We start from the raw sequence: 144,179 nt of genomic DNA on the forward strand, positions 1-144,179 counted from the left end.
CTGCATGTGCGAGACCTGCAGCTTAATGATAGGTAAAAAAAAAAAAAAAAAAAAAAAAGGAGGGGTTTTTTTTTTTGGTTGGTTGTTTTTTGGGTTTGTTTTTTTTTCCTTTTTCTTCCCAGCCACCACCTTTGGAGCAGCTACAATGCTGATGCTATGTAAGAGTCTTCATTCCCATAAACATGTGCTTTGAATCTCCTTTATGTCTTTTGCATTGAAGCTGGGAATAGAAATATCTGAGGTCTTCTGCTCAAGCCTTGGTTCAAGGGTTAGGTCTCACTGGCTTAATATCGGTTTCAATATAAATTGAATAAATGAAAGCTTGATCAGTATTTGGTTTTGATAAAGCTATAAATAGACTAACTTGAATGGCAATTTACAAATTTTAGTTTATTATGATTATTTTGTTATTTTTTTTAATCATTATAACCTGGAGGGCTTCTAGGATATTTTGGAAATTCTGCTGAAAACAGATAGAAGTTCAATATAAAACCCAAAAAAGTAGTCATACATTTCCTGATATATAGACCTTAAGGAATTTCGGCAGCGTTCTAGGACTTTATTACAGAAATACATTTCTTCAGATATTAGCATAATATTTCATAGGGAGCACTGTGGTATCTAGCATAAAACCGGTTGAATCAAAGGGTACTGTAATATCCTCTACTTGCTAAAGGGATCTTGGTTCATATTTCAAGAGTAATTTATCTGATGGCAGCAAGAGTGTTTCCACAACAAGATTACACTGGTAGAAAAGCTATTCCTTCTTTGGAGCAGAGTTTTCTATGATTGTGAGTGAGGCATTGTTAAATCTGTAGAGTTAATAAAAGATTGAACCACATTCTTGAGGAAGTATTGATAAAGAAACGGTATTAACTGTAAGAATAACAATTCCCACTGAGTCGCTGCTGCTGCTTTGGAAATTTAAGGGGTATTTCTTATGGTGATTCTTTTATGCTAGTCACTATGAAAGAGATTGCCAACTTATGGCATAACCTATAGCTTTTGTGTTCACCCAAGGATGTTGCAGACACTCATTTCTTCTGTTGGCAGCATAGCAACCCTGGGTCCTTATGGGAGCTGCCTAAGCATCTATCATAAAACCTAACTTGCTCTTGGGGAAAAAAAATTATCAGTATGCTCCATGGCCATTTCTTCATCCTGTAGAGACACCAATTTTAGGTTACAAAAATTATTGGATCAAGTTATTTCCTAAGTTTGGCATGTTCCTTGCTCCTGTCTTTCCATTCTCTCAATGTGTTTTCCTTACCTTTTTCTCTTTCAAGAGCCATTATCTATGGATGATCCTGTGGGACACAAAAGTGTCAAGTTCTCCACAGACCATGGCACTGTTCAGATCCTCCTGTGCATCATGGGGTCACTCAAGTTGCAAAATCATTTGGTTACAGGCTGGACTGGGAGCTTTTCTCTCCCAGCAGCCATCAAAGAGAGGAGTATTGCCTGGTCCTAGTAGCTTTCTACCCCAGACTGAACGCACTAAGGTATTTTCGTCATTTGATTATACTAAGTAGTAGCAAGAGCTGGAGTCAAGGACTTTGTGGTGATGTTTAAAGGAGAGGAGATTGAAGAGATTGAATGAAGAGCATCTTAGAATGGAAATGAAGTGGTCACAAGGTAATATACTTGTGCTTTGAGATTTGCCATGTGGAGAGCATAACTTAAGGACAAGGTAAAAAACCCCAATGTATATTAATGGAATAGAGCAATAGAAAAAATTATGATGCTGAGCCTTGTGGTGACAGTGGTATTAAGGAACCTCAGATGAGCTGCAAGATACATTCTGGTTAATGAAAGATGGTGTTAATACCTCAAAGTATAGTTAGAAGGGGTCTTCCTCAAACATATGAAAAGTGTACCTGGTGATTTTTTGGAGCTGCTTCTAACAATTTCAGCTACTGTAACGTGACTGGGTTTCTGTGGTGTTTGCTGTACCCATGTTGTGACCAGAGCATTGGGAAATAAAAATTATTGATAGAGAATGCAGACTAGCAAATGCACAGCACCATGTACCTTGTATTGTTTGCAGCTTCTGCTCTGCCCATTATGAATCAGTCCCTGGTCTTTTATCACAGAATATGCCACTTCAGTCTCTTGCTGCAAACATCTTGCAGCGTAAACCCAAGGCAAACACATATATGTGTTTTGATATGCCAGTATGCCCATACTTTCTTGCTTTAACTGAAAAGAACAAATTTCTCTATATTTAAGGCTATTTAATAAGGTTAAATATTCCTAACAAATATTAAATGAATTTCAGCTGCCTGTGTGTATTGATCTGAATGCTGATGGTTAATTTTACTTAGCTTTATTGTCGGTGCACTGTTCAATGAGGTATTGTTCCTCACAAGGGACTGAGCAGCTGGCTCTGCAACCAGCATGAACACCTTAGTGCAGCATGCCTTGCTCCACTGTGTCTCACAGAAAAAAAAAACAATACTGGGAAAAAGATGACTTTTAGACAGCCTTTTAAGACATTAATTCTATCAGCATACACTCCCTCTTAGCAGGTCTGATTACAGCAGCAACCAGTGTAACTTTTGTGGCAGTTTCTTCTGCCTTCACTGAACTGCAGCCCCTGTGAAATCCCATAGGAACACATGATATGTTCCTCCACTTTACAGATAAGTAACTTACCCTATTATCTATTAGCCTTTCCCAAGTGTCACAAGCATGGTATCAGCGCTCATTAGAGGTTTTTGTCAAGTATGTTTATAACAAGTCTATAACTTTTTTCATAAAACAAGATATAGTTTGGGTTTGTTCTGAAGAAGGGAATAAACTTGGAGAAAAAAAAAACACAACAAAACAAAAACAGGAGGGAGAGGATTTTGTTATTTTTCTGTTTCAGGAATATCAATAACATGTAAGAAACTTCACAGTTAATCTCAGGAGGAAATGGTTCCTTGTGTGTAAATTGTTCAGCAGGCAACAAAATACATTTCTGTGATTGCCCACTAGTGTATTAAATAGCGGTAATCTACGCTGTGTGAATTATCCTGAATTAGAGATTTATTGTGCATAGCTCTTAAGGAATGTTTTATTTAATCATAAATTTTTTTTTTTTTTATTTAGTAAAGTAGTAATGTAATTTTTGGAGTTTTCCAAGCTGTTACCTGTGTTTTCCTTTTACTGATGATGTTCCTCTGGGTCTAGATGGGCAAGAGGAAGGTCAGTGGGCTGGAGATCACTCTGACTGCCCCTTTCTGCCTGGTGGTGATCATAGCCTGTGTCTTCATTGGGCTTTTATCATCAGGACAATTTGGAGTTAAAAGAACAGGTAAGTGGTTCCTATTGCTGCTGTAGGACCAAAGCAAAACTTCTAAGTGAGAGGTGCTTAGCTCTGCTTCCTGAGAATATTGTAAAAGCCACAGAGCTTCAGGAACTAAGGTTCACATCACTTCCTTCACTGTTGGATTCAGACTTTTCAATCACAGAACCATAGAATGGTTTGGTTTGGAGGAACCATAGTTCCAACCCTCTTGCCATAGGCAGCAACACCTGCTACTAGATCGGGTTGCTCAAAGCCCCATCCAGCCTAGCCTTGAACATTTCCCAGGATGGGGCATCCACAACTTCTCTGGGCAACCTGTTCCTGGCCATCCACAACTTCTCTAGGCAACCTGTTCCAGAGTCTCGCTATACTTACAGGAAAAAATTTCTTCCTATGGTCAATACAAATTTATGCTTTAGCAGTTTAAAGCTGTTCCCCCTTGTCCTTTCTCTAATATATGTCCCTGTAAAAAATCCCTCTCCAGATTTCTTGTGCGCTTTCTTTAGGTTCTGGAAGCTGCTCTAAGGTCTTCCCAGTAACTTGTCTTCTCCAGGCTGAACAACCCCAGCTCTCTCAGCCTGTCTCCATAGGTGAGATGCTCCAGCCCTCTGAGCATCTTTATGGTCTTTCTGTGGACTAGCTACAACAGTTCAGCATACTTCTTAGGTTGGTGCCCTCAGAGCTGGGCACAGTACTCCAGGTGGGATCTTTCGAGAGCGCAGTAGAGTGAGAGAATCTCTTCCCTTGAGAATATGGGAATTCAAATGAAGAGAAAGGAAAAAGAAAACAAAATCCACAACAATGTCCCTGCTGTCCTTTCCAAAATCTATGTTTTTACTGCTCTCAATGTTCCTGTTATATTTTTACTCTCATCCAAAGTGAAGCATGGTTATTCCTTCCTGCAGATAATGTTACGAGTTGTAAATGCAAGACATAAATCACATATGTAGAAATTTATGATCATAAAAAACCTTTTGCCCCATCCCCCCAAAACACTGATTTTTAGTCTGTTTATTTTATATGTCTTCAAAATGCTTTATGATGAAAAACACAACAGTGGAGTAAAAAAAAAAAAAAAATGCTATCAGGAAAACTATGTGGGAGCACATAAACTGTGTGGAAAAGAAACTCTACAACCATCAAATCCTGTATTGGTACATTAGAAAAGAAGGTGTATGCCGTCTTACAGGGGTGTGATATAAAGCACCCTGATTTACGCAGAGTTCCATTATGTGTTAATAAATCCACTTAAACACCAGGATTGAAGCAAACAGCTTGGGGGTGGAAATAAAAATAATTGCTAATACACAACAAATACTTTCATGTTTTAGTAAAACTGCTCATACAGACTAATATGTGCATATTATCTGCCTGCTTTTGTCACAAGATGAAGAGGAGTCTGCCTGAGAAAAAAGTACAAGTGCGCAAGTTGCAGACAAAGCAAACAGGTGACTCCATGTATTTGTGTGCATTTCAGCTTAAGACAAGATTTCTGCATTTTGTAGTTCTCATTCAAATATATACAACATTCCAAAATACATGTAAAATGACTTTCAATGGTTGGAGGCACTGAAAACCACCATTGAGTCCCTTTTTGTCAGCTAAAGTTGCCAAGAGGTCACCTTAAAGCCAGTCTGACAAGCCTGAAATATAATGAAGCATCTAATAAGAGGCTTAAGGTATTTTTACCTGGGCTCTACTTCAAGCTGTGGTGGAACAGTACATCAGGGCAAGGAGCATATGTGAGAGCAATGGCACAGTACCATTTAAGAAAAAGTTGTCTTTTCAATTTTAATTTTCATGTATTTTCACAAGAATAAGCATATTGAGCTACAAGACTGGCAATATCCTAAGTCAGAACTATGTGTTAACAATGGAAATTGTTTGAATTAGCTTTTAAAGGCCTAGCAGTTCTGTTGTTTATATATGCACAGATCACTGATCCTAGAACACAGAGATTAGAAGTCCCTCATGAACATGTGGGATCTTTCACTGGATCCGCAGCCTCCAGTTTAAACTACCAAGTGGATGTGAAGCAGAACCCCTTTGGCATCATGGTGACTAGAGTGAGCAACGGTAGAGTGCTGTAAGTAACATTGGTGCTGTTTTTGAATAACACAGATGTCACTGGTTTTCTCTGAAAGCCCATGTTACCAGGCAAGCAATGTATGCCCAAGGTGTGAGGTGCCCTTTTGTACATGTAGTGTACTTCTCTTCATTTGACTGATGGATGCTCTGTGAGGACACTAGCTGCTCCTTTGCAAATAACATCTGTAATATGGAGAGCTCTGCCTTAAAGATTTAGGTCTGTCTCTTTGTTCACTTTCCCCCAGTACTAGGGAAATCTTTACAGCTACTTTGTGCCATCATTACAGGGATTTTTATTATCCCAAGGACTCCTTGCCAGTGCTTCAAATCTCATGGGAACATTCTTCATTGCTTCTTTAATCTTATTTGTGGCAATCATGCTGAAGCCCTGAATAACCAAAACCAGGTTTCCCTTTGGACTTAAGATCACAGAATCGTGGAATGTTTAGGGTTGGAAAGGACCTCATGAACACATAGTTCCAACCTCCCTGCTATGGACAGCAACACCTAAAGCTAGACCATGTCACCCAAGGCTCTGTCCAGCCTGGTCTTGAACACTGCCAAGGATGGAAGATTTACCACTTCTTTGGTTAACCTGTTTTAGTGCTTCACCACCCTCACAATAAAGAAGTTCTTCCTTATATCTAATTTTACCTTCCTGTCCTGGGTTCAGCAGTAGCAGTCATTTTTCTCCTCCTTAGTAGCTGGTGCAGTGCTGTGCTTTTGACTTTTAGCCTGGGAACAGTGCTGATAACACTGATGCTTTTAGTTGTTGCTAAGTAATGTTAAGTCTGACCAAGGACTTTGTGAGTCTCAGGTTCTGCCGGGGGGAGATGAAGCCGGGAGGAAGCCGAGAAAAGGACACCTGACCCAAACTAGCCATTCCATACCACAGCACGTCATGCCCAGTGTGTAGAACTGGGTGCGGTTACCTGGAAGGACTAAATCACTACTCAGCCAGGCTGGGTATCGGCCTGTGGGTGGTGAGCGGTTGTATTCTCTTCCCTTGTTATTTCCCTTATCATTATTCTTATTGGTGGTAGCAGTATTGGTTTGTGTTATACCTTAGTTACTGGACTGCTCTTATCCCAACCTGTGGGAGTTACATTCTTTTGATTCTCCTCCCCATCCCTCCAGTAGCAGGGGAGGGAAGGCGGGGAGGGAGACAGAGACTGCGTGGTTCTGATTTATGGCTGGGCTTAAACCACGACACTTCTCCATCTAAGTTTGAACCCATTACCAAGAACAGCTGGTGCAAGCCCTGGTCATGTGGCACTCCAAGTAAAGTATTTGATAGATTTGTACATTGACTGCTTTCTTATCATGTAGGTTCTAAAATGGAATAAATAAAATAAAACAAACCTACAAACCTAACGGCATAGCCCCAAGACCTGTTAGAAAGGGCAAGAGTCAGGATGGACGTGCTTATTAAATCAGTCCAAGAATGATTACCTGTCAGAGTCATAGGCCAGTTGGATTATCAACGCTTCAAGTTTAATTAATTAGCAATTACTTCTGTGCTCTTGTTAGTATTGTTTTCTTGTTTAGAATCCTCTCTAATGATTGATTTGCAATTATAGAGCACAAAAGATGGACTTGGTATTCAGTAGTGCATGACTGATTAAACAGGTATATTGAGGGAGAATAAGAAACCTATTCCAATAGAACCATGTTGAAACAGTGCTCTGGAGTACTGTCTGCACTTTCAATAGGTTTTTGTTTAATTTGATAAAAGTGGATTCAATTTTGTCTCTAAAGAAGAAAATGACAATGATGCTTGGCTCTGAGTTTGGGCATCTTAAAGACAGTTGCTGTAAACATGGGATAAGGGCAGCCCCTCAGAAATAAATCCTTGATACACTTGTTTACACAAGATGAGGGCATTCCCTCGACTCTTAAACAACCAAACAAAAGGGAGGCTTCATTGGAAGAGTGGGGATCAATGCATTATTACAGTTCCACTATGCTTTTCACAAAAGACTTTTTAATCACTGCATGTTATTACTAAAAGCTAGATGGTATTGATGAACGTTCCTTGATTTCTGATTTTTTTGTGTTGATGTGCACTTGAAAACAAGTAGATAAACATTCAAGTGTTGGAGTCTTCAGTTTCTACTGATGAAGAAAATGGATACCAATATGTAGTAGTGCATTGCTGTGCATAGCATTCAGTTCAGATGAGCATGCTCTTCAGTTAACAACCTTCTAACTCAGCAAATGATGGAAAAGTTCCCCTTAACAGCTGCCCTTTTACAAGTTAAAATATGTCTGTCAGCAGTTATTTGTTTCTGTAATCTGTGTGGCTCTCTCTCCAAAATGATTTCCAGTGCACACATTTTTCAGTAATTCTAAGATAAGGCCCTGACCTCTGCATGGAGACCTTCTTAGACTTTGATCCAAGCTCTCTTAACAGTTCACACACAAGTATGTGGTTCTGCTCTGTCAGTTCCTTGCTGCATTGATTTGTTAACAGAGATAGACTGAGCACATATGGGTTAATATCAGGTGACAAGTTGGGGCTGTTCAGCCTGGAGAAGAGAAGGCTGTGTGGAGATCTCATAGCAGCCTTCCAGTATCTGAAGGGGGCCTATAGGGGTGCTGGGGAGGGACTCTTCATCAGGGACTGTAGTGACAGGACAAGGGGTAATGGGTTAAAACTTAAACAGGGGAAGTTTAGATTGGACATAAGGAGGAAATTCTTTCCTGTTAGGGTGGTGAGGGAATGGGTTGCGAGTGCACCATCCCTGGCAGTGTTCAAGGCCAGGTTGGATGAAGCCTTGGGAGGGATGGTTTAGTGTGAGGTGTCCCTGCCCATGGCAGGGGGCTTGAAACTAGATCATCTTGAGGTCCTTTCCAACCCTAACTATTCTATGACATGCTGAATCAAACAGTGATACTCATTGTCTGCTGCTTGCTTTTTCTGACTTTGTATTCAGAAAATATATGGAGAAAAAATTTTTCTGTACTTTGGGAATACAAGCAATCAAATATTATTGCTATATTCATGAATATGTTTTGCTTGGACTATGGAAATTGCTAAAGCTTCTAAACACTCACTTGAGCTAATGTGCTACATAAAAACATTTAAAACCTTACATGTCTAGTACATAATCAACACATTATGGACATTTTAGAGAAAGAAATCAAAGTCAAGCTTTAATGAAAGGATATTCGTTAACATGAATGTTTTTGGGCTGTTTTTATTGGAGTTCCTAAAGTAAAGTAATTTATTTATAACTAGCTTGTGAGCTTCAAATAAGCACCATTCATCACTATTACCTCAGCTTCATAAAGGAGCAATACATTTGCTTTACTTTGAGAGAGCACTTCAGTGTTTTGTTGAAATAGGATATATACTAATAGAAACTAGGGGGAGAGACTGCATGTAATTAATTAATAATTTGCAATTTGCACCTCTGACCTTGAGAAACCTTCTAGGAGAGCTTTTTCTGAGAAAACACTGCAGTGTTTGCTTTTATGTATGGCAAGGTAAACACTGAGTGAGCTCACTGGGGACAATAGTATCAGTGTCGGACATTGTTTTGAGCTGAATTGTTAAAATTAATTAGGCATCTAACAATGCAGGTAGATACTTCTGAATGTAAGCCATGGAAATATGTATGTCCTTCAGCTGTCTCTCCTGTATTTGTGATGCCTGCGTGTCCTCCCCCATTAGCTGGCAAGGAGGCGCTGCACAGAAGAAGGTCCTAGCTAAGCACAGCTGTAGGATAAGCATAAAAAATTCTGCTTCTCAGCTGTCTCCTTCAGTAGCATGGTTGTTTCCAGCTATGCTGGTTAAGACACTCAGGGGCCTAACAGGACTTTGCTTTTTCTCTAAATCCAACCACTCTGACAACAGTAATTCTATATTAGCAGCCCTCTGTGACACTGAAATAAACATATATGTACACACACACACGCCCCTTCTGTTTCTCATGTCTTCTAAATTTTCTGCCGTTTCTGTGGATTTGTTAGATTTTTTTTTTATTTTCTTTGCAAATTTGATAGCTATGGAGGAATTTGACAGGAGAAACTAATTATGTGCTGTCAAGATAAAATTACTGAGGAAAGTGATGCAGAGTGTGATTTGCCCTGGTGAAACATCATGAAGCTCATTTTTGTTTTCAGGAGCAATATGTATATTAGCTCACATTTGTCTCACTATAAACAAACACTGTTGTAGAAATAATCACATTTATTTTTTATGTCTACTAAATATTCGTCTTATAAGCTACCTCTTCTTAATAATTAGGACATTGAGGTTCGAAGATAGTTCTCATCTGAACAGCTCTATTGAGTGTAGACTCATTAAGTTAAAATAACAGTGAACAGAACCCAGTTAGACTAATTTCAAGTTGCTCAAGTTCTGTTTCTCACTAAATTATTCTGAGTTCTCTTTTACAGGGGAAAAAACTAGTATAATAGTTGTTAAAATTTCTAAGGTTTTTGTTGTTAATAATAACAGAAAAACATTAGAAAAGAAATGAAAAAAGCAAGGCATTCTTATTTCCATAGATTAGACATAAAAATTATTATCTTGCAAAATTTAGAGAAATACAGATTAGATGTAAAATCTAATCTATGGTGAAAGGTGATGAAAGCACTCTTCAAGTTGTATTATTTGCTTGATGTGCATAGATTACCCAGAAATAGTACTGCTATATGCAAATTTGCCTGAAGATCCATCACATCCGCTTGCTTCTGTTGCCTATATATTTAGGAAGCGTTTGTTTTAATGGAAAACATTCTCACAAAGGAGACGAATGCCAAGAAGGAAAAAAAAAACCAGATCTGTAGGAAGGTGTCAGGATATTTATTTTTATTGTTGGTTATATTTTGAGAAGTTTCAAGTTCTACCTGTGATACATTTTTAAATACCCCAGAACAGATACTGTTATTAGATTTTAATTATCTTACTTTCCCTTTTTATCCTTTAAGGCAATGAATAACTTATACGGAGTTCAAACTTTCTTCCTGTGTTTGGAAGACAACACTGGAGCCTCCTTTGGTGTTTTCCTAATGAATAGCAATGCCATGGGTAAGAAATCTTTCTCTGTAGCTCTGAACATTACAGTTGAATGTCTTTTAAAATATCTGTGGGATTGGGATCAAAATTGAGTTGTTGCTGCTGTCCTTTTTTTAAAAGATACTTCATGCAATATTTTAAAGAAAGTTATCTGCAGATATCTGATGACAGTCATTACTATAAGCAGTAGTATTACACATACACAATACAAGCAGTGTGTATCTCTGAAGATTACAACTGAAACCTGATGGTTAGAAAGCCATCTGGTGCCTGTGCAGTAGACCAAATTCCTTTCCATGACTTAAATTTGTCTGAATTTTTAACTTTTTTCCCAATGTATGCATATTAGCACCAAACAGAAAGATAAAGGTTTGGAAGAAATAGATTTATGGGCAGTGTTAGCTAATAGTTTAAATATTTTGAACGGCACTGTTGTTAAAGATGGGCAGGGGAGAACATGCAGTTCAAAATACAGTGAGCCCATAGAAGCAGGTTCTGGTGTCACAGAACTGAAAAGGAAAACACATTGCAGCTATGCACCACTGAACTTCTGTCTCTGAAATAGCACTTTTCACATTTGGCAGACTGCTTTCTGCATGATGAAAAAAGTAATAATAGTAATAATAATATGATATTTATTTTCAGCCTCAGGATCCTGCTGTGTTTGGACCTGATCCAGTCTTTGTGAAAACCTCCAAGTATTCCTTTCCTTTTCTTCAACATTCACTACACTTTTCTGCCCTACCTGTATGCACTCTTTATAAAGCTCACAATCAAGGAGACACAGTTGTACGGCCACTTGTGCAAGAGTAAGTTTACTCATCAGCCTTTGTGATATTCTGTTTGGGAATAAATAAATCAAACACACTAAATGTTGTTAAGGACCTTCTGAAGACTGATGTAGTCTATGAAAATGCACATTGGAATGTTCATAGACAACTTAGTTCATGAATTACCATTTTGGAGTAATCAGAAACTATCTGTAATTTCTCCATCTATGCATACGTTATTATCAGTCACTCTTACAAGTTACTAGGACATGATATTGTCAGCTAATTAAATTATTCTCCACCATCATATATATATATATTTTTACATGTTTCTGTGCATATATACACGCACATGTTAGAATGTATGTTTCCTTGCCTTGGAACTCTTGAATAAGCTATATTAAGGACACATGCACACCTATACTTTCACACGTGTAAAGGATACCAACTAAAATAGTAAGAATTTTTTTAAAAGGCAATTTTGATATGCCACTCTACAGTCATGATTCTAGACATGATGGTATAGTTCCTAAAACAGTCACTGCTATAACCTTTCCACTTGCCCAGGTTCTACTCTGATGAACAGATGTGGAATATTGATAGGCAGTTCCTGTGGGATCCTGGGCTGCTTATTGCCCCTGTACTTGACCCGGTAAGTTTTGCCTGTTTGGCTGTCTCATGACTCCTTCATAGGTCACAGGGATACTTTGAGGCACCAGCTCCAGCTCTTTTCTCTGGCAGGCAAATGCAGCATAAAATCCCAGTTACACGATTCTTGTGATTCCTTTATTTCTCTGATTAGAAACCACCTTCAAGTCCTGAACCTTTGTTGTTTGGTCTTGTGACAATTCTGTTATTCAGCTTAAAGGTTATAGCTCCTCTACTATATATGCCTTTCCTGTTGAAATCACACTCCCCCTCCTTTTTAACACTGAACAAGCTGAACCACAAAAGTAGGCTCTGCCATTTCCCCAAGGATCCCAGGAAATTTGCTCTGGTCCAGTTATTTGTCATGAACAGACCTGTAAAGTCTTATGGCAAAGTGATTGCGGAGGACCTTGTTCAATAGCATTACCACAGCTCTATTGCCAGTGCAAACATGGTTTTTGCAAAAATCTCAGTGGGAAAAGAATGGACTGATATGTACTTGCCAGCAAACTGGGACTCCATTTGAGAGGGGGTTATATATACCCTATTCAATAACGTGCTAACACAACAGTTGCAAGGTCTGCCTTTAAACTGAGTGGTTTTATGTTTTGATTAGGTTTTTTTTTCGAGAGTGGGCATGGGACTTTCAGGTTTTCAGTCTGTAGATGGAGTCCCAGCAAGCTTAAGTTTTCCTTTTTCTTTTTTTTTTTTTTTTTTTCCCTCTTCATTTATTATTCCAGTTTTCTCACTGCTGAAATACAAAAATCATGCACTTTTTGCTATAAAATCCAGCTCCTACTTTCCGGTCCTCCATGGAGTCAAAATCATCTGGTCTGATATTCTGATTCACCTCAACTTTGTTTTACCCCTGAATTTCCATCAGAACCAGCTTTTCTTGCTGATTTTCAGCTTGTCTGAGGTGCAGTAAGAAGACAGATTGTGGCTTATTCTGTGACAGAATCTTGTGACTGTTAATGCGGGTAACACATATGCCATGGAGAAAGCCAAAACATTTATTAAATACATAAAATGAAAGTAAGGATCTGAAAGGTGCCAGCTCAAAAAAGGGGGAAATAAAGAAGACACAGAGATACTTGTGGGTATGATGTGAGCTACTGGATTTGAAGTGTCGTGACTTTGGGTTGCAGTCAATGAGCTGCTGCATTGTAAAGTGTTGATTCAGTGGCCTCCCAGCAGCTTTGCCAAAATTGTGCTTGGGTTGCTCTCTTCCTTTCTGGATATCATTTCTTTTTCATCTTTCAGGGTGTGGTTTCAATTCAAGCATATATTCCTGATGCTGTGTGGTATGAGTATGATACGGTAAGTAAATGCAGAGGAAGCTGTGGGGAGATTTTGTAAATGGTGATGTGATGAAATAAGATTTTCAGCCCTGCTTTGGTGAGAGACATCTAAAGTAAACCCTGCAGGAAGGAAATGGTGAGATAAGGGAAGAAAGGTGGTGGGTTAAGTGCATGAATCAATGCCTTTATGTGCCCATTGGCAAGTAGATATTTACATAATTTGAGCCTTTTCTAAAAGAAAGCATTAAGATAAAACTCAGGGCACAAGAAAGCGTTCACAGCAGAGAGTAATGCAACGTACCCATTCTCTTTTAATTCCCTGTCATTAAGGGAGCAAAAATTTCAGTGAGAAAAGAATGGACCGATATGTACCTGCCAGCAAACAAGCCGGGACTCCATTTGTATGTATCTACCCTACTCAACAACCAGCTACCACAACAGTTGAAAGGTATGGCTTAAAACTGAGTTGTTTTATGTGGTTTTCTTTCCAGACTGGCCTTGGGATTTTCAGGTTACAAACCAGTAGCAGACCACTGTATTTAGCATTTTCACCTTGAAATATGGGGGTAACTGTGAGCCGCACTTCACTTCCACAACTGTTTACATTACAGGTGCTGTGATTAATTCCAGGCTTATTTGCATAGCATTTTGTAAACTTGCCATGTGTTTTAATAAGTTGACATAAAAATGAAAGGCAGCCAAGAGCTAATCTAAGGTAATTCTCAAAGTATTGCAGCCCTGTTGAGCGTCACATTCTTAAAATGAACATGAAGGATGTATTCAGACTGGTTTGATATTTGTTACAGATGTAAGACAGAAAATCTCTCTTTCAACAGCCGCAAGAATCCAATGGGACTTATAATTGCCCTGGATGACAATAATGCTGCTTCCGGGAACTTGTTCTGGGATGATGGAGAATCTACAGGTGAGCTGTTAACAATTGTGAAATAAGTATTATTAGCAAAACATTAATGTGTACAAGTTTCAATCATCCTGCTGATTTCATGGAGCAAGAGTAAGACATTGTGAATATTGAAGCATCCTATTAATACTTGAGCATTACTTTTTCAACACTTTTAATGGGGAAGCTCTAATTGTTATTGATTCCGTTTTCACTTGTTTAGGTTTCACTATGGCCTTAAATACATAAATGTTTGCTACATTATCATGCTGACTGTTAAACCATGCTGTCAAGACATATTCTGGCATACGCAGAGATTGGTTTCAATGGGTGCAAGAATGCACATAATTAGTGTTTGATGCTAGGAATCGGTAGAAGATTAAAAACTAGCACTAGTTTTTATTCACTTCTGGAATTATTTAAATTGCTTATGAAAAGAGTAGAAATTTTGTTCCCTCCAAATTATTGTGCTGAAGCCAAGTTTTTTTATGTTGTTTGTTTTCCAAAACATAGTGGTGTATAAGCATGTGAGTAAGCTTGTATGGGATACACTTGTCATGTTACAAACCTCTCCTTTAGTATAGAGGCCAAAGATCTTGTTTCTTCCTTGGACTCTAAATATGCAAGGCCTGCCAGCATCATTTCTTGTGATCACAGACTAATTGAATGGTTTGGATTAGGAGGAACCTTAAAGATCCATCCACCTTCCATGGGCAGAAACACCTACTAGACCAGGATCGCAGAATCTCAGAGTCATTCCTGAAAGCCACATCCATCCTGGTCTTGAACACTTCAGCAGCCACAGCCTCTTGGGCCAACCTGTTACAGTTTTTCACAACCCTCATAGTGAAAAATTTCTCCCTAATATTTAATCTGCCCTATTCTAGTTTAAAGGCATTGTCCTTTATCCTACCACTTACAAAAAGTCCCTCTCCACGTTTCTTGTTGGCCCTTAAGTACTGGAAGGCTGCTCTGGGGTTTCCCTGGAGACTTTTCTTCTCCAGGCTGAACACCACCAGCTCTCTCTCTATGTCTTTATGGGACAGGCGCTCCAGCCTTCAGATCATCCTTGTGGCTCTCCTAAGAACTTCTTCCAACTTGCTCCACGTCCTTCTTATACTGGGGGGCCAAAGCTGAATGCAGTACTTTAGAACAGAGGAGAAGGGGAGAATCATCACCCACAACTTGCTGGTCATAGTCCTTTTAATGCAGTCCAGTATACGGTAGGCTCTCTGGGGTGCAAGCACACACTGCCAGCTCACATTGAGCTTCCTGTCAGCCAGTACCCCCAAGTCTGTCTCCTTAGGTCTGCTCTCAATCAAGTCTCCACCAGCCTGTATTTGCACTTGGGATTGGCCCAACCCAGGTGCAGGGCCTTGCACTTGGCCTTGTTGAACCTCATGAGGTTTGAACAGGTCCATCTCTCAAGCTTGTTAAAGATATTAAACAGTGCGGGTCTCAACTGACCTCTGAGGAACGCCACTTGTCAGTGGTCCCCTTGGACATGAAACTGTTGACTGCAACTCTGAGTGTAATCTTCCAGACAGTAACTTATCCCCCAAATAGCCCATCTGACAAATCCATGTCACTTCTCTTTAGAGACAAGGATGTCATGTAAGACAGTCAAATGCTTTGTACAAGTCCAGGTAGATGAGACATCAGTGGCTCTTCCTTGTCCACCAATGCTGTCACCCCATGCAGAGCGCCACCAAATTTGTCAAGCGCAATGTTGCCATGTTGGCTGTCATCAATCACCTCCCTATTTTCCATGCGTCTCAGCGTAGTTTCCAGGAGGATCTGCTCCATGATCTTTCTGGGCACCAGGGTGAGACTGAGCAGCCTGTAGTCCCCTGGGTGTTCCTTTTTCCCCTTTTCAAATATGAGGCTTACGTTTCCTCTCTTCCAGTCAACAAGAACTGAACTGCGTTGCCATGACCGCTCAACTATGATGGACAGTGGCTTGAACACTTCATCTGTCAGTTCCCACAGGACCTGCTGATGCATCTCATCCAGTCCCATGATCTTGTGCACCTTCAAGTTCCTTAGATGGTTAGGAACCTGATGTCATCCTACAGTGGGTGGTTCTTCATTCCTCCAGTCCCTGCCTTTGGCTTCTGTAATCTGAGCTGTGTGGCTGGAGCACCTGCTGGTGAAGACCAAGGCCAAAAAATCGTTGAATACATCAGCCTTCCTCATATCCTGGGTAACCATGTCTCCTGTTTCCTTCTGGAGAGGGCCCACATTTTCCCTAGTCGTCCCTTTATCACTGACTGGACGTACAGAAGCTTTTTTTGTTGCCCTTGAATATCCCTGGTCAGATTTAATTCTGTGAGGAATTCAGCTTTCTTAATCTGATCCGTGGCTGCCCTGACTATTTCTCTAGATTCCTCCCAGGCTATCTGAACTTGCTTCCACCCTCTGTAGGCTTCCTTCTTGTGCTAGAGTCTGTCCAGGAGCTCCTTGTTCATCCACATAGGCCTCCTGGAGTTTTCGCCTGACTTCCATTTTGTTGGCATGCACCATTCATTAGCTTGGAGGTGATCCTTGAATATTACCCATCTTTTCTTGGCCTCTCTTCCCTCCAGGGTTTTACCCCACATTACTCTACCAAGCAGATCCCAGAGGAGGCTAAATTCTGCCCTCCTCGCTGTGCACCCTCCTCGCTGCCCTAAGGATCTCAAACTCTTCTATCTGATGCCTGTGCAGCCAATGCTGCCCTTGACCTTTGCATTCCCCAGCCAACCCTCCCTATTGGTGAGAACAAGGTCCAGCATTGCACCTCTTTGAATTGGCTCCTCTATCACTTGGAGAAGGCAGTTATCATGTTGAACTGGTGATGACAGCATTTACCTCACCATTCATTTTTTTCTTTCAAGCAGTTTACAGCACACATTCCTTTTTTCTTACTCTAAGATTAAGGTCACTGCTTAATTCAGCTGAAGTTAAAATTAAAACCAAACAAACAACACAACACTTTAATATGAGGTTAAATTTATGCATGGAATACATGCTTGTCTAAGGAAAGCAGAGGTCATTTTCAAGCAATGGAGAAAACCTTTTCCATTATATATGCATAGACATATGTTTCATTTTAATCTTGAGATGAAGGAAATTTTGGAAAATGAAGTGTCTAAACCTAAACACTTTAGGCTGCTCTTGCAACCTTTGTCTTTTATTACACGCTTTTTAGAAAAGTCAGCAAACAGTTTAAAGGGTTCTTCTGAAATGATTTTTGGAAGAAGTTTTACAAAATGCTCAGGCTTGTATAAAATGATTGAAGGACTTGTATTTCACAGAATTTATTGTTTTATTTGCAACAAACCACAGCATTCAGAGCTAAGGATTTCGCTTTACGGTGTATGCCTGTTCATAGTGTTGCATTTCAAGTAGACCCAATCTCCTGATTCATGCATCAATGCTGTATCCATAGACTGCCATCAGTGACAAAAATGCCAGAGATTCCTTTAGATACATTGAAAAAAACATAAATTAAAAAACAGGAAAATGACAACAAGTCATACTACTATTGAGGTAAAAATAAGTAATGCTTATATTTTTGCCAATGAAAATAACAACACTCCATATTACGTGTGTTTAATTTATAATCCCAAAAATTAGTTAGAGGTATTGCAGGCAGTAGTTCATGGAGGCATTTTATACACCAGGTGTCTGCCTACGCACGCATGTTTTTTGGAGAGATATTAAGGAGATATTCAGGAGATGACAGAGACTGTCCCATATGAATTAACCTCACTGTTGTAAATCCACAGCAGTATCTGAATTCGAACATTCTTACTTCAGATACAGCTAACAGAAAACTAACATCTTCTGATACAACTAATCACCTTCTTCTAGACACTTAAGTGGTCTGTTTTCTCTGGTTTATTCTCCTTTTGCTAAAAGCTACCTTTATCCTTTGTCACAGTATATTTGCTTCACTTGTGTAGGGCCCAGGGCTCCAACTCAGCTTCCATGAAAGCAGGCAGGTCTTGGCATTCAAAACTGCATTCCCATTTCCTAATTGCATAGCTCCTTTGTTCTCTACAGCATGCATTCAACCTGAGGATCTCTTATTTATTATTTTCATTGTACCAATCATATCATCCAGAAAAATACTCAAGCCTCGATTTCTTTGTTTTTAGTTTGGTGGAAGTTTGGGATGCTTTTAAGAAATAGAGCTGTGATTTGGCTGGTTATTGCTGCCATAAATATTGAAGGCCTTGGGTGTCTGCTATAGGTATGGGTGACAGCTCTATGTACTCCTTTGTCAAGGCCTAAATTAACAAAGCTATTATTGTACTCACTTCTGTTAAGAAACAAAACAATAAAACATCTTATGAGCTTATTTCCTGACCAAAACTTACAGGTTGCACTCTCTTCAGGGAAATTGTTTACAATTTGTTTGCAATGACAGTATTTTCCGTTACGTACATGGTGGAAAAAAATGCCAGATTGACTCAACATTTGGATTTCTTTTCCCTGGGTGTGCATTATTTCCCCTCTTATGGTTCTGTGGTAGAGACTATTACTATTATTATTGTCATTTTGGCATGAAAAGCACCATTTAGATTATTTTAACGGATTAGCTTCAAGCCATTCATCCACATTTAAGACAAGGTAAGAAGGTGTAACAGTAAAATAAAAAAAAACCCAGTACATTTCAGAAAAGCTGTTTTCAATGATTTTTTGGGAAATGTGGAGAATTAGACCTCATGGGAGACTGGCCTAAGGAAAAAAGTAAAAGAGACCTTTCCTTTTCTCAAAGAAACATTAGTAAATATTTGAGATGCGCAGTGCAGTCTCCAAATGCAGTAATGATAATAATTAGAAATCTATTGGTCTCTAGTAGTGGCACAGTCCTTGTCTTAATGCTGTTCTTTTCCATACTGCAAATGTAAACTTTTTACTTTACCTTTTAGGTACAATTGACAGTAAAGCCTACATTTACTATGAGTTTACAATTTCCAATGTAAATATTTTCTTTTCATAGAATCATAGAAAAAACCATAGGGTTGGAAAGGACCTTAAGATCACCTAGTTCCAACCCTCCTGCCATGGGCAAGGACACCTCACACTAAACCATGTCACCCAAGGCTCTGTCCAACCTGGCCTTGAACACTGCCAGGGACGGAGCACTCACAACCTCCCTGGGCAACCTATTCCAGTGCCTCACCACCTGAACAGGAAAGAATTTCTTCCTTATATCCAATCGAAACTTCCCCGTTTAAGTTTTAACCCATTACCCCTTGTATTGTCACTACAGTCCCTGATGAAGAGTCCATCCCCAGCATCCCTATAGGCCCCCTTCAGACACTGGAAGGCTGCTATTAGGTGTCCATGCAGCCTTCTCTTCTCCAGGCTAAACAGCCCCAACTTCCTCAGCCTGTCTTCATACGGGAGGTGCTCCAGTCCCCTGATCATCCTCGTGGCCCTCCTCTGGACTTGTTCCAACAGTTCCATGTCCTTTTCATGTTGAGGACACCAGAACTGCACACAATACTCCAGGTGAGGTCTCACAAGAGCAGAGTAGAGGGGCAGGATCACCTCCTTCAACCTGCTGGTCACGCTCCTTTTCATGCAGCCCAGGATATGGTTGGCTTTGTGGGCTGCAAGCGCACACTGAAGCTGGCTCATGTTCGTTTTCTCATCGACCAGCACCCCCAAGTCCTTCTCTGCAGGGCTGCTCTGAATCTTTTCTCTGCCCAACCTGTAGCTGTGCCTGGGATTGCTCCGACCCAGGTATAGGACCTTACACTTGTCATGGTTGAAATTCATAAGGTTGCCATCAGCCCACCTCACAAGCTGTCGAGGTCCCTCTGGATGGCATCCCTTCCCTGCAGCGTATCAACAGAACCACACAGCTTGGTGTCATCAGCAAACTTTCTGAGGGCGCACTCAATCCCACTGTCCATGTCAGTGACGAAGATGTTAAACAAGACCTGTCCCAACCCCGATCCCTGAGGGACACCACTCATTACTAGTCTCCAGACAGACACTGAGATGTGGATCACAACTCTTTGCGTACATCCAGTCAGCCAGTTCTTTATCCACCGAGTGGTCCATCCATCAAATTGATATCTCTCCAATTTAGAGAGAAGGATGTGGTGTGGGACAGTGTCAAACGCTTTGCACAAGTCCAGCTGGATGACATCAACTGCTTTACCCTTATCTGTCAATTCTGTAGCCCCATCATAGAAGGCCACCAAATTGGTCAGGCAGGATTTCCCCTTAGTGAAGCCATGCTGGCTGTCACCAAGCACCTTGTTGTTTCTCATGTGCCTTAGCATGCCTTCCAGGAGAATGTGCTCCAAGATTTTGCCAGGCACAGAGGTGAGACTGGCTGGTCTGTAATTCCCCGGGTCTTCCATTTTCCCCTTCTTGAAAATGGGGGTTATATTTCCCTTTTTCCAGTTGTCAGGAACTTCACCTGACTGCCATGATTTTTCAAATACGATGGCCAGTGTCTTAGCAACTTCATTCGCCAGCTCCTTCAGGACCCGCGGATGGATTCCATCAGGTCCAACGGACTTGTGCACGTTCAGATTTTTAAGATGGTCTCGACCCAGATCCTCTCCTACAGTGGGCCCAAGGTCTTCATTCTCACAGTCCCTGCGTCTACCTTCCAAGACTTGGGTGGTGTGGTCAGAGCCTTTGCCAGTGAAGACCGAGGCAAAGAAGTCATTCAGAATCTCAGCCTTCTCCAAATCCTGTGTAGCCAGTTCTTCCGAGAGCTTCTTCAGGGGGCTTATGTTTTCCCTAGACTGTTTTTATTTGCTATGTACCTACAGAATCCCTTCCTGTTATCCTTAACATCCCTAGCCAAGTTTAATTCTAACTGGGCCTTAACTTTCCTAACCCAGTCCCTCGCTTCCAGGACAGCATCCCTGTACTCTTCCCAGGCCGCCTGCCCTTGCTTCCACCTTTTATAAGCCTCTTTTTTCCTTCGAATTTTCCTCAGCCTTCCTCCTTATCCATCCAAGGACATCTCCTGGCCCTCCTGCTGCACTTCCTTCTAGTTGGGATGCAACACTCTTGAGCTTGTAGTAGGTGATCCTTGAATATCAACCAACAGTCTTGGACCCCTCTGCCCTCCAGGGCTATATCCCATGGAACCTTACTAAGCAGGCTCCTGAAGAGGCCAAAGTCTGCTCTTTTGAAGTCCAGGGCAGTGAGCTTGCTGCACGCTCTTCTCACTGTCCTGGGGGTCTCAAATTTGACCATTTCGTGATCACCGCATCCAAGGCTGCCCTGGAGCATCACATTCTCAACAAGCCCTTCCCTGTTGGTGAGCACAAGGTCAAGCATGGCACCTCTCCTTGTCGGCTCCTCTATTACTTGCAGAAGGAAGTTGTCTTCCACACAATCGAGGAACCTCGTGGATTGTTTGTGCTGTGCAGTACCATTGTTCCAACAGATGCCAAGGTGGTTGAAGTCACCCATGAGAACAAGCGCCTGTGAGCGTGAGGCTTTTCCTATCTGTCTGTAGAGTGCTTCATCCACAGATTCCTCTTGATCAGGCGATCTGTAACAGATCCCCACAGTAATGTCTCCCATCACAGTTCTTCCTTTAACCTTGACCCACAAACTCTCTGTTAACTGCTCACCTGTTCCCAGACAGAGTTCCATACTCTCCAGCTTATCCCTATCATAAAGGGCAACTCCCCCTCCCCGCCTGCCCAGCCTGTCTTTTCTAAAGAGCCTGTAGCTTTCCATTCCAACACTCCAGTCATAGGAGCCATCCCACCATGTTTCTGTGATGCTTATTATGTCATACCCCCGTAGATGTGCACACATCTCTAATTCCTCTTGTTTGTTCCACATTCTATGGGCGTTTGTATAGAGGCATCTGAGCTGAGCTCCAAATGAAGCCAGCTTGTTGGCTGGAGTGGCTGGAATATATCTACATTGCTCTGAGCATTTATTATAAGTGCTGGCAACTGACTGGGTGTGTTGGGATGAATTGATGCCCCCCTCCCCCAACACATCTAGTTTAAAGCATCCTTGACCAGTCTGGCAAGCCTCCTACCAAAACTGTTCTGCTCTTGTCAAAATTAGCTCCATCAGCACCCAGTAGACCTGGCTTACTAAATTGAGTCCCAAGACTGAAATCGAAAGTCCCCATTTTAAAAGATCTGACAATAATTTTCGATGTTAGCAGCAGTACCTTCAAGGACTGTTCTTTTCTCTCTCCTCATTCTCCTGTAAGGTTTACTAAGAAACAAAAGATTTGGCAAAATCATAGAGAAGTCATGCTCGAAACACTGTCATTTTAACTGGGATTAAAATCTGCTGGTTTTAATTTTCCTAGTGAACATAAGAATCTACAGAAATTCTGTTTAATAATAATAAACTCAGCAACAAAATTTATTGAACGAGAGGAATATAAAGCATCACTGGTAGTTAAAACAGAGGCCAGAAGGTGGTAAATGTAATCTTTGTGATTCCCAAAATATTGAAAATATCTTTGAATATGGTGAAAATATAGCTGAATGTTTCCAGAGAGTGAGAGAGATGTATGCCTTGTCTGTACCCACAGAATCTACTTCAAGGCTGTGTTTTAGGGTTTTGTTTTTTTTTTTTTAACTGAAACGTCCTTGGCAGGGTTAATTTATGGCAGAGTGAAGTCCAACTAGTGTTTCTGTTCAATATTGACCCTAGATACCATATGACAAGGACTCCAAGTGATACGTTAGCATATTTTTAGTATAATAATAGCAATAATTTTTGCTAAAGTCATTCTTTCCTTTGCCATAGTGAAACACCAGGGCAGCAACCGAGAAAGAATGCATGAGAACATGGGAGTGAAGCACATGCATTAGTGGGGGTTTTTAATCATATAATCATTAGTAGATAAGAAACCTCAGTTACTGTTGGAGTTTGAGACTCTTGTAACAAAACCATTAGCTTGCTGTAATGTTGTTGAATTAAAAATTAACATAAACTTTCACATGGAGAGTAATAAGGAAGTTTCACACTGGCACATGTGCCAGCCACGGTACAGATCCGTTGTTGAAACTTTTAATATAATAAGAAATGGAATTGACTTGGAACTGGTATTTTTATATCAGAAAAGTGAATATGAACCTTCGTTTGTTAGAACCCTGCAAGGTCACAGTAGAGTAGAGGTTAACTGCCTGTAACAGACACCTGCCAGCTGTTTCTTATTTCTGAAACAAGCAAAAAAAGGAATCTGGAGCATACCTATGAGATATCTTTTTTGTAATTTTGGTTATTTGGATATGACTATGATGTGAAGTCAGACTCCAGGCCTGTTATGGAGTGAATATATTTTGAACACTTGCTCAGGTTGAAAGGTGCTTTAATTTTTGTGAAAACAGGTGATTAAATATATATTAACAATTGAAATGTGTGGAGTAGGCATAGTTTGTTGTGAACAACTAGGCAAAATTGATGATAAATATCCAGAGGTAGAAAGCTAATTCATTAGCATACACTAGTTTATCTAACCTCAGAATACTTCGATTGAATGTTTACATTCAACCGTAGAAACTGAAAGTAATTTTAAACTTGCTGTCAGGAGATCTTCAATAAATAGGTTGCAGTTCTCAGTGGCTATTTTAAGGATGACTTGTGTAAATAAAGGAAATGAAAAGTTCTCATCTAATGTTGCCTGAATATCCAATGGGTTTTGGATAAATGCCTGTATTATCCTCTAATCAGCATATACCTATAGAATAGTATTTTTAAAATATTAGAAATGCTTGTTATTAGCTTGGCTATGTTTAAGTACTTATTAGCAAGTATTTATTAATGGTTTATTAAAGCACTCGTGTTGCTCACTGTTGTAATAGGTTATTATGCAGAGTTTCTCAGGAATTCTTGGGAAGGTAACATTCAGATATGGACCTTCCCACTGTGCCACTCAGATTTTGTTTTTATGGATAATGTAGTAGCATTTAAATAGGTGTGCAGTTTCTTCTAAATTAGCATATACTGGATTTCTGTAGTCACAGTATTTTCAAAATTAATATTCTATCTCTACATTCATATGGCCAAAATTTTCACCAGTTTATTTAATATGCTTGAGAAATCTTCAATCCAATATCTTTGATTCTTCAGTTCGGCTAGAAGGGGACTTTGATGTTCCAAAGTTTACGCAGCAGTTCTATATCTCTGGCAGCTGGGACTATTTCAGTCCCCCTACTGCCCGGTTAGCACAGTGATTTTGCCTGTGGTGCAGGCAGTGTAATATGTACCTGAGCTTCTAGAAGGGATGTGCAGAAGAGGAAGTGGGTCTGCACAGCTCTAAACTGAAGCTGTGCATCTGTTATTTCACTGCAGTAAATACCTTCTGCAACTGGAGACAGCCTGAAGAAAAAACCCACACCTGCTCAAGCATGTCTATACCTGCAGCTGCATAACTTACTGCCTCAGGACAAGCACGCAAAGTCTTTGTTTTGAATCTAGAGGCTTTAAAATCACTGACCCTGAGCAGATGCAGTTTTCAAGGTACATTTTAAGGACAGTTTACCCAAGTCTGGTACTAAAGAAACTTACTGCTCGCCCAGTTGGTGAGCAGTTCTTGGTATACCTGTTCCAAGGACTTCATCCATATAAACATTATGTTGTACAAGCTTAATTACTGACCTGGATTATGAAATAAGATGGCTACAGTGGTGTTTCTCATATAGTTTAATTTGTATGTAATTACTCGCCATCAAGTGTTTCCTCGTCCCAAAACATTCAAACACAATGTGTCGCTTTTTCAGCAGAGGTTTCTATTATGATGCAGCCACCAAGACCAAGCCAGGGCAATGCTCTGTATTGTAAATGGAAGCAATCAATCCAAAGACTGTGCTCTGGTATTCATTCATAAGGCAGAATGGAGAACAGGTCTGATCAGCTCTTGGGAACAGTAATTACTCCAGGCTCACATAATTACTGTAATTAAAATATAAAATACTTCTTGTTTCTAGATTTAGCTGGCATGGCCTGGTTTACTCCTATAATTGACAATAATTTGACAGCAATAAGAATATTACCAGCATGTCTGTGTATTAGGTATGAATGGAAATGTAGTGAAACATTTCTTTCTGTTTTGAGAGGTACTGTAACTAGAAAGTATGATGATCATTTACATATCGTTTTCAGACATTCCCACTTTTGAAATGTATAGAAAATAGCAGCCTTCCAGTATATGAAGGGGGCCTACAAGGATGCTGGAGAGGGACTCTGCATCAGGGACTGTAGTGATAGGACAAGAGATAACGGGTTCAAACTAAAACAGGGGAGTTCGGGTTAGGTATAAGGAAGGAGAACTTTACTGTGAGGGTGGTGAGGCACTGGAACAGGTTGCCCAAAGATGTGGTGAATGCTCCATCCCTGGCAGTGTTCAAGGCTATGCTGGACAGAGCCTTGGTCAACATGGTCTAGTTTGAGGTTTTGCTGCCCTTGGCAGGAGGGCTGGTACTAAATGATTTTAAGGTCCTTTCTTACCCTAACCATTGTATAATTCTGTGGTTCTATGAATTTATATATAGCTCAGTTTCCACTTTATTCTTTGGTAGTAACTGAAGGAGTATTTGTGCAACAGAAGACGTGTAATTGCTTTTCATGGATACAGCTTTGGCTCACCCCTGGATCACAGAGTTGGCACCTTGAGTCAGGAAAACACTCAGGCCATACTCATTCTTGAGCAGTTCTAAGTACCATATACACTTCCTTTACATTTGAAATTTTATCTGCAAATTCCAAAGCATTGTTGAAGTAGAGTAGACTAAGTAGAGGCTGAAAATGTTGAATAGCATGTTACAAAGAAATAAAAGATACTAGGAAACTTACAGTTTGTCTTGGAAGAAATAATTACAGCACATTAGTCTAGTTCAATTACTACACTAATTAAAGTGACTTGTGTATTTTTGCTGTAATTATAATGTCACTAAAGCTTAAAATCCAGTAGAAAAATAAATAAATAGTGCATTATTGAAGCAGCTGTTTAGACAATTATTGTGGAGCTAGCATTGGAAAGCAGTGTGATTTAATCAGTGAAGCTTTCTGATAGTAGTGTGGTTTAGTACTTTGCTGTAATGATTCACAGTGGGTGCATGGCTTCAAAGGAGTTGTTCTAAGGAGGTGTAGTAGTAATGCATCCATGCTCATATCGTCAGCTGAGAAACCAGGAACCATAAATTCCCCTTAAGCTTACTTGGTTGCCTCTGCAGGTACTTTGTGGAAATGGCCAAGGCTTCCTTTGAGAAAATTAAATATTATTTTTAAGCATTTGAGAAATGGCATTACTTGGTGAAAATATATTACCTGTGTAAGCATTAACATACTGAAGTGTGGAAAATTTAAAGTACTATTTTTCCTGACAGGTATGATGCAGTTCAGTCTCTTTGGAATATCTTAAGTAAGCTAATAAGTTATTACCTTACATTTAATTTTCTTGATGCTGTACATAATTTTATTGTGTCCCAATTAGGTCATTTTGAAACTTTCAGACAGGAGATGATATCTGTGGCTTCTTCAAAGACTCAGAGTATGAGCTGTGTATTCGCTGGATGGAACTAGGCACATTATACCCATATGCAAGGAATCACAGTCAGAAAGGAGCAAGGGTGAGTCATATGTTTTTTACAGTTGTTAGCTGCTGGGCCTTTGCAACACAATATAGAGAGCAGGCAAACTCACCTAGCTCAAAAAAATTAATTCCAAGTAAAATAGACACAAAAAGATGTTCAGCTCTTTATCAAATAAAAATTGTCTTTATTTACATGCTAACTTGCCTATAAGGATCCCCCTCACCTGGGGGGCTTTATGCTTCCCTGGGATTTGGACCTCTCACAGGAATCATATTCTAAGTTTGCTTTGATTGAATCCCACTCCTACATATTTTTCCCTGTGTGTCATTTTTATTTAAACACACTACGCCGGCAAGACTAAAATAGAGCGCTTTGGTGGCAAATGCAGTTAAAGGAGCAAAGCTGACCTTAGTGCTCTCAGCCCTAATTGACCATAATTATACATCCAATGAGAAAATGGAACAGTGTAATCAGATTTTGGAGTAAGACTCGGCAATTTCTGTACTCTGCACATATGCCACCATCAGATATTGTATTTCTTTTAAGAGTAAAGGAAAGTAATTGCCTAAATGTCAGTCTGTGCTGGCTAAGGACTATATTGTAGAAAGCTGTAAAACAAGATAACTGGAAAAATAAAAAAAAAAAAAAATGGGAACAGCACTTCTGTTCCAGTTAAAGCTCCAGGTCTAGCAGAGTAGAGCTATTTATATAGCATATATCTGATGGATTAAAGTCTCCTTTTCAGAAACTGTGTGCTTTATCTTGCAGCGGCATACCTTTCAATAGGTCTTTTAAAGCCTTTAAAAAAATGCAGATTCAGGGTTATCATGTTGCTTCCAGTCTTGCTCAATTTGCCAAGGTATTGTGCAATACACTTGATAGAGATTGGAAGTGCTCCCTGACATCAGTCATTAGTGCTTCACCGTCTGCTTGCAAGTCCTGAGTGCTGTAAGTCCTGAGTGCTGTCCTGCAGAAAAGGGGGGAAATAAGTTATGTACACTAGGATGTGTCATGCCTTTGGGCCAGTTTGCATTAGTTTTTACAGTGCTCTCCACAGGTTTTTCTCGCCTTTTCCCTTTCCAGTTCCCCTCTTAAGGCTGACAGTGGTACCTGCTGGTTTTAGTGTCACTTACTTCTTAATTGAAGCATAAATAAATGAAGGTGCTCTAATTTGGCAGAGAAATTTCCTTGTCTTTCTCTTGCTGTGTTGATTTTAATGCATGTTTGGCAATTGCTAATAGCTTATATGAAGTCTACAGATGAACATGAATGAAAAGACATGTCAACTGTGAAGTCTTTTTTAAATATTAACAGATTCGTTAACCTGTTTTTCAGCTTTTTGCTTTTGGTTGGTTTTTTTAGATTTTCTGAACAAAACAATCAAGCTGGACTAATAAAGGCTTTTCTCTTTCAGGGGCAATATGTTGTTTCCTGTAAGTCAACATCTGAGGAGATTTCCAAAAACATGATGAATATAAGATGCATCCTGTTATCTCATCTCTACATATTAATGCATGCCGCCAATGCCTATTCATGGCAGCACCATGATCTGCCCTATGCTCCATAAGTGGGACTCCTTTGATCTTCTTAGCAGGAAATTCCATTCAAACTTCTGTAGTTATGATACTCTTAGGATCTTTTTCTTACAGCAACTTTCCTTTCAACAAAAAGGAAGTTTAAGAATATGAGCTTTCAGGCTCATCTCATTTGAACAGTACTCTTAAAACTGTTAGGTAGTTATTCCTGCAGTAAGAGGAGGATATGCAGTCCTATTTAATCTGTCTGGCAAAACGTGTTAATTTCAAAGAACAAAACCTTGTGATGTGAAAGCAATTTAGTAGAAGCTGTTTTGTCATAAATAGGATAAAAACACTGTTTTTTGTGGACAATTAAAACTTTAACCAGCTTTTTATGAATGTATCCGAAGCAGATATAGCCTTTTTGGCAAAAGCCTGCTAATACAACTTTTTACAGGGCAGATTGACTGAAATTTAAAATCTTCTTTTGCACAAATACAAACAAATAGAGTACTGCCAGCCCTCAGAGAAGATACAGGTACTGTGGCACTGGAGCTTTATGGCTGTTTTTTCTTTCCTCCTAATGGCCTCCTTTAAATTTCATAGGATTGGTTTAGGAAGATGACTTTGGGAGATAAATTGAGTGACATGTAGTATTTTTTTAAAACATTCTAACATTTGAGAAATATGAAATGTGATTGATTACCTGAGGATACTGAGAAAAAAATACTATGTTTTCTACAGCTGAAAAAACCCCATGGGACTCACTGTTGCTTTGAATGACACTCTGATTGCAGAAGGACAGCTTTATTGGGATGATGGGGTTCACATTGGTATGTATGATGCTTTTTGCCTTCATAAAATCCTTTTTTGCTATGAGGATGGATGGTCAAGCTCTAAAACAGGTTGCCCAGAGAAGCTGTGGAGCTTCCACCCTGGAGATATTCAAAGCCCAGAATAAGGCAGGCAAACAAAACCCACTGATATGAACTAGGGAGAGATGAAACAAATTACATCGATCCCTGAAAACCAAATAATGCTCAGTAGCTGACATGAGCTTTTTTGTCTGTGGTTTTGAACAGCAACCCAACTGTCAAAGTAGAAACTCCAAGCTGTAAGAAACTGCATTTTTTAGCCTTTGCTTGTGGAAAGAAGTGCTGATAGTTACTTTTGACTTAGGAGTCCCCTGTGCTGCAGCATGGGGTACTGGGGGAGGAGCATTAAGAGCAGATGGAAATAATGGACTCTGGCCAAAGCAATCATATTTCTGGAGGACATATTTGAACATGCCTTCAAGAAGCAAAATTGAAATGAAACCTTCAGAGTAACATTACAGAAAGTTATTTTTCCTGATTTAAACTGCATAATGTTATGATTTATAGAATTAATATGTTGTATGAAGGAAATTGTGTCTGAGATGGAAGGCAACACAGATAACAGGGTTTTGTCCTCAAACCAATGGGAGCCATAACTTCATTATGTGGGAAGTTTTAGCTGATTTTTGTCAACATTACTGAATTTAAATTGTCTTCAGATAAGAGATATTTAAAAGTCATTTATCCTTTCCATCCAGTGTATTACCGTTGTAATAACAATAAGCTATCACCCGAGATTACTGCAAGTAATTGCAGAAAATGGTGTTATTTTGCATAACGATGTGTAGGGAAGTTTGCAGGATGTTATTAATGTATTTTTTGGTGCTTCACTTACACCACCCCTTGTTAGCACTGGATTTCAGAAACGATGGCTAGGTTTATGGGAGTCTGATGATAAATGAAATTAACATAGATTACAAGGTGCCTCTCACCAGGATGCCTGTGATCTAGTTTTGGTAAGGCAGAAACACAAGAACCTACAGTGCTCATGATTATCACCATTACTTTCAGTGTATTTAGTGCTTAATAATAGGATTGGTAAAATTTACAGCAGCCATTTCTAGCATGGCCATGTGTCATTGGACAGTGAATAGAGCCGGATGTGGGAAATTACTTCCATGCCTTTTTCAATGAGAAACATTTTTTCTCTTTCTGGTCTCAGCACCCTGGATCTCCCTGATGCTGTTTGTTTGCTTTTTGCATCTTACCTCTAAAATGTTATTATTTTGTTCTTGCTTAATTAGCACACTGTCCTATGAAAGTATTTTATGTCTAAAAGCATATGTCTTCTGGACATACAGAAGTTTTCTTTATGTATGGTTAGACATATTTGTTTAAAGTATATGGACACAGTTCTTGAACTGAAATGTTGATAATCTCATTTCTTCTGAAGTTATCTGCATGGTTTGTGCTTGTGCCTTACCCCCTCGCACAGCACACCTAGACAATAAATTCAATCACTCCTAAAAGCAGCTGAAATTAATATATATACTAGTATTGCCTTTCAAAATGTCTCTTCTGTGGAGCATCCTTCAAATATGAGTCGCAATTTCAGTCAGGTGTTCACTCTTGTCAGTCTTCTGACTGAGGGACGCTGCCTACCCTCCTTTTTTCTGGGATCTTACTACCCTTCCTTTGAATTTCAGTGTTCTGTTAAGTCTTAGTTCTTTTGCTTTCATGGAAAAGCTGAATCTATGTAAGCTTAGTACACCACCAAAAAGTTGAGTTAAAAATGTAAAAAAAAAAGAATGGAAGTGCTTTATTCTGTTGTTGAATTTAGATGGAAAAACTTGGAATTGTATACACAGTTGAATTACATGTTTTGCTCCCCGCCCCTTGCCCTTCCCTGCCCTTCCTTCGCCTGCCCTGTCCTCCTCTCTTTTGTTTTTATTACCTCTGTATCTCCACCTGAACACTTGTAACTACAAATGCTCTAAACTAGATGTTTTGGGGGAGGGGGGCATCATTCCATCCCAACACACCCAATCAGTTGCCAAAACCTATAATAAATGCTCAGAGCAATGTAGATATATTCCAGCCACTTCAGCCAACAAGCCTGCTTCATTTAGAGCTCGGCACAGATGCCTCTATACAAACGCCCATAGAATGTGGAACAAACAAGAGGAATTAGAGATGTGTGCACATCTACGGGGGTATGACATAATAAGCATCACAGAAACATGGTGGGATGGCTCCTATGACTGGAGTGTTGGAATGGAAAGTTACAGGCTCTTTAGAAAAGGCAGGCTGGGCAGGCGGGGAGGGGGAGTTGCCCTTTATGATAGGGATAAGCTGGAGAGTATGGAACTCTGTCTGGGAACAGGTGAGCAGTTAACAGAGAGTTTGTGGGTCAAGGTTAAAGGAAGAACTGTGATGGGAGACATTACTGTGGGGATCTGTTACAGATCGCCTGATCAAGAGGAATCTGTGGATGAAGCACTCTACAGACAGATAGGAAAAGCCTCACGCTCACAGGCGCTTGTTCTCATGGGTGACTTCAACCACCTTGGCATCTGTTGGAACAATGGTACTGCACAGCACAAACAATCCACGAGGTTCCTCGATTGTGTGGAAGACAACTTCCTTCTGCAAGTAATAGTGGAGCTGACAAGGAGAGGTGCCATGCTTGACCTTGTGCTCACCAACAGGGAAGGGCTTGTTGAGAATGTGATGCTCCAGGGCAGCCTTGGATGCGGTGATCATGAGATGGTCAAATTTGAGACCCCCAGGACAGTGAGAAGAGCGTGCAGCAAGCTCACTGCCCTGGACTTCAAAAGAGCAGACTTTGGCCTCTTCGGGAACCTGGTTAGTATAAGGTTCCATGGGATATAGCCCTGGAGGGCAAAGGGGCCCAAGACTGTTGGTTGATATTCAAGGATCACCTGCTACAAGCTCAGGAGTGCTGCATCCCAACTAGAAGTGCAGCAGGAGGGCCAGGAGACCTCCTTGGATGGATAAGGAGGAAGGCTGAGGAAAATTCGAAGGAAAAAAGAGGCTTATAAAAGGTGGAAGCAAGGGCAGGCGGCCTGGGAAGAGTACAGGGATGCTGTCCTGGAAGCGAGGGACTGGGTTAGGAAAGTTAAGGCCCAGTTAGAATTAAACTTGGCTAGGGATGTTAAGGATAACAGGAAGGGATTCTGTAGGTACATAGCAAATAAAAACAGTCTAGGGAAAACATAAGCCCCCTGAAGAAGCTCTCGGAAGAACTGGCTACACAGGATTTGGAGAAGGCTGAGATTCTGAATGACTTCTTTGCCTCGGTCTTCACTGGCAAAGGCTCTGACCACACCACCCAAGTCTTGGAAGGTAGACGCAGGGACTGTGAGAATGAAGACCTTGGGCCCACTGTAGGAGAGGATCTGGGTCGAGACCATCTTAAAAATCCGAACGTGCACAAGTCCATGGGACCTGATGAAACCCATCTGCAAGTCCTGAAGTAGCTGGCAAATGAAGTTGTCCATCATATTTGAAAAATGTCCGTCATATTTGAAAAATCATGGCACTCAAGTGAAGTTCCCAATGACTGGAAAAAGGGAAATATAACCCTCATTTTCAAGAAGGGGAAAATGGAAGACCCAGGGAATTACAGACCAGCCAGTCTCACCTCTGTGCCTGGCAAAATCTTGGAGCACATTCTCCTGGACGGCATGCTAAGGCACATGAGAAACAACAAGGTGCTTGGTGACAGCCAGCATGGCTTCACTTAGGGGAAATCCTGCCTGAACAATATGGTGGCCTTCTATGATGGGGCTATGGAACTGGTGGACAGGGGTAGAGCAGTTGATGGCATCTACCTGGACTTGTGCAAATTGGTTGACACTGTCTCACACAACATCCTTGTCTCTAAATTGGAGAGATATCAATTTGATGGATGGACCACTCGGTGGGTAAAGAACTGGCTGGCTGGATGTACGCAAAGAGTTGTGATCCACATCTCAGTGTCCATCTGGAGACCAGTAATGAGTGGTGTCCCTCAGGGATCGGGGTTGGGACAGGTCTTGTTTAACATCTTCGTCGCTGACATGGACAGTGAGATTGAGTGCGCCCTCAGAAAGTTTGCTGATGACACCAAGCTGTGTGGTTCTGTTGATACGCTGCAGGGAAGGGATGTCATCCAGAGGGACCTTGACACGCTTGTGAGGTGGGCTGATGCCAACCTTATAAATTTCAACCATGACAAGTGTAAGGTCCAACACCAGGGTCGGAGCAATCCCAGGCACAGCTACAGGTTGGGCAGAGAAAAGATTCAGAGCAGCCCTGCAGAGAAGGACCTGGGGGCGTTGGTTGATGAGAAAATGAACATGAGCCAGCTTCAGTGTGCGCTTGCAGCCCACAAAGCCAACCGTATCCTGGGCTGCATGAAAAGGAGCGTGACCAGCAGGTTGAAGGAGGTGATCCTGCCCCTCTACTCTGCTCTTGTGAGACATCACCTGGAGTATTGTGTGCAGTTCTGGTGTCCTCAACATAAAAAGGACATGGAACTGTTGGAACAAGTCCAGAGGAGGGCCACGAGGATGATCAGGTGACTGGAGCACCTCCCGTATGAAGACAGGCTGAGGAAGTTGGGGCTGTTTAGCCTGGAGAAGAGAAGGCTGCATGGACACCTAATAGCAGCCTTCCAGAATCTGAAGGGGGCCTATAGGGATGCTGGGGATGGACTCTTCATCAGGGAGTGTAGTGACAGGACAAGGGGTAATGGGTTAAAACTTAAACAGGGGAAGTTTCAATTGGATATAAGGAAGAAGTTCTTTACTGTTAGGGTGGTGAGGCACTGGAATGGGTTGCCCAGGGAGGTTGTGATTGCTCCATCCCTGGCAGTGCTCAAGACCAGGCTGGACAGAGCCTTGGGTGACATGGTTTAGTGTGAGGTGTCCCTGCCCATGGCAGGGGGGTTGGAACTAGATGATCTTAAGGTCCTTTCCAACCCTAACTATTCTGTGATTCTATGATTCTATGCTCAGCTTATTTTCAATGATACTGAGATGTTTTCTTATGGGTTAATAATGATTTCTATGTCAATAGTGTCACACCAGTTTTGGCATTCTACTCATTGTTTTGCCACTGAGGTTGCTTTCTGTTCTCTTTTTATATGTGTCACCAGCTGCACTTCTAATTCATACAGAACATCCTTGCACTTAACAAGGTCCTTATTTAATATTAATTGTAAGTCTGTAACACATATTCTTGCATCACTACTGACCTTCTAGTCTTTTGTAATTGAGAGTCTAGACATGAGTTGGTGTTTACAGCAGTGAGACTGCAAGGATTTCAGTAGTGATTATTGGTTTGGAATAAAAGGCAAGGTGGCAGAGGTGTAGGATCACCCTTGTAGGGAATCTGGGGAGAAAATAAAGTCACACTAAGGTGCAGCACCATATGTAGGTCCTGGTAGCATGGTTCCTGGGAAGAAAAGTCAGTAAGTAAAGTGGACTATTATTTTTTTCTAATAAAGTGGAAGATTTCCCGAGATTCCTCTGGATCTTTACAACCATAACTCTGTAATTAGTACCTTTGGAAAAATTTTAAGAATTTCTAGATTTTATGGATTTTAAAATAAAAAATAATAATTATAGCATATATTTGGAGAGCTTTTATTTTTTTCCACCATTATTTTTTAATAAACTCTCATTAATAAGTACACTTTTATATGCCCTTGTGCAAACTGATTTTTATTTTTTTTTACATGATGTAGATTTTTAGTAATCTACATCTTATTTAACAGGTAGAAACATCTTCAATGGATATGATCATTCCTTTAAAAACATTGTCGTACAGAATTTAGAATTGGCACAATTACTCCAAGTAGTACTTTCTTTTCGGAGTAGTCTTTCTTAGAATAGTTCAGTTCTCCTTTGGCTTGTGTCTGACAGTGGCAATTCAAGGAGTGTCCAGTGTTACAGCCAGGTTTTTGATTTGAGATAAATATTACTGGAATACAGCTTTGGGATAATACTGTACAGAACATGAACTAGATAGAGAAGTACTAAAAGTGACCCCATGTGTTCTGAAGCTTACATTTTTCCTTTATACAGAAAAAGAGAATGAAAAAAAAATTACAGAAGGCTTGATTCATCCTACAGTGCACATATGTATGACACCATGCTTATTTTAAAATTCTATACCTATTTTAAAAGACCACCATACCTTTTCCTTTCCTCATTTGTATGACACAGCAATGCCATTAACGACTAGATATGACAAAATATAAACACAATAGCATTAGGAGATCTTCTTGGTAATGCTTCAGGGAGAAAAATGTCATACTGAATTTCTTATTTTGAAAATCTTTCTGGTAAAATCAGCAACCTAGGGGGGCCTTTTGTAACAGAAAATAGGATTTCAATGAGAGTTACAAGAAAGCCTTCTCAGGCTAAAATTAGGTAAAGATATCCTTTGTGAAAAGATGTCAAGTACTTAATTCATTAGCATTCATAATTCCTTCATGATAAATTAGGACTGTTATGCAAAATTTCATATTACTATAGTAACGACTTAATCTGTTTTAATTTCCCAATTAATTTATTAATTTTAAAATTAATTTGTGTTAATTATATGTGTTCACAAAAGTATATTATCAACCAAAATGAAATTCATTATTCAACTCTAGTGAACTCTACAGACAGTACAAGGTCGTTCTGGTAATAAGTCTATTCCTTCCTTGGAGCAAAGATTTTGCTAGAGTTCATGATGCATTGTTAAATCTGTAGAGTTAGTAAAAGATTGCTTCTTTATCAACACTTCCTTAATAACAGAATTCAATATTAACTGTAAGGATAACTAATTACAATGGCTGTGCACAGAGGCTGCTAATGATTTTTAATTATATTATTTAAGAATTATTTCTTCAGGTGATTCCTGTATGCTGGTCACTATGAAAGTAACTGCCAACTTATCTTTGTTCTAGCATAAACCATAGTTTTCCTTCTTGCCCAAGAATATTACAGACACTCATTTCTTCTGCCAGCAGCGTAGAAACCTTGGGTCCTTATGGGAGCTGCCTAAGCATCTATCATAAAACCTAACTTGCTCTTGGGGAAAAAAATTTATCAGTATGCTCCATGGCCATTTCTTCATCCTGTAGAGAAATCAGTTTTAGGCTACAAAAATCATTGGATCAAGTTATTTCCTAAGTTTGGCATGTTCCTTGCTCTTGTCTTTCCATTCTCTCAATGTGTTTTCCTTACCTTTTTCTCTTTCAAGAGCCATTATCTATGGATGATCCTGTGGGACACAAAAGTGTCCAGTTCTCCACAGACCATGGCACTGTTCAGATCCTCCTGTGCGTCATGGGGTCACTCAAGTTGCAAAATCATCCGGTTACAGGCTGGACTGGGAGCTTTTGTCTCCCAGCAGCCATCAAAGAGAGGAGTATTGCCTGGTCCTAGTAGCTTTCTACCCCAGACTGAACGCACTAAGGTATTTTCGTCATTTGATTATACTAAGTAGTAGCAAGAGCTGGAGTCAAGGACTTTGTGGTGATGTTTAGAGAGGAGATTGAAGAGATTGAATGAAGAGCATCTTAGAATGGAAATGAGGTGGTCACAAGGTAATATACTTGTGCTTTGAGATTTGCCATGTGGAGAGCATAACTTAAGGACAAGGTAAAAAACCCCAATGTATATTAATGGAATAGAGCAATAGAAAAAATTATGGTGCTGAGCCTTGTGGTGACAGTGGTATTAAGGAACCTCAAATGAGCTGCAAGATACATTCTGGTTAATGAAAGATGGTGTTAATACCTCAAAGTATAGATGGAAGGGGTCTTCCTCAAACATATGAAAAGTGTACCTGGTGATTTTTTGGAGCTGCTTCTAACAATTTCAGCTACTGTAACGTGACTGGGTTTCTGTGGTGTTTGCTGTACCCATGTTGTGACCAGAGCATTGGGAAATAAAAATTATTGATAGAGAATGCAGACTAGCAAATGCTCTGCGCCATGTACCCTTGTGTTGTTTGCAGTTTCTGCCTCTGAACTCACTTAGGACTCAAGGAAAGAAAAAAGTACTTATGGAGCTTTCAGAAGAAGATCCAATCGGTTTGAAGAAGAGGATCATATTTTCTAATCCAGACATCTGGAAGAATTAAAAAAGAGTAGTCACCTACTGTACACACCAGGTCTTCTGTGAGTAGAAAGCAATTTATTTGAGCAAAGTCAGTTCAACGCATGCAGATTTGCAGAAGAGAAAGACTGGGGTTTCTCTGTGCTGGGTATAAATATAGCTCTCTTTGCATCATCAGTTGTATGAGGTGTGATGCGTGGTGCCTACATAACAACACATCCAGCTTTGCTAGCCCCTAAAGCTTTTTTTGAACTCTGGCACTATGTGCTGTTTTCATTCATAATACTACTTGAGATTACAAGTGACTGGAATAATATCAGTTGTTTTGGGTTGGTTTTGGTTTGGTTCTTTTTTGGTTTTTTTTTTTCTTTGTTTGTTTTTGTTTTGTTGTTTTTTTAGGGGAAAAAAAGAACGCTCCCCCCTCAAAAAAAAGAAAAAAAAGCCACCAAAAACCAAAGAAACAAACTTACAACTGTTGTGTTTAGAGAGAAAACCTTGAAGCCAGTATAATCAGAATATTTAAGAATTTGTGAGGAATGTGCGCGTAAACCAGAACCATCTAAGGGGAATATTGAACTTTTCAGGATTTTAATTCTTCATAGTAGCGATACAAACATTGTCACTATGTGTAAGGCTGCAGTTTAAGAAGTCACTGTGTAGCAACATGGAGGGTACTATGGTAAATGGATATCATTTGTCTCAGAATTTTGAGGTTTCCCACAGTTTGAATGTTGTAAGTATGAGTTGATCCATACTGCCTGCATGAGCCCTAATGTCACTTACACAGATTAGTTTACTTGCTGAGTGGTGACTAGGTTGTCATATAAAAACAGAGACATAAGAAAATTAGATTCTTGCCACTGATGTTATTACATCTTTTAGTTATTATTACAAATATGTGACTATTAAATATCACTCTCTCTTTGAAAAGCTCCTAAGCCTTTAATATTTTTGTTTTCTTACAACGAACATCTATTATTTTTATTGGAAAAAAAATGCAAAGCTGAATAATACCCTGTAATAAAATGTGTAAATAAATAAAAAGCTGGCAAGGAATCAGTGTATAATAATGGTTGCTTTGCTTTGTTTCCTGCTCAGTAGCAGTAAGAACCACAGGCATTGGCTGGATGACCATCTGCAACAAGGACAAGGAAAGTCATAGAAACAGCAGACAAGCTTTGACAAAAAATGCAAAGGATCGAAACAGTGATTTCATTAAGCAGATACTTTCAGAATTATCTCTTCCTCACTCCAAAAGCTAGGAGACAATCTGTAATTTTAGCTTTTGTTCAATAACAATATGGGAAAAAAACCCCAGTAATAGGTTACGAATTTTGGATAATAATGTTAGGAATTCATAAGGTGTGTTTTGTGTGCTATATACTAACTGGAGTTTTTATTGTTTTTACGTTATTGTCAGTATTGCAGACCCTATTTCACCTTAAAATACTTGTTTGTTGTTTCTTTTTCTTTTAATGAAGTGAAGATATTAACCTTTATTTTTAAAAAATAACCAAATTTTCTGGTCTACCTGGTTATAAGAAAGAGTAAATGTGTGTATGCAACTTCACAACTTCACAAGCTAAGAAAGTCAGAGAAAGTGGAGAGAGTTCTTTTTTTTATTTTGTTTGGGTTTTCTGGTTGGTTTGGTTTGTTTGTTTTTTTTTATTGTTGTTTGGGTTTTTTGGGGGGGGATTTTTTTTTTTTTTTTTTTTTTTTGGTAGGAAGGAGTGTTTTAAATAGCATCTGAAAATATGTCAAATGATATTTTGGATCTGCCTGCTGTATGACTCAAGAATCTTTGGAGTTGACAGTCTCTTTTTCTTCCTAGTGGTCTGTGCATATGTGTCTTCAAACTGGAACAAGTAGGTAGTTGTATAAGTATTTGATTTATGTTAGTGTGCATTTTGACAGCCTGAATACAGACTGGGGTGATTTTGGGTCTAAAATCCAAGAGTCTCTTTTGCCTATGATTGAATTATCAGACTGTATGTGCTTTAGTTAAGCACATACATACGTGAATTTCACTTTTTAGAAGGCAAAAAAGATAACGACGTGTCTTAGGAGGTTTAAAAGACTTGTCTTTCCCCCTTTGGAAGGAATCAAAGGATGAGGGAGGACTCTTTTTAAAGAGGTTTATTATCTCAGATATGCAGGATTTTTTCCTGAAGCCAGTTTTTAAATTTTTCACCAATTAGATTTCATATGACATAACACACTTTTTGTATAAAAAGCAATAAACTGTAGCTTGAATGTTACCCTTGACATGTCCATGTTCAGAAAATGTGTCTGAGGTCTCTAGATCTGCTACTAGAAGTGAAAATTCGTTCTTGTAGATGGGAAGAAACATAAACTAATAAAACACATAAAGCTGAAGAACTTGAGAGAACAAAGACTTGGGAGTAAAACCTAACAGCCGCTCCCAGCTATAAGACTCCAAAACAAGCACCCACAATAGTCTTGGTCTGTCAGTTTATGACATGCTTTGTGAACAATTGATATTTAACACTCTGTCAAGTTCCACCATTCAGTAATGCCTTCATTTTCTGAAAAGTCATTATTTCTTAAAAGAGCATCTGAGCTCTATTGAAGTAATTTTGCTAGCTTTCTGAGATTGTGAATTCAGATATTTGAGGAGGGATGATGACTAATGAACTAAACTTTCTGGGTTTTGGGGTGGTGGTGGTGTCACCTTTTTTTTTTTTTTTTTTTTTTTTCATATTGAGAATACCTTTCCATATTCTGCACATTGTCTGAAACAGAGCAGAAAGATCAGGGTCGTTGCTAAAGAGACTGTTTGACTCCTAAGGAGGTCAAGGTGAAGGAGGGGATCCACAAAGACATTTAAGGGATGTGGCACAGTGGCAGCTGTTGGGCCTTACAGACCTGCAAACACCCTCACTGCCTACTGCAAACAGTAGGCTTCAGTGGGAATGTGGTGCAGCAGCCCAAAGCTGCTTTAAGGATGTGGACAGCATTATCCTCTTTGGAGCATGCTTGAGATGGCAGAGCAGAGCTGTGAGGATATAGCCGAGAGCTACTGGTGGTATACTTTTGAACTTTATGTACTATTGGAGCTAGCAATTAGCTGGAAGCAAATATTCTCCTTTTTCCCCTTTGTTTGTAAGTAACGAAGTCTATTCTAAAGTTAACATTGTCAGCTACAAATGGCAGGTTCAAATCATTTGCATCTGGAAAATTTCATAGTTTTTAGTATCCCTCATGCTATCTCATTACAGTTTAATAATTTAAAAAAAAAAAAAAAAAGTACACAGTAGATTTTGGTGCAATAACCGTGTCAAACACATTTTGATATTTACACATCTTGATGCATGAACAGCTGAAGAAAAAAAATACAGTTTTTTTCAAGCAGTCTTGTAATTCCTTTCTCACCTGAAAAGGTAGGCAAAAATTGGCAATACATAAGATTTTGCTCTGCTAAGACCTCCCATTTACTACCTTGAAGAACAACAGTCATTAATTTACAGACACAGTCGAATGATTTATATTTGTGACTATGATTCAAACTGTCATGATGCTTGCTCCTTCTACATTAAACATCTTCTCTGTTTCTGCTTTTTGTGTTCACTAACTAAAAAAAAAAATAATGAGAGGGTTTGGGTTTTTTTGGAAGCCTTGTTGTAACATTTTTGTTCCTATTTGAAATCTTCACTGAATCATCACAAGCACTTGAGAAATATGTACTGCACTAGCGACAGTTAGACTTCCAGCAATGAATGCTATATTTTAGAGATTCACAACAAGCAATTTCCTCATTTACACTAAAAACTGACAAATTTTGCCCCTTTCTGTACAGAGCGTGTTCAGTGGAATTCTTCTCTTTGTAATTACTAACATGGCTTGTACTGGTCTCTAACTTGACCTAATAAAAAATTTGTAAATAACGCTGGTATTCAATTTTAGACTATCTTCATTACCTTTGCCATACTTTTTTGGCTCAGAAGTGTTATTTGAATGAGGATCAAAGCCTGTGGTTTAGACACAGAAACCTCTTTATCTACAAAAGGATAGTTTATACAATGTCTAATTACATTTCTTTTAGAAGAACTACACATACTTTGAAAATGAACTTCAAACGTGTTCTATTTTTCCATGACAATGAAATTATTCAATTGATGTTATTTCTATATCTGGTTAGTAAACAAAATTAAAATCTTTTGGATGTCAATTGCTAGAAAATGAAAACTGTTTTAGTCCGAGACCAAGCTCACAGTATCTGACCTTGATTGTGAGGTGCTTTGGGAAAATGCGACAACTTTGAATGAATTCAAATTCATTCTCTGCAGAGTCTGGTGGAAAAATGTTTGCAATGCATTTGTGAGGCTTCCCAGTTCTTTGTCTTGCTTGGCTAGATTTACATTAATCTCATTTTGGTGTCTGAAGGAGACTCCAGGGCAGGTACATATTTTTTATTCTTCTTTTCTTCATGAGGAGTTTTCTTCCTCAGTTTCTCCTTAAAAACTTATTCATGGTTGGTTTTTCTTGATGAGCATAGGAATCTTCTGTGTCATCCTCAGCCATCTGTAGTACGTTCCAACGCTGAACAGCAGTGTGCCTTCATGCTCAGATTCGGAACTGCGATAAAAAATTTCCCAGGTAGCACTGGTAAGGCTTCTGTCTAGAAATTTTGATAAAAAAGCTGCCTCAAATTGGTGTTCAAAGCTCTATTCTGAACACTGGCTATTGAAGTTTAAAAAAGGAAAAAGATGCTTATGGTGTGGTAAGCATTTACTTTGTTATAGCCATTAATAAGCTTTCTGAAGGTGTTTTCTTTGCAGTCCATCCCCTTAGAAAGCTCACAGGTACTGGAAAGTCCTCGAGAGGGTTGATGCAGCAGACAAAGCTGTTCTGTGAACCACACTGCTTATTCCAGATCTTCACTGCAGTCTTAGAGAGTACTAAAGAAGTGGTTTAGGTGTGTGCTGAGAGGCCTTCATATCGAATTCTACCAAACTCATCACACATTACGATGTTTGCTTGGACTTTATTCAGGTTTCCATTTACTCATGGGATAAAGAAAATAAAGTAAAATCTATGAAAAACAATGGGGAAGAGGTATCGACCTCCATTTTTCTTTGCTCCTGTTTAGCAAGTGCCAGGACAGTTTAATAATTCAGCGCTGATCAAACCAGAGAAAACATGAAATGACTTCAGCTAAAATGCTAAGATACTCCCTTCAAGTTAAGGAGTCCTAGTCCTAGTCTGTTTCAGCACTGTGTATTTTATTTACTGTTTATGTAAAATCAAGAAATAACCCTGAAAGTACACAATTTTTCTCCAGATGAATGTAAGTATAGGAAAAGTGTAGTTTTAGTTTCTCTTAGCTCTCTCTAAGGGCTGGGGTTGTTCTGATATACTTTCTAAAACCTGATCTTTTCCAGTATGAAGAGGAGCTATGCTTCTGTTTTATAAAGGTTTGGGGGGGTTTATTAGTTGAACACTGGAACAAATCTTCTGTCATTTCACTGTAAAAGAGGAAGATTTTGGTGGCAGAAGTAACATCCATGCAATCTACTTGTTATTTCATGACTGAATTTTATCAAGGGGGTCCCAGGAGCCCTCTAAAAGCTGTGCTGAATTTGGGCTGGGTTTCTGCTTGTGCGCATATGCCTCTAAAACTAAAAATATTAGTTTCAAAACATGTCCTGAAATTTTTGGGAACAAATTCATCACCAGTATAAACTGACTTATGGCAGCAGAGTTACAGCAGGACAGAAAAAGTAAGTTTTTACTAAGTGTATGCAGAATCTGTAAAGTTCATATATATGAAGACATAGAATCATAGAACAGTTAGGGTTGGAAAAGACCTTAAAATCATCAAGTTCCAAACCCCCTGCCATGGGCAGGGACACCTCACATTAAACCATCTCACCAAAGGCTCTGTCCAACCTGCCCTTAAACCCTGCCAGGGATGGAGCATTCACAGCTTCCTTGGGCAGCACATTCCAGTGCCTCGCCACCCTAACAGGAAAAAACTTCCTCCTTACATCCAACCTAAACTTCCCCTGTTTAAGTTTTAACCCGTTGCCCCCCATCCTATCAGTACAGTCCCCAGTGAAGAGTCCATCCCCAGCACCCTTATAGGCCTCGTTCAGATACTGGAAGGCTGATATGAGGTTTCCACGCAGCCTTCTCTTCTCCAGGCTAAACAGCCTCAGCCTATATTCATACGGGAGGTGCTCCAGTCCCCTGATCATCCTCGTGGCCCTTCTTTGGACTTGTTCCAGCAGTTCCATGTCCTTTTTATGTTGAGGACACCAGAACTGCACACAATACTTCAAGTGATGTCTCACGAGAGCAGAGTAGAGGGGCAGGATCACCTCCTTCGACCTGCTGGTCACGCTGCTCTTGATGCAGCCCAGGATACGGTTGGCTTTCTGGGCTGTGAGCTCACACTGCTGGCTCATGTTCATTTTCTCATCGACCAATACCCCCAAGTCCTTCTCTGCAGGGCTGCTCTGAATCTGTTCTCTGCACAACCTGTAGCTGTGCCTGGGATTGCCCATACCTAGGTGCAGGACCTTGCACTTGTCATGGTTGAAATTCACAAAGTTGGCATCAGCCCACCTCACAAGTGTGTCGAGGTCCCTCTGGATGGCATCCCTTCCCTCCAGCATATCAACTGAACCACACAGCTTGGTGTCATCGGCAAACTTGCTGAGGGCGCACTCAATCCCACTGTCCATGTCAGTGACAAAGATGTTGAACAAGACCGGTCCCAACACCGATCCCTGAGGGACACCACTCATTAGTGGTTTCCAGCCGGCCATTGAGCCATTGACCACAACTTTTTTCGTGTGACCATCCAGACAGTTCTTTATCTACTGAGTAGTCTGCCTATCAAATTGATGTTTCTCCGATTTAGAGATAAGGATGTCATATGGGACAGTGTTGAACGCTTTGCCAGGTAGATGCCATCAACTGCTTTACCCTTGTCCATCAGTTCCATAGCCCTATCATAGAAGGCCACCATGTTGGTCAGGCAGGATTTCCCCTAAGTGAAGCCATGCTGGCTGTCACAAAGCACCTTGTTGTTTTTCATGTGCCTTAGCATGCCTTCCAGGAGAATGTGCTCCAAGATTTTGCCAGGCACAAAGGTGAGACTGAGTGGTCTGTGGTTCCCTGGGTCATCCATATTTTTAGGTACAAAGCGTAGTACAACTGTGCCTGTACTGACTGCTAGGGAGGGACTTGTGCCTGTCCTCCCTGTCCCCATACCTGGGAAAGAAGCCCAAGTACAGCAGAGGCATGGGGTGCTTCTATCAGAGCCAGTGACTGGGGACCAGTACCTCAGGTCACAGACCACAAGGCATTTTTTCATCAGGGTTTAGCAGCCAGAAACTTCAGGAGTTGTAAGGTTCTCTCAGGATTAACAATCCAGTGACTCCCTGGAGAGGCTGGATCCTCTTCTGTTTTCTAGGTAAGAATCTCTATACATCACTAATCAAATAATTCACTTAATGTGACCTCACAGTGACATGTATGTTTTGCTGTGGCTCTGCAATATTCTGTTAACACCAGGGTAATGCAAACTCATTCAGATCTGAACTACGTAAATTGTTAAAGAAGAACTTTCTCATAGCTCTCACTGAAGCTCTCCCCCCTTTGCCTGTTTTTATCTTATGTTGTGTCTTGGAAAGACACTATCCTGCTTTCACACAGTGCCTTTCAGCTAAAGACTTTAGAAGTATTCACAGAACTATTTTCATCTTCATTACCTATATGAAAAAATCATGAAGCAAGCAGATGATATGTGCATGGTGCGCAGGTGACAGTTAGCTAATGAGTAGCTGACCTGGGAGTGGAATATAGACCTATGGTTCTTTGCGCTGAACAGTCATTTGTGTTTCAGTACACAGAAAGGTGATAAGGACTGGTATCAACTTGCTCTCCTGAAGGAATGAGGGCTGAATCTAGTGTTTCAGAGGGAGGAGGCATAATTTGGCACCTGCTTCGTCATGTGCAGAACAGAAATCAAGATAGTTTCTTTTCCCAGGCTTGAAAGATGAATCTTTGCACACAAGCTTCCTCATAGCTGCCTCTAAAAACTGCTCAGCCTTCCTCCTTTCTTGAATATGACCATACCTGCACTGAAATGCTCCCAGTCTGCTGAACTGTGATTGCAGAGCGGATTCGGATATGCAAATATCTCATGTGGGAAGTACAGGAGTGTGCTCCCATTGCATCTGTGATGGATGTCCTTCCATGACAGCTGACTGAATCAGGAAGCAGTTTCTTGCAGGAATGAAGGGCTCTAAACTGCAACTTAAATTAAATGTTTGATAGTAAAACGATGAAAAACAGCAAAACCATAGAAAAAATGTAAGCTATTTCTTTTTTCTAACACGGTCCCTTAGCTGAAAACTGTTATTAGCACAACTGTCTGTATAAATACAACCAAGGACCTATTACCAGCTATCAAGTTTTTCAAGTTGTAAGTGACTTCATTCAAAATTGGCCTGTTAAAATCTAAGAGATAAATGTCTCTTTTTAAATTACTACATTTTTAGCAGTAGGTAATTTCCTAGCTTGATTTCTTACCCTATTCTCTACATGCTAGCCTATACTCTTGGGCTTATAGTAATTCTGCTTGCTAGCTGTCAGAAACGAATCAACTTATAATTCCTGGAAACCAAAGCAGGACACAGCAGAGACCATGTTGTTCCAGTTCTTGTTTTAATAGAGTTCTTGGCTGTCTTTATGGCCTCTCAGTGTCCCTGACTGAAGAGCCTTCCCCACTCCTCCTTTATGGAGTTCAATATCACATCTTGACCTGAAAGCCCTGTTGCTGTTATCCTCTGTAGACTGATGAAAATATACTCAGATGGGAAACTTGCTGGTTAACCCTCTGTGAGACCTTTTTGTTCAGTGTTTTATGTTCTCATGTTGCATTGAAAACATTCACCTGGTGATTGATAGTGTAAGTTTGTAGCACCGCGAATTCAGAAAAGCACTTAAGAAAATGGTTATATTGATGGCAGGGTGATTGTGGATATGCTTAAATGAAACACATGGTCATGTGTTTTGATGGACTGAGTACTTTGCTGGAACAGTTAAATGAAGATATAAACCTTGAAAAAGAGATATACATCAAGTAAAAACCCCAAGCCTCCCAAACCATTGATATCTTCATAATCCATGTGAAACCATTATTCCTTAATATGCACTCATAAAGCGACATACTTAGCCATACTGAGAGGGATGTTAGAATTGCACTTCCAGAGCTTATTTGCACACATGTAAATACGCATGATGTTACAATGATATGGAAAGGGTGAGATGACTAGATAACAGGCTGCATTTCAAAACTGAAGTTATTGAGAGTGGTGGCCTTGAATTGTGTAAAGGTGGATGGCTAGAGGAAAACCCAGTGCTCTATATGTATGGTTGATTTTCTCTGTTTTAAGTGCTGATGAAGGAAAAGAGGACCATTCCCTTTAGGCTCAAGAGGACGCACCTCATTCCCACACTTCACGTTTGCAGGTGAGATATTGAGGAAGTTCAATAATTTTGTGAACAGTTGAAAAAATACAAGTGACACTTCTCAGTCATTTCTATATTACTGAAAAATAACTTACAAAAATTTAATAGTATGAATTGGAAGCTTTACTTCAGAAAATAAAGATTTAATGTTAAGATTCTATTTACCTGTTTTGAGAAAAAGACAAACCCCAGTTATTTATGAAGGCTTCATATTAAGATTATGATTGAAACCTCTTCCTTATAATCTCTTACATCTTTTTCTTCTGCTATTGACTTTTATTGTTAGTATCACATGAAATCTATTTATATATTAGTTATACAATCATGAAGTTACAGATGGTTTGGTTGGAAGGTAGCTTAAAGTTCATATGTTTCCAACTCCCCCACAGTGGACAGGGACACCTTCCACTAGACCATGTTGCTCCAAGCCCTATCCAGCCTGGCCTTGAACATTTCCAGGGATAAGATAGCCACAGCTTCTCTGGGCACCCTGTTCCAATGTCTCACTGCCCTCACAGTGAAGCATATTAGTATTTTATATTGAAATTAATGCTTCATAATTAATTCCTTAAAAAGTTTTAATGGTCATAAAATGGATTCTGTCTTACAACTATTTTAATAACTCTTTTCCTTGTTTGGGAACCTTTAAAGAAGTCTTGTAGTACTTAAAACACAACTTTTAGACAAAGAATATGAAGGTTCGATGGAGGTTCTAGTAACAAAGATACGGAGAAGAAAGAGAATAAAACCTGGTTAGTCTTGCAAAATGGATCAGCTTATTAGCATTTTATGCCTGCTTTCTTCTCATTTGCAGAATCTCATGTGTGATTGAACCAAAGTATTATTAATCAACCAGCCATTCTTTGGCTGCAATAATCACAGTAACTATGTTTGGTCCAAAGAGTTTCTGCAATCTGCCTGTAATTATGCATGTACCTGCCATTGGTAGATCGGTTAGCAAACAATGCAATGAACTGATAACAGCAAAGGATAAAGCATAGGTTTTGACGTTGACTTTTACATATCAAGAGCAGCAGATGAAGAAACCAGAGGGGCTTTAAGGTATGTATGTCATTCATTTTACTGCATCCAAATTTCTGGACACCTTTTCCTCCCTTTTGAGTGCACATCATGCAACAGAACTTACATTTATAAATTATAAAACCTTATTTCCAAAGTCTTAGGTCTTGGAGAAGACCATAAGAAGGAAAGAAGTGAAACACAATGTTATAGTTGGGGGAGGGGGAAGCTTTATGCAAGAACTCTAATTTTTAGAAAAAATAGTGGATTTTTTTATTTTATTTTATGTAAATTAGGGGTTTTTAGTTAACATATAGTCAGGCAATGTTGAACAGAACTCAGGAGAGGAACTGCTGGAGTATCATTTCCTCATTGTAAGGAACTGGCCTTAAAATGTATGCTTATCAATAGACAGTGTAGTTGTAGACTTTCAGTACAATATTCCCAGGGAAGTAATAATAAACATAATATGAAAAATGGCTGCAAATTTTGTATTAATGGAGAAAATATGAATGGCACTATGTTATTTACAAAAACTTTTTTTATTAATTACCATATTGAAAAACACTTAGTTATCCGAGTACTAGCTTTACTCTTCTGGGGACTGTTGATAGGACATGCCCTGGTTTCAGCAGGGACAAAGTTATTTTTTCTCCTAGTAGCTGGCACAGTGCTGTGTTTTGGATTTAGGATGAGAATAATATTGATAACACAATGATGTTTTAGTTGCTGCTGAGCAGTGCTTATACTAAGTCAAGGACTTTTCAGCTTATCATTCCACCCTTCCAACGAGTAGGCTGGGGGTGCACAAGAAGCTGTGGGGTGACACAGCTGGGACAGCTGACTCCAACTGCCCAAAGGATTATTTCATGCCATATGGCATCATGCTGGGCAAGAAAAGGGGAGGGAGTTGGCCAGCAGATGGCAGCCTGCTGGCCAGGGACTGGCTGGAAATTAGTCAGCGGGTGGTGAGCAATTGCTATATGCATAACTTGTTTTGTATATTATTTTATCATTAGTACGATTTTCCATTCTTTTTCTGTCCTTTATAAATGTCTTTATCTCAACCCATGAGTTTTATTTTTTTTCTGATTCTCTTCCCCCATGCCAGTGCAAAGGAGTGAGTGAGCTGCTGCGTGGTGTTGAGCTGCCTGCGGGGTTAAACCATGACAGTCCTTTTTGGCCTCAAACATAGGATAGGGTTGAGATAATGACAGGCGTTAAAGAGTGTTATAATAAGTTTGATATAAGCATTCATTGTAATCATCGCTGGTCACAGTTGTTGCACGTGTTCTCAATGCTGTGTTATGCAACACCTTACTCGTTGCCCGTGTTCCCTGTTGTGCTGTTTATTACCTCTGCAAGCTGGGTTAAGGTTATCATTTTGATGTACTGTGCAATACTGACTTATGATATGATAAAACTATAATTCATGAGACTAATCTGGTATTTGTACTCAGCACTGCCATCATCTCTATAAAGATGACTATAAGGCTGCAGTAGACACTGGTGCACAGTGTACCACAATGCCATCAAGGTATGTCCTGCCTAGGGGCAGGACAGGTCTCTATTTCTGGACTGACAGGGGAATCCCAACAGCTAACTGTACTAGAGGCTGAAATTGACCTGACTGGGAAGGAGTGACAAAAGCACAACATTGTGACTGGCATCCTTATCACAGACTGTCGCAGGAGAAGGTATTTCAAGGACCCGAAAGGGTGCTGGTGGGCTTTTTGGTATAGCTGCCTTGGAGATGGAGGAAATAAAGCAGCTGTCTACATTGCCTGGCCTCTCAGAGGACTGTTTTGTGGGGTTGCTGAAGTTTGAAGAAAACAGAATCATAAAATCAATTAGGTTGGAAAAGACTTTTAAGATCATTAAGTGCTGATCACTACCACCACAATGGTGCACTAGAGATAATATCATACCAGCCAAGACTCCCTGATTTCCATCCATAATCTGATTTATTGACTGGAGAGTCAAGGAGTGATCAGCAGGACCTGCTCACCCTCTAGCAGTCCCATATGGCCAGTACAAAAGTCTAAAGGAGAGTGAACACTAACAGTGGACTATTGTAGCCTGAATGAAGTCATGCTGCATCTGAGTGTGGCCATGGCAGACATGCTAAAGCTTCGATATGAACTGGAGTCAAAGGCAGCCAAGTCATATGCCACAACTGGTATTATCAATGCATTTTTCTCAATCAATTTGGCAGTAGAGTGCAGGCCAGAGTTTGCTTTCACCTAAAGGGGCATCCAGCATACCTGGAATTGGCTGCACCAGGGTTGGAAATACAGCCCTACCATCTGCCATGGACTGACCTAGACTGCACTGAAACAGAGGGAAGCACTGGAACATGTGCAGTGTATTGATATCATTTTGTGAGGCAACATGGCAGAAGAGGATTTTGTGATAGGGTGCTCTGGGTGTTGGAGATTAGTTTTAATTAGTTTTATTGCTGGTGATCAGTTTAATGGTAAGAGCATGGTATTGTTTTTTGCACGGGGCTGAGCAGCTGCCTCTGCAACTAGCACAAGCCTCTTGGTGCAGCAAGCTTTACTCCACTGTGCCTCACAGTAAAAAAAGAGCAATATTGGTAAAAAGATTACAATTACACAGGTGTGGAGGATTAGCTTGTCGAAAAAAGGTCAAAGGTCACGTTCCCATCAACGAGCTGAAACAAGACATCTATGTAGAACATGATGCAAACCTCTCACGCCAGATAATGAGGAAATGAAGGACACCGGCAAACAGCAACAAACTATGACCAATCACAGCCAAGGCCACTAAGTGATAAGTGCATGAGAAGGAGGATGGTGGGGGGGGTGCACGGTGTAGCTGCAAAGATGTAGAAGCTACAAACCAATGATCTTGTAACATGTAAAAGCTGTAAGCCAATGATCTCTCTGTAACCAAACTATAAACATGCAAGCAAGGTATATAAGTATCCATCTGCTTAGCAATAAATGAGACTTGTTGGTCATCATCTGATGAGCTCGTCTCCCGGCGATTCCCACACACAGGATTTTAAGACAAGCTTTTGAGCATACGCTCCCTCCTTTCAGTTGTGATTTCAGTAGCGACCAGTGTACCACTGCCTCAGATATGATATATTCTCCTACATTACAAAGTGACTTACCCTGTTATCTATATTTTACCTTTCCCAAGTGTCATAAGCATGGTATCATAGCTTATTAGAGGTTTTTGTCAAGTATGTTTTTAACAAATCTACATCCTCCTTTATAAAACAAGGCAAAAATATAAACAGAAGGAAGAGGATTCTGATAGTTTTCTGTTTCAGGAGCATTAATAACTTGTAACAAACTTCACAGTTAATCTCAGGAGGAAATTGTTCTTTGTGTGTAAAGTGTTCTGCTGGCAGCAAAATACGTTTCTGTGATTGCCCACTAGTGTACTAAACAACAGTAATCTACACTGTGTGAATTATCCTGAATTAGAGACTCACTGCACATAGTCCTTAAGGAATGTTTTAATTAAACCGCAGGATTAGAGGACATGGTTTAAAACCTAAATAATTTATAAATTTTGCTGATTTAGTAAAGTAGTAATGTAATTTTTGGAGTTTTCCAAGCTATTACTTGTGTTTTCCTTTTACCAATGGTGTTCCTCTGGGTCTAGATGGGCAAGAGGAAGTTCAGTGGACTGGAAATCACCCTGATAGCCCTCTTCTGCCTGGTGGTGATCATAGCCTGTGTCCTCATTGGGCTTTTAGCATCAGGGCAATCTGGAGTCAAAAGAACAGGTAAGTGATTCCCATTGCTGCTGCAGGACCAGAGCAAAACTTCTAAGTGAGAGATGCTCAGCTCCACTTCCTGAGACTATTGTAAATGCTATGGAACTCCAGTAACTAACTGTTAACATTATTTCCAACACTGTTGTATACAGACTGTTAAGGAACACGGATATTCAAATGAGGGAAAAAAAGAGTCATTATAAGCGCTGTAAAGTACTGACTTTCAGAATTACTGTTGTGGTCTTATCATTACTGAAAGTTAATGTGAGTGAATTTACCAGCTATGACATGATAAATAGCATGACTCAGAATTTGTTAATGTGGAAAATACCTTCTATCTCATCCTCACAAGACTGGACTTGCCTTATAAAGGTAGAACTGATATGACCTCAAATTTTTTTATTATAAAAAAAAACACAACACTGAAAAAAAGAAAAAGGATCTGGGAGGCTCTATAGAAGCAGCCAAATTGTGTGGAACACACGTTATAACCATAACAACGTAGAGTGTTTCGTATTAATATATTGGTATTAGAAACCACTTGTCTTACAGGGGTGTGATATAAAGCACCCCTATTTACATACAGTTCCATTATGTATGAATATTTCCACTTAAATGCCAAGATTGAAGCAGAATAGCAGCAAAATAAAAACAATTGCTAGCACACAACAAACACTTTTGTGTTGTAGTAAAACTGCTCATACAGACTAATATGTGCATATTTCCTGCCTGCTTTTGTCACAAGATGAGTAGGAGTCTGCCTGAGAAAAAAGCACAAGTGTGCATGTTGCAGACAAAGCAAACAGGTGACTCTGTGTGTTTGAGTGCATCTCAGTCTGAGACAAGATTTCTGCACTTTGTAGTTCTCATTCAAATATACACAATGTTCCAAAATACATGTAAAATAACTTTCAATGGTTGGAGGAACTGAAACCCACCTTTGGGTCCCCTTTTGTCAGCTAAAGTTGCCAAGAGGTCACCTCAAATTCAGTGAAATATAGCAGAGCATCTTAATGGAGCTTTATGGTACTTTTACCTGAGGCTCTAGTTCAAGCTGCAGTGGAAGAACAGTATTTCAGAGCCAAGAGCACATGGGAAAGCAGCGGCACAGTACCATTTAAGATAAAGAAAAGTCCTTTCAATTTTAATTTATCATGTATTTTTACAAGCAGCAATGCATATTGAACTACAGGACTTACTGAAAACTTACTGAAAATATCTTAAGAAATAAACTTATCAAAGTCATCCATAATTTTAAGAACTTTAAAGTGAAATTGTCATACCTTTATCTGAAATAGTTGTGTGCAATTTTTCAAAGGTAAGAATAAATTCCATTAACAACAGTTTACACTCATTTAAATGAATATTAATAGAGTTTCAAGGTGCTGAGAAATAACTAGTAGAAGCGTTTACTGAGTGAGGATGTAGTCAAGTTATTGCTACATTTTGGAAATCCTGGTAATAACCCATTAATTTCTTTCTTTAACAGAATTTTCGCCAACATGTCCGAACTTACTAATATCAGAGAGAATTGACTGCATCCCGGATCAAGTAGCAACAAAGGTCTGAAAACATTCCAGAAAAAATTAGAAAATAGGGTTTTTCCCATAAACCTCATGCTTAATTATAGAAAATATAACTTGTCTCTGTCAGTTGCTTTCTTAACCTTTTTTAATGTATGATTGTCTGAACACCTTGTGGAGAACTGTAGCTCCTGTATAACCCACTTCAGTCTGTTGACAGAACATCCGATCTTTCTAGCCACTGTAGCAGTTTGCTGTCAAAGACTGAAGATCATCCCAAAGTACACTTCAGCAGTTTGGTTTTAGTGTAGATGGAAGCAAAATCAGTCAAAGAGTTAAAAAAGTCACTCTCTACTTGCAACAACTTTGAAGAGTTTATTTTTGTCTGATGGTCAAGTACTAGCATTTATAATCATTCAGAAATAGCAGGTGAAGATGCAGTTTACCCAGATGCACAAGACTTTTATAATGTAAGAGACATGGTCACAGTTTCTTTTCAGAACCAACTTGAATGTCATAGTCTTCCTTTCTTGGTTGTGGTGCCTTTTACCTGTGAGAGCACAGAGTTTAGAAATAGCCTTTTGGCTGAAGAATCTATGAGTTAAGATTCCCAGTGAAAAGTATTATCTTAATTTTTCAGTGCTTTCATATTTAGAATGTTTTTATTGTGGTTGGTCACAAATGGCTACTATTGTTTATTATCACTTTTTATCTTTATGATGGATATTCTTATTTTCTGATGAAAGCTGGAGGTTATCTGGCATCTTTCTTTGGTTTAGGGGGGCAGCTTAGGAGAAAAAATAATGCATATACTATGATGTGTGATGTTTATGCCATTCACAGAGGTATAAAAAATTATTAACCAGCTGTATCAATTTCTGAAGAAATTCCCAGTCTAATTTCAAAAATGACAGTTGTTAAAGCTTCTGTCATGCCATGGTTTTGTTATGATATATAGCTCAATAAAGTCCTGTAGATGAACAAGTTAGTAAAAGGCTCAGATCATACAGCTTGTTCCTTTACTCTTTTGGTTACTTCATTCCCCTAGGAGCAAGCACACCATGGTAGAAGCAGTCGTGAAGATCAGTTTAATCTTTAATTGCTACCAGTCACCCCACACTAAGTGCTGCAGTCATCATTCAGTGTGGGAAATTATGTTGCTCTGGTTGCAACTATAAGCCTCATTGTAAGTCTGCCCTTGGTTTTTACTATTGCTGATTAGAAAGAATTAAAAAAAAACAAATTCGAGATATCAGCAAGGGCCAGATGCAGATACGAACATTGAGGTAGGTGCTCTGGTATTAGAGGTAAAATAAATTATTCCTGAATCTGTTCTTTCCTTAGTGAAGACCAGGCAGCAAATTTCAGCAGATTATAGACAAGTACCTTTAACTTGTGCCCTGATGAAAGCTTTTAGGTTTATGCCTGACACAAGCCAGAGGCCCACACCAGTGTGTCCATTCATCCCATATAAATTTTCTCCTGGAAGCATTTTGGTTGGTTTGGTTGTATTTCTTTAGGCTATTTTAATACTGCAGGCAGCAGAGTTGTTAAATTACAGGTACCTGCTTAGAATAAACCTTCTGCCATGGTTTCCATTAGTGGTTTGGAGAATAAACAACAGCTGGGAAAAGCATGATTTGCCTAAGCTCATATACCAAGTTAGTGTCTGTCTCAATATCTTTATTCACTAAAGATGTCCCAGATGAAGCCAGAAAATGAGTAGGATTACAGAAAATAGAGTATGGAAACAAATAGATATTTATTAATCAATTGCAGGCTTGACAAAGATAGATATGCTGAAAGAAAGTAGATATTTGTTAACTATTCATGAAGTTTGGTTAGACAAGAGGAATGCACCAGTAAAAAATGAACTACAATGAGCAGAGCTGGGGTAGTCCATTACTGGACTGATACCTCTGAAAGCTTGAGGGAAGGTTGTATTGTTTTCGGTTTGGTTTATGGTGTGGCTTTTTTTCCTGCTGGCAGGAGTTTGTTTGGATACACCTGAGAGAAACATTTTAGTTCAGCAAATAGACAAGCTATTCTTTTAATCCTTGGTGCTCAGTTCAGTGTTCAGAAGCCATCTCATACTGTACCCCAGTGTAAACTGTTTCCTCACATCCAGGATTATTTCTAATTAAGCTTTGACTTTCTCTTTGGCTTTCTTGCATATTGGTATCTATTATGCTAGGCTTATAGCTCAGAGACTGTGACCAGCTCACATCTTTATTCACATTAAATGATAGTTTTTATAACAGCCTTTCCAGTGCCTTTGGATGAACTCTCTTCCTTTCCTGATGTCAGGCCTAACCGATCTTGCACTTCTGTATTTATTTCCTTATGCAGCAAGCATGTGCCATGAAAATACAGAGGTATAGCTTACAAGCCCGCTAGAGTAAGATCTAGCTAGAAGAATATCACTGGACTGGGAAGTAAATGCTGAAAATAGTAAAAAATTCATCAGAAGTAACTGGGGGAAAAGAGAAGTGTGCTTATGAAGTTGGGAATGCAGATACTTGAATTCACAGGCTTTAAGAAAATTGGTTGTTCAAGCTATTCTGTGTTGCATGGGATAGTCACTGGTCTAGGAAGGGATAAGAGGATGGAGGTAACAACTCTGTTCTTATGTATTTAGGATATTCCCCTATGTATGAAGTAACTGAAGTAAGCGAACAAAGCTGTGATCTCTGCAGTCTTGAAGAGGATTGGCTCTTCTTTCTCTCTGAAAACAGTTTATAAAATAGGAAATATGAAGTTCTCATGGTGGTAGCTGGGAAGGTGGAAAGTAAGCATGGGTTTTTCACAGCCTTAGAAAATGCATTCATTTATGGATTGATGTGAGGGAAAATGAGTCACAATATCTCTCATGCAACCATGATTTTTGCTTGGAACCTAATGGAAATGACAGCAGGCATGTTTTCTGATGTGATGAGTCCATGCCAGAGAGACAAACATTTATCTATTTGGTGAATATGGGGTTTATCTTGAGTGGGTTTTGCAGATTTCTGTGCTCCATGCAGTCAAAATACCAAATAAATGTGTTAAGACTTCCCAAGCCAGTGAGTCTGTGAGCTCCCGCTGTGCTTTCACCCCAGCACATGCATGGTTCCAGGCTGGAGCTGACTTATCTTTGCCCTGTTCAGTGGCTGAAGAAAGCATTTGGCATGCACTGACCAGGTTGGGCTCTGCAACCCAAAAGCAAGTGCACAAAGAACATCAGCAATGGAGATTTTTGGACCATCTCCACCTATTTAAAGCTGCAGAATATTTTAAATAAGCATGACATAAACACCAAAGATATTTGAACACAATCAGACGAAAGCAGAAACAGCTGTTAGGCAGCAGGTGGAAGGAAAAGTCTTGAAGATCTCCATGTTGGATTTGGATACTTGATATCACTTACGGACACTGCCCTTTGCCAGGAGTGGTTTATCATATTACCACTGCCTTTTGCCTAAGAAAGGCATTGGGTTTTTTAAGGTGAGAAAATGTATGGAAACTTAGTGATGTATTACTCATATCTTATCTTCAAACATAAAAGTAATGCAAACAGTGCATGAATAAGTTAATTTCTAACAACAAAGCAAAGGAACTGTAGCTTATTAAACTACTGAAAGGTACTATAAAGGTTGGTGCTACTACACTGACATATATGCTTTGAACAACAGGTTCATTTGTTTGAGACTTTTTGGGGAAAAATGTTGATTTATCTCATTTTGAGGTTCTGCAAAACCAATCTGAACATATCTGTTATTAGAAAATTACACTAAATGTAGATATTGCACATAATGATCAATTTTGCTTATGTAGATATTTAACCAGATGCTTACCAGGTGTTAAAAAGTACATTTTTCCTGTGGATCTAGTGGTTTTAAGAAAGAATGGATGTCCAATAAGCAAGTTTCCACTCTAAATCCAGAAAAGAGTCTTTTCTATATATCACGTTTGATGCCAAAGAATTCACTCATTAGAGTTTCAGAGAAGGAGTTGATCTGATTTCAGATATTATTAAGCTTTCTGGTGCTTGAGGTAAAATGCACTCTATATGCATTTTAACTGGTTTAGTATAAAGGGTTTATCTGTCAGCCTATTTTTGTCTCTCATGCCAGAGCACCTGCGATCTGCGCGGCTGCTGCTGGAGTCCTCAGAGCTATACGAATGTGCCTTGGTGTTTTTTCTCTTCAAACCACGGGTACAAAGTGGATGGGTCAACAAGAACAACACAGGCAGGTAAGCTACAGACTGTGCTCCTCAATTTAGGCATGTGCTGATGTCTGATTCAATGCAATAACTTTGCAACATGTGCTTTTTTCCCAAGGATTTGAGACTACATTAACAAGGCTGCCATCACCTTCTCTCTTTGGAAATGATATCAACACTGTCCTCCTCACAGGAGAGTATCAGACATCAAATCGCTTCCACTTCAAGGTTAATCTTTTTCCTATGTTGTTTTAAGGTTCATGGTCAGCGAAAGATTTTAGTCTGTCTGTTACTGTGGAGTGAGATTAGGAGGGCTGGATTAATCCTTCCGAAGCACTCTCATGGATCACACTGAAGTGCTCAGCTCCTTCTTTCTTTGTCCTCTCTTCTGTAGCAATACATCAGGTTAACAAGTGTTTTGCACAGTGGGATTTCTGCATAAAAAAATTGCTAAAACCTTTGAAAAACTCAGCTTTTGTATAATCTACCTTTTTTCCTCATCATAGAAAATTTGGGGGCTTTATTTACTCACTTTTTATTTATGGCCTGGACATATATCAGTCTCAGTCATTTTTGGCAGACAGTGTTAGCTCTTCAATTATTTCTGTTTTCTATGGAAAATTCAAAAGTAGATGCCATGACTGTGGGGTGTTGATGGGTTGTAGAAGACCTTCCTCTTGCAGTGGGCTCTTGCTGAGCTAGGGAAACACAGAGTCAAGTGTGAGAGAAATGGATGAAAATACGTGATGAAAGTTGGAAGTGAAAAGGAATGAAGGCAAAACAGGAGACTGGGATAAGGATGGGAATATCATAAGTCAGAACTATATATTAACACTGAAAAATGTCTGAATTAGTCATTAGTTTTTAAAGGCCCAACACTTCTATTGTTTCAATATGTGCAGATCACAGATCCTAGAACACAAAGGTTTGAAGTCCCTCATGAACATGTGGGATCTTTCACTGGATCAGCAGCCTCCAATTTAAACTACAAAGTGGATGTGAAGCAGAACCCCTTTGGCATTGTGGTGACTAGAGTGAGCAACGGTAGAGTGCTGTAAGTAACATTGGTGCTGTTTTTGAATAACACAGATGTCACTGGTTTTCTCCGAAAGCCCATGTTACCAGGCAAGCAATGTATGCCCAAGGTGTGAGGTGCCCTTTTGTACATGTAGTGTACTTCTCTTCATTTGACTGATGGATGCTCTGTGAGGACACTAGCTGCTCCTTTGCAAATAACATCTGTAATATGGAGAGCTCTGCCTTAAAGATTTAGGTCTGTCTCTTTGTTCACTTTCCCCCAGTACTAGGGAAATCTTTACAGCTACTTTGTGCCATCATTACAGGGATTTTTATTATCCCAAGGACTCCTTGCCAGTGCTTCAAATCTCATGGGAACATTTTCCATTGCTTCTTTAATCTTATTTGTGGCAATCATGCTGAAGCCCTGAATTGCCAAAACCAGGCTGCCCTTTGGACCTATGATATCCAAGAATAGCTGGGGCAAACCCCTTATAAGCTGGTCATGTAACACTCCAAGTAAAATATTCGACGGATTTGTACATTGACTGTAAGTTCTAAAAAGGAATAAATAAAACAAACTTACAAAGCTAATGCCATAGCTCCAAGACCTGTCAGAAAGGGCAAGAGTCAGGATGGACGTGCTTATTAAGTCAGTCCAAGAATGATTACCTGTCAGAGTCATAGGCCAGTTGGATTATCAACGCTTCAAGTTTAATTAATTAGCGATTACTTCTGTGCTCTTGTTAGTATTGTTTTCTTGTTTAGAATCCTCTCTAATGATTGATTTGCAATTATAGAGAGCACAACAGATAGACTTGGTATTCAGTAGTGCATGACTGATTAAACAGGTATATTGAGGGAGAATAAGAAACCTATTCCAGTAGAACCATGTTGCAACAGTGCTCTGGAGTACTGTCTATACTTTCAATAGGTTTTTGTTTAATTTGATAAAAGTGGATGCAATTTTGTCTCTAAAGAAGAAAATGACAATGACGCTTGGCTCTGAATTTGGGCATCTTAAAGGCAGTTGCTGTTAACATGGGATAAGGGCAGCCCCTCAGAAATAAATCCTTGATACACTTGTTTACACAAGATGAGGGCATTCCCTCGACTCTTAAACAACCAAACAAAAGGGAGGCTTCATTGGAAGAGTGGGGATCAATGTGTTGTTGCAGTTCATTGTAAAAATCCTAATCATCCAGATAATTATAAAGTCTATGACCTGACGTCATCATTTATTGTACTAGAGCTCCCCAAAAGAGTTGGAACTCTGACAGACCTATGGCCATCACAATTTACACAAAGACCTGAGAGTCTGACATGGTTTCAGGGGAAATACAAAATTCTTCCTTGGGAAAGCAAGTTTCAGTACAGTTTGTGAGCAGATGGGCAAGATAGTCCTTGGAATCATTACAAGTGGACAGAAATGTATCAAATGAGGTTTTGACCTTTGAACCACCTCTCAAGTTTTAGCAGTTTTAATTTAAAAAAAATAAAAAATAAAGGTAAATGAGCACAGTAAAAGTTGAAAGACCAAACTCCCCAGTTTTTGTTGCTTGTTTGTGAATTATTTGTGATTATACTGTGTATTTAATTGCTGAAGGGCCTCTTTATGCATCTAAGATTTTAGGGATAATGAGATACTTATAGTGATAAATGTAGTTATAGTTTACTAATACAACTGAAGTGATAAAGTCCTTTAAAAAAATGTGCCTGAGTTTGCATGGTGTCAAGAAGTTACATTACTCTCCTCTGTATGAATATCATGACTGTTAAAAGTCACAAATATCACAGGAAAATAAACTTGTAAAAAGAGTTTCCAATTAAAACTAGATAAAGTGATTAAATAAAAGCATATTCCTTTGAAATTGTGTATGATGTTAATATACATCAAGGTAGTTTGCTACCTCAAATAAAGTAATTTTCTTTGCATTTGAGGAAAGATGGCATTTCAGCAGATCCCTGTAAGATCTTGGATTAATGAAGCTGAACTTAACATTCAAATCTGAGGATCAGCTTCATTCCAACTGCTTTCTGCTTTAAATCTTTTTTAATTTACAATTACGTTCTATTTATGACTGTTTCATTTTAAGAGTGATGTGAAACTGAAACTACTTCCAGGTAGGTGTCAATTTTGACACGTTTGACAGCTGGAAATGTTCAAAATTTTAGAGGAATGAAAAAGTAAAATGAACATGATGAGTTTCAAAAGGAATGAAATTGATTGGCTTGATTGCTTCCATGAGTTCTGGGAAACCCTTTCCCAGGATGATATTTAGTGTTGCTTAGGAAATGCAAAGCAGTTCAAACATTCTGGTGCACTTGGCTTATTAGCGAGGTATTTAATTGCATCACTAAAATCAATGTGCCCAAAATCTCAGCATGTACATGATAGGAAATGACCACATTTGGGTGGTGGCATGGGCACACACCTGGCTGTATAAAAACATCACTATGGGTGGTCCCCTCTATCCATCAACAGGCAGGATGAGTAAGATGCCTGAGGAAGCCTTTTTGGCACTGCTGGGGACTGCAGACAGGGTCACAACCTAAAGCATTGCTGGTAAAGAGAGTCTAGAGTCTGGCTGACTATTATAACTGCAATATCTTAGCAGAGCTTAAAGGAAGGAGAGTGACTCAATGTGTCCACTGCCTTGCAGTGAGCTGATTCTTGGTGCAAACTTTTGCGCAAAATGGACTGCTTCCCACTGCTCTCTGCCTCATCAGCGCTCATATTTCCCTACTGTTTCCCAAGTCCTTCCCATGGAAATTGGTTGCCCAGGGGGGTTGTAAGTGCTCCACCCCTGGCAGTGCTCAAGGCCAGGTTGGATGAAGCCTTGGGTGGGGTGGTTTAGTGTGAGGTGTCCCTGCCCATGGCAGGGGGGTTGGAACTAGATGATCTTGAGGTCCTTTCCAACCCTAACAACTACTCTATGATTCTATGATTCTAAATAAGGAATAAAATTTGGTTTGGCTGCAGATTTAAAGCTCTCATCATCCTTGTTTAGAACAGGAATTGTTCGTCTGTAATGAAAGGGAATGGTGCAAGGTGCAAAATGAAATCAACAGAAGAAACTTCATTAATGAAATCGACTTTTACTGTCTGTTTTGCTATTAGATGTAAAGGAGAAATATTGATCTCTGGCTTGTTCTGTTTGTACAGATGTATACAACAGTCTCTGTGTGTATTTCCAATAGCACAAACTTTTTTTCCTTAAAGAGCTTAGCAGTTGCTTTATGCAGACTTTACCACAGGAGATGTGATAGCCATCAAATGGGATTTGAACCATGCTAAGAATCATGTCATCACTTGAATCTTCACTCATCTATGCTCAACTTATTTGAGAGCTAGCACACAGTCAGAGTCTGCTTTTCCCTGTAGTGACTGGCCTAGAAGGACTCAAGAGGAGGTCTGGTTTATTTTCTCTGGCAAGCAAAAGCTGCAATTGATTTGAAAAAATCTGATGGAGTGGATTATTTTTGTGTTTCTGTCCGCCCAAGGAAATTTTCCATCTTCCCAGTTTCTGTGAATAGCCATGGAGAATGGATTCAGGACTAGGCAAAACAGATGCAGGGTGGGAAGCTTTGGTGGAAGACAGGAGTGCAAAGGTACCCCTGAAAACAGATGAGCCACTTGTATGAGAGGTTTCTGTGGGATCAGCTGGCACTGCTTATGTCATCTGTGCAAGGGTTGTTCTGCTCTGGCCCCACACCATCCACCTCCCTCTCCTCCAGGTCTCTGGATAGAGACCTGAACTGGCTAGCTAGCTCTAACTAAAAGGTGAAGAAACAGTTATTGCTATGATTCTGTGTTAAAACCAAAACAAAACAATTTTTTTTTCTTTGTTTCATCAGGTTCGATACTACCATAGGACCACTGCAGTACGCTGAGCAGTTTTTACAGCTATCCATCAAAGTACCTAGCACCAACATTTATGGTGTGGGGGAGCATGTGCATAAGCAGTACCGGCACGATGTTAACTGGAAAACCTGGCCCATGTTCAGCAGGGATACTGGCCCCTCTGCCGTAAGAACTGGTTTTATTACACCTCATTCTTCACAGATGAATTCTGTAATACGAGCCTATTCTGCAGTAGACACATTAATAACATCTACTGTGTTTTTCCCAAAAAACTTTTCAGGCACTGCATGTTAAAAAATCATGCTAAATGCTAGATGGTACTGATGAATGTTCCCCGATTTCTGATTTTTGTGTTGCTGTACACTTGAAAACCAGTAGATAAATATTAAAATATCAGAGTCTTCAGTTTCTACTGATGAAGAAAATAAATACCAATATGTCCTAATGCGTTGCTGTGCTCAGCATTCAGTACAGATGATCACGCTTCTTCAGTTAACATCCTTCTAACTTGGCAAAGGGTGGAAATGTTCCCCTTAACAGGTGTCTCTTTATAAGATAAAATAATGTCTGGCAACAATTATTTGTTTCTGGTTTTTGACCGGCTTCCTATGAAACAATTTTTGGGGCACACATTTTTTTATAATTGTAAGAGTATTTGTACCCATTACCTCAACTTCATAAAGCAACAACTCATATACTGTACTCTAAGAGAGCAGTTCAGTGTTTTTCTGAACTAGAAACTGGAGAGTGAGATCACTATATGTAATTAATTAATAATTTGGAATTTGTACCCCTTGGCTTGAGATGCCTATCTGCTACCTTTTGAAGATCTTACCTGAACAGCTCAGGGTGTAGACTTGGGTGTAGACTTTTTAAGTTAAACTAACAGTGAACAGAATCAAGTCAGGCTAATTTTAAATTACTCAGGTTCTGTTTCTCATTATATTGCTCTGAGTTTTCTTTTGCAGGGGAAGAAGCACATCTATTACAACACTTGTTAAAATTTCTAAGGTTTTGTTGCTAATAATAATGGAAAATAAAATAGAAAGGAAATAAAAAATAAATTTTAAGTCACTTTCTTATTTCCGTAGATGAGACATAAAAACAATTACTTTGCAGGAATAATAGAAATAGTAGAAATATAGATTAGATGTAAAATCCAATCTATGGTGAAAGGTGATGAAAGCACTCTTCAAGTTGTATTGTTTGCTTGATGTGCATAGATATTACCCAGAAATAGTATTGCTATATGCAGATTTGCCTGAAGATCCATCACATCTGCTTGGTTGTGTTACCTGTATATTTGGGGAAGCGTTTGTTTTAATGCAAAATGTTCTCATAAAAGAGACAAATGCCAGGAAGGAAAAAACAGATCTGTAGGAAGGTGTCAGGATATTTATTTTTATTGTTGGTTATATTTTGAGAAGTTTCAAGTTCTACCTGTGATACATTTTTAAATACCCCAGAACAGATACTGTTATTAGATTTTAATCATCTTACTTTCCCTTTTTATCCTTTAAGGCAATGGATAACTTATACGGAGTTCAAACTTTCTTCCTGTGTTTGGAAGACAACACTGGAGCCTCCTTTGGTGTTTTCCTAATGAATAGCAATGCCATGGGTAAGAAACCTTTCTCTGTAGCTCTGAGCACCTTTTTAAATGATCTGCAGAATTGGAATCAAAACTGTGGTGTTTAGTGTATCAACATAAACAGCAAGTAGTGCACAGTTAACATTCAGATTGCACTTGAAACCTGAGGGTCAGAGCTATGTCTTAAGCATGTGCAGCTTTGTGAAGCTGTGCAGGACTCTGGAATCAGAGCCTAAATTTGGAGTGAGCAATACTTGAAAGTAAATGCACTTTATTCTCTTTGATAAGCACATATATATATATGCTTTACAGAGCTCTTCACATCCCTTGAGTTTCGGAAAGTTGTACTAAAAATTCAAAGATAGAAGACTGAGCCACTGGATTTCTTCTGATAATCTTGTCTGTAGGATTTAAGGGAATGGAAATATGGACATTTAAAAGAGTAATCTAAATACATTCCCCATTTTGCAAGTTTAATTAATGGTTTGGGGTTCATAAAGTATTTTTGGTCTGTGTTTTTTTTCTTAGTAAAATTTCTAATAATCAATTAGAAAATTGCAATGTTATTTTAGAATTCATTGGTATTCAGAATTGGTTTTGTGCACTCTTATCTGGCAGAGTTTGTGGTGCAGCCTGCTCCAGCTGTGACCTACAGAACCATTGGTGGGATCCTTGATTTCTATATCTTCTTGGGGAACACTCCAGAGCAAGTAGTCCAGGAGTACCTGAAGGTACCTTTATGTAAAAATATTATGCATTGTAGATTTTTAAAAGCGCTTGGGATTTTTTGTTGTTGGATTTTTTTTCTGCCTCTTTATATGACAATATGTCTTCAACTATGTTATCTATTAACTGAAAATATGACTCAGTATATATTTAACTAAGAATAACTGTTAGTGTGTCCCTAATATAAATGCTGTCATTAGTAATCACTAGCTGAGGTTAAGGTGGGATGTAGATATTTTTAGATGGCCTATTACAGACAGCTGAAAACTAAGCACTACTTTTGCTGGAGATACTAGAGCAGAAACCATGCAACAGCTTGAGACTGAAAAAGTCTGTAACTGCTAAATTCACTAGTCTGTATGGCCTGACTGATTTACACAGCGGTCACCAAAGCTAAAGATGGTCTACATGGAATAACTTATGCTTCCTTGCTGATGCTTGCTCTTGTTATAAGCACAAATTCCTGTTCATGCAGCAATATTATACAGTAGATACTGTGCTTACAGGTATGTGATGATTTTATGGTCATAAGATATCACTGATGTCTTTTGTACTTCTGGAGATCTGTTTAGGTTTTAGTGATACTTTAAAAAATGGGCATTACCCCAAAATAAAATAAAATATTAAAAAAAAAAAAAGAAAAAACCAAAACCAACAAACAAAACCCCAACACAGCATAGAATAATACCACATTTGGGAGTGGCCTGCTCATTTCACAGACTAAAGCTTAGTGTATATTATTCAAATAGATTTGAGGAATATAGATCTAGTTAAATGGGCACTGAGGTGAAATACATGGTGCCCACTAACGATGCATGGGATTTTTGCCCTCCACTTGCAGCTCGTGGGACTGCCAATGCTGCCTTCCTACTGGAGCCTGGGCTTCCAGCTCAGCCGCTACAATTATGGGTCTCTGGATGAGGTGAAGATTGTTGTGGAGAGGAACAGGGCAGCTGGAATCCCTTATGTAAGTATGGGGTTTGAGGAGGGCAAAAACCCTGTGAAGGCAGGCATTGCTCTGCAGGAGAGCTACCTACAGATCCAGGCCACAGTGTTCTGCAACTGGTTCATTTCTCATCAGTTTAAATTAGTGAATTCCTTATATGTAGGAGTCTGGTGTCAAAGAGGTTTGTGCATTTTTTAATGGTAGACCCGTCATCAGAATGTGGGAAATTGTGAGGTTTAATTACGGGAAGTTTTATTTATTTAAGCACTTTATTGTAATATTTCTTCAGTCATACTTTCCTACTATATTCACTTATCTTCTTATGTTACCTAATTCATGAAGTATTTTTTTTAATTATCATGTGGACAATTATGGAACCATATATTATTTTTAATTGACAGTCAAATGTAAAATACAATTAACTTTTTAAATTAGATTTCAGATTATATTAGCCTGATGGCTTAAATAGAATAAAAAAACCCTCATGTTAAGCTAAGATTTGAGGAAGGAACATTTTTATTTAAACAGATAGCTCTTGAAGTCAGGCAACTGCAATGAAATAGCTACATGTCCAGGGGCTATTTAAAAGGATGACAATATATACATTCATTTGAATTTTTCAATTAGTAAATGCAACTTTTTTTAGGGACAAAGATGTGCTTAATTTAATTATTACTTTTAATATATTATTTTAAATAATATAATAATTATTAATCATTAATAAATGCTGTGAGGACGAGATGAGATACACATTGTTTGCCGGTGGTCCTGACAGCATACTTTTTGCCAGACTGCAGTAAAATCCCAACAGTAAACTCACTATAGAACAAACAGGAAATGTCAGACGAAATTGTGTTTGATTAACAGTATCTTTATATACCACTTCTCATGTTAAAGCTGAACTCGCTTCTCTTTCAGGATGCGCAGGTCACTGATATTGACTATATGGAGGGATGGAAAGATTTTACTTATGACAAAGTGAATTTTAAAGATCTTCCTAGTTTCGCAGCTTATATGCATGAATATGGACAAAAATATATTATCATAGTGGTAAGCATTTAACTATTTATTTTTCCTTTGTAAATGTTATCATTATAACTGTTTATTATTATACTTTGCTTATTCTATGTAATTTTTATATTTATTACCCAACATTTTAGTGGTCTATAGTAACTGATGGAGCTTATGTATCCTGGTTTCTTCATATTTTTTGTTTCCTTTTTATTTTTAGGACCCTGCTATTAGCACACAAAGTCTGCTTGATGGCAGTCCATATGGAAGTTACATCAGGGGAGAGAGCAAAAAAGTCTGGGTTAATGAAGCAGATGGAGTAACACCTTTAATTGGGGAGGTAATTACAGTTTTATGCAATTGAAATTGGTCTGTTGTCATGTTATGGTTTATTTTAGGTCAGGGGGCTCCTTTTTAAGCTCTCATTTTCTAAGTTGTTTCTTTCAGTAAAATTACCTGCCAGTTGGAACTAAAGCCTATGAGGCCTCTCTCAGGACATGATTCTTCTTAAGCTTCCTTTATTTTATTTTTTTTTTCAACTTTTTACATGGAACAGAAATGAAAACTAAGGTGGTTCGAAGACTTAAGGGACTATTCATGAGCCACCTCACATGTATTTTCACTAGTGACTGAAAAGCCAGCTACCACATTCTCCTTTTCATTTACAATTCAATTGAGAATTTTTTCTGTTGCATATTGTTCCTTGTATGACTTCTTAGAAGAAAGCAATAGACAACTACAAAGTTAAGGAACTCATACTCTTTCTGCCTGCTTTGTGCATGCTATTGTCACTCTCAGTTTATTGTTCAAAAGTCTTGATTGGAACAATTAGCACTGACCTGATGGCTAGCTATGGGGGTCCTGGCTGAACATGAGTCAGCAGTCTGCCATTACAGCAATGAACATAGATCATATCCTGGGCTTCATCCACAGAGGCATCACTAGCAGAGATAGAAGTGTGATCATCCCACTCTACACAACGCTTGTCAGGCTGCACATGGAGTAGTGTGTCCAATTCTGGTCCTCACAATTGAAAAAAAAGATGTAGAGAGACTGAAGAGGGTCCAAGAAGGACCACAAAGAAAGGAGTCAGGTTGTTTCTACTTAGAGAAGAGCAGGCTCATGGGAGATATTCATCAAAATATTCCAGTACTGAAAGGACAGCTACAAAGCAAACAGAGGTTCTCTTTTCACAAGGAGCAACATGGAGGATATGAGGGGAAATAGGTACAAGTTGCTCTTATGGTGAGAACAATCAATCATTGAAACAACCTCCCCAGAGACATGGTAGAGTCCCCATTGCTGGAGGTTTTCAAGATGCAGTTGAACAGGCTGCTAGATGATCTCATCTAAGTTCCCTTTCCCAGGAAAGCTGGGGTCAGATGATCTTTCAAGATCCCTTCCAATCTGGGCTGTTCTATGATTCTATGAATTCTTTTTAATATCATTAAAGGTTTAATTAGTTATTTCCCTTTTAATATGGCAGGTGTGGCCAGGGGAAACTGTATTCCCAGACTTCACCAACCCAGACTGCACTAGCTGGTGGGTGGAAGAATGCAGACTCTTTTATAGCACAGTACCATATGATGGGATCTGGATTGTAAGTAATTCAGAATTTTAATTTTCATTTTTATTTAAAAAAACAGGTGAAGATAGATGTTTATCAAGTTCAATTTGCATTGAATTTGAAAAGGATGTTTATTATTACTAACATGAAATCAGTGAAGGATGTATATGTCTTCTGCTGCGAATTTGCAATTCATATTTTAATTTAAATTTTTTAATTGAACCATTAATCATAACATTTGAATGATCAGTGTGCTGGATTTTGGATGCTCAGTGCTTCAATTGATGGACCATTGCTAAAAGCGAACGCTAGCACACTCCTGTACTCAGAATGGTAATACTTGGAGACCTGCATACCTGCTCAGTGAATATGTGCTACATAGGTCCTGAATACAGGGCATAACACATAAAATTTATGTTTGTATGCTCCAAGCAGCTCATGGAATTTCTGTTTAGTAAACCTGAAATTGCTATTCCAGATAAGGATTTGGAATAATCAGGTTCTTCCACAAAAGGACTAAAATACAGTTTGGCACAGTGGTTTTTAGGTACAGTACAAGGAAATCGGGTGTGATTAAAAAGCATTTTAACCAGATTATTTTTTTAAAGGAGTATCCTGAATAAAGTTTCTAAAAGTAGGGTGCATGAAGGAAATCTGTGTTTGAACTTCTCATTCCCTGTCTCAGCACCTTCTTTTCTTAAATCTTTTTGTGGTTTTCCTACTCCCTTTTACTTAAAGATAATAATAACAAAAAAGAAAATCTAAAAAAACCAAGAATCTACTGAATATTTTGCCATGTATTTTAAAAAGCTATAGCAATTTTAAATTAACCTATATGGAAAAATACAGTCCTTTAGATGCTATGTGTGTGGTGGGTTGACCGCAGCTGAATATCAGGTGCCCACCAAGCCTTTCTGTGACTCAGCCCCTATCCTCAGCTGGACAGGGGAGAGAAAATGCAACTAAAGGCTCATGGGTCATGATAAGGATAGGGAGAGATCATTCCCCAATTACTGTCATGGGCAAAGCAGATTCGACTTGGAGAAAAAGTTAATTTAATTTAATACTTATAAAAAAACATCTTCTTCCCACCTCTCCATTATTCCTGGGCTGAACTTCTGCATTCTCTGCCTCCTCCCCCTATGTGGCACAGGGGTATGCAGAACAGGGGTTGAAATCTGTTAATCCTGCGTTGTCTCTGCTGCTCCTTCCTCCTCAGAGGAGGACTCCTCACATTTTTCCCCTTCAGCATGGGGTCCTTCCCACAGGACACAGTCCTCCACCAATTTCTCCTGTCAGCAAACCCGCTCCAGTGTGGACTTCTCCACAAGGCCACGGGTCCTGACAGGAGCCTGCTTCAGCACAGGCTTCCTACAGAGTCATAGCATCCTTCAGGCATTTTCCTGTTCTAGCATGGACTTCTCCCCAGGCTACAGATGGAGATCTGCTCCACCATGGACATCCATGGGTTGCAGGGGGCCAGCATGACTCACCATGAGCTGCACCATGGGCTGCAGGGGAATCTCTGCTCCAGTACCTGGAGCACCTCCTCCCCTTCTTCTTCACCATGGTATCTGCAGAATTCTTTCTCTCACATGTTCTCAATTCTCTCTCCTGTTGCCATTGTGCAGGTTTTTATCCCCCTTCTTAAACACATCATCCCAAGTCACTAGCACCAGTGAGATGTGGCCAGACTTGGCCAGGTACAGGTCCATCCTGTAGCCAGCTGGCATTGCCTTCCTCAGACATGGGGGAAGCTTCCAGCATCTTCTTACAGAAGCCAACTCTGTAGCCCCCTGCTATCAAAACCTTGCCACACAAACCCGATACAATGTGATAGAATAAGATTTTCTGCATTATTCTTGCTGATTCTGTGGCTCCATCAAGTCAAGCAATGAAGTGTAAGACTGCACAGCTCTCTTACAGGAAGCAAATAATTTGATTGAAGCAAATTGTTCACAAGAACAGTGCCTTCAAGTTAAATTTGATATCTCCTTTCAAGCATTCTTTCCTGAAGCATGTTCAGGAATGCACATAGAAATGCATTTACAGCACTGCCAAATAATATAATCATGGAAGGAGACAGCAGAGTCTGAAAGTATAATGGCTTGGGAAGCATTACAAAGGACATGTTTAAGAACAGTCACCTTGTGCATTTTGACAGAAAGTAATAATGTACGTTGATTGGTTCTGCATTTCTCTCCAAAACACACTCCATACCAAAGACATTTCCTTGAGAGATGTGTGGAGTTGGTCGTAGGTAGGGACAACGTATACACGAGCAATTCACACAATTCCTTTCTGTGGAAGAATAAGATATAGCTCTTGCAATGTGACGCTCAACCTGCATATAGAAGTCTGTCCAACACTGTCACCAATATTAGTATAGGAATGGACCAGTATCTGAGTTATATCATAACTCAGTATCTGAGTTATATCATTCTTGCCTAATTGATTGGTACTAGTTCTAAGTAATTATTTCTTGAAGAATAAGAGAATAGAATGTTAGACTTTGTTAGGAATATGTACTTGAGGAAACTGTTACATTCTGCATCTTACCTTTTCAGGATATGAATGAAGTAGCCAGCTTTGTTCAAGGCTCGAAAAGTGGTTGTGAGCAAAATGACTTAAACTATCCTCCTTTCACTCCAAGTGAGTCCATCTACTTTAACTAGAAAGCAAAATATCAAAAGGTTTATGAATTGCTGTGCAACTGGCTACAAGTGTGCAAAGTGATTTTAGCATAGTTCTTACAGGTGGGGTTTGAACATTGCTATTGACAGGTAAAAGCCTCATCTCTGCAAGTTTTCAAGGCCAGGTTGCAAGGGGTTTTGACCAAACTGGTCTAGTGGAAGGTGTCCCTGCTATGACAGGGGGGTTGGAACTAGCTAATTAAGGTCTTTTCCAATTTAATCCATTCTACGATTCTATGATGCTACGATTCTATGAAAATGATTATATACTTTGGTCCTCATCAAAGGCATGATTTATTTAACTGTTTTTTTTTCCATTTTCAGATTATTATTGAATATTGTTGTTGCTTCAATTATTTTTGATAATGTAATGATCTCCTCTCACTATCAGTAGCTTTCAAGACGCTTACAAACCTAAAATGGATTTCATAGTTTGTATTAAGTAGTAAGTCTAAGTAACTATTGCCACATGTTGTCAGATAATGACTCAGAAATTCAGGGCATAGTTCTCAGTTATTCTTTACATGGGTGAGAAGCTCAGAAGTAGAAAATGTCACATAGCAAAGATTAATCAAGCCAGCAGCCAAGAGCAGCATTCTGTTTTTGTAGCAGTAATACTGGCCTTAGTGCAAACATTAAAGACAAAAAAAGACTTGAATGTTGTGAATGTGCGTTAAAGAAATTATTGGAAACATTCATAATAATAATGTGCTTTAAAAGAGATATTTGCATTTCTTTATTGAAGGTATTCTTGATAAACTCATGTTTTCCAAGACTCTTTGTATGGATGCAGTACAGAAGTGGGGGAAGCAGTATGATGTCCACAGTCTTTATGGATATTCCATGTCCATATCAACACGGAAGTAAGAAATGCATTCTAAAATCATTACAAAAAAGGTTTCAGAACAGTATTTGGCCTGCATTTCCCAAAACAGCAAGAGATTTCACTTCTACAGGAACCCAGTTCCTGCAAAATACTGTATTATATTTAAACCAATACAGCTAAGGCAAAATCTACTAACTAAAGTTGGTAGTAAAAGCCACACATTGGTTGTCAAAGCTATATAGAAAGATTATTTAAAATTAATATGTTGAACTTCGCTAAAGTATGCCTGGTTAACTGTAAAGGAGTCCAAATCCCTAGGATGAATAATTATTGTAAATCAGTCACTGTAAATCTGCCTTATATAAAACTAGTGATGTCTGAGTTGTCTTTTTCCTTTGCATAATTTCAGTCTCATTTCCTTTCAAGAGTCATTGAAGAAATTTTTCCTGGAAAACGAAGCTTCCTTATTTCAAGGTCTACTTTTGCTGGTTCAGGAAAATACACAGGACACTGGCTGGGAGATAATGCAGCAACCTGGGATCACATAAAATGGGCAATACCTGGAATGCTGGAATTTAACCTCTTTGGAATTCCTTATGTATGAAATTAGTTTGTGACATCTTTTCAAAACATATGTATAAACAGTAACTCTACTTCTGTAATAACAGATTATCTAATGAAATCTAGAGCTGTCTAGAGAACCATCTTGAATTTTCAGCTTCAAATTAATGCCCTTTCGAAATCTGGTTTAAACATCTATTTATTTATTTATTTTTATCCAATAACTGAATTTTGGTTTAGGCCACTTCTATTACTATGGCTGTGTGTGTATGGTGAGATAAATGTGGGTAACAAAATTACTATCTTATATATCCCAATCTACCTGTTACTTCTAGCAAGTTTTAAATCTAGTAATGTGAAAAACCTTGTTGTTTTTCTTATAATTTTAAATGAGAGACATCCATTTAAAAGGGAAATAGCAAAATTCTTTTCCACGATTTAAAATTTTATGACTCTTGAGCTTTTCTCAATGTACCCATATTAGCAACAAACAAGAAAGTAAATATTTGGAAGAAACTTAATGATGAGCAGTGCTAGCTAATAGTCAGTTTAATTTTTTTTTGTATGACATAGTTGAATTTGAAAGAAGAAAGGCACAAATCTGTTGAATGGGTCAGTCACTCTGGCTAGCGATTAAGGTTGAGTTAATTCATTTCTGAAAACTAGAAGTTTTGTGTAGAGATTAGAGGTGCAACATACTGTATATCCAACATATGTTTTAATTTGAAGATTGGAGCAGATATTTGTGGTTTCTCTGATGACACCACAGAAGAACTTTGCAGACGATGGATGCAAGTAGGAGCATTTTACCCATTTTCCAGGAATCACAACAGTATAGGATTCATAGTAAGTTGTGCTTTCTCTTACAAAATATTTTGTGTTACCATACTATATTCCCTTTAATAGTATTACTAGTAATCATTGCTTTGCCACTGATGATGATGTAGCTGACCAGTTTGAAAATGGCAAAACCTAAAACTCTCTATGAAATGCCAGATCTGAGAGGTTTAGCTTCATAAGGGTTAATTGGGACTACACTTATTTGGCAGCTGTTTCATCGCTGTTGGTTGTGCCTATCACAAAGGGCAAACACTCACTGTCACGAGACCCATCTGACTGACTGTAGGAGCCCTTTAGCATACACCTGACTGCACACTAGAATGAAAAATAGGCTAACCCTGATGTGCCCTCCTTACAGATGGGTAGGAGGGACATGCAATGCAAAACGTGGGCAGCCAAGAGGAGTACAGCTGGAGAGGGCTGGAGCATCACTCCTATGAAGACAGGCTGAGAAAACTGGATTTGTTCAGTTGGAGCAAAGAAAGGCTCTGGGCAGACCTTAAAGCAGCTTTCCAGTACCTAAAGAGGCTACAAAAAATCTGGAGAGGAGAGTTTTACAAGTAATAGCACAAGGGGTAATGGCTTCAAACTAGGAGAGGGTAGATTTAGATATTGTAAAGAAGTTCCTCATTGTGAAGATGGTAAAGCAGTGGAACAAGTTTACAGAGAAGTTGTAGATTCCTCGTCCTTGGAAGTGTTCAAGGCCAGGGGCTTTAAGCAACTTGGTCTAGTGGAACGTGTCCCTGCCCATGGCAGGGGTGTCAGACCTAGATGATCTTTAAGGTCCCTTCCAACCCAAACTGTTCTATGATTCTGTGATTTTATGATTCTATGATTAGGACCTTAGGTCACAGCACCAAAAAGGTGAACACCATGCAGCTGTGCACCTTTGTATTTCTCCCTGTATGAAACAGCACCCACTTATCACGTTTGGCAGAGGGTTTTCTCTGCATGATGAAAACAATAATAATAAAAACAACAACAACAATAATAACAACACCATGATATTTGCTTTCAGCCTCAGGATCCGGCTGTATTTGGACCTGATTCAATGCTGGTGAAAACTTCTAAGCATTACTTGAACATTCGCTACACTTTGCTGCCCTACCTGTATACACTCTTTTATAAAGCTCATACTCAAGGAGACACAGTTGTACGGCCACTTTTGCATGAGTAAGTTTACTCATTAGCTTTTGTGATAATCTTGTGATAATCTTATGATATTCAAACACATTAAATGTTGTTAGGGACTTTCTGAAGACTGTGAAAATGCACACTGGAATATATATAGACAGCTACAACGGGTTGCCAAGAGATGCGCCATCCCTGGAGACATTCAAGGCCAGGCTGGATGTGGTTCTGGGCAACCTAATCTAGATGCAGATGTCCCTGTTCATTGTAGGGGGCTTGGATTAGATGATCTTTGAGGATCCTTTCCAGCCCAAACTATTCAGTGATTCTGTGAACTTCTCAGTTCATGAAATACCATCTTGAAGTAATCAGAAAACATCTGTATTTTTCCATCTATGCATGTGTTATTGTCAGTCAATCTTGAAGCTGCTATGAGATGTTATTGTCAGCTTACAAAATTATTCACCATAATAATAAGTATTAGATATTTAATTTATACTATATAAATATGCAATATTAAATGTTTATATAATCATTATCTATTTTATAGGTATGCATATATAAATATCCATATTAGAATATGTATAGTTTCTTTCAATGGGAGCACTTAAATAAGCTATACCAAGGACACATGCACACCTATATTTTCACATGTGTAAAGGATACCAACTAAACTAGTAAGATTTTTTTTAAAAGGCAATTTTGATATGCTACTCTACAGTCATGATTCTAAACAGTCATTGAAATCTTGGAGTTGCTGATGATGGTATAGTTCCTAAACGCACTTACTGCTATATCCTTCCCACTTGCCCAGGTTCTACTCTGATGAAGAGACATGGAATATCTATAAGCAGTTCCTGTGGGGTCCTGGGCTGCTTATTTCCCCTGTACTTGACCCGGTAGGTTTGGCTGTTTTGGTATCTATCTCCTAACCACTTTACAGGGCACAGGGATACTTTGAGGCACCAGCTCCAGCTCTTTTCTCTGTCAGGCAAATGCAGCATAAAATCCCAGTTACATGATTCTTGTGATTCCTTTATTTCTCTGGTTAGAAACCACCTTCAAGTCCTGAACCTTTGTTGTTTGGTCTTGTGACAATTCTGTTATTCAGCTTAAAGGTTATAGCTCCTCTACTATATATGCCTTTCCTGTTGAAATCACACTCCCCCTCCTTTTTAACACTGAACAAGCTGAACCACAAAAGTAGGCTCTGCCATTTCCCCAAGGATCCCAGGAAATTTGCTCTGGTCCAGTTATTTGTCATGAACAGACCTGTAAAGTCATATGGCAAAGTCATTGCGGAGGACCTTGTTCAATAGCATTACCACAGCTCTATCGCCAGTGCAAACATGGTTTTTGCAAAAATCTCAGTGGGAAAAGAATGGACTGATATGTACTTGCCAGCAAACTGGGACTCCATTTGAGAGGGGGTTATATATACCCTATTCAATAACGTGCTAACACAACAGTTGCAAGGTCTGTCTGGGACTTTCAGGTTTTTAGTCTGTAGACGGATTCCCAGCAAGCTTAAGTTTTCCTTTTTCTTTTCTTTTTTTTTTTTTCTCTTCATTTATTATTCCAGTTTTCTCACTGCTGAAATACAAAAATCATGCACTTTTTGCTATAAAATCCAGCTCCTACTTTCCAGTCCTCCATGGAGTCAAAATCATCTGGTCTGATATTCTGATTCACCTCAACTTTGTTTTATCCCTGAATTTCCATCAGAATCAGCTTTTCTTGCTGATTTTCAGCTTGTCTGAGGTGCAGTAAGAAGACAGATTGTGGCTTATTCTGTGACAGAATCTTGTAACTTGTGACTGTTAATGCGGGTAACACATATGCCATGGAGAAAGCCAAAACATTTATTAAATACATAAAATGAAAGTAAGGATCTGAAAGGTGCCAGCTCAAAAAAGGGGGAAATAAAGAAGACACAGAGATACTTGTGGGTATGATGTGAGCTACTGGATTTGAAGTGTCGTGACTTTGGGTTGCAGTCAATGAGCTGCTGCATTGTAAAGTGTTGATTCAGTGGCCTCCCAGCAGCTTTGCCAAAATTGTGCTTGGATTGCTCTCTTCCTTTCTGGACACCATTTCTTTTTCATCTTTCAGGGTGTGGTTTCAATTCAAGCATATATTCCTGATGCTGTGTGGTATGAGTATGATACGGTAAGTAAATGCAGAGGAAGCTGTGGGGAGATTTTGTAAATGGTGGTGTGATGAAATAAGATTTTCAGCCCTGCTTTGGTGAGAGACACCTAAAGTAAACCCTGCAGGAAGGAAATGGTGAGATAAGGGAAGAAAGGTGGTGGGTTAAGTGCATGAATCAATGCCTTTATGTGCCCATTGGCAAGTAGATATTTACATAATTTGAGCCTTTTCTAAAAGAAAGCATTAAGATAAAACTCAGGGCACAAGAAAACACAAAGAGTAATGCAACGTACCCATTCTCTTTTAATTCCCTGTCAATAAGGGAGCAAAAATTTCAGTGAGAAAAGAATGGACCGATATGTATCTGCCAGCAGACAAACTGGGACTCCATTTGCGAGGAGGCTACATCTACCCTACTCAACAACCAGCTACCACAACAGTTGAAAGGTATGGCTTAAAACTGAGTTGTTTTATGTGGTTTTCTTTCCAGACTGGCCTTGGGACTTTCAGGTTACAAACCAGTAGCAGACCACTGTATTTAGCATTTTCACCTTGAAATATGGGGGTAACTGTGAGCCGCACTTCACTTCCACAACTGTTTACATTACAGGTGCTGTGATTAATTCCAGGCTTATTTGCATAGCATTTTGTAAACTTGCCATGTGTTTTAATAAGTTGACATAAAAATGAAAGGCAGCCAAGAGCTAATCTAAGGTAATTCTCAAAGTATTGCAGCCCTGTTGAGCGTCACATTCTTAAAATGAACATGAAGGATGTATTCAGACTGGTTTGATATTTGTTACAGATGTAAGACAGAAAATCTCTCTTTCAACAGCCGCAAGAATCCAATGGGACTTATAATTGCCCTGGATGACAATAATGCTGCTTCCGGGAACTTGTTCTGGGATGATGGAGAATCTACAGGTGAGCTGTTAACAATTGTGAAAGAAGTATTATTAGCAAAACATTAATGTGTACAAGTTTCAATCGTCCTGCTGATTTCATGGAGCAAGAGTAAGACATTGTGAATATTGAAGCATCCTATTAATACTTGAGCATTACTTTTTCAACACTTTTAATGGGGAAGCTCTAATTGTTATTGATTCCGTTTTCACTTGTTTAGGTTTCACTATGGCCTTAAATACATAAATGTTTGCTACATTATCATGCTGACTGTTAAACCATGCTGTCAAGACATATTCTGGCATACGCAGAGATTGGTTTCAATGGGTGCAAGAATGCACATAATTAGTGTTTGATGCTAGGAATCGGTAGAAGATTAAAAACTAGCACTAGTTTTTATTCACTTCTGGAATTATTTAAATTGCTTATGAAAAGAGTAGAAATTTTGTTCCCTCCAAATTATTGTGCTGAAGCCAAGTTTTTTTATGTTGTTTGTTTTCCAAAACATAGTGGTGTATAAGCATGTGAGTAAGCTTGTATGGGATACACTTGTCATGTTACAAACCTCTCCTTTAGTATAGAGGCCAAAGATCTTGTTTCTTCCTTGGACTCTAAATATGCAAGGCCTGCCAGCATCATTTCTTGTGATCACAGACTAATTGAATGGTTTGGATTAGGAGGAACCTTAAAGATCCATCCACCTTCCATGGGCAGAAACACCTACTAGACCAGGATCGCAGAATCTCAGAGTCATTCCTGAAAGCCACATCCATCCTGGTCTTGAACACTTCAGCAGCCACAGCCTCTTGGGCCAACCTGTTGCAGCTTTTCACCACCCTCATAGTGAAAAATTTCTTCCTAATATTTAATCTACCCTATTCTAGTTTAAAGGCATTGTCCTTTATCCTACCACTTACAAAAAGTCCCTCTCCACGTTTCTTGTTGGCCCTTAAGTACTGGAAGGCTGCTCTGGGGTTTCCCTGGAGACTTTTCTTCTCCAGGCTGAACACCACCAGCTCTCTCTCTGTCTTTATGGGACAGGTGCTCCAGCCTTCAGATCATCCTTGTGGATCTCCTAAGGACTTCTTCCAACTTGCTCCACGTCCTTCTTATACTGGGGGCCCCAGAGCTGAATGCAGTACTTTAGAGCAGAGGAGAAGGGGAGAATCACCACCCACAACTTGCTGGTCATAGTCCTTTTAATGCAGTCCAGTATACGGTAGGCTCTCTGGGGTGCAAGCACACACTGCCAGCTCACATTGAGCTTCCTGTCAGCCAGCACCCCCAAGTCTGTCTCCTTAGGTCTGCTCTCAATCAAGTCTCCACCAGCCTGCATTTGCACTTGGGATTGGCCCAACCCAGGTGCAGGGCCTTGCACTTGGCCTTGTTGAACCTCATGAGGTTTGAACAGGTCCATCTCTCAAGCTTGTTAAAGATATTAAACAGTGCGGGTCTCAACTGACCTCTGAGGAACGCCACTTGTCAGTGGTCCCCTTGGACATGAAACTGTTGACTGCAACTCTGAGTGTAATCTTCCAGACAGTAACTTATCCCCCAAATAGCCCATCTGACAAATCCATGTCACTTCTCTTTAGAGACAAGGATGTCATGTAAGACAGTCAAATGCTTTGTACAAGTCCAGGTAGATGAGACATCAGTGGCTCTTCCTTGTCCACTAATGCTGTCACCCCACACAGAACGCCACGAAATTTGTCAAGCGCAGTGTTGCCATGTTGGCTGTCATCAATCACCTCCCTATTTTCCATGTGTCTCAGCATAGTTTCCAGGAGGATCTGCTCCATGATCTTTCTGGGCACCAGGGTGAGACTGAGCAGCCTGTAGTCCCCTGGGTCTTCCTTTTTCCCCTTTTCAAAAATGGGGCTTACGTTTCCTCTCTTCCAGTCAACAAGAACTGAACTGCATTGCCATGACCGCTCAACTATGATGGACAGTGGCTTGAACACTTCATCTGTCAGTTCCCACAGGACCTGCTGATGCATCTCATCATAGAATCATAGAATAGTTAGCATTGGAAAGGACCTCAAGATCATCTAGTTCCAGCTCCCCTGCCATGGGCAGGGACACCTCACACTAAACCATGTCACCCAAGGCTTCGTCCAACCTGGCCTTGAACACTGCCAGGGATGGAGCACTCACAACCTCCCTGGGCAACCTATTCCAATGCCTCACCACCCTAACAGGAAAGATCTTCTTCCTTATATCCAATTGAAACTTCCCCTGTTTAAGTTTTAACCCATTACCCCTTGTCCTGTCACTACAGTCCCTGATGAAGAGTCCATCCCCAGCATCCCTATAGGCCCCTTCAGATACTGGAAGGCTGCTATGTGGTCTCCACACAGCCTTCTCTTCTCCAGGCTGAACAGCCCCAGCTTTCTCAGCCTATCTTCATACAAGAGGTGCTCCAGTCCACTGATCATGACCGTGGCCCTCCTCTGGACTTGTTCCAACAGTTCCATGTCCTTTTTATGTTGAGGATGCCAGAACTGTACACAATCCTCCAAGTGAGGTCTCACGAGAGCAGAATAGAGAGGCAGGATCACCTCCTTTGATCTGCTGGTCACGCTCCTTTTCATGCAGCCCAGGATACAGTTGGCTTTGTGGGCTGCGAGCTCACACTGCTGGCTCATGTTCATTTTCTCATCAACCAGCTCCCCCACGTCCTCCGCAGGGCTGTTCTGAATCTGAATCTCTTCTCTGCCCAACCTGTATCTGTGCCTGAGGTTGCTCTAACCCAGGTGTAGGACCTTGCACTTGTCATGGTTGAAATTCACAAAGTTGGCATCAGCCCACCTCACAAGCGTGTCGAGGTCCCTCTGGATGGCATCTCTTCCCTCCAGGGTATCAACCGAACCACACATTTTGGTGTCATCAGCAAACCTTCGGAGGGTGCACTCAATCCCACTGTCCATGTCACCAACAAAGATGTTAAACGAGACCGGTCCCAACACCGATCCCTGAGGGACACCACTCGTTACTGGTCTCCAGCTGGACATTGAGCCACTGACCACAACTCTTTGTGTGCGGCCATCCAGCCAGTTCTTTATCCGCCGAGTGGTCCATCCATCAAACTTATGTCTCTCCAATTTAGAGAGAAGGATGTGGTGTGGGACAGTGTCAAACGCTTTGCACAAGTCCAGGTAGATGACATCAACTGCTTTACCCTTGTCCATCAGTTCTGTAGCCCTTACATGAGGCTTTAATATGAGTTTAAATTTGTGTAATTCATGCCTGTCGAAGGAAAGCAGAGGTCATTCTCAAGCAATGGAGAAAAGCTTTTCCATTATATAACCACAGAGATATACTTCATTTTAATCTTGAGATGAAGGAAATTTTGGAAAATGAAGTGTCTAACCTAAACACTCGATATTATGTGTGTTTAATTTATAATCCTGAAAATTAGTTAGAGGTCCTGCAGGCAGTAGTTCATGGAGGCATTTTATACACCAGGTGTCTGCCTACGCACGCATGTTTTTTGGGAGAGATATTAAGGAGATATTCAGGAGATGACAGAGACTGTCCCATATGAATTAACCTCACTGTTGTAAATCCACAGCAGTATCTGAATTCGTACATTCTTACTTCAGATACAGCTAACAGAAAACTAACATCTTCTGATACAACTAATCACCTTCTTCTAGACACTTAAGTGGTTGATTTTCTCTGGTTTATTCTCCTTTTGCTAAAAGCTACCTTTATCCTTTGTCACAATATATTTGCTTCACTTGTGTAGGGCCCAGGGCTCCAACTCAGCTTCCATGAAAGCAGGCAGGTCTTGGCATTCAAAACTGCATTCCCATTTCCTAATTGCATAGCTCCTTTGTTCTCTACAGCATGCATTCAACCTGAAGATCTCTTATTTATTATTTTCATTGTACCAATCATATCATCCAGAAAAATACTCAAGCCTCGATTTCTTTGTTTTTAGTTTGGTGGAAGTTTGGGATGCTTTTAAGAAATAGAGCTGTGATTTGGCTGGTTATTGCTGCCATAAATATTGAAGGCCTTGGGTGTCTGCTATAGGTATGGGTGACAGCTCTATGTACTCCTTTGTCAAGGCCTAAAATAACAAAGCTATTATTGTACTCACTTCTGTTAAGAAACAAAACAATAAAACATCTTATGAGTTTATTTCCTGACCAAAACTTACAGGTTGCACTCTCTTCAGGGAAACTGTTTACAATTTGTTTGCAATGACAGTATTTTCCGTTACGTACATGGTGGAAAAAATGCCAGATTGACTCAACATTTGGATTTCTTTTCCCTGGGTGTGCATTATTTCCCCTCTTATGGTTCTGTGGTAGAGATTATTACTATTATTATTGTCATTTTGGCATGAAAAGTACCGTTTAGGTTATTTTAACGGATTAGCTTCAAGCCATTCATCCACATTTAAGACAAGGTAAGAAGGTGTAACAGTAAAATAAAAAAAACCCAAAAAAAAACCACAATTCATTTCAGAAAAGCTGGTTTCAGTGAATTTTCGGAAATGTGGAGAATTAGACCTCGTGGGAGACTGGCCTAAGGAAAAAAGTAAAAGAGACATTTCCTTTTCTTGAAGTAACATTATTCTGAATGCAGTAATGATAATAATTAGAAATCTATTGGTCTCTATTTGTGGCACAGTCCTGGTTTTAATGCTGTTCCTTTCCAAAGTGCAAATGTAAACTTCTTTCTTTACCTTTTAGGTACAATCGACAGTAAAGCCTACATTTACTACGAGTTCACAGTTTCCAATGTAAGTATTTTATTTTAAAAGATCCTACAATAATTTTCAATGTTAGCAGCAGTAAGATTTACTAAGAAGCTAAAGATTTGACAAAATGAAAGAGAAGTCATGCTCAAAACACCGTCATTTTAACTGAGATTAAAATCTGCTGGTTTTAATTTTCCTAGTTAACATAAGAATCTACAGAAATTCTGTTTAAGAATAATAAACTCAGCAACAAAATTTATTGAACGAGAGGAATACAAAGCATCACTGGTAGTTAAAACAGAGGCCAGAAGGTGGTAAATGTAATCTTTGTGATTCTCAAAATACTGAAAAATTCTTTGAATATGGTGAAAATATAGCTGAATGTTTCCAAAGAGTGAGGGAGATGTATGCCTTGCCTGTACCCACAGAATCTACTTCAAGGCTGTGTTTTAGGGTTTGGGGTTTTTTTAAACTGAAACGTCCTTGGCAGGGTTAATTTATGACAGAGTGAAGTCCAACTAGTGTTTCTGTTCAATACTGACCCTAGATACCATATGACAAGGACTCCAAGTGATACGTTAGCATATTTTTAGTATAATAATAGCAATAATTTTTGCTAAAGTTATTCTTTGCTTTGCCATAATGAAACACCAGGGCAGCAACCGAGAAAGAATGCATGAGAACATGGGAGTGAAGCACATGCATTAGTGGGGGTTTTTCAATCATATAATCATTAGTAGATAAGAAACCTCAGTTACTGTTGGAGTTTGAGACTCTTGTAACAAAACCATTAGCTTGCTGTAATGTTGTTGAATTAAAAATTAACATAAACTTTCACATGGAGAGTAATAAGGAAGTTTCACACTGGCACATGTGCCAGCCACGGTACAGATCCATTGTTTAGACTTTTAATATAATAAGGAATGGAATTGACTTGGAACTGGTATTTTTATATTAGAAAATTGAATACGAGCCTTCGTTTGTTAGAACCCTGCAAGGTCACAGTAGAGTAGAGGTTAACTGCCTGTAACAGACACCTGCCAGCCGTTTCTTACTTCTGAAACAAGCGAAAAAAGGAACCTGGAACACAACTATAAAGCATATTATATGCATGGTGAGAAGCATTATTGTGACAATAAGCAAGGTAATAATTAATATGTTAGGGAAAAAACTACTGGCTTACTTAGTGTTGCAACATGAGATTTTGAAAAAAATTGTTTAATAGGGAGTATTTTGACAGGTTTTTTTTTTAATAAATATGTGCTCACTATTTTTTTTTTTCAGAACATTCTAACTATGACTGCTATAACCAGCAATTATGCTGATCCAAACAACTTGATGTTTGAAGAAATCAAGATATTGGGATGCCTTCAGGAAATAACAGCAGTTACTGTATCTCAGAACAATGCTGAGGAAAATTCTCCTCATATTATCACATATTATCCTTCAGAAAAGGTAACACAAGAAAGGGAAAACAGAAAGTGAACAGCTATGAAATTGCATCACTTTATTTTATATATTATAAAGGACAGCACTCTGTCATCATGTCATTTCAATGAAATATGACATCTATTTTGTTACAGAAAAAAAGTACAATTGCATTCAACTCAGCTGCACAGAAAGTGCTTCTACATTTTTCTCTCAGACCTTCTGTACAACAGAAAGTTTTGCTATGCAGTTATTCATTCAGCAACATTTAAGATCTATGAGGAGGAATAGCTTTTATGGTTTCATGTTATATTGGAGGATGGCTACAAATACTTCTGTTTTAAATGAATATTTATGCATTGATTTTTAAAACAAAATCACACTGTTTAAACCTTGTTTATCACTTCATGCAGAATTTTTCACAAGGTGAATCTGGAAAAGAGCAACACAGTGCATTCATGTGCAAAGCAAGTGTGCTGTTGCTAGTGGGAAGCTTTCATGCAAGTGATTTCCCACACTAAGGATATCTCCAGCATTGCTTTGAATTTGCATTGTACACCCTCCTTAATTATTGCAAGCACCTGAACTACCTGTTTTCTCAGTTGCTGAATGAAAATAAAACCATTTTTTCTTACCTCTTGCATTCATATTTCTAAAAATGAAGGAGCCGTGCCCTTACATTTATTCCTGGTTTATTCCAAGGGAGCTGTGGGATTGGCACTTTTTTTTTTATTATTCTTAATTTTTTAGATTTTATCTGCAAGCAAATCAGTTGTGTGTGTTTGTATAAGTGAGACTACATCAAATGTTACAGGACAAGTTTTTTGTGAACTGACATAACAAAATGTGTTCTCCACTGACTGAAGGGCAAATGGATGTGATATGGGATTTGTTAACTGTTTATTGGTTAATATTTACAGGTTGCTCATATAACAGGACTTCAGCTTGAACTAGGAAAATCTTACACAGTACAATGGACTCAACAACAGAGTGTCAATGAAAGATTTGACTGTTATCCCAGTCCCAATCCAACAAAAGAAAGATGTGAACAACTTGGCTGTGTTTGGGATGTAAGCAAAAATAATTTCTCTAAGTTCATGAGATGGAAACATTTCCAGGATCATAGCTTTCTCTTTATAGTTGTTGCAGTGGAAAACCAAAATAGTCCATCAGATTTGTCAGATGCAAATAAAATGGGGGCACAGACATCAGCTGTACTAGCAGATGTTATTTACTTCACTAAAACTAAGGTAGTTGCCAATCATGTAAGTTCTTCTGAAGTCTTTCAGAAGCCAAGCTAAAATGCGGCATTTTTTGAAAGACAGAAAAAAGTTATATTAGAGATATGAAAAAATAGAATAGTATCCTCAGCTACCTCTTCTGTTTCACTTGCACTGTGGCCTGAAAGGTGTATCGCCTTTGTTGCATCTTTGTAGTCACTCAAGCATACTTTAAGTCAAACCGATTACTCTGGATCTCAGTTTGGGAGAAAATCATTAAATCCACTAAAAATTTTGACTCTTATGTGAACTTAATTACATATACCCATGCTGAGGAGCTATTTTGAAATCATAATCTCTGACATGCAGTTCTTTAACACATAGCTTCATTCATTAATATCCCATGGGATATTAATGGGATATTATATGGGAGCTATGTGCCCTTGTAGGGTTAAACTTTAAAGGGTTCCTCCAACTAAATTACTCCATGATCCTCTAAATCTAAATTTTACAGCCTGGACATACATCCTAACCATGAAGACCAAAATTTTCTGCTAGCTACTCTTGAACCAGCAACAGCTGAAGTGACTGTTGCACTGTCCTGGTTTTGTTGCACTATTAGGAATAGTATTTTTAAATTTTGGACATTTGGAAATGACTGTTCTTGTGAAATCAAACTCTGGTCGTATTATGAACTGAGTATGTTTTGAATGCTTGCTCAGGTTGAAAGGTGCTTTGGTTTTGGTGAAAGTAGATGAATAAATATTCATTAACAAAATCTGCAAAGCAGACATAGCTTCATGTAAACAGCTAGGCAGGATTGATGGCAAATATCCAGAAGTGGAAGGCTAATGTATTAACATTCACCAGCTCATCTGACCTCAGAATACCTAGTTTGAGTGTTTATGTTCAACTATAGCAGGAAACTGAAAGTAATTTTGATCTTGCTGTCAGGAGATCTTTGATAAATAGGATGTAATTCTCAGTGGATATTTTAAGGTTAATTTGTGTGAATAAACCCAATGGAAAGGTTTCATTTGAATATCCAATGGGTTTTGGGCACACCCCCTTGAAGGCAGCCAGTGACCAGAGAGCAATGGGATTAAAAGGGAGGAAGCTTTAGGAATTCTAAGAGGCCAAAATTAAGCTATGTTGTGGCATTCAGCTGAAGATCACAGATACAGGGAAGTTGCATTCACCTTCATAGTGCAAGCATTCAGTTTCCTGACTGAACTATTTGTGCAGCCTTCACTGGATTGTTTGTTTATATCTGATTTAGTGTAGAGATAAATAGGTTCGGTTTACTGGTTGAATAAGTTTTTTCCACAAATTCTACATTTGATAGATATCTGATAAAAATGGAAACTTTGGATTCCATGCTAATAGCTAACAAAAAATGCAGCAGGCCAGTGTAGCTCACTAACCTGTAACTTATTTCTATTTACATCAGGAAACATCAGGCCCAGACATTCCATCCTGCTATTACAGCTCTGACAATGCTTATTCTGTAGACCAAGTAGAATACACCTCATCAGGTTTGGCAGCCAACCTCATCTTAAACAGTGCCAACACCAAAGCTAATGAGGATTACACTACTCCAATTAGTACACTACGCCTGGAGGTGAAATATCATCTTAATCACATGCTGCAATTTAAGGTAACGTCATTCCAGAATTTCTACGAGTATGCAATGTCACATTGTTAAAAACAGCCTTATTTATAAAAATTATAAGGTCTTTTTCTAGTCAGTTTTATATTACACAGACTGTAGCACCCTTGCCTAGATATGTTTCTCCTAATCAACTGTTACTGCTCTTAGCTTGCATATTTTTTGTCCTAGAATTTTGTACTCAGTTTTACAATGAAATTATATGAATCAAAGGTATAATGTCAATGTATATCTAAAATGTCAACCACAGACTCTGGAACTGAAGGCCTTTTATTAATATACAGGTAAATTCATCTATAAGAGTTATCATTATCACAGTTGATTTTTAAGTTAATCATTTTACTTCTATTCTAAAATCTTTAATACACTACTGTTCAGACTATAATTTATTACTGTGAGTATAATAACACTGAAATAATTGTGAAGCCTTAAAGCAGTCAGGCATAAAAAACTTAACTCCCTTCAGTTTTCAGAATACAGCAAACTTTAAAAAGAATCTCTCAAAGTTGTCTAAAACATGAATCAGAAAGATATTCACTCTACATATATATATATATAACTATATTTTAAATATAGGAGAATATTTTAAATTAATATAAATAATTGGACAATCCATTCCTGATCCAAAATAGATCCTTTAGGTTTGTTTTTTTTTCCCCAAACAAACTACTGTGAATTAATTGGTTAAAGAATACATACTGAAAGAAAACATTCATCTCGGCTTTTTCAACTATTTTCTATCAGATCAGATTTCTGTTACTATAGATAAGATTTCAACCAACTCATTCATTGAAATGAATTGACTTTTACTTTATAGATCTATGATTATCAAAACGCACGATATGAGGTTCCAGTACCACTAAATCTCCCAAGCTCCCCAACAAGCACAGATGAGGAACGACTTTATGAAGTATCAGTTCAGAAAAAACCATTTGGTATACAAGTTCGTCGCAAAAGCACAGGAAGAATCATGTAAGCCACAGTAATTTTATTTTATTTCAGTTGGTTTAGTTAGCTCTTTTCAAGCCAAGCCATTTCCTTGTGTACTGTGTTCTAAACACCATAAGATTTGCTCTTGTACCCTTCCATTGAAATGGTTCTGTCTGCCAAATGCCAGATGCTGCTCCAGTGGACGTTGTTTCACCATTGCATTGTATGAGAACACTGACTAGAATCATAGAATAGAATTATAGAATAGTTAGGGTTGGAAAGGACCTCAAGATCATCTAGTTGCAACTCCCCTGCCATGGGCAGGGACACCTCACATTAAACCATGCCACCCAAAGCTTTGTCCAGCCTGGCCTTGAGCACTGCCAGGGATGGAGCATTCACAACCTCCCTGGGCAACACATTCCAGTGCCTTACTACCCTAACAATAAAGAATTTTTTCCTTATATCCAATCGAAACTTCCACTTTAAGTTTTAACCCATTACCCCTTGTCCTGTCACTACATTCCCTAATGAAGAGTCCATCCCCAGCATCCCAATAGCCCCCCTTCAGATACTGGAAGGCTGCTATGAGATCTTCACGCAGCCTTCTCTTCTCCAGGCTGAACAGCCCCAGCTTTCTCAACCTATCTTCATACGGGAGGTGCTCCAGTCCCCTGATCAACCTCGTGGCCCTCCTCTGGACTTGCTCCAACAGCTCTATGTCCTTTTTATGTTGAGGACCCCAGAACTGCACACAATACTCCAAGTGATGTCTCACAAGAGCAGAATAGAGGGGCAGGATCACCTCCTTTGATCTGCTGGTCACACTCCTTTTGATGCAGCCCAGGATACGGTTGGCTTTCTGGGCTGCGAGCGCACACTGCCGGCTCATGTTCATTTTCTCATCGACCGACACCCCCAAGTCCTTCTCCGCAGGGCCGCTCTGAATCTCTTCTCTGCCCAGCCTGTAGCTGTGCCTGGGATTGCTCCGACCCAGGACTAGGTAGAGTTTGGACAAAGTGCCCTAAGCAATATCCTGGCTTTTTCTCATAATTATCTAAGGTTTCTCCCTGGTCACTTCTTAGTCTGACACTTGCTAAAAATCCTTTACAACATGTTGAAGTATGGAAGACAGACAACTCCAAAGTCCATTTCTTGTGCAGTTCCCAGTTGTCTGAGAGGCACAACAATTTTCCATGCTTCCTAAATTTTTCCACAAGTGACCACACCACTGATCATTAAGGGCTGATCATTTGGTTTGGTTTTGAGGAATGGTTATGAAAAAAATATAGAATTAGTGTCTTAACTAACTTGCAGACAGATTTTGGTAATACGACAGCCTATAAGTCTGACAGTAGCTTCACTGTTTTCCTTGATTAAGATGAATTTGGAGCTAGAAAACAGAACAATGATGTTAGCAGTTGTATGTGTTATGGTTTTTATAAAAAAAAAAAAACCCAACAAACAAAAAAAAACAACAAAAAAAAACTTAACACAATTTTTTTAAAGTACCCAAAACTTCATTGCAAGCTGAGTTCTTTTTTGCCAACAAGAGTAATCATTCAAACTACAAATCAATGTCTTGGAATGATGTCATTCTTTGGTAGAGCGCCATCAGGGTGCAGTTTGTTTTCTGACTCTAAACATGCTGATTTACAACAAATACAGTTTCAGTGTAATCTGCACAAAAAGTCAGGTGAACTGTAAAAAGCACATTATTTACTATATACCATTTGGCACCAAGGATCAGTCTGGGAGGAAAATAGGATTATACTCTCCTGAAACATATTTTTTCACTAAATTTCCAAAATATGATGCAACTTTGTGTGCATGACGCCTGTGTATAATATTTATGTCTGTGAGAGACACAGAGGACTTTGTGTCTCTAAACTGCATATCAAATTCTTAGACATCCCCATTTCATATGCTTGTAGTTTTCTCCATATCCGTAACAGATTATTCCACCTTTACTGAAGATTTTTCAGAGAAAAAAAGTAGCCCCCCAAAAGTGTCAGCTAAACACAGCCCTGAAAACACCATATTCTTTTTTTTTTTCTTCTTTCCACTTCAGCTGGGATTCGCAGCTGCCCACCTTCACATTCAGTGACATGTTCATTCAGATTTCTACTCGTTTGCCATCCCAATATATATATGGACTTGGAGAAAATGAGCACACAACGTTTCGACGTAACACGAGCTGGCACTCCTGGGGGATGTTCACAAGGGATCAGGCTCCTACTGTAAGTGGAAGCAAATGTGGGTTTTGGACCAATGATCCTAATGTGTGGAAGTATCCAGCAGCACTTTAAAGTCCAGTGGATGCCTGCTGGTACTGGACACATATTTGCTCTGATTGCATTTATCATGGCTTATGATTTGGATGGTGTCTCAATTGCAGTGGTCTTCTCTAAACATACTTTGACCAGCAAGACCAGTGTGTGTGCAGTCAGATGTCTGAAGACAACAAATGGCTTAGGAATAATAGCACATTCCTCCTTTTTTATTCTTCTCAGCTAATTATTCTGAAAGGTAGACATGAGTCAGGAGAATTCCTGCTACTTTGGGATTAATTTAGTATTTACAGAGGTAAATCAGAAATCTTACATCTATTTGTATCCCTCTGTTATTTCCTATGAGGTAGCATAATGTTTGCAGTTTTGAGGGAATGACCAACGAAATAGCTGAATTTCCAGTTCAGATTTGAATATATTTTTGAGTAAATGAAAGTGAACAGAATGCCACCATCATCTTCTCCTGGGGAAGCGCTTTCTCATTAGCAAGTGTTTAATGTAGTAATATCATAGAATCATAGAATCATAGAGTAGTTAGGGTTGGAAAGGACCTCAAGATCTTCTAGTTCCAGCCCCCCTGCCATGGGCAGGGACACCTCACACTAAACCATCCCACACAAGGCTTCATCCAACCTGGCCTTGAACACTGCCAGGGATAGAGCACTCACAGCCTCCCTGGGCAACCAATTCCAGTGCCTCACCCTTTCTGCCTGGTCAGTCTGAAGAAAACTGACTCAAATTGTGAAGTTGAAAGTGAAGTTCTGTAGGTATGCTTTGTAGGTGTATAGGGTTTAAGTATATAATTCTGGAGTTTACTTGTATGTTTGGCAGTCATGTCTCATCTTTTATTGAATTTATTAATAAATGTAACTTAGTGAATGCTTGTGATATTTCCCTATTAATATGTATTTTATGTCATTTGCAGTATGAGTTGAATTCCTATGGTCATCAGCCATTTTACATGGCTCTTGAAGAAGACAACAATGCCCATGGAGTTCTATTGCTTAACAGCAATGCAATGGGTAAGAAAACCTTAGGTTTATTTTTTCAGTGTGTTTTACTTTTGCGATCACTGCTTTGCAACACTGGCAAATCCAGGCACCCTTTTCTTATTTCACTTTCTCCATTTCCAGATGTGACATTACAGCCAACACCTGCCCTGACATACCGCACCATAGGCGGAATCCTTGACTTCTACATGGTTTTGGGCCCAACTCCAGAACTTGTTGTACAGGAGTACACTGCAGTAAGATTCTTACTTTGTTACAAACTAGTTGTTTATTTTTTTCTTTTAATTGGTTGGTTTGGTTTGTTCTACTCATCTCATGTATTCACCACAAATATTCTTTCTTATTTTTAGCTGATTGGACGACCAGTCATGCCACCCTACTGGTCTTTGGGATTCCAGTTGTGCCGCTATGGATACACGAGTGACTCAGAAATTGCCCAGCTGGTGGAGGATATGAAGGCAGCTGGTATTCCCTACGTAAGCTGGTAGCAGTTAACATCTGAACTTATGCTAGAACTTTTGGCTTCTTAGTATTAATAAAGACCATTTAAAAACACAAAATCAAAGCCCCCACCACAGTAGAGCAGACCATTTTTATGCCAGAGCTGAACACAGAATCACAGAACAGTTTGGGTTGGAAGGGAACTTCAACGGTCATCCAGTCAAACCCGTGGCAATGGTCAGGGCCATCTTCATCTAGATCAGGTTTTCCAGAACCACATGCAGCCTGGCCTTGAATGTCACCAGGGATGGCACACCTACCACCTCTCTGGGCAACCTGTGTCAGTATTTTACCACCCCCATTGTAAAGAATTTCTTCCTCATATCCAGCCTAAATATCCCTTCTTTAGTTTAAAATTATTGCCCTCATACATTTCTGTAAATTCTAAGCTGTGTTAAACGTAGGCCAAGGGCTGCTGTAATTATTTTATCATTCGTATCAAAGCAGCACCCAGATGCCTTAGTCAGTCATGGGCTCTAGCCATGCTGGTTATGAAACAGCAATGGTCAACAAGTGAAACAAGCAAGATAAGAAATGAATCAGCATCATTTCAGTGGTCTGTTTCTATGATTCTATGGTATATTGCCCTGTGTCTTATCAGCTATGATTTGGCAGAGGTTGTTGCTGGGAAAGTTGGAATAGCACCTATACCTAACAAAATTACAATGTAAATTGAATATTACTCTTCATTTAAAATATAATAAACATCATGCTCTCAATACAGAGCAACTGTTTCAACCTTACAGATATGGTAGCATAGGTACAGTTTCTGTGTACATAACTGTACGTACAAATCTAGGATATTTTTCTCTGTCATGTGTTAGTTTCTACCCTTAGACTAGATGCAGTAGCAAAGGGTTTATTTTGTACTAGACTTGCTGATAGGGTGTGTAAAATTCGTTTAATAGCTTTAGCTTAAAGTTACAGCTGCTCTCAATTTTACAGGTCAGAAGTTTTTGCAGATTTTTAATAAATTTCTATTTGGCAAAATAGAAAAAAATATTTATTTATTTATTTATTTTACTGCAGGATGTCCAATATGCAGATATTGACTATATGGAAAGGCAACTGGACTTCACCATTGGCACACGCTTTGCTGGATTACCAGCTCTGATCAACAAAATACATGAAGAAGGAATGAGATTTATCGTTATCCTGGTCAGTTTTGAATACTACTTTTAACTTTCAATATATCATTGCAGAATGAAGAATATATGCAACAGCATTTCTAAAATTGTTTTTTGAGCATACAAGTAAAAGTGTTTTTAATTATAGGATCCAACCATCTCTGGAAATGAAACCAATTATCCTCCCTTCTCAAGAGGTGTGCAGGATGATGTCTTCATAAAATGGCCCAATACCAATGACATTATATACTCCAAGGTACTGTTATTTAAAAATGGTGATGGTAGAGGCATGCTGTATCCAAGTAAACACCATGTCAGCCTAGGCTTCAGTGCTATCCTTCGTGGGAAAGTCTGTTATTAGGATGGTCATGCCTGGATGTAAATGACACATGTAATAAATGCTACAAATTGAATTGCCTTCAGTTTGTGTTGTCATTCACATAGATATCAGGGAAGAATGGTTATATCTGTCTGCTGTTGATGCTCATTCAGTGTGGTTTGATTATTTTCTAATAATGTCCTTTGTCATATTAGGTCTGGCCGTTTCTTCCTGATGTGGAAGTCGATGAGTCACTGCCTGAGGAAACCCAAATACAGGTAAATATTGCTATGGTTTGCTTACTGACTCAAATATAGACAGAGCAGCGCATGAATTAAGGAAAATAGCAGCAAACTAGTTGATGAATCTGGTGAGAAGGTGCTGAAACTCGCTATACTTCATAACAGAGCCAAAAAAAGTTAGCGAAGAAGTAACTTATTTGTTTTTTTTAAACAAATTCCAACATTGTAACAGGATGCTTTCAAACATGTATCTGTTTTGTTTTTCTACTATTTTTACAGCTCTATGGAGCACATGCTGCTTTTCCAGACTTCTTCCGCAATTCCACAGTAGAATGGTGGAAGAGAGAAATCCTAGAGTTATACAACAATCCCACCAACACCTCAAGAAGCCTCAAGTTTGATGGCTTGTGGATTGTAAGTGTAGAAACACATTCAATTTCTGGGTAATTTATTTTCTTTTTTTTTCTCTGCCAGACTGTAGCAGAGAAATTACACAGTGTATGTACTACTGATGAAGCTCAGAGGGTATCTGGTGTTGAATTGCCATTAGGTAAAATAAAAAAAATTAGGCTGGAGGGAAAGCAATCAGAGCACCAGGCAGAAGCTGATCCCTCAACCAAAGGCACCACTTTGGCTCTAGGTTGTACTCTTGCACTGCCTTGGTATGTTGTGACTTTCTTCCTCCACTGTGACACTCTTTGCACAGGGGAAGCAGCCCAGACTTACAGTTCTTCCCTTGAAACACTTTGTGGCTCCTTGTCCCTGCACCATGCCAGGGACTGTAGTGATAGGACAAGTGGTAATGGGTTTAAACTTAAACAGGGGAAGATCAGGTTAGACATAAGGAAGAAGTTCTTCACTATGAGGATGGTGGGGCACTGGAACAGGTTGCCCAAAGAAATGGTAAATGCTGCATCCCTGGCAGTGTTCAAGGCCAGGTTAGACAGAGCCTCGGGCAATGGTCTAGTGTGAGGCATCCCTGCCCATGGCAGAGGGGTTGGAACTAGATGATCTTAAGGTCCTTTCCAACCCTAATTATTCTGTGATTCTAAGATCTTGTGATATTGGCAAGAAAACATGGAATGGCAGACTGCAACTACAGCTGCAAGGGCTTCTTCTACAACACTGTTTGTTTGTAATATAGAATTTAATGTGTTTTGTAGGTTTGAAGCAAATACAATCAAGTTTTGCTCTATGTTTTTAGGACATGAATGAACCAGCAACTTTTCTGAATGGTGCCATTGGCGGCTGTAGAAATGACCTCTTAAATATGCCACCATATGTGCCTCGTAAGTCTGATTACTCCTTAAAAGTTTTAGTCCATTGTAATTATTATGCAATTTCTGATATGGTATATGTGGCATAAATACATAAAGTTAGTTATGTAAGACCACAACTCCTAACTGAAAGTGGCCCTTAAGTTCTGAGAGTATGGGTATATTTTAACCCCATCTATTTCAGTGGGAGCTGTAACTGCATGGCATTTTTAAAAATATTCTTAGTTAGCTGCCTTCATATGGATTTTGATACCTATTTTAGATCCAGGTGCTTTGCTTTAGGCATGGTGAAGAATGTAGTTCTCTGTTTTGCAGTTTTCTCTGACTAATAATGCAATTAATTAAAAAATTAGAAAATATTCTTGTGTCTCTTCTCATTACCATTCAGCTAGAATAGATAATATATACATGTAATACAGCTAGAATACATTACCATTATCTATACAAATACTTGAAATACTTAGCATTCTTATATTGGTTTTACATAAGTACTCGCATACAGTACCAATTAGTAATTATTTATTAATGGTTTATTAACAGTTTAACATACTCCTGTTGCTTACTCTTGTTTTCAGTTACTATGAATAGTTTCTAAGAAACTGTAAGGAAGTTAATATTCAGACACAGACCATACTCCCTGCCGCACCCATTTTCTCTGTATATATGGATGATCTTATGATGCTTACAAAGATTTGCAATGCCTCCTGAATTTGAATATACTTTGTACTCTTTGAGCCTCTTTAGTAAGAACATCTGTAGCTGAGCTATTAACACTTAGAGAATCAGATGCCTCAATAGCAATGTTAGAAATATTCTATTTTGGAAATGCTATTTTTATAATTATAAATAAATAAATGAGAGTGTACATGCCTAAAAGAGACTGAATGGCTATGAAATGATGACAATTCAGGAAAAGTAACTCTAATAATTCATAAACATTTGAATGTTCATTATTAAGTGGTTTTGTTCTGCTTCCATTAGATTTGGGATATCGGTCAGAGGGACTAATTGTCAAAACTCCATGCATGGAAGGCCAACAATATCTTCCAGATGGTACCCCAGTTAGACACTATGATGTCCACTCTCTTTATGGATGGTCACAAACAAAACCTACCCTAGAGTAAGTGAAGTTTGCATACTTTCTTGTTGTCTCCAAAATGGGTTACACATGAATATTCTGTGTCTATATTCTTCGAGGCAAAATTTCATCAGCTTATTTAACATGCCTGAGAAATCTTGCTTTTCAATCCAATATCTTTGATTCTTCAGTTCAGCTAGAAGTAGACTTTGATGTTCCAAAGTTTAAGCAGCAGTTCTATATCTCTGGCAGCTGGGACTATTTCAGTCCCCATATTGCCCGGTTAGCTCAGTGATTTTGCCTGTGGTGCAGGCAGGGTATAGCTCAGTGATTTTGCCTGTGGTGCAGGCAGGGTAATATGAACCTGACCTGCTGGAAGGGATGTGCAGAAGAGGAAGTGGGTCTGCACAGCTCTAAGCTGAAGCTGTGCATCTGTTATTTCACTACAATAAATACTTTCTGCAGCTGGAGCCAGCTAGAAGAAAAAATCCACACCTGCTCAAGCGTGTCTACACCTGCAGCTTTATCACTGACTCTCAGAACAAGCAGGCAAAGTCTTTGTTTTGAGTCTAGAGGCTTTAAAATTGCTGACCCTGAGCAGATGCAGTTTTCAAGGTACATTTTAAAGACAGTTTACCCAAGTCTGGTACTAAAGAAACTTACTGCTCGCCCAGTTGGTGAGCAGTTCTTGGTATACCTGTTCCAAGGACTTCATCCATATAAACATTATGTTGTACAAGCTTAATTACTGACCCGGATTATGAAATAAGATGGCTACAGTGGTGTTTCTCATATAGTTTAATTTGTATGTAACTACTCGCCATCGAGTGTTTCCTTGTCCCAACACATTCAAACACAATGTGTCACCTTTTCAGCTGAGGTTTCTATTATGAGGCAGCCACCAAGGCTAAGCCAGGGCAATGCTCTGCATTGTAAAAGACAGCAGTCGATCCAAAGACTGTGCTCTGGTATTCATTCACAAGGCAGAATGGAGAACAGGTCTGAACATCTTGATCAGCTCTTGGGAACAGTAATTACTCCAGGATAGTCTCACACCATTATCGCAATTAAAATATAAAATACTTCCTGTTTTTAGGTTTGGCTGGCATAACCTGGATTACTCCTAGCACTGCCACTGTTTTCACCTTACACTGTACATCCTGTGAGGGAAAATGAATGTAACTTTTTAAGAATGTTAATTTAAGAAGGGCTTGATTATGACCTCCATTTAAAACAAATTGAGTAGTAGTGAAAGGGGAAAACAGTGTCTTTTAAATTGCAAACTGTGTGCATAAAGCTTGACTTTTAAGAATTTATTTTCTCAGTTCCAAGGCAAATCTCATTATCAGTTCCTTTCTGAATAGTACCCCAGCCTGCTATAGATAACGTCTGATCCAATGATAACATATATGCTGTTTCATCTCCAATTCAATGAGTAAGCAACGAACAGTGTTTCTGTAGAGGGCTTAACAACTTTATAGACCTTGCTACCTTTAATATTACCAAAAAGAAATAAAATATTAAGGCTGCTTGAATTTTTGACTGAGTGGATGTTATACTTGGCAGCATGACATTGCAGCACTGCCGGTGAAGGCAGAAGTGAAACTGCTGACAGGATAAGAAGGAATATCTGATACTTCTTCTGTCAGCCAAATCACATGCAATTTGGGCATTGTAAGTAAACAATAATTTGACAGTAACAGGAATATTACCAGCATTTCTCTGTATTAAGTATGAACACAAATGTAGTGAAATATCTCCTTCTGTTTTGAGAGGTACCATGAGAGAAACTGTTATAACTTACACACCCTTTACAGATATTCTCACACTTGAAATTCATAGAAAATGTTATTTTCAATATATACATATATATTATATATATCAGTTTCCAATTTATTATTTGGTACTACTTGTGCAACAGAATACATGTAATTGCTTTTCATGGATACAGCTTCGGCTCAGCCCTGGAGTTCAGAGTTGGCACCCTGAGTCAGGAAAACATTCAGGCCATGCTCATTCTTGAGCAGTTCCAAGTACCATATACACTTCCTTTACATTTGAAATTTTATCTGCAATTTCCAAAGCATTGTTGAAGTAGAGTAGACTAAGTAGAGGCTGAAAATGTTGAATAGCATGTTACAAAGAAATAAAAGATACTAGGAAACTTACAGTTTGTCTTGGAAGAAATAATTACAGCACATTAGTTCAATTACTATGATAATTAAAGTGACTTGTGCATTTTTTCTGTAATTATAGTGTCACTAAAGCTGCAGATCTAGTAGAAAAATAAATAAATAGTGTATTATTGAAGCAGCTGTTTATCCAGTTATTGTGGAGCTAGCATTGAAACAGTGTGATTTAATCAGTGAAGCTTTCTGACTAGTATTGTGGTTTAGTACTTTGCTATAATGATTCACAGTGGATGCATGTCTGCAAAGGAGTTGTTTTAAGAAAGTGGAACAGTAATGCATCCATGCTGGTCACACAACTTAGACCAACAGCATTAGCTACAGAGAAAGGTGCTCATATCCTCAGTGGAGGAACCAGGAACTCTGGTACTGGCAACTGCAGGTACTTTGTGGCAATGACCAAGGTTTTATTTCAGGAAATTAATTTTTTTTTTTTTAAGTATTTGAGGAATGAGGTTACTTGGTTAATTGGTTCTCCATCCAGCTCATTCACACCTGCACCTCCCAGACCTCATGGGCTCTTCTGAGTCATCAGTATGTCACAGTCTCCTCTCCCTGCAGCAGTGATCCTTAGGAAGGCCATAGCAGTTTAGTGCCAGAACATCAGAAATACATGACAGCATTTTCCTGGTGCTAGCTATTTTTATACCCAAAACAAAGTGCCTGCATGTTTCCCATCCTGAAGGGCTTTGCCTCTAATTTGGGAAATAAAAATAAGCCCCACCATCCTCAAAAGTTGATTAACCTCTGTTTGAAATCCCTTCTGCTTATGAGGAAGACAAAAGTGATCAGACCAAGAGGTCAGCTAATGCTAAGGTAGTCACACACATCGGTGTCACTCCTTCACTCTAAGACCTGTCACTTGCCACAAGAAGAAAACAGCTGTTATAGTATGTTGCTTCCAGACAAATCCATGTTGGTCATTCCATATTGGTATCATGTCATCTTGTTATTTCTGAAGTTATTACAGATCCATTACTTGTTCTAATATCTTTTTGGCAACTGGAGTTATACTGGCAGGTCCAATAGCTCTGGCACCTCTATTTTGCCCCTTCTGATATTTTTGATGCGATTTTTGCTGAATTATTTTTAACTGCTGCTGCAAGTTTTTAGGTATGCTAAGAAAGGAATGAAGTGCCCTGGAACACGCCACGGTGACCTTACATGGAGACCTTAGAAAAAACGCAAGTTGGGCTACATCCACAAGTTGTGGATGCTTCACCCCTGAAAGCGTTCAAAGCCATTTTGGACAGGGCATTGAACAACCTGGTCTGGTGGAGGGTGTTCCTGCCCATGGCAAGGAATTGAAACTAGATGACCTTTTCCCTTCTAACCCAAAACATTCAATAATTCTATGATTTTAACATGTCCTTGCCTGCCTGTTCTTTTTCCAGTTACAGGTTGGCTGACACTGCTGAGCTACTGTCGATATGTGAGTCACAGTAAATCGCCATAAAAAGCACATCTGCATTAGATGTATGCATATTCATACATACAGCAGTGCCCTCCTCTGCTATGAAAATATAAGCCCTTTAATTTCAGAGAATCTGGTATGATAAAATCCCATGTCATATTTCTCATGTAATTTGTTTTTTGCTCTATTTTCAATGTCAGAGGTTTGCAGAATGCCACCAAGCAGCGTGGGATCATTATCGCCCGTTCCACATACCCCAGCAGTGGAAGATGGACAGGACACTGGTTAGGTGATAACACTGCAGCTTGGGATCAGCTAACTGCATCTGTTATTGGTATGAGAAAGAAAAGTATCTGTATTCAATTTACTGTATGCAAATACTTCTCCTTCAGCTGCTTGCTTCTAGTATTCATGTGGTTTTATCTCATGTAAGCAATTTAATTGAGGAACCATAATAAGTGTTCAATTCCTTTTTTAACTTCTTTAGATCTGCACCAGGTGCTAGGAACTCTTTCATTCTCTTGGGACCAACTACCTTTGTGCCCTGTGTCCTGCCCTCATTTCTTTCTTTGCTCCTGACCAATCAGCTCCCATCTCTCTCTGTAGCAGAAAAACATGGCACACTGGGATTAATGCTTGGGTCTTTTTATTCTCATTAGGAATTACAATAAGTATTATCTATGTAAGTATTAGCATACCAAAAGGGGGACAAAAAAACCCCACAAAACAACAGCCATTGATATTGAATTATTTTTCCTTTCAGGTATGATGGAGTTCAGTCTCTTTGGAATATCTTATGTAAGCTAATAAGTTATTACCTTACATTTAATTATCGTGATGCTGTACATAATTTTATTGTATCCCAATTGGGTCATTTTGAAACTTTCAGACAGGGGCTGATATCTGTGGCTTCTTCAGAGACTCAGAGTATGAGATGTGTATTCGCTGGATGGAACTAGGCGCATTTTACCCATATTCAAGGAATCACAATCAGAAAGGAACAAGGGTGAGTCATATGTTTTTAACAGTTGTTAACTGCTGGGCTTTTGCAACACAATATAGAGACCAGCCAGATCATCCCACAAGCTCACCTGGCTCAAAAAAAAATCATTCCAAGCAAAATAGACACAAAAAGATGTTTGTCTCTTTACCAAATAAAAATAGTCTTTATTTACATGCTAACTTGCCTATAAGGATCCCCCTCACCTGGGGGGCTTTATGCTGCTCTGGGATTTGGACCTCTCACAGGAATCATATTCTTAAGTTTGCTTTGACTGAATCCAACTCCTACGTATTTTTCCCTGTGTGTCATTTTTATTTAAACACACTACGCCGGCAAGACTAAAATAGAGCGCTTTGGTGGCAAATGCACTTAAAGGAGCAAAGCTGACCTTAGTGCTCTCAGCCCTAATTGACCATAATTATACATCCAATGAGAAAATGGAACAGTGTAATCAGATTTTGGAGTAAGACTCGGCAATTTCTGTACTCTGCACATATGCCACCATCAGATATTGTATTTCTTTTAAGAGTAAAGGAAAGTAATTGCCTAAATGTCAGTCTGTGCTGGCTAAGGACTATATTGTAGAAAGCTGTAAAACAAGATAACTGGAAAAATAAAAAAAAAAAAAATGGGAACAGCACTTCTGTTCCAGTTAAAGCTCCAGGTCTAGCAGAGTAGAGCTATTTATATAGCATATATCTGATGGATTAAAGTCTCCTTTTCAGAAACTGTGTGCTTTATCTTGCAGCAGCATACCTTTCGATAGGTCTTTTAAAGCCTTTAAAAAAATGCAGATTCAGGGTTATCATGTTGCTTCCAGTCTTGCCCAATTTGCCAAGGTATTGTTCAATACATTTAATAGAGATTGGAAGTGCTCCCTGACATCAGTCATTAGTGCTTCACCGTCTGCTTGCAAGTCCTGAATGCTGCTCTGCAGAAAAGAGGGGTAATAAATTATGTACACTAGGATGTGTAATGCCTTTGGGACAGTTTGTATTAAACAGTTTTTACAGTACTCCCCACAGGTTTTTGTCAACTTTTTCCCTTTCCGGTTCCCCTCTTAGGGTTGACAGTGGTACCTGCTGGTTTTAGTGTCACTTACTTCTTAATTGAAGCATAAATAAAGGAAGGTGCTCTAATTTGGCAGAGAAATTTCCTTGTCTTTCTCTTGTTTATTTTGGGTGGTTTGGGTTTTTTTGTAGCTTTTCTGAGCAAAACCCAGCTGGACTAACAAAGGTCTCTTTCAGAGGCAAGATCCTGTTTCCTGGAATGCAACATTTGTGGAGATTTCCAAGAATGTGTTGAATATAAGATACACCTTGCTACCGTATTTCTACACTTTAATGTATGAAGCCCATGCCCATGGCAGCACTGTGATCCGCCCTATGCTCCATGAGTAAGTGCACCTCCTACGCTCTTACCAGGAATTTCCACTGAAAATTCTGTAGTTATGACCCTCCTAACACTAAAATTTTCCTTTTAGTTACAGCAATTATTATTTAAAAAAAAACCCCAAACAACCACAAGGTTAAGAGTATGAGCTTTCAATATCAAGCCTGGCTCAATTAGCACTAGTTCTTCATTTTTCAAAACTGAACATCTTATTTTCTGGGAGTAAAATTTAAATTTTAAATCTCACCTTTAACCTCTTCTGGGGCAAGGAACAGAAGGCCAAGTGTATGTAGAATAAAAAAAAAAAAAAAAAAAATCAAAAAAGAGCTGGATGAAGACTTTCAAGAAAAGAAGATGCAATTCTGCCATAAATCATGAGAGTTTTGCAGGGGAAAGAAACTGGCTTTTTTGTTATGTCCAAGCTTACATAGCAGATTTTTTTATTTGTTCTTTTATTAATGCTGTTAAACATACAAACTTTCTTTACACTTTGTCAGGTGGTGCAGTGCCTGCAAAAACTTTTAACTTCTGTTGTGGAGTTAGATGCGCTCTTCATCTACATGCATGTCTTGTCTGAGGAACACTTGAGCTGTTCACATGTATTGACTTCCTCTTTTCAAAGCAATTGCCTAAGGAAAAAGTGGTACAAGTTAGAAAGTAGTTCCCAGTCTGTCCAGTACCTAATCTTATTATTGCTAATACCGGCCAGGCACAACAGACCTTCTGAGTTTTGTGATCTAAGTACACTGAAATTCTGTGGCAAGGAAATGGAAAAAGAAAGCTAATAGCTTGCATTTCTCTAATAACTTTCACATTAGGACCTTTGTGCATTCCTGGCAAGCATTAACTGATTTATGAATTATTAATAGTAGAATAAAGATGAGGAAATATTAGGTACTAGGAACAGTACATTCAAATGCTGACAATAATTTTTTAAAGAAGGAACACTTTGGAAAAGTTCAGCATGCAATGTCTAATAGTTATTCTGCTAACTTGCAGGTTTGTGGAAGACAGAACAACCTGGGAAATATATGAGCAGTTCCTTTGGGGACCTGCACTGCTCATCAGTCCTGTGATGCAACAGGTACATTTTTAAGCACCTAAGAAAATACTAATGTCACTTTAGCTTTCACTTTTTACTGTCAATTCACTTTTTCATTTAAGGTACCTAAACCAAGTATTCTTAATTCCAGAATGCTGTAACAGTGAACGCTTACTTACCCAATGCCCGCTGGTATGATTACCACACAGTAAGTAATTTTAAAAATTGCATTTTATATGTCTTCTTCACAATGCTGCTTAGACAGCAGAAGAGTGTCCTGAGAGTAGTGGTGAGGCATGAACCCCTGCCGGCCCTTTTACAAACTTCCATTCAGTATTGCTTCTTAGCAGTGTAACAGCTACTTAGCTAATAAAAAAAAAAAAATCCTTGATTCCTGTAATTATTATCCCACACTAATATATAATAACATTACCACAGTTAGAGTAAATTAATTTGAGGTCCTTCTGTTGACTTTTTTAAGCCTCAAGTAATATACATAATGACTTTGTAAGGAATACTGGAATGGAGAAACACAAAACACATTTAGCTGTATCATCTTTCACAGAAAACAAGAAAAGATTTGGTAATTGGAAGAGCAGGCACCACAGATCATTTCATTAATCACAAGTTTGTATTTCACCAGACTGGCCCCTTTAGTTCGGCTACTGTGACCTATATTCAAGGCAACCTTTTATAGATCCTGTGTTTCAGTTTCTCTTGTAAGCATTAGGTAGTTAATTCTGCAGTAAAAAGTCCTACTTCATCAGGCTAGCACAACATGATAATTTCATTATTAAAAAAAAAAAAACAAACCCGAACAAACCAGTAAAGTGGGATCAACTCAGTACAGGACTTTTAAAATCTTTTGTACATAGGATGAAGATATTGGCTTTAGGGGACAGTTCAGACTTTTACCAGCTCCTTTGGAACATATCAATCTGCATATCCGAGGTGGATACATCCTTGCTTGGCAAAAGCCTGCTAATACAACTTTTTACAGGTAAGATTGACTGAAATTTAGAATTTAGTTTTGCACAAATACAAATGGATAAAACACTAGCAGTCCTCAGCGAAGATACAGGTACTGTGGCACTGGAGCTTTACAGCCGGCTTTTCTTTCCTCCTGATGGCCTCCTTTAAATTTCATAGGATTAGTTTAAGAAGATGACTTTGTGAGATAAATTGAGTAGTATGTAATATTTTTTAAAAATATTCTAACATTTGAGAAATATGAAATGTGATTGATTACCTGAGGATACTGAGAAAAAAATACTATGTTTTCTATAGCCGAAAAAACCCTATGGGACTCACTGTCGCTTTGAATGACACTTTGATGGCAGAAGGACAACTTTATTGGGATGATGGGGTTCGCATTGGTATGTATGATGCTTTTCGCCTTCATAAAATCCATTTTTGCTATGAGGATGGATGGTCCAAGTTATTTTTCCTGATTTAAACTGCATAATGCTACTATTTACAGAATTAATATGTTGTATGAAGGAAATTGTGCCTGGGATGGAAGGCAACACAGATAACAAGGATTTGTTCTCAAACCAATGGGAACCATAACTAGATAATGTGGGAAGCTTTAGTTGATTTTGTCAACATTACTGAATTTAAATAGTCTTAGATATTTAAAAGTCATTTATCCTTTCCATCCAGTGTATTACCGTTGTAATAACAATAAGCTATCACCCAAGATTACTGCAAGTAATGGCAGAAAATGGTGTTATTTTTCATAATGATGTGTAGGGAAGTTTGCAGGATGTTATTCGTGTATTTTTTGGTGCTTCGCTTACACCACTCCTTGTTAGCACTGGATTTCAGAAATGATGGCTAGGTTTACGGAAGTCTGATGACTAAAATGAGCATAGATTACAAGGTGCCTCTCACCAGGATGCCTGTGATCTAGTTTTGGTAAGGCAGAAACACAAGAACCTACAGTGTTCGTGATTATCAGCATTACTTTAATGACAGGACAAGGGGTAATGGGTTAAAACTTAAACAGGGGACGTTCAGATTAGATATAAAGGTGAAGTTCTTTGAGGGCTGTGCGGCAGTGGAACATGTTGCCCAAAATGCTCCATCCCTGGCGGTATTCAAGGCCAGGCTGGACAGAGCCTTGGGCGACAAGGTGTAGAGTGAGGGATCTCTGCCCATAGCAGGGGTGTTGGAACTAGATGATCTTAAGATCCTTTCCAACCATTCCATGATTCTAAGATTTAGTGCTTAATAATAGGATTGGTAAAATATACAACAGCAATTTCTATCAATCATGGCTGTGCCACTGGACAGTGAATAGGGTTGGATGTGGGAAATTACTTCCATGCCTTCCTCAGCGAGAAACATTTTTTCTCTTTCTGGTCTTAGTACTCTGGATCTTCCTAATGCTGTTTGTTTGCCTTCTTTTGTATCAGACCTCTAAAATGTTCTTACTTTGACCTCATTCAATTAGCACACTGTCCTCTAATGAAAGTATTTTATGCTTAAAAGCGTATGTGATTTGGAAATACAAAAGTTTACTCGTGTAGATACACACCATATGTTGATGTGTAAAGTACATGGACACAATTTTTGAACTGAAATTTTTATAATGTGTTGAGGTGAATAACGAATAAATTTTATTTTATTCTTTTTGTCAGATGCATATGAAGATGGTGCATATCTGCTAACATCATTTACTGCTAATCAGGTAAGTAACGTTAGCTCACCTTTCTTTTAATGATCAGTTTAGGTGATTACTATTATATTTTTAACTTTGGGCATTTTAATTTGGAACTTCATAATGCCTTGATATCTCACCCTAACATTAACTTGTACTCACAATGGATTAGACTACAAGTAATATGATAAAACTGCATCAAGAACAACTTTAAGAATGATTCTGAAGTCATCAATTATAGTGTATTGTTAAACAAAGTGTACATTTATGGTATTATAATTTCTGATATAGTTCTAAAAGTGCAAGTTTGTTTCATAAATTAGTTCTATACAGTGAAAGCGCGTACCAGTGCTGAACCTCTGGAGCATGCAGAGGGGTCAGAACAGCTATGCTAGGAAAACCAGCACTTGCCAGTGAGAAGGAAGTTGGAGGTTACAGACAGGAGGCTTTAAGGTTAAAAGGCTTTGACCCTGGCTTACAGCTGCAGAGAAATATCACTGCCCAGCAAAGAATTTGGTTTTCTTCTCAAGAATGGGCACGTAAACTTGTTCCCAATCCATTTTGCAAGTTCAGGGTCTTTGCTGTTCTCTACCTTGTTGTTCAGCTATGCTGCTGTTCCCAAAAGAAAGAAATGTTCCTAGGGTCAGAGGGAGGGCATCTCTGGGTTTTTTTTGTAATTTATTGTGTGCAATCTTAGTTCTGGGGAGAAGCAACAGAATATACAGTCATTGGCAGCTACAAAATAAATCACTCTCTAAAATGGCAAAGAGGGGGGAACAAGACCTGTCCCATTAATGAGTTCTACTCATGCCCTCCCATTGATGACAAAACCAAGATGTGTTTGTGGTTATGAGCTATAAACCTGAGTCCTAGTTCTCCAGGCATCCTAGGATGTGTATATTGACCCCATTTTATAGAAACAGCTCAGTATCCTGTAGCAGGCGGTGGGTTTTGCTGCTGTAGCCACACTGCTCTGGAAAGCCTGAAAGAAACAGCCTCATGGGGAATGGAGAAAGTGGTTTAGTGCCAGCTCAGCTTTGCACAGTGCTGGTGTGGATAACTGCCTCAGTTTGGTATTACTTGTTCTTTATTCTTCAACACAGAAAATCTGGCATCCATTCCTGGATAAATGGACTCAATGAATGGGAATGCTCATTTTAAGTATTGGCTTTTCTAGGATGTTGTGTTTCAATTTTTATCATAACCAGTTGAATATCTGGAATTAAATTAGACTGTAATTATGATGACTTTTGGTTTAAAAGAAATGCTTTTCTACTGTAATAGAAAACACACTTTATTTCATTAGTTTTCCAGAGTGCTAAAATGTCTTTTAGTTTTCTTTCTTCTAATTTAATTCTGTCTTTGTCAAGTAACTGGCTGTTAATTACTAAGGAAGAGAAGTTTGTTTTGCTAATATTCAGTATTTGCGGTTGCAAGGAGATTGTAAAATAAATTCACCTTTTCCTGCTCCTAAAAGAAGCTGGTAAGGAAAAGCCTAATTAAAGAGGCCTTGAATTAACCAACACTGAAAAACACTCACAGTAAAAGTAATATCCTCTAAGCACTAAATATGCAGAATTGCATATCTACATCTGCACATCTGCATGGGCTCACACTTGGGCTGTGAACCAGCATGCACCTCTCTGGGCTGCTCAACATGGCATTTGCTCTCTGGAGACCTACTGGACGTGGGTACATCCCAAAGAAACCATGTGCCCGTAATCTACCTAAAATCATAGCCACTGAAATGTGAGGGGACCTGCAAGGGCTGAGGGAGGTGATGGAAGGGTGGAGGAGCCGTTATGGGAGGGCATAATGCAGCAAGAGGAAAAGCCTGGATCAGTCTCACAGAAGCTAGCAGATGAGGCTGTGTTAGGGAAAGAGTGGCAATTAAAGACACAGCAGAGCACAGGATCTAGCCAGATTAACAATGTGAAGAAAATGAAAGCCTTCAGCATTTGGGAGATGAGTAGCAACATATTGGCATTAAAAAAAACAAACAAACAAAAAGAAGACCAGCAAGTGAAAAGTTCAAGTGGATGCGTACCAGTCCAATGTCAATCTCCAGTCTTTTTTTTTTTTCCTTTTCCCTTCAGAATGTTCTAGATATTACGGTTTTGCATCATGGTTACTCTGATCCAAACAACCTGATGTTTACTGAAATTAAAGTCCTGGGTGTGCCCTCCAAAGTTACACAGGTGACCATATCACAGAATGGTGGGACAATCGCATCATCTCATGCTGTGAACTACAATGACACCAAGCAGGTGAGGTGCCATTTGCAGGGTAGTGCCACCTTCATGGCTGCATATATGCTCTTAAACCTTTCGAGATTCAGTTCTCAGCTGTAATACCGTATTTAAAATGTATTTAACACATCAGGTGATGATTATACCATACATTGTTTATTATACAATACACTGATTATACTATACAGTACCTATTCTGCAGTAGGTATAGTAGAGCTTGTCAGCACAGCAATTACTGTTAGGAACCCAAACTGCTTCCAACAGTGGAAAAGTGGCGGATTTTAGGTTGTGCTTTGTTTCCACTCTTCTTCATAGCTTACTTGCGACCTGTGAGATTTGAAGGAAGGAAGAGCAAAGTACAAGTATTTTCATTGCCTCAACATGACCCCATTGTTGCTAGTCTTGCCTGACAGCATTTTCATTTCCCAGCCCTGTTTGCCTACAATCATTCCCTATTCTTTCATATCACATCTTGGCTGTAGGCATTGCAGCACAGGGTTCTTTCTTACATTCAAGTCAAATCCCATTTATAAAGTTATCGGCACACTTTCTCCCACCTTCAGAGCCCTGGGACTTCCACATGCATGGGTGATACCGGTCCAGAGCATTTCCCCCTCCCATCTCCCTAGACAGTAAAGTCAGGCACTAATAAAGCAGCTGAAATAAATATGTATCACTGTATTGCCATTTGAGATGGCACTTCTGTGGACCATCCTTCAGATATGAACAGAACGGCTGAGGCATTCAGTCTTGCCAGTTTTCTTACAGAGGGAGTCTGCCTAGACTCTTCTATTGCTGGGATCTTACTATCCTTCCTTTGAAATTCAGTATTCTGTTAAGTCTTAGTTCTTTCTCTTTCGCAGAAAGCTGGAACTATGTGAGTTTTGTACCTAACCAAAAAGATGAGTTAAAAATTCAAAATCAAATGAAAATGTTTCATTCTGTTGTTGACTTCTGGATGGAAAAAAAAGGCGGAATTCATATGCCCAGCTGAATTACAGGATCTTCCAAGTTTTGCTGCCTCTTTAAAATTTCTTAAAAAAAAAAAAAAAAAAAAAAAAAAGTAACAGGAATGTCAACTTTAAAAGGGCCTCTGAATCAAGGGAACGGATCAGAGCCTTACCATCAGAAATCCAGAAATCTATGCTGGTTAAACTATGTTTATAGTGATAGAAACACAAAAGCAAATGAAGAGGCATAAATTCTTCTTACCCAAACCACAAAGCCATTATCTCTGATGAATGTAGAAAAAGCAGTGGATCTTCAGGGCAGAATTGCTAATTGCTCATTTTGTCTATTTTATTCACAGCTCCTGACAATCACAAACCTTCAACTTGAATTAGGCAGAAGCTACACCGTGCAATGGAGCTAAAACGCCTGCAAAATAACATCACCCATAAAGCTGAATCTTCTATTTTAGAACTTTCAATTTTCCCACTTTCATACTGCATCTGTGCCATCTTAGAATACTTTTTATTATAAAAACATACTAGTTCATTTTCATGTATTATGGATACAAAGCAGTCACATTTCAGTATTGTTGAAGGCCAACTGCAAGGTCTCCATGCGACTCAAAAATCTGCAATTTAAACAGCATGGCACTTCCGTATAACTTCATCTTTCAAAATTGAGAACTGAATGTAAACCTCCATGTTTTTTTCAGAATATAATTTCTGGCTGAACTCATACATGCCAAATCTTTGTTTCATAAAAAAAAGAAGAAAAAAAAAAGATGCAGTTGGTGTTAGCTGCATGGATTTGGGGCCATAATTCTGCATATATTTAATTCATCTTAATTTTAATTCTGGCTGTGTAAGTCACTACTACAGAGAAGTATTTAAGGCCAGACAAAACAAATGTTTTCAGATGACTGATTTAGCGTGAAATGATGTTTCAATTTGTTGATATATAAAATACTAAGATACTTGTAGAAGTCATAGGGTTTCCTTTTTGCAGGGGTGTCAACAGGGCTTTTGTATGACTTTAGCCAGACATTTATGTTCCCCAGTGTTTTGATCTGAACATGTAAGATTAAACTTGAAGTTTCAAGGTTAACTATAAATGTTGGTCTCTGAGTGTTCATTTACCTGAAAGAAATGCTGTTGTGTATGTTTACTATAATAGTAATTCATATTAAAGACTCTTTGTATCCCAAGAGTGCAACATGTGATCTAAACAGATTGGTAAAACATGTTTACAATTAAATTTGATAGGAATAAACTGCCGTCAAAGGTAATGGCAAACTCTAGTAACTGTGCTTAAGATTCACTTAAAGGATTCCCCTCTGCTTTGAAATTTTGTGGTAAAACGGCTGAGTAGCAAACATCTCATAGGTGGATCAATGTAATTAATTTATTGAATTTATTGAAACTGAATTTATTGAAGCTTCCCCATAAAATAATAATGAAATTGGCAATCCAGAGAAAATGATCATTTAAGTTACCATTTTGACAAATATTTTTGTCTGAAGGAACACACTACACTGTATCTCTGAAGCTAGTGGTGACCAGCTACTTAAGTAAGCTGATGCAACAACACTTCCCATCACCTCAGAGAGGGGAACTGCAGGTTACTGACCCTTCAACCTATTCCCTCTCATGTCACCACCTACCACTTTGCACCTCCCCGACTTATTTTCAGAACTTTTCTCATTAGATTCATCCGGGGAACCTCACTGTTCTGTCTTCTTGGCTTTGAGAGGCTCAGCACCTCAGCTGAGCTGTCAGTGCTTCTGTCACAGCGTGCGGCTTTTACCAAGTCTTCGGAATAATAATTCATGAGGAACTCAAACAGGCTGAGAAATCACAGCTTCAGACATGGGCTGGCCACTTTAGGGAGTACTCCCTGGCATGTCTCTTCCCTCCTGCAGTTTTTACAAGCAGGGGCAGTAAAGCAGATCCTGGTCCCCACCACTCACTTCTGGAACATCTGTGCAGCAGCACTGTCCTTCTCTGGAGATCACAGAAGCAGAACACTGAACTTGGGGACATTTCAATGCAGGTTGATAGTAGCTCTTCAGGTAATGCTTCACTTTGGGTCTGATACCTACACATGTTGGGAAACATCTCCTGCTGCATGACATCACATTAAAGTCCACAAGCCATGGTAAGTAGTGGGCAGCTTTCAACAGAAGGAAGTGAGCAGCAACAAGCATACTACGTGTGTATAGGATGGGATTTTTTGACTCCCACTCCCTCAGCAGTTTGACTTTCTAGCACTTAAAAAATTGCTCATAAAATAGCATAACACTACCAGAGGTTGACACAATCCTGCTGCCCACTGCAGCAGAAGATTCTCACTGAAGGCACAATACCCTCCCTGAAAACCAGGAAGTTCTTCTTTCAATATCCTTTTTCAGAACTTTATTGGCTGCTTCCCTGGGCAAAATAAATCCAAAGAAAACAGTATTTGTAAATAGTCATATATTTGTTTGGTATATTAAAGTTTTCAGCTAACTTTTCTCTAGTATTAAGATACCACATCGACATTATGAATAGTACACTGTTGTGGGCTTGGCCCACAAGGCATCAAGACAGCGTTACAGACCCAACAGACTGCTGAAAATGGGGAGAGTGTATTGAAAACACTGCTTGACATGCGTCCTGCTCTGAAACCAGTATTGAGCACAGCCAGAGGCAGGCACCACTACATATAGCTTTTTGCATTGAGCCACTATCCATTTGTTTGGATGGATGGACAAAAGAAAAGCACACTTCATAATGAGATATTCTGCCTTTTTAATTGCTGAACAAAATGAAAGTTTAAGCCCGACCACTTTCAGCAGGGTTCTTCATGTTGTATGTAAGCTGAAATTGGCCTTTGAGACAGACACATGGATATACTGTATATGTATACAGAAATGTGTGCATACACACCTATTTATCCATTATACATATACACATGAACATAATATATGCATATATGCATATATATGTGCGCATGTAACTACATGCATTTTATTTTATCATGTGTAAATGGAGCTCCTCTTTACAGAGACTTTCAGAAAAGTTTAATAATGTTCAGGTTTCAGGGGAACTACCCCAGAGAACAGCCAGCTGCAAGCAGGACCTTTCAAGTTCACTTTTGTTTCTTCAAGAAATGTTCGAGTTTTAAGTAGCCCAGAGCTGACCCAAACCTCATGGGAACCAGTGAGTTTCTGTCTGTGGGCTCTGGATCAACTCCTGACAGGTCTGTTTTTTAAAACCTGTGTCTCCCACCCCTGGCATGGGCAAAGCTTAATTTACCAGAGCAAAAATGGTCTTCAAAATCACTGTTGCAGACAAAAAGCACAGCCTGGATATTAAATCAAGGTCAAATAACAGGTTAATGAACTTCATAAAACTGTCTCATCTAGCCATGTAATTAGAAGTTTTAATTAAAAAAGAACTTTGGCATTCCAGGTGCTTGAAACTTGGCTTGGAAAACATAGAAATGTATGGCAATTTCACTTAAAGGCTAACGGTGGTTGTGCAGATCCTTCCAGCTTTGGCTAACATACTTCAGCAAGGCAAAGAAATGTGTTATGGTGATAAAAGAGCAGCAGATACAGAAAACATGTCCAATGAATCCCTCTGTAGATGACACCTTTTCAGGTACCAGAGGATAATCTCACCTGTTTTAAGGAATATACATTTCTTTAGCCACATAAGGAATGGTTAATCCTGCAGTTACTTATTGCTGCAGCAGTGACGGTGCTGCGCAAGCTAAGCTGTGCTCCAGCTCCCCAGACTAGCCTGAGTGCAGGGCCACTAGCCAGCCAGCAACAGGACAGCTGGAGGCCAGGTCCATAACTCCAACACAAATTGCAAGGAAACCACACTTCCAGTGACAGGCATCATGACCTCCAATACCTCACAGCACGGAAGTACTTAATAACCAATTATTAATTCATCAACCTGCCTAGCAGACACAGCAGTTAGCCTTGTGCACAGAGCCCACACAACCGACCCAAAGGAGAACACACACTGATGAAATGTAGCATTTTGGACTGAAAGGCCAAGGTGGGTTTTTTTGGTGAATTCCTACCCGGCCCCTGTGTCCTCTGCTAGCAAAGCTCTGCTTTTGGTCTTAAAAAGAGAGAAATCAGAAAAAATATAAAACTGTTTTTTCATTTCATTCCTTTTCACAAATAGTGAGTATATCAGACCTCTCTGCAGCCTTCTGCATCATTTAGTAGTGGCTGTAGCAATATGTCGCATTCAGATTTAACTACCTTTCTTATGCTTCATAAGTGGAAGGATCCAAGAATCCTTCAATAAAACACCCACCTGGAGAACAAGCCTGCCGGCAAATAACTAGAATCTTGCTTTCTAGCAACCACAATGTGATGAGCACCATCGAGGTACAGTTCTCTAAATTACAGCCCTGCCAGATGCATATTTGGAGGACATTTCCAGAAGACTGTCCTGTAATAACCAGAGGGTGACTTACATTGAACAGATCATGACTCAAAACCTATGGAAACAATAATGACATACCAGAATTTCCAGGATGTTTTTGAGTTGGAACCCAGACCTCCAGGCCACAGGATTAATTCCTGCAGTATCACATCTGGTACTAACTGCTACCTGGGAAGATGACAGAAACTACAGTTTTCAGCAATATTGTTACAGCATATTCTACAGAAATAGTGAGTTTTATAAATATTTCTGTTTCTCACAAACTAAAAAACATCTGGAATGCTTGTATTCTTTGCCTTTTAGAAGACGCCAAGTTGAGTAGCTCCAGAAAGGATGCCTTCTCCTAGAGCAAGAGGAAACACAGCATCCAGGAGCCTCAATTCTGAGCAGGGAGAGCCACTAAGGGAGCCTCAAGTCCTTGACACGCCTTGCCCAGGAGCCGGCAGCTCAGCCTCGAAAAGAGAAGGCTGGGTGGAGACCTCGTAGTAGCCTTCCAGTATCTGAAGGGGGCCTATAAGGATGCTAGGAAGAGACTCTTCATTAGGGACTGTAGTGACAGGACAAGGGGTAACGGGTTAAAACTCAAACAGGGGAAGTTTAGATTGGATATAAGGAAGAAGTTCTTTACTGTGAGGGTGGTGAGGCACTGGAACAGGTTGTCCAAGGGAGTTGTGAATGCTCCATCCCTGATGGTGTTCAAGACCAGCCTGGACAGAGCCTTGGGTGATGTCCCTGCCCATGGCAGGGGGGTTGGAACTAGATGATCTTAAGGTCTTTTCCAACCCTAACTATTCTATGATTCTATGTTGTTGTGTGATTATCCTTCCTCATGTCTCATGTTGTAGCTGAAGGGTATTAGCACCAAGCCGTTCAATCCAGTATCACCTCCCTTAGCTTAGATCTTGCTCCCTGAAACTGTTGCAGTTTGAAAGCAGCTCTTTCACTGCTAAAAAGAAGTGCCCACTTAAAGGAAAACTGCCACTAATTGGTGTGGGAAGGAAATTACAAAGAACCAGCTCACATTTGGCTTCAGCATGACTCCAAAGGATTTCCAAATGATGCACTTACTTACTTATGCTGAAGGACTTTCTCTTGGGTATGATGTATACGAGTGAGTGGATGGGCTGTCTGGGGGTGGAGTACCTCTGTTGAACAGGAGCAGCCACCACTGTGCTAAAGAGACATTGATGGCCCTGAAATTACTATTCCGCTAATGTAAAAGATAAAACTGTGTCACACTTGGCTGTGCCTGTTCTAATGAAGCTGCCACACATACACAGTTAATCGGATTTTTCCTTGGAGCCTGGAAGAAGCAGCTGGATGGTAACATCTGGCAAGGCAGTGGGAGCATGGTCTGGCTTGCAAAACATGAGTGGGATTTCACTGTTCAGAAAAGCACAGGCAGGGTGTAAGGTTTACAAATGTCTTCGCTGCTGTGGCACATGGAGCTCACCTCTATGTCCCTGCTGGGATGAGTTCTTTCTCCCTTCCTTCCTTACACCATATTTACCTCAAGGTGGTGAGCAAACTAACACAGTCACATGTTTTAAAGCTTCTCCCAACACCAGTGACAGGCACTAACATTTTTGTTCTACTTTATAAAAAATGCAATGGTCTTTTGTACTATCAGATGATGAACTTTTGATGTATTTTTTTTTTAATTTTTTATTTTTTTAGCTAATCCAGGAAATTTTGATAAGAAGTTGCACCAGTACTGAAGAGTTTGTATGTTCCTCTTTACATTTTGCTGAAAATGCCAATCTTATATTGTTCTGAGGATTAAGTCGAGCTTGATGGTGTTTTCACATTTTACTAATGGTGCTATTAGTAATATGAATACTGCAATATGAATTTTTTGAATGACAATAAATTGAAATGGAAATGTTAAAAATGAATCCCATGTGATATAACACTTCAAATTATTCTATGTGGCAAGGTTAAGTGTTTAAATACACATTTGGTAAATGCTACATATATATAATACTTAAGTGCATGTATAAGTGTGTACACTTAGACAATAAATATATTCTTTACATTATTAATATTAGAGTCTACTATGATGCAAAATAAGTGGGTTTTATTTGTTATATTATTCTCAGTCATTTTAGACATGAGCCATTATGCATATTATAATAATTATGCAATAAGTAATTTAGAAATGCTCTCTGACCAGTGGTTGCCTTTTAATAATCTCACAAGACCCTTCAGGTGGATATAGTGCGCCATTTACTCCCACTGCTATAAACCCTATATTCAGGGTCAGCTTGCAAAGCAGCTAATACTAATATATTTCAGATATTTTTAAAAATTGAAGAAATTTGCACTGAGCACTCATTGCAGGAAAGGCAAATAAAACTGACATTCAGGTAGGATGGCAAAAACTATTTGTTAAAAACATTATTTGCCATATATTGCCTCTTAAAAATACCACAGGGAAGGAGCAAAGAATCTGGTACAGATGACTCCCTCCAGGTCCATGCCATGCAAAAGAACTGACCTGGAAGATCTGCTATATAACACTGGGAATATTCAACCTCTATATAGAATCTGACTATCCAAATACAGCTACAGGAGATGGAATTAAATCAGCTGTGCAGAGGACGCTGTACCTTGTATTGATTGTAATGTCTGAAATGAAGCCAGCAAATGGAAATTTGAGAAACAGTTGGGTTTTTCTTTAGTTCAACCTTTTTGCTTCACCAATACGTTTACTTCTACTGGTTATTATTTTTAACAGATTCATAAGAAAATAAACGGCATTTCTCAACAGTATTTATACTGCCAGATACAAATCAAATAAATGTTATCTTTAATGACACCTTCTGTATCCTCTGAAAAGACTGCACAGCACAGTACACTCATTTAAAGGAACAGCTGCAAAATCTGTTTCCTCCTTTCTGTTGTTTCCTATTTGATCCATGCAATTCCTCACAGCATCCTGACACCTGCATTTATACTGGATTGTTTGGATTAGAACACATAGAAAAAAATAAATCTGTCCTGGTAGGAAACAAGATTGGATTTGCTGTTTAAATATGACACTGTTATCGCTGTGTTGGGACTTGGGCACTCCACTCACTCCCTTCCTATGCTGGGGAGGGGCAATGCCAAAGGACTTGCCTCGGATAAGGAGCTGCTGAGGAAAATTCGAAGGAAAAAAGAGGCTTATAAAAGGTGGAAGCAAGGGCAGGCGGCCTGGGAAGAATACAGGGATGTTGTCCAGAAAGCTAGGGACTGGGTTAGGAAAGTTAAGGCCCAGTTAGAATTAAACTTAGCTAGGGATGTTAAAGATAACAGGAAGGGATTCTATAAGTACGTAGCGAATAAAAGACAGACTAGGTACAATGTAGGCCCCCTCCGGAAGCTCTCAGGAGAACTGGCTACACAGGATTTGGAGAAGGCTGAGGTTCTGAATGACTTCTTTGTCTCAGTCTTCACTGGCAAATGCTCTGACCATACCAGCCAAGTCTTGGAAGGCAGACACAGGGACTGTGAGAATGAAGACCTTGGGCCCACTGTAGGAGAGGATCTGGGTCGAGACCATCTAAAAAATCCGAACGTGCACAAGTCCATGGGACCTGATGGAATCCATCCACGGGTCCTGAAGGAGCTGGCGAATGAAGTTGCTAAGCCACTGGCCATCGTATTTGAAAAATCATGGCAGTCAGGTGAAGTTCCTGACGACTGGAAAAAGGGAAATATAACCCCCATTTTCAAGAAGGGGAAAATGGAAGACCCAGGGAATTACAGACCAGCCAGTCTCACCTCTGTGCCTGGCAAAATCTTGGAGCACATTCTCCTGGACAGCATGCTAAGGCACATGAGAAACAACAAGGTGCTTGGTGACAGCCAGCATGGCTTCACTAAGGGGAAATCCTGCCTGACCAATTTGGTGGCTTTCTATGATGGGGCTACAGAACTGATGGACAAGGGTAGAGCAGTTGATGGCATCTACCTGGACTTGTGCAAAGCGTTCACCACTGTCCTGCACAACATCCTTGTCTCTAAATTGGAGAGACATCAGTTTGATAGGTGGACCACTTGGTGGATAAAGAACTGGCTGGATGGCCGCACACAAAGAGTTGTGGTCAATGGCTCAATGTCCGGCTGGAGACCGGTAACGAGTGGTGTCCCTCAGGGATCGGTGTTGGGACTGGTCTTGTTTAACATCTCCATTGCTGACATGGACAGTGGGATTGAGTGCACCCTCAGCAAGTTCGCCAATGACACCAAGCTGTGTGGTTCGGTCGATAGGAATGCCATCCAGAGGGACCTTGACACGCTTGTGAGGTGGGCTGATACCAACCTGATGAAGTTTAACCTTGACAAGTGCAAGGTCCTACACCTGGGTTGAGGCAATTCCAGGCACAGCTACAGATTGTGCAGAGAAGAGATTCAGAGCAGCCCTGTGGAGAAGGACTTGGGGGTATTGGTTGATAAGAAACTTAATATGAGCTGCCAGTGTGAGCTCGCAGCCCACAAAGCCAACTGTATCCTGGGCTGCATCAAAAGGAGCGTGACCAGCAGGTCCAAGGAGGTGATCCTGCCCCTCTACTCTGCTCTTGTGAGACCTCACCTGGAGTATTGTGTGCAGTTCTGGTGTCCTCAACATAAAAAGGACATGGAACTGTTGGAACAAGTCCAGAGGAGGGCCACGAGGATGATCAGGGAACTGGAGCACCTCCCGTATGAAGACAGGCTGAGGAAGTTGGGGCTGTTCAGCCTGGAGAAGAGAAGGCTGCATGGACACCTAATAGCAGCCTTCCAGTATCTGAAGGGGGCCTATAGGGATGCTGGGGATGGACTCTTCATTAGGGACTGTAGTGACAGGACAAGGGGTAACGGGTTAAAACTTAAACGGGGGAAGTTTAAATTGGATTTAAGGATGAAATTCTTTACTGTAAGGGTCAGTGAGGCACTGGAATGGGTGTCCCAGGGAAGCTGTGAATGCTCCATCCCTGGCAGTGTTCAAGGTCAGGTTGGATGAAACCTTGGGTGACATGCTTTAGTGTCAAGTGTCCCTGCCCATGGCAGAGGGGTTGGAACTAGATGATCTTGAGGTTCTTTTCCAACCCTAACTATTCTATGATTCTATGACTAGCATTCACCAACCCAGATGCCCCCAGAGGGTAAAGCTAATGGAGGCAGGTAAAGGGAAAAGTTTTCTTCCTGCATTAATACCACTAAAAAAAAAAATCTCCTTGGGTAATAACATTATAACGATATTTGCAAATCCTAGGAGAAATATTAAAATGATTCCCTAGGATAAAAAGATTAAAATAATTCTTTAGCAACTCACAGTATGTTCAGAAGCTGCTTTTAGTTCAGGACATGTTTTTGCCTTTTCTTGTGCCTTTATCTCCGTGGCATTGTAAAGGACACATGCCTTTCCTGTCTCTGTCTTAAGATGGCTTTTGGTTGCTGCTTTTGGACAGCAGCAGACTGAGTCCTCCACAGCCACAAATCAGGGATGCAGAGTTGAGTATTTTTCTGTAGCCTGCTGCTAATTCACTCTTTTGAAAAAGGAGAGCAATCCACAGTCTACTCTAAGCAGAGACCCTTTGTTGGCATACAACAGGAGAGCTTTCCTCTCTTCCTCCTGTGCTGTATCACCCTGCTAACTTTTCTTTCCAGTTTACAGGGGTCCCCAGCATCCTAGCTCTCGCCCTCATCCTCCTCGGCTGCTGGGTCCCTGCAGAGACCGAGGGAGTGCCACCGGCTGAGCAGATCCCTTGTTTTGGGACACACTGGGCAGCTCCATCCCAGGGCTGGCAGAAGCCCTGATATCCAATGTCTAAACCACAGCCAAACACTTTCTTACAGCAGGGCATCAAAGGTTTTTCTGACGTTTCAGAATTATACATTCCCTCATATTAAATAATGAATGAAAAGAAAATAGAATTTCCTGCACTGGATATGCAAGCTGTTAGATTAATTTGTTTCTATCCAATATTCCTGGATTCATTTTCCATTGCAGCAGGCAGTGACGCTTGGGAAGCATGTTTTGTTATTTTTCATACCAGGCAGCTCTTGCTTCCTCTACAAGTTTCCATTTGATTCCTTTAATGAAATACCTCTCACAATTGAGCTAATCTCCCCCTCAGCTACTCCTTTTCTCATTTTCACTGCCAGCCTTTGCCTTCTGTTCAATGCTTTGGCTGCTACAAGGCTTGAGAAAACGCTTTTACTGGTTCGAACTATTCCATCTCTAACTTTAGAAAATGAAGTATTTTCATGCCACCTCTACACAACACAATTTAAAACAGATCTAATCAGTTCTGCCCTCTACCTTTTATAACTAGAAACGTTTTCAAATGAAAACTGAGATATCACATCCTTCAGTGATAGCCTCATCTCTCATTCTTTTCCCGTATGTTTCAAGCAATTAAAAAACACACAACAAAGTTTGCCTGACTTTGAGAACTTCTTACCCTCAGCACAAAAGCCTTTTCCAAGTTTTAATTGAAGCTAAACGTCTATTTAGGTTATAAAGTCCTATCTTTAACTTGAATAGAATAATGCCTTTTCTTGTATTTAACCTTTGATCAGGTACCTGCTTTTGAACTTTTGGATAACTACACACTTCTTGTTATCCTTGTCCCATTTCTTCCATAACCCTTGCCTAATGGCACCCTGTAAATCAAAATAAAGTTCTCTTTGGTGAAATGACTTTTTTCTTCCTTTTTTTTTTTTTTTCTTCTTTTTTCACAGAGACAGTTTCAGTCACTTTGTCTTTTTTTTTTTTTTTTTTTTTTTTAATATAACCACAATAGTTATCTAGGATATAATGCTGTAAGATGTTTGTAGAGTTTTAGATTAAATTCAGTATAGCAAGAAAAAATAATATGAACCATGAAACCAATACCAATAGTCAAGATTATGTTTGAAGAATCAACCTGTCTATGATGGCCTTCGCCCTGCCTGTTCCATGGTCACTCACTGGATTCACCTTCCTCCTCCACTCACCCGTCACCCACAGAGATGGACCACAACTGGAATGTCAACCTGCTTGGGCAGGACACAGGAGGGATAGCTCTCTCCAAGGTGAGATGCGGGAATGAGCATCCTGCTACTGCCTGTGCTTGTGGGTGCCCCCTCCAAGTGATGGATAGATACCCTTAAGATGCTCCACTTTCCTGCTAGGATTCAGAAAACTCAACATAAACCAGCAATACTAACTAAAAAGAAAGGAATGACACACTGCTTAATTTGATAGGCACGTTTTTCAGAGTTATACCGCCTTACACCTCTCTCTTCTGCCTCCCTCTGATCACACAAACGATCTCTGGCAATGCAGGAGGGAAGGAAGTGACAAGCTGGTTGTTTGGGGTTGCAGTAAGGCAACATGCAACACATTTTGCCCCGTAGTAACCTAACTTCTGATGTAGGTACCAACCCTAAACTACACGCGTCTGGCACTTACGAGAGCTTCTGTTACAAAATTTTCAGCATTACATTTCAGAATATTGTACTTGGAAATGTATCATCAAATCCCCCCACGCTACTAGTACCACTCAAAAGAACATGTGTTTATACAAATAATAGCATTCGTTTAAAAATTAACATAAATCTAAAATTAACATCTTAAAAATTGTGGTATGGTCTGAATTTTTCTATTTGTATAATATTGGCAGTGTATGACTTAGAACATTCTAAACTATTAATTACCTTGGTTTAAATGCTTGCATTAGATGGCTTCTTGCTTCAGGGCAAACACAGGTAACAATCTTTCTTATTAATACTGGTCTCTGAATCAATTCAGAACAGAGAATTCAATTTCTGTAATCATAATGCATGAACTAGTAAACAGTTATCAATCCCCTTCTCCCCATATCGTTTCAAACTATTTAGATCTGAGTGATTCATAATTCATATAGTGCTTGCAGACTTGGCATACCTGTAAATGTGTTTTTTCTTTTTCTTTTGAAATACCCTTTTTTAGCACACATCTCACCCCACTTCTTTCACTATCATATCCCAGATGAAGAGTAAATGTTTTCTTAGCTAGTGTGCACACAGATATAAATAAAAAGCTGATTATAAAATTAATAATGAATCGTTCATTCCACACTGGTGGTCTTAGAAAATCAGAGTTGAGTTGCACACGAGGGCAAGATACCTGGAGGGATGAAAAGAAGTAGACTAAAACTAGTGACTGGGGTCTCAGTTCATAATCTATTTTGACACTGAATTTATTACAGGCAAGGCTAAATATTTAATTTCAAAAGGTACACTGAATATAGCTGGAGATACCACCACTCTTTCTGTGCATATCTTGCTTTTTCCTCACTTACATGAATGCATATCGGCCTCTGAAACACTCTCAAGGACAATTTATTGCCTGAGCATTTCTTTAATGCAACATTAAGTCATAGAGGCTTACTGCAAAGGTAGCAAACTTTGAAAGAGGAACACGGAAAGTTTGGCTACTGAAATCACCCAACAGCCTGACTCATTTTGAAAACTATTTCCCCATAGATTACATAATTTTTCCTCTATGGAGTATCATGTTCCCAAAGAAACTGTAACATTAATGCATAATGGTAAGAGAGACAGCTTTAAGGCACACTTATTCACCACCAAGGAAAGCTGCACTGGCTCCTCACTGCCCAGTTTCCTAGGGATGCTCAACTTCTTGCTGGCTCTTTTCACCTCAGCATGCTCTGCATGGCAGCACCTAGTAAATAAAGCAAAAAGAAATGGTTTTAATAAAATAATGTGGAATTAATAGATTTCTGAAACTAAAGGGTATTACCAAGATGAACATAAAGCAAGATCATCTTATTGAAACTAAAAATCATGATAAATGATACTGCTGAGGGAAAGCGAGGCAATATTCAGAACAGTCTGGGACTGCAAAGTCCAATTAAGTCCCTTTTCTAAGCATCTTTATATTAGTTCTATTTGCAATCAAAACATCAAAGCCTGCTCATACACGTGCCTTATTTCCCTGGGCAACACCTCTGTGCCCAGGCAGCATTTTATAGTATGCTTTAAATTTGAATCAAGTACACTAACATTGCTCAAGTATGGTAGCAGTGGGTGACAGTTCAGTCATGTGGCTGTAGGCTGTAAAAAGTGCGTAAGTGTGCGAGGAAAGCTGGTCTGCAGTTACAAAAATATCCATAGTTACAATATTTTATCTGACCCAGTGATTTTTAGACCTACAGATATGCTTGTAAACATGATTTAGCCAGGCTTGTTTTAAACAAAAGTTATGTGCTAAGGTGAACCAGGCTGTAAGTCACTGTGTATTATTTTATAACAGAATGCTTGAAGAATAACTGGCATTTTTTTTTCCTTTATTCTCTAAAATGAAAAATATGATATTTAAAAGCTTTTTCTCCCAACTATGTGAATGCTCCAGGAACAAGACAGGTCAAGAATGTTGATAAGGGGGATCTCCCATATGTCTGTTTGCATTACACCCCTGTGCTAGGAGGGCTGTGGGCTGGCACTGACAGCCTGGCTGGTATGTGGAGGGTGATGCACCCCCTTTGAGGGGGTGAGGTCACCTTGTACAGACACATCTGGCGAGTGTCCCCATGAGCTGGTTATACACATCAAGAGGTGGCTGCAGAACAGCATCTATGGCTCTTGTATGAGGCAGCAAAAGCAGCAAAGGCATAGTCAATTCCCTTACAGATTCTCTAACCCTGGATAACTAACCAACCCCAAAATAAACTGCAGCACAGAGACATTCAACATATGAGAATAATTTATAGTGTTGGATATTACGTCCAGGAGAGAAAACAAACATTCCCGTAGTTCAAACTAATGAGACAATCTAAGTCTCAGTGCATTTTATTTTGCTTTGATGTTTCCATTAAAAAAATAATTTGCAAATAATTTAAAAATATTATGCATATATATACACATACACACACATATATCCCACACTGATATACAAATATATCAATATTATTACACCACATAAATATTACACAACTATGCTGACATGCATTTAAATACCTGTTGCCCGAGTCAACAGCTGAATATTGTGGAAATAATTTCCTTTCCTTTCCTGCACTGGCAGAGGTGGAGGCAAAGACCTGGGGCAGGGTGCTGCAAAGAGTAGCTGAGAAACGTCAGTGAGAAAAGTCAACAAACATGCACCAAAAGTGACTCCCCAGATCCTCAGCAAGTGAAATTTTCCTTGTGTTACTGTCAGACCAGCTAAACACATCTCTTTCATGGGATCAGTAAAAATAATCACTGTATTTTCTCAGCATTTTTGGACTTGGATTTTCTCTTTGGGTATAAGTCAGGTAAGCCTTCACTGAAATTTCTGGAATTACACTGAAAAAAACTACCAGAAGATGCCCGTGTATTTTGCAGCAGTGGACTATTCTGACTGCTTCTCAAAGTTAGTAGTTTCTCATCTGTATACTGAAAACATGTTTCAGATAGGCATTCCCCTTACTGGATGTATTATGCCCTGTTATACTGACTTCCAAGAAGCTTAATTTTGTGGTATTCAGAAGTTTTTCTGCTTTGACCCAACTTTCAAAAAATGAATATTGCCATCAGCCAGGGCAGGCTTTTGCTGTCAGCACCACATGCATGACCAAAGTGATTATTTAAATATTCACTCAGTACCTAGAAAATAGATCCATTCATTAATATCTTATGAGAAGTATTTTGGGTCAGGCTTTTTGACTCTCATAATGCATTTTAATGCATTTCTTATTGAGTCTTCCATTACAGTTCTGGAGAGATAATTCATACTTTCCTTCTATTCAATGTTCCCTTGCAAGAGAAGAACAGAGCTGGAATTCTCTACCTACTGCTAGATAATTCCTATGAGATTTTTTTTATTTATTACTAAGAGATGCTTGATAGGGAACATACTTTCCACCATACCATAAAGCATACTTATGAGAACACAAATACATATATGGGGGTCAAAAAAGAAATTATTTTTTTCCTTAAAAAAAGGGGGAGCAAAACCAAAAGCAGCTCTTTATTTAGTGACTACACATTGAAAATGTCGAACTTTGTGGCTATAAATTTACAACACAGATTGATTCAAAGTTCCTTTACATATTGAGTAATGAATCATAATATTCTTCTTGTTATTGCTGTTATATAGAAACAACATCCTAGAGAGGAAATATTTTCAGCTGCTAGAAATGAGGCTTTCACATTCATGTATAGCATATACCTACACAGAATGTGTCTATTGTGAAAAATATTTGCACACACAGACATGCATTTCCATATTCTACCAAACTGATTATACTATCAGGAAAATACTAAGATAGCTGACAAAATGTACAGTTTTTCTCTTTTTTAATATATAATGTATATAAAAACTCCCAACATATATTGTAATGTTCTCTCCAGCATCTATGAAGAATACTGTTTTCATACTCAGTATGCTTCCTCTGGCTTTGTGAGATAATTTTAAATAATCATGAAATTTAATAAATCAGTACATCTGTAGTAGCAAGGCCTAAAATACTACATGCTTCATATTTTGGTAATTATCTTCAAGAATGATGACAAAATAAATATTTACTTTCTTAAACCTGATATTTTACATTTTTTTTGAGATTTTTTTAAATTAAGAAATATTAAAAAATCCATTTGTTTCACTACCAAACCCAAATGATTTAATGCAAAATGTGTATGAGCACGTCACTGTCATGCTTAGGTGCTCACCACAGATAGTGTTGGCTACCTGCTGTAAATGAAAACGTGGTTGTGTTGCAGCAAATCTGCAGCATTTTTCAAACACACTGCAGCCAAACAGCAGACAGAACTATTGTACATGGTGAGAAAATGCTGCTGAGAAACTTTAATCCCTCAGTCCCTTTACTGCAAGTATCATGCTTTTATTCTTATTTGCTTTATAGGTACCTTATAAATATTTAACTTCAACATGACCCATGGAATAAAATAAGCTTTTAGCACAAGGTGACCGAGTGCGTATTTAGTTTAACTTTCAGGTACAATTAAAACTTTTATTGCCATTCTACTGGAGAAGCACAGACACAGTAAAATCCACGAGACGAGGAATTTCAGCCGAAGTGGAGCCCCCGGAAATCCTGAGTGCACCCTACATCCCAGGGCAGATAGGGGCGATGTGGCACTGTCCTGCACCCTGACACCTGCAGACAGCAGGTGAAAATAGTTTGTGAAAATAGGTTTTATTTGTAAGTCACATATTTTAACAATGGGAAAAAAGCCATTGCTGTTAAAACCAAACAATTTCAACTTCCCATTCTTTTTGTTGTTGCTGTTGTCAGCTTCAGAAGTTCCCAAAGCCTAACAACATTATTTCAAGACATTTGGTTTAAATGTACACCAGATAACGAAAGAACATATTTTAAGAATATTTTCAGATACATAAGCCCCCCCATACACGACTGACATTTTGACAAACAGTGTACCAAAAAAAACCTGGTCAAAGATAAAGATGGTGGGGAGAGCGACACTTTCTCTCGTTAATTGACAACCTGGGAAACAAACACATGAAAAGAATTACATTATGATATCACTCTAGCGAATACGGCCTGCCAGAAAATGCAGCCTGTTTATTAGTTTGAAATAAGCATTCATTTCGATCTCAGGCAGGGTACAGAGATGAGTTCTGGAAGCAGAAGGAATCTGTCTGCAAGGGCTCACAGCACAATGTGCTTGGAGAAACTATGAAAGCACATTTGAAGGCCCATTAGACAGCAGAAAGAGAATCTGAAAAGGCAGCAATTTAAATATTTTTAGTGCTCTGCGGCTTCTTTCTTATTTAACAGCTTAGCAGGGCTGCATATATTACAGGCAAGTTGGAAATAACTTCAAGACGGGAAGTTGGGAGAGTAGTATGTTAAAGACATCACCCAGCCATTCAAATGACTCTGATTCAGGACAGTGTAATTCAGAAGAGAAGCCATCTCCAAGAGCTGTGTCTAGAGAAACTCCCAGAAATCTGGCTTTAGATGTCTAGTATTTCAGACCCATTCATGTTACATCAAACTGTTCCTTGTCTGACTGTCCTGGTAGTCCTGTGGCAACATGGAGCTGGGAATCTCCCAAATCATCCCCAGATTGCCATCCAGCAGCAGGAGGAAACAGAGCGCTGTTCACCTGAATAGCCCACATTAGATGCAAGCCTACCCCAAACTACTAAACCCCTGTATTTTGAATGTATTAGCTCCTGCCAATACATTCATTGTTAGCAGTTTTACCGTAATAAAATCCACCAGCTGTAATAGTCCTTCCAACTGCACCCATTTTTAAAGATAAGGAGCTGGGGAAAACAGAAAGAATGTAACAAATGTGCCATCCCAAAACTTATTAATGAAACAGATAAAGTATTACTAGAAGATAGATATGGGAAAGAAGGAAAAGAATACAGTAAGACCCTTTCAAAAATGCAGAGAAGAAAGTATAACAATTTGACTTCAAGCATGGCCTAACAATTTTATGACCACCCTCCCAACCCAAAGTCAAACATGCAGATTTTAGGGAATTCAGAACCCAATCAAATTCACTCCTAAATTCAATTTAATTAACTACCTGGTTTGCAGACCCCTACTACAGTGGTCTACAGTGCAAATACAGGGAAAGAAGTTGGAGGGTAAGGCTTTCTTTACGTGAAAATGGTTTCCTGCTCCATGTTTCTCTCTTCCAGTTCTAAAAAAGCCAATAAATGTAAAATACAATGCTAAAATGCTAAAAAAAGATGCATTATTTACTTTGCACATAGTTGATTGTATATTAATATAAATGTGCAACAGAATGAACAAAATTTCAATGTAACTGTCCTTTTCCTTTTTTTGCAAATACCCCCCCGATGGGCATGGTGAAACCTCAGCATTCTTTATGTCAGAAAACCTTTAGTGACTGAGTCCAGGATCTTTACTCCAGTTAAATGTCACTGGTTTTGCAACAAGTTTTTATTTTCAGGAAGTGAAAAATATTGTGAGACAATAATAATTCTATTAAAATAAGGTGTTTGAAGTGAAGAAACCACATATGAATGTTTAGCCTTATTTAAAAAGGAACTGTACCAACAGCATTACTTTGAGAGCTGAGCTATACTTTCAAGGAATTTATCACTAATCCGTAAAGAAGTAAATAGCAAAATTTCTTTTTATTTTTATCTGTCTATAATTGTGTTCAAACAAATAAAAATACTGGATTTCAACTGGTTGTTGTATTGCCTATGATGTCCTTAGTGAATATTCTTCTGCTGCTGGACTGCAGATTTACACTATCTATGTCTTGTCTGATTTTGAGAAATAATGGGCAAAACCTGAATGGTGCATTGTTCATTTCTATACCATGATATTACAATTCATTTATAAATTTAACAAATATATTTTAAACTTTTTTGGGGTTTGTTTTTTTTGGGGGTTTTTTTGGGGTTTTTTTGCTTAGATAGTATTAAAATAGTACTGAAAGTCAGGAGCCACCTGGTTTATTTATGGATTGGTGAACATCTTCCATTTCTTTCAGCAATAACCTTCAGTGTGATACTGCAGGATCTGATAAATCTTAAACAGAAAAATCTCTTGACTTTCATGCATGTTTACACAAGTTAATGGTGATATGCTCACGAAGCAAAGCACTGAAGTACAATTTGCTGCTTAAGACTAGCTATGCCTCTTATGAGAGAAGTCCATGCAAGAGAAATGCTTCACTACTTCAGAGTTTCATCTCTGCTTTCCAGCAGGCACTGCTTTACCACAAGGTACCTCCCTGGACAGGTAATGGGCTGACTTCCCACATGAGGCTACTCAAACAACTGTGGTGAATAGGCTGATTGATGAGCAGAGACTAAAGTGATGTCTTGCTGAGCTTATTTTAGCAGAAATCAGTGTCATGGGCCTCCAGGGATTGGAGGGATCACTGATAACATGTGCCCTTGGTCAGAGATGGCAGGGAGCTATATCAGAGACTTCCTTAGCAGAAAGGAGCACAAACCAAACAACCAACATCAATATGAGTGCACCTAAAAAAATATCTCTTATCGTTAGAGATTGTTTTCTCTTAAAAATTTATATTTATTAGAAAATTAACAACACCAATCAATCAGAACAGACAACAGTAAATGCCACTTCACTTGACCTCTTTGACAGCCTAATGGCAAGACCACCCACAACAAAATTATTGTATAATTTAGGAACAGAGGTGAAGCTTTCTACAGGAATGAATGAAAACCATGTACATTTGATGGTAGCAAGTTCGTTTTGCTTCTCTAGATGAATATTGCACATCCTTCTGCCTCCATCAACCTTTTCCAAATAACTTCTTTTTCTCTTTTGTGGGAATTTTCCACTTTTACTTTAATGGTATTTTCCACTGGCAAAGCAGGAGGAAAAATCATTCCACCACTGTCCCTAAATAAGTCCTGAGCACTGGCTAAGCAGTAGCCTGCCTTGAGATACTCTATCCCTTTTCTCACTCTCCTTTCCCAAATAACTTCTACAGAGTTAATAAATAACTGCAAATATCAGTGAACACTAAATATAGGAAAGAAAAATAAAGAAAAAAGCCACACGCATTATTGCAGAACTGTTTCAAATCCCTTATGTACACAAGTGAGGACCTGCGCTTCGCCCCTATAGCAAAATCCATTACACAGCTTGGCTGTCCTCAGGCATTTCTAATATGTGCAGGTAAATACTGCTTTATATACATTACATAAACCTCATTCAGAGTGCTGAAGATCCTCCACCAATTCCCTGAAACTGTTGCAGAAAGGCCTGCTGGGCAGCTGCTGGGATGAAGAGTTGAGCAGTTCTCCTGGCCAAGTAAATTTGAATTTTTATCCATCCTATAAACCTTATATGTACAAAACCTGTCACCAGAGTGCTTCACAAGAACACTTTTCTGCTCCTGTTCTGCTGCCTGACTTGCTTCTGCCATGAGACAGATAGCTCACTTGGCATATTGAGGGTCTTTGTGCTGAAATAATTATCCTGGAGAAAAGTGTGCTGTTTATTAGTCTGAGTGGAGAAAATCTATAACTGAAAATCCCTTTTTTGAGCAGAAATGCATGCAAGGTGTGAAGTTACCCCATCAGTGGTGACAGGACTGTTCCTCACAGCCTCTTGCCACTGAGCAGTGGCATGTTTGCATAGATGCTTGTGTACAGACCCTTCTGAACCAGGTTGCATTTTCTGCTCTAACTTTTTGCATTTTCTCTCTTCAGACTTTTTAATGAGCTAGATTTGTACAACTTCATCTTACAAGTAAGTGTTCTTGTGCTCTTCTGCTTGCTTTTCCTTGAACTTAACAATACTTGTCTACTTGTATCGAGAGGGCTTTAAAAAATTTTATCTTTTACACGCAAGAACACTGGTTGAGTTGTGCTTTTTTCTATACTTTCATTTCTCCCTACCACAAAACCAATCCTCCATGAGCTTATCATTGTTGAAGATAACAACAGAAAACAAATACACTGATTGAAACTTTAAAGCTAAGTTTGAAGCTACAACCAACCCTTATGGCTATGTTAGAAATGTTACAAAATACATCTTGTTTATGGGAAAGCTGACACATTATTTTTGTGCCTCTGATCTCTGTAGACCACAGCTGCACTGAGGAGTTTTGATGATTTTGCCATGAGAGTTATGAGAAACCATAAGGAAAAGGCCACCAGATCATATATTTTGCATCCCAAAATGATGCATTAAAGTTTGCCATGTACATTATCTGCTATAGCGATCACACAATTTGACAAATTACTAAAAATAAAGATAAATGCATCTGAAGTTATGGACATTTCCTTTGCAGGCTCAGCTATTATGCATTTTATTTCACTTTGCAGAGAATTTTGTTTGGTCTACTGCAGAAATACTATCATCAAATATTAATAGTTTTTCCCTATTTATAGTCATAAGTGTTTGTTTTCCATTCTAATAAACTATTCTGAAAGGAAAGAATTATGAATTGTCTCACATGATGAAGCAATATTACGCTCGCAGTTGAAAACCAAGTTCCATTTTTGAAAAGCACTGTAGTGAGCAAGTCTATATGACTGATGAAGAAATGCTAGGGCTCTCAACGTACAAATGCAATTTGTCAATCTTTTTTTTTTTCTTTTCTTTTCTTTAAGTACCAGAACACTTCAGATATTCTTGTGGCTTCTTCACACAATTCAAAACCCTTCTGTGGGAAGCAATTAACAATAATGAAAGCTAACTTCAGTGCTGAATACATTGTTTTTAAATGCCACCCACAGAAGTTCACGTAAATCTTGAATACTATAGGTGAATAAAAACATCTATTTCAAAAAGATGGACAGAGTCTATCATGCACCAAGAACTTCAGTTTGCCTTCATTGCAAATTCAAAAACCTGCTACCAAAGCAGAAATCACATCTAGCTTTGAGAAGGTGAACACAATGGGCACAGATTCATTTCACTTGAAAAGACTAATTGTAACATGAATAGGAAGGAACTCAGCCTCCAGATTCATGTCAAATTCTGGGGCTACCTATCTACATCACATCTAGATTTCATGGCCTCTTATCTTTTTTACTTGGATGCATCTAAAGACAATGAGCAGAAGACATGTCTCACTTGCAGAGTGAAGCTTAAACAGATCTAATTTCTCACAAATGTCTCAGTATTTTTTCTGCAATGCTTTTAAACAAAAGCTGCCTACAGAATAAAAGACTGTTAAAATGAAGATATTTTGGATCAAATTCATGATTTAATAAGTGCAACTATTGCTGCTACTATGCTTCCGCATAATTATAAAAAAAGTAGATGGCTAGAAAAAAAATTAAGAATTACTACAGGCAAAGACTGGTGTAACACATTTAACTACAAAACAACTAAAAAGCACTAGTTTGAAGAAGATAATACAACAAATGTAATGGTTTGCTTTGGAGCTCAAATAGATAATGAAGTAACTAGATGCAATATATCTAGCAGTTAATGCACTCAGTACTACATAAATATTACTGCAGTATAATTTAGCACACTAATAAAAACTAATAGATGACGAAATTATGGCTCTTTTACTCACACCATTGGTTCCACTGTGCGTTATTCTTCCACTGAAATTAGTGGGGCTACTCCCATTAGCAAGACAACAGCAAACTTTGGACCATTAGAGCTAAATATAAGCCAAAAAGCTATTACTCTGCTTTGTGCAGAATAACTGATTTTGTGAATGGGGAAAGATGATCAGGTCCTTTGGAATGGTGCACCAAATGTTTCCAGAGTACAACATGTATGCAGGTCCTACAGGGGCCTCCCTACCAAGCTGGGACACCTTCGTCCTGGCAAGAGAAGGCTCCAGCCACTGCTTTCTGCCCTTACCCCTTGTCCCAGCCATCAGTACCTTCAATTTGGAAAGTTAACACAAAACAATGAACAAGGAGGTGAAGAAAAACAGTCATCAAATGACAGCAGTCAAGGTTTAGGCTGAAATTAAACAGTCTTGTATTTAAAAGCTCTCTTTCTACTCACACTAAGAAAATCCTCTTGACATAATTTAATTACTCCTAAGAGGGCATTATACCACAGCATAAACAAGAAAATCTGAGAATACTGTGTCATAGCTGATGACATTATCTGAGTCACTTCTGATGGGATTAATGTTGTTTAAGTAAGCTGAAGAGAATTTCACTGCACAGGAAGAGCAACAGAACAACAGGTCCAGAGGGTGAACAATGCTGTTATAGGCAAAGGCGGATAATTATGAAATGCAATTATACTTTGAGTTTCTTGGGGAAAAGAGCAGGACTTGATAAACATTTTAGCATACTCCTGCTGTTAAGAAAAAAAGACATCTTAAGGAAATTAAAAACATAGGCCAGCAGTTTTTGAAGCAAGAGTATGAAATGCTGAATCCTGGGATTAGACTGGTCTCTTAAATATATGAGAGAATAATTTATTTCATGCAATATATACCTATACAAATAAAAGCAAGTAAGAGGTAGCAGGAATATCATACAAACACATGCATATATGTGGATGATGAGAATGTAGAATCTAGAATTATTTATTAGCTAAGCCTAACACAAGAGTCCCCTTCTCTTTGATAGTGGCTTGTCTTCTCCACAATGCTCAGAGGGAACCCCACCACTTCTCCAACAGCAGTAGCTATGGAGTGGATAGAGCCTGGATGCTCTAAACTTTGCACAACATTCTGAACAAAATTGTAGGGAAAAACTCTTAAGAGAAAGGAATAGACGTAAAGAATCACATTCATTCTAGTTCCCTACACCTTAGTACTAAAATGCGTGACATTGAATAGTTCACACTGACACTGCCCAACATGGGCTGAAATGGAATTAGCATGTCTTTTCTATTATAAAATGTGAAATAGACAGGATAATAGGATGACAAGGGCTATGATTTCCAAAATAAACAAACACACATTACTGGATAAAGCAACAAAATTTTTGTTCACTCTTTAGTTTGTTGTGAATTCAAGTGTTTCCACATAGCATATCAGATAAAAAATTAATGATCTGCTCCCTCTCCATTTCGGCATGCAAAAATCAAAAAATGGGATGCACTTTACTGAGGAATCTTAAAGTTCAAAAAAGTTGTAAAAAGAAGTATTATAATGGAAATATTTTTAAATAACTCTACTACTTGGGTAACAAAGTTGGATTCCAAAAAATCTGAGTCCTCAAAGCTGTTGCAAGACATGGCCTCACCTGAACTAAAATTTTGTTATTTGGAGCCATCTGCGCAAACCTGGTATACTTTTTTGTGTTTATCTGATTTAGGACAGGTATTATGGGGCCAGAAATGTGTGAGGGCTGCAGAAACAGATGTGTCAAAAAAATCTATAGCTCTTTAACTGTGATCCTTCGTTATTTTTTCAGTTCAAATCAAGATTTTCAGGTATAGTTATGCATGACTTCGTCTATTTTGATGAATCTGTATTTGAATATATTAGATATATTGAAAAGAAATTCAGCATATCAAAATCTTCTAATAAAATCAATGACAGATTAAAAATTTGCTCTGTGAGGTTAACAGGAGTAACTAGAAGATATATCTGTGTGTGTATTTTCATCATTTGGTGTCCCCCTTAACGATAAAACCCCGTAAACTGTCAAAATGTCAAGGTGTGTTGACTTCACAACAAGCAAAGAAAGAAAAACCTTAGGAAATACCACAAGAACAGAAATGCTGAAAAAGAAAAGAAAACTTTGGGTTACTGTACATTTTTCAACATTTACTCAGATCACGTATCTTTCAGATCAAGTACCTATAAATAAAAATGTCTACCTTTCTCACTAAATTAGTCTCAGCCAGAGTATGTTGTCAGATACATACATTACATAAAACCAAAATAAAAGGGTATTAAAAATAGAAGAAAATAAATAAATCAAATACCTGGCTTTGAAATCATATATTTGCTTTCATATACATAAATACAAATGATTCTTTACTCATGGCATATGTACTCTTAATTAGAGGTCTATGCACAGGATTTTTCAAAAAGCTACAAAGGATTTGTCAATATACTTCACAATGTACATCTGAATAGTCATGCTACATAAAACTACAGCGTGCAGCAATGACTTTCGCAGAACAACATGAAGGCTGGTTTACAGCAATACACTTCTACCTTTTGTTTTTAAAAAACACATTAAAAAAATCAAAAAAGTGCAATCAATCCTGCAACTTGGTGCAGCATCTAAGCAGAAATTAGAGATCTAAGCATTGCTACACATCCTGATTTAAGAACACAGTCCTACAACCAGCAGATTGCACAGTGCTGCAGAACATCAGAGATACAGCACCTCTAATTTCAGCTACAGTGCTATTGCAGAGGATCTAGGGGGAAAAACAACCAACCAATCCAACTAACCAAACTAAAAAAAAAAAACCCAAACAAAAGCAAACAACCAAACAAAAAAAAAAACCCAGGAAAAAACAGGAGCCCAAGCACCCCTGATTACTTAGAGCTCCCATGACTTCAAGTCCATAAGGTTGAAAGCACTTCCTGCCAAAGTTAGTGAGGAAAGCACACCCATACATTTGACCCAAACATTTTCCTGCCTTCTTGACACATTTTTTTTTGAATAAAACTGCACATCTGAAGCTGCACCTCCACTAACTGCTTGAAAACTCAGGATTAAATCTAATGATCATCTAACAATCAGTGACTAATGTAACTATAAGCATGTGAGATGTGTCAGTATAAACTCACAAAGTATTGCTTTTAGAGCTCAGTGGGTGACTTTGCAAGAAAGAAAACAGAATCAAGCAAGAAAGGAAATCATTAGCAGCGAGAAAGAAAACTTTATGTACAAAATATGATAGAAAATTATTTTCTTGGAAGTACTGTATTAGAAATCCAACACGTTGCTTGTATTAACTAAAAAGTAATGGAAAAATTTAATCACGTTCTACACTGATACTGGGAATGAAGAATACTTTTTGGACATTTAGCCATTTTTCAGGATTTTATTTGCCTATTGAGATGTCTTCAAAATAACTTCTAATGTAAAGCTAACAGAAAAAGTAGAAAACCAATTCAATAGCAGTGAACATCAAGATTTAGCAGTTGAGATGTATTTAGACAAACAATTATTAGAAGATCTGACCCACTAACAGTAATATGCATGGTCTTATAAACTCGTGTCAGTCTCTGTGCTAGGTGGTATTAACACTGCTAATGATGGACAAAGTGTTGGTCCAAGAATGTATTTTTGGAAAATGCAGATTCAGGTCAACAGAACTATTTATATCTAATTCACAAGACTGTCTCATCTGAGAAACAGGTCTTAGTAGACATCAAAGTGGCTTTTTTGCTTTAACATTTCAAAGGACATTGTTTCTATTTTTTATTTTCAATGTTTCATTGCAAAGTACTTCTTTTTTAAATACTAAACCATAAAGACACTTTAAAGATTTTTGTTTTGTTAGGGAAGCTAATGAAAATAGTTTAGACTAACATAAAACAAGACACTAGATGTCTGAGGCATTTCTGGCTCACCTAGCAAAAAGTATCATTAACCACACAATTTCATAACTTCACAGTTAAAAAATTATATCCCACCACTCAATAAAGAAAATACAGTCAAATGGTCATATTATATGTTTATGTGTCCCAATTCCTCAAAGTCTGGTATTAATAAAGTTTCATTTCCTTTTCTTATTTTTTACAGATTTAGTATCAAATAAGCCAACAGGACTCCATGCAAAGAGCCTGCTGGTATATTCTGAAAGTTCAGAGCTTCTGGTGTGCTGTGTGTGTGCAGCTGTATGTGCTACTTGTCCATTGCATATTTCTTATTCTGTACGAGTATTTCATATATATATATATATATATATTTTTAAACATCCTTCATACAAACATTTTTATACAAAGACACTGAAGTACTGAGAATGAGTATGCAGTTTTGAAGCTTCTGCTTGCTTCTCTGGCTTGGTTGCAGAAATCTAGTAGCATAGTTTCACAGCTGAAATGTGGCGGTTTTTTTATTTCTCCTTTATTTTATATATTTTTTCTGCCTTTAAGATTCTGTGACCTATTTGCTAAAGAAAGAGCTTACCTGTTTGTTAGAAGGCATCTGCCTACCTGTCTGACTTGAACAAAGCCATCAGCTTGATCATAGGAGATGCAGCTGTTTTCCCCAGCTAGGCAGCATGTAAGAAGCTCTTCTGTTGCATCGTTTCTAAACATTTACCTTGGAGGTACAAATCCCATCATTCTTTACTTTTAAGGCACACACCACAAACCCAAGAATTTTTGGGAAACAGAGCATATTTTAGAATTCTTACTTTTCATACAAGGGAAACAAACCATTCAATCAGTCATCTCCATTCAGACAATTTCTTAAGAAATGTAAAGGAATTTATAAGGTACTACTAATAACCTTTTTTCCTTTTTTTTCTTCTTCCTTCTTTCCCATCCTGATCACAATTTAAAAATGCAGAGTAGTTTGTTTTGAAGAGTTCACAAGCCCTGCAAAACACTAGGACAAAACCTTTAAGATGTCACTTTGCCTGAACTCTAGCTAGCCATCAGCAGAGAAGCTACTTAGATAAAACTTCTGTTTTCAACAGCTAAGTGTTTCAAAACAACAGTAACCATCATCAGATGGATTGATGCTTGTGACCTCTGCTTAATGACAGACATAATTCCAAACCATTTGTCCAAACCTCATAAAGTTAGTCTGCTAGCATACTTACTCTCTGAAAAAAGCCTGAGAACAAAGCCACACCCAAAGGATGCTTTTGTATTTGCAGTGCTGGATTAGGAACTAACAGCAATCTTCTGCAACAAGCTCTTCTTTTTATGGGCTGGAAGTCAAACAGGGAAAAAAGGCATTCCTGCTAGAGGAAGAATAAATGCATTAAGGAGTGAGAACTCCATTCTAGGAAAAAAAACAGCCAACCTTATAAAAACTAAGTAACAAATAAATATTCTTCACCAAATCTAGAAAACAGAAAACAAATTCCAGAGTCATACGATCATTCTGAAAACATGAAATAGAAACAAAATGAACAGTAGTCTGCACTAGAGAAGAAAAATTAAGCAATACACTTTCCTTCAAGCCTGTAAGATTCAGTCTAATATGTGAATTAGACCTTAAAAAAAAAAAAAAAGTAACTGGGTCTTTACAGCAGGTCAAAGCCTCAAACCATACCTAAAGCATTTGTATGGAGAGCTTACACTGAGAAGGGGAAACCAGGCCAACAAAAGAGCTCTCTGGGAAGGACATGTTTCCATAGAGCTACTAACTTCACAAGGCAACACAATAAATCCTTTAACAGACCATAATTGGATTTCCATAGCAGAATCTTCACATTCAGATATTATTATGATTTAATTTCTCAAGTCACCGGGACATACTTCTCTGAGGGTCTCATAAAGCCCATTTTTCTTAACTGCTGTGGGACTCCAGCAGACAGAAGTGCTGGGTAACAGATGGCATGCTCACTGCTTTGTAATATCAAAAGAAGGCTCGCACTGCTTTTGTTTTCCAATTTGTTTAATTTTACAGGTCTGTGGATATGCAAAATTAAATAAAACCTTCTCGTCCCACAGCCTAATACATAGTTATGGCTTATGTTCTAAATAGCCCCCAAAAATGTTCAAGGACTCCATTACAGGAGCAAGTCTTCAAACACGCAACAAATGACAGACTTTGTTTCCAAACAGTTTGCAATTTGAACAGAAATCAAAAAATTATGAACAACTGGAAATGCTATTTTCTCATCCTAAAAGTGGCAAAAGTTGCTTCTGGTAGAGCAAAAAATGAAACTTGACAGTGCTGAGTATGGGTATGATAGCTCAATGAAGCAATTCTTTTTCCTTTCTTACTATAGCCACTTTACATAGATGTAGCTGCAGGAAACAAATAAATAACATAGAACTAATTGTACACATCTAATTGCATATTTAAGCCTACGAGGGTAAAACATTCCAGAAAATCTGCAAGCCTCAAGCAACCCCACTGCCACTGAGCTACAACAGTGGGGCTTTCAGGGATGACAAAGATCTGGATGGGCAGAGTAGGAGCTTACTGAAACTCCAGCAATGCCACTTGTCTATTATCTGGCTCCACTGTGCAAAGAAGCAAAGATCCAAGTAGGGCCCTAGAATAAGCCAGTTATAACCAATATCCATTGATCCCCTGCAGCCCAGCAGCACTGCTGATGTGCTCAACAGCAGGCACTGTCCTCAAGGTCTACAGTATTGTCCTTGCCGGCCAGTGTGTTGCAACAGAGTAGTCCAGTAGAAAAGGTGGGTGAGAAGTTTTAAGTCTCTCTATTGAGATGAAATATACTTCCCCAGTTAACCCATGCTTTTCTGTTTTGATCTAAGATAAAGGAACACCTTTCTGAATGAGTATCATCTTCAGGCTTTCACTCCTCCCAGCCCTACGAGAAACATGCCAGGGACAGCAGCACTCTGCTGTTGCAGTGCAAGTCACGCAGGAAGTGGCATGTCATGAAGAGGCAGAATTAGAATTAGATCTTAAAAAAATCCCCTGGGTCCTTACAGTAGGTCACACTGTATCAGGCAATGCCTCTCAGAGTGTCACGGGATGTATCTTGATACTACCTCCAACTATTAACCTAAGTTTATTGGTATTTGTTATTGATCTGAGGGAAAGCAGCGAGGCAGACTCACTGGCCTTTTCACTGTTTACTAAGCACGCTGATGGGACAAGGTCAGTGCTGTTGGTTTCATGCATTCAGGTGGAGAACCACAGCTCCCGGTGCAAGTATCAGAGGTGGACGGCAATGGTCAGAACACATTAAGCACAGAAGATGATGTCTGCGGTAGAGCAGGACAATTTATCTGTTGATTTACCTATACCCAGTCAAACTCTTTGTTCTGAATAGCAAAGCCAGAGCTTGGAGTGGCTTTTTGTGCTCTGCAATGCCTGGGTAGCAGAGACGAACTCTCTGCTTAATCAGGTACCTTGACCTCCAATATTTAAAACAGTGAGAGCACTGCAAATATCAGCTACACGAGAGGCATGCACAGAAAACATTGGCCTTAGCAACACAGTATATATATCAGAGCAAACTTTGTGGGCATGCGATTTGAGGACCCTGACTCTACTGAGTTATGAACTCTCACTGCTCTGTAAGCACAAAACTGTGAACCTTGGCTGTGTCAGAAGAGGCGCTCCACCAGCTTTGTAAACAGACCAGCATCAGTTCAAATGATGCAGATGAATGACAGCAAAAATTGAAAAGGCTAGATTATATATGGGTATGTATATGTGCATATATATGTATGTACATATATAAATATCTCACTTTAGCTCTCTCCCAAATGTTGTGAGAACTAAACTAATTAAGCTCTTCACAACTTTAATTAAAAGACTATGGTTTTGCTACTTTTCAGGAGCCTTTTCTTTTTTAAATGTTGGGAGAAAAGTTTAGCATCTGAACTCCTATGACTTAAGCAGTTCTGGACATTGCAATAGTATACTTGAATTTGCTATTTATGTCTTCTGTACATTTCTTCAAATTATGGCCAAAGTTGTCATGACCATGTACTGCACAGTAACCATCTACTGTAACCTCCTGCTCTGCTGGCTAGGCAGTAAATCACACTTCTTGTGCATAACGACATAGAATTTTTCCCTTTTTAATACCCACCTAGGAAAGCCAGTTGATTTTTTTTTTTTCCTGCAAAACTCAGCTCCTCAACTTTTAAATTTCTCTCAAAGATACAGAGTGATACCATAAGTCATCCAGAAGTATATATGGATTTAGGAAATGAATTTTGCCTGGACTGTCCCCAAATCCAGGCAATCCACATTAGGCTTATGGGGTATCTGCTCTGTGGAAAGCACACAATTGTATTAACCACACAGGTTATTTCTCTTGCAAAGAAAGTTGAAGGAAACAAGCAAACAGAAATTGTTTAAAAGAAATGTCTTTATAGCTTCAGTTACAAGTTATTCCTGCAATTAAAAAAAAAAAAAAAAACAAAAATAAAAATCTTATAATAACTTCATGGGGGAAATGGCTTTCCTGATTAACAGATTCTTTATGTATCAGTGACATCAGGAATCATTTTATGTTGTGTACAGATGTACATATTTGCAAAGGAAATGGCAAATTTCTCATCAGGATTTACCTGCTGCCATACTCAGTGTGAGAATTATACCAGTGACTGTCAACAAAGTGTCAAATGAAATTATGCAATGTGCAAAATAAATGTAGGGAATGATCATTTGGGAGACATCAGTAATCATGTTAAATACACATAGCAATGCTAAAAGCCTGAATTTTAAAGGCCTGGAGGTGCCTGATGAGATATTTAAAACTGCTTTTTTTAGCAGTACTGAAACATGTCAGAAGGTGGCTTTCTGCACCTACCTACATTTGAAATGATCCTTTGATGTTTCTGTTTTCAGATGGAAACATACCTTTCTGAAGCTGTGGAAGGAACCAAGGCAACTCCAAGGAGCAATGCCATCTTAAGATTAAAGCAGCAGTTAAAGGAGATGATCTCTGACACCAGGCAGCAGGACTCAGAGCTGGTCTCCTCTAAAGCCATCTGCTCTATCACATTTCTAGGGTTCAGGTACTCCTTAACACATTACTTACGTTTCGAAGAACAGGGTTCTGTACATTTTCAGCTTGATCTAAAACAAGGGGACTGTGCCACAGCTAAGCAGAGTGGCTCTAAGCATGGGTCAAACAGCATGGAGTGTCATCAAGGAGTCTTGGGACAGCTCTGGAGCACTATGTAGAGCCAGCCAATAAAAAAAAAAAAAAGCATAGGAGCGAAAAAATCCTGGATTTTATTTTACTTTGAAAGAAGCCAAGCCTCACTGAGCAAAATCACAAATATTAACAGGTGAGTTTGGAGGACTGAGACTTGAGACCAAACCAGGGATCTAAGCTTTTGACAGCACAGATATACCTGTAATTTCAAACAACTCCATTTTTTTCCTGCTTTTAAATTTGCTGTTTCCCTTTTGGTTCAAAACAGAGATAAATCCTCTTAAAGATAAGGGTACACACTGCATTTGAAAAATGCAGTAAAAATCCATTTGTCACTTCCCCCACCCCTCAATCCACCCCCCATCCCCCCCCCCCCCAACCTATTTGCATAGTGCTGCCCAGGCTGTCCTTTTCATCCCCAGGGGCAGGCTCTGATGATTCAAAAACAGGAAGAGCAGAATACAAATCAGTTACTACTTCCATGGCATCCCATGATTTCAGCTGAGAGCAATTTACTTCAGATGTATTTCTCTGGCTGGGAATACACAGCACCAGTTCTCCTTATTGTCCTGGACATTTCACCCACAAAACCATTACTTTCCTCTGAGGACAGAAGTAAATAGCACAATTTGTTCTCACAGAAGACTAGCTGTTTCTGAAATGTGAAGAAGCTCATAGCAAATGGGCAGAATGTTAGGAATAAATAAGAAAAATGGGGCAGCAGAAATAAATCTTCTACAATGACTTCTCTCATTCATTTAAATGGGAAACAGTCTTTGCTGTTACTTGCAGGAATCAAGACACAGCAAAGTCTGCAGGTTCCAGAGAAAATATCTTTAGTTCACTGGTAATTTTCCACACAGATTTGAAATATAAACTTTAAAGAAGAACATGAAGATATGGGCTTCCAAAACCAGCTAGCAATTTAAGAAAATCAGCAAAGGGAGAAAAGATGCATACAATAGCCATTTAAGCAATAGATTGCTTTCAACGTCTATGCAAGAATGAAAATACAAAATCTTATCCTATTTTTTCAGAAAACTACTGCTACACCAAGGCAAGAATTAAATAGTACATATTGTACCTGATCTTACAAAAAAGTTTGTAAGTCACACTATGCAAGTCTCTGAAACTCCATCTGGCAAAAGATTCACCTTTTCCAGGTGCTATTTGTTGCTTTTCTCTTGGCTATTGCAGAGTTCTTCCCCTGCAGTTTAATCTAAGTCTCTTCAGATGCTCAAGAGAATTAGATGAAAACAGTATGTCCATCTCTCTTGATGCTTTTCAAATTATCGGGAGGATTCAGTACAAGTGCGAGTGACAAACCTGCCCCAGCCAGATTTCATTGGGAATTTGCTGAGTAAAAGCAGAAGCAAGAGATCTCACTTGTCTGAATTCTTCCTGAATTTTCCAATGACATAATGATCTACCCAATTCTTCCCAGATGACTTTCAAATGATCATACTTACCGGGGCAACACAAAGAGGAGTTATCATCAAAGCTGCACAATTAGGGAGAAATGGAAGAATTAGGCAAACAAAACTTTGCTTGGAAACATTGGTTTCCAAGTACTTCTAGATTTTAGCTGAGGCAGAGGATGGCTCAGGTCAATCAGAATCACAGGTGTGTCTAAAAAATTAAAACCCCAATCTCTCATCCCAGTGCCATTCCCTGTGCTGCCCCTTCCTGCAGAAGCCTCACCCCCATAAGGAGCAAACACAGTGGCACCTACAACACACAGCTCTGGTGTCCAAAGCAAATCTCTTATCCCAAACAGTCTTTTAATTCAGTTTTTTCCTATCCTTTAGGGCCAGAGTGGAATTAAATAAACTTTCATAATCCAATGTGTCCAAAGAAGTTAGTCCCCCAGAAACATTTTCTTTCAGTAACAAAAGTCCATGATTTGTTTAATTTGCAATTTATTCTCTTCAATATAGACTGCGATTTCACTTCACAAACAGCATTTTCCTTCCCAACCTGACTAGCTGATTGATCATTCCTGTTATCTGTCCCAGAGCTTCTACGCTGAATTTTGAAGAGAAGTTACAGGATGAAATAAATTCATAAGGTAAAGTGGTTGAAATTAGAAACCTTCAAATTTAAGACCAAATTAAAACACTTCACCTTTTTGTCTAACTTCAAACCAGTGGAGATGTGGGCATTTTACAAGTGCAAAAGTGCCATGACTTGTATGCTGCAGAGGAGAGCAATGCAGAAGTTACATTAAAAGTAATCAATCTAAAATTTCAGAGCATTTCACACTCAAATGCCTCAGCAACTATGCTCCTTCCTTTTATATTCGAGCAGAGTTAAATTTGGATTATTTTATCATAAGAGGGCAAGAAAGGTTACTGTAAATATGGTTTTGTGCTGGTGAGAGTGTATCCACACCTGTCCATGAAAATGGAAGTTGACATTTCTTATGCACCAGGGGATTAATGGAAGGCATGAACAGAAGAGCTACTTCTGTTTAGATTCCTTTGAACATGAGTACAGTTAGGAATTTGGTCCATAAACTTTAATGATTATTCAATTAATGTTTCCATTAAAGCGTGTGTTTGGTATGAGCTCCATTAAACCTTTTGGCTGTAATAAATAGTGTTACCAGCCAGCCACAGGAAAGCACATCCTGCAAGTCGCTGCAGGTACCACATAGCTATAGCTAAAAATATGGCTAAAAATAGCCATTTTTGTGACAGCAATTGTAATGGGAAAAGAAATGCCATGTCACAACTGCAGTTTTCCAAATGCACTGAAATGCAGCCTCTTCATTAACAGGCTTTTACAAACCTACAGGATCCTACATAAGGAAGACTGAAGATTTTCCTACCTCTGCATATAAACAATTTGCCTTTCCAGACTTTTATGGCCAATACTGATACCAATACAGGAGACCTACACACTGGGTGTGAAGGCATGGTGTTAACAAACAGCTTAGCATCAGGTTGTTCACCTACAGTCACAGATCTGGACAACAGCACCTCAAGGATGCCGTCAGACAATTTTGGGAAAAGATGAAGAAAGCAGGATACAGATAATTTGGTTTTCAAATGGGAATAAATGCAGTTTTCAAGAAGCTGTGGACAGAGTAATACAGCAGCCTACAAAAACTGTTTCACCTCTCCACCAAATCTTAAAAGTGGCAAGAAGAAAGTAAAAGTAGCTCTGCAATGTGATTCTGGCCGAACATGTGAGATATGTGAGGCCCGTGGAAGCCGAAGCTCAGATGAGACATTTCAACCAAAAGGCTGGGTGCAGGCTTGAGTTTTGTGGTGGTGATCATCACAGCACTTGTGTGGAGCTCACAGGTTCAGATTTGGTAACAATCTGAGAAGCTATAAACAGAAAAGGTATTATACATATTTACCAGCCCACACAACAAAATTTCCTACATCTCTACCGGGAAAGCTTGGTCTCACACTCAGCCTTGGGGCTGAACAGCAAATGGGGTTTTCTGCCTCTGACACCAGAGGTGCCACCATTCTGCTTACATTTATTTCTTTTAGTCTCACACAAATGTATTAGCACCAAAATGCTAACAGAATCATAATTTTAAAAAGAACCAGTTAAAATAACTTCGCCCATGAAAACTGTAAATCAGGTTGTTCAAACACAGGGGAGAACCTCTTTTAAAAGAGAGTGTTTCTCAATCAAACAAAAAGCACTGAAGAGAGGACATATCAGACATACACAAGATGAACTAAGCTTAACAATAATTTTTCTTCCATATTAATAAAAATTCTGTGCACATGGAAAGTTTGTAATATGTTACATTAACTTGTAGCACTTGGATCTTACAAACTTGTCAAGCTCAAAAAAATAAGTGCATGTAAACTATAGTCTCCTTTCTAGATTAGGCTACTGTGGTTTCCAAAGAAGATAGATTCTATTCAGGACTTTCATTCAGTAATGCATGTTGCAAATAGTTTAATATGTCAGCTATGGAGAGGAATTCACCTTAGCATGATTCAAAGGTTAGGCAATATGTTAACGGAGATACTTTATTAATGCTGGTAAATTGGCTATATGAACACCCACAACAGAGTATCATGAAAAGCAACTTTAATAAATTGAAAACTTGGTTAGAAAGTGTTTATAAAATGCATTCAATTTCTTTGTGAGTCATTCAGCAAATAGACGGAATTTGTTGTTGGAGTGGAAAGACCACGAAGTTGTTAAAAACAGCTATTTTGTAATGACAGCAAACACCCAGACTCCACACAAAGTCTCCCCTGTAGTGAATTTCTGTCTTAATCGTTAGCTTCCATGCCTGAAAGTCGTGTTGCATATTTTATTCTCATTTAGAATACCTGAGAACAACAAACTCCAAAAAAAGGAACAGATACTTTGTAAGTTCACACAAAGTGATTAATACCTCTTAATTTCAATGCAACAATAGGACATGTCTGACCTACACCACTGAAAGAAATGATGAACAGACATGTAAATCTTCCTTAATTACCTCTCTTTGTAACGTGAAAAAATGGGTGGTAACTTGAAGAAGAAGTAATCAGTCAGTCAAATCACAGAGTAGTGGAAAGGTCAGATTCTTACAGGCTAAACATCGTGAATTACAAGAAATATAAAGCATTAAAATTCCAAATGGCTTCTTTCTGACAGAGGTTTTAGTGAGAATGGAAAAAGAGAAAGCAGTCTGTCCTCATGACAAAAATTGTAATGAGAATATTCTCCTCCTCTTTAAAATCTCTCCAATGAGGGAAAATATGCTTCTGTAACAGGACCATGAAGGCTTTGATTCGTGTTTGCACATTATACATTTCAAGAAATTTTGCATGATGAATTGATTTGCCTGTCATTTCTCCATTCAAAAGCAGCTATGCTGAATCATCTGGCACGGCTTCCAACTGCCCTCTGCCTCGATTCACATTTCCCACTTGGTTTGTAAACCACACATACAAATTCTCTAGTGGGCAAGGAGTAATTAGGAAAGAAGCATGAACAATTACAAATAAAAGCTAAGCAAGCCTATTTAAATTATGAGATTTTAAATTCACCATTAAAAGCATGCCCATTAGCAAA

The 144,179-nt window shown here is 38.9% G+C and overlaps 1 protein-coding gene and 2 long non-coding RNA genes across 4 annotated transcripts; 2 read left to right on the forward strand and 1 right to left on the reverse strand.

The window, feature by feature from the left end:
* The first annotated feature begins 1,350 nt into the window (after window positions 1–1,350).
* On the forward strand, window positions 1,351–4,388 carry LOC136010927 (uncharacterized). Its single transcript, XR_010611075.1, has 3 exons — window positions 1,351–1,502; window positions 3,175–3,298; window positions 3,799–4,388. It is a non-coding gene; the product is annotated as an uncharacterized LOC136010927 (long non-coding RNA).
* A 46,795-nt stretch (window positions 4,389–51,183) lies between these two features.
* Window positions 51,184–108,061, forward strand: SI (sucrase-isomaltase). 2 transcript variants are annotated; one of them, XM_065672642.1, is made up of 48 exons: window positions 51,184–51,311; window positions 51,851–51,852; window positions 52,788–52,861; window positions 56,934–57,054; window positions 57,143–57,252; window positions 57,927–58,078; window positions 61,900–62,071; window positions 63,428–63,527; window positions 64,116–64,228; window positions 65,065–65,190; window positions 66,088–66,219; window positions 66,401–66,520; window positions 67,667–67,780; window positions 70,315–70,399; window positions 71,186–71,303; window positions 71,693–71,864; window positions 72,557–72,673; window positions 73,686–73,840; window positions 74,613–74,697; window positions 75,911–75,967; window positions 76,272–76,396; window positions 76,785–76,873; window positions 81,559–81,608; window positions 82,851–83,021; window positions 83,915–84,064; window positions 85,665–85,871; window positions 86,701–86,855; window positions 88,885–89,053; window positions 90,030–90,126; window positions 90,238–90,350; window positions 90,465–90,590; window positions 91,645–91,773; window positions 91,891–91,998; window positions 92,277–92,339; window positions 92,583–92,717; window positions 93,508–93,592; window positions 94,562–94,700; window positions 98,462–98,595; window positions 99,025–99,059; window positions 99,151–99,267; window positions 100,512–100,660; window positions 101,656–101,740; window positions 101,850–101,906; window positions 102,574–102,698; window positions 102,986–103,074; window positions 104,341–104,390; window positions 106,457–106,627; window positions 107,919–108,061. In XM_065672642.1, exons 1-48 carry the CDS (start codon window positions 51,184–51,186, stop codon window positions 107,979–107,981), a joined length of 5,439 nt encoding a protein of 1,812 aa, XP_065528714.1. In that variant the 3' UTR covers window positions 107,982–108,061. The 2 variants fall into 2 exon arrangements, with proteins under 2 accessions (XP_065528714.1, XP_065528713.1); XM_065672641.1 differs by lacking the exon at window positions 51,851–51,852 and having other exon boundaries at window positions 51,184–51,307.
* LOC136010929 (uncharacterized) lies at window positions 101,149–106,928 on the reverse strand. The gene is made up of 3 exons (XR_010611076.1): window positions 106,801–106,928; window positions 101,878–102,064; window positions 101,149–101,285 (listed from the first exon to the last, which is right to left on the reverse strand). It is a non-coding gene; the product is annotated as an uncharacterized LOC136010929 (long non-coding RNA).
* Window positions 108,062–144,179: the final 36,118 nt, after the last annotated feature.

Source organism: Lathamus discolor, chromosome 3, assembly GCF_037157495.1.
Source record: "Lathamus discolor isolate bLatDis1 chromosome 3, bLatDis1.hap1, whole genome shotgun sequence".
In the NCBI taxonomy this organism is placed as follows: Eukaryota; Metazoa; Chordata; class Aves; order Psittaciformes; family Psittacidae; genus Lathamus; species Lathamus discolor.

What these genes read in the sequence shown, in the direction of transcription:
- SI (XM_065672642.1), top strand. Translation starts at nt 51,184, where the DNA reads ATGGGCAAGAGGAAGTTCAGTGGACTGGAAATCACCCTGATAGCCCTC. An exon ending in CATATTATCCTTCAGAAAAG is followed by an intron (nt 83,022 to 83,914) that starts GTAACACAAGAA and finishes TAATATTTACAG; the next exon opens with GTTGCTCATATAACAGGACT. An exon ending in CAAACAAAACCTACCCTAGA is followed by an intron (nt 94,701 to 98,461) that starts GTAAGTGAAGTT and finishes TTTCAATGTCAG; the next exon opens with AGGTTTGCAGAATGCCACCA.